The 144,179-nt window shown below is 44.2% G+C and overlaps 1 protein-coding gene and 2 long non-coding RNA genes across 6 annotated transcripts; 2 read left to right on the plus strand and 1 right to left on the minus strand.

Moving 5' to 3' along the window:
- The first annotated feature begins 8,221 nt into the window (after positions 1–8,221).
- On the plus strand, positions 8,222–58,666 carry LOC143816374 (uncharacterized). The gene is made up of 3 exons (XR_013223929.1): positions 8,222–8,356; positions 54,541–54,651; positions 56,792–58,666. It is a non-coding gene; the product is annotated as an uncharacterized LOC143816374 (long non-coding RNA).
- Positions 46,035–64,911, minus strand: LOC143816372 (uncharacterized). Of its 4 annotated transcripts, none has more exons than XM_077296638.1 (5): positions 64,590–64,701; positions 58,297–58,384; positions 56,103–56,243; positions 55,639–55,832; positions 46,035–46,240 (listed from the first exon to the last, which is right to left on the minus strand). In XM_077296638.1, exons 2-5 carry the CDS (start codon positions 58,323–58,325, stop codon positions 46,086–46,088), a joined length of 519 nt encoding a protein of 172 aa, XP_077152753.1. In that variant the 5' UTR covers positions 58,326–58,384; positions 64,590–64,701; the 3' UTR covers positions 46,035–46,085. The 4 variants fall into 4 exon arrangements, 3 of the variants coding, with proteins under 3 accessions (XP_077152753.1, XP_077152752.1, XP_077152751.1); XM_077296637.1 differs by lacking the exon at positions 64,590–64,701 and adding an exon at positions 64,223–64,354; XR_013223927.1 differs by having other exon boundaries at positions 55,639–56,243; positions 64,223–64,911.
- Positions 64,249–108,273, plus strand: LOC143816373 (uncharacterized). Its single transcript, XR_013223928.1, has 2 exons — positions 64,249–65,063; positions 107,826–108,273. It is a non-coding gene; the product is annotated as an uncharacterized LOC143816373 (long non-coding RNA).
- Positions 108,274–144,179: the final 35,906 nt, after the last annotated feature.

The following is a 144,179-nucleotide window of genomic DNA, read 5'->3' on the forward strand; positions in this document are numbered from 1 at the left end:
CTCATCGGTATTGTTGATGAAAGCGTGAGGTCACATGGCCCCAAGTATGTGGTTTTCATACATGCGGTCACGTACTGACTAGACATGCTTTGCTTCTGTCAATTCATTGTGTTGAGAAAAGCCAGACACGTCTGGTCGGAATGTTGCTGTAATACTTACAGAATACAAATTGCACAGTGCAGCCACGTGGCCACGAACTCTCTAACAATACAGGTGAATCCTGACAGAGTGACTGCAGACCACATCAGGTCATGTTCACTCTACTGCTAAACCCTTCCATTGTCCTTTTTTTTATTATAGGAACAATGCAACGGAAAGCAACCGGGGACAGATTCATCAATAGTCACACACCAGTGGAACCTGACTGTCCCCATAGAATATAACTAGGTATCCATATCCATCATATTTCAAACCTAAGTTCTTGTTCTTATAGGTCTACACTGAGGCTCTTTCCTCTGCGTTCCTCAAACGTCGCAACATTGAATGTCAGAATATGCTATGGACCACAACCTAATCACTGCAACCTGTAAACATAGGCTGGAATAACTGCTTGGGTTGCTCCCCTCTTTGACTCCGTGTTGCAGCAGGGGTAGTCAACAAACAGCGCTGTATCTGGCAAGATAGAAATTGACAGACAGGTTCTGTAGAAAATTTTAACTAAAATAAAATAAATTACTGTGTAAGTAATATATTTTTTGTGTGACACAAATAAGAACAAAAGAGGATATACAGGGGTTGGACAAAATAATGGAAACACCTGGAAACATCAACAAAAGTAAGTTTAATATGGTGTAGGTCCAACTTTTGCGGCGATTACCGCCTCAATTCTCCGAGGTATGGATTCATACAAGGTTTGAATTGTTTCCAAAGGAATTTTAGCCCATTCTGCAGTTAAAGCACCCTCCAGTTCTTTGAGCGACGATGGCGGAGGAAATCGACGTCTAACTTGAATCTCTAAAATCAACCATAAATGCTCAATAATGTTGAGGTCTGGGGATTGTGGGGGCCAGGTGAGATGCTCAACTTCATTAGAATGTTCCTCGCACCATGCTTTAATGATTCTAGCTGTATGAATTGCTGCATTATCATCCTGAAAGATGGTGTTCCCCTCGGGGAACAGTGCTTGAACCATTGGATGCACTTGGTTGCCCAAAATGCCTAAATAATCTCGGCTGTTAATTCTTCCATGAAGGGATATCATTGGCCCGGCGGATCTCCATGAAATAGCACCCCAGATTATCACAGAACCTCCACCATGTTTTACGGTTGGGAGAAGGCAGTCTGGATGGAATGCTTCTTTCGGCTGTCTCCAAACGTACACTAGGCCGGAGGTCGGAAATAGGGTAAACGATGATTCGTCTGAGAACATCACATGTTTCCACTGCTCGAGGGACCAATTCTGGAGGTTTCTACACCACTCTAAACGCTTGGAAACATTTGTCATTGAGAGCAGCGGTTTCTAATTGCAGCTCTTCCGTGGAATCCAGATTTGTGCAGCTCCCGACGAACAGTTTTCATGGAAACAGGGTTCTGTAGGTGTTCATTGAGCTTAGCAGTGATTTTCGGAGCCGTGGTCTTGCGATCCTCTCTCACAATTCGCTTTAGAGTCCGACGGTCTCTCTCAGTCAACTTTGACTTTCGGCCGGACCTGTGCTTTGCTGCGGACATTTTTCCTTCTCTTTCAAATGCAGTCATTACTTTGGAGACAGTACCTCTTGACGCGCCAAGCATTCGGGCACTTTCTGTTACACTAGCGCCTGCCATACGAGCACCAACAATTTGGTCTATTTGAAAATCCGAGAGGTCTGCCATTGGTATCAGGTTCTCATCAATGTTCTTACAATCATGCAAAACAAACAGTTAATTTACATACACATATCACATAACACAAATAATCAACTTCAAAACATTACCATATGTCACGGTTTGCATGTTTATAACATGTTCGAAGATTATGATTACAAAACGTTAGGGGTTTCCATTATTTTGTCCAACCCCTGTATTTATTTACTTTTATTTTTATTGTTCATGCTTTGCTCTAAATTACCTGTTGAATAACTTCTTCAGGTTATAACGACATGTGAATTAACGTAGATATACTGTTTTATGTTTTGTTTTCTTTTTGCTATTTAATATATAAATTAACTAAATCTATTTGTATTAACTGTATTTTTAGGGGTATAGGGTACAACTTATTTTAAAACACATACAATAGATATAACTTTTTAAAAATTTTATTAGACAATTTGTTCCTCAAAGGGAGCGTATGTTTTCTTTTATTGTGCACATTTGTCACTGTAATTGAGACATGCATAGTAGCTCCAGTTACAGGGGAAAACAACCAGTGAGTGAGAAGTCACTGACAGAGCTGATCTAGGCCTTGTAGGACATAGCAGCTCTGTCATGCCATGCAGACACATGGCAATCATGTAATTACTGGGTCCAATGGAGGCTTCAACTTGGCTAATGTTTCTAATCAGTACCTAATACTAGTTGTATTTTGTGCCTGCAAAAGAAAGCAGCAAACCGCTTATGTCTTCTCAGGGGGCACTGCTTCTTCTTATACCTGCCGCAAGGTGCTGAAGACGCTGAAACACCTGGGCAAGTTCTAGTGCCCAGGACAAACGGAGGTGCCCACAGTGGTGTTCCGCCAATGGCTATTATGGGGCCACACAGTGCTCCCTCTGCCATCATTCCCCCTCTGCATCTAAGATCTGTGACCTCTCATGGCAGAGGGGGCGATAACGTCATTACAACGTGCCTTCACTGTCAAGCAGCACAGAGGGCCAGAAGACCGGAGACTGCAGACTCCGGAGCAACAGGTTAACGGGTCAGAAGTGATTATTGGTTTATTTTTAATGTATGAAGCACTATGTGGCGCCCATTATACTAAATGGCACAATATATGGGGCCCATTATACTGAATGGAGCAATATATGGGGCTCATTATACTGAATGGAGCAATATATGGGGCTCATTATTTTGTATGGAACAATATATGGACTCATGATACTGAATGGAGCAGTATATGAGGCCCATTATACTGAATGAAGCAATATATGAGTCCAATTATACTGCATAGAGCAATATATGGGGCCCATGATACTGTATGGAGCACTATATGAGGCCCATAATACTGTATGGAGCGCTATATGTGGTCCATAATGCTGTATGAAGAACTACTGTATATGGGGTCCATTACACTGTGTTCCAAATTATTATGCACAAAGAGTTTATGAGTGATAAGGTTAGAATTTTTTTGTTTGACATTTAAACTCATTGATGGTGATGTGTGTCAGGGCTCTTTATATCACTGAAAGCAATTGCAGATACCTGTGCAAATTAGTTTGGCAGGTGTGTCCAAATAAAGGCAAGACTACTTAAGAAGGCTGTTCCACATTATTAAGCAGCCTACATTTTTTGCCAAAATGGGAAAGAAAAAGGATGTGTCGGCTGCTGAGAAGCAACAAATTGTGGAGTATTTAGGTCAAGGCATGACTACAATCAACATTGCCAAGACACTTCATCGTGATCATCGCACTATCAAGAAGTATGTAGCTGATTCCCAGCACACACGTGTGCGTGCTGATAAGGAAAAATTGAGGACTCTTTCCAACAGGCAATTGCGTAAGGTTAAAAGAGCAGCTGCAAAAATGCCTTGTCATAGCAGCAGACAAGTTTTTGAAGCTGCTGGTGCCTCCAAAGTCCCCAGAACAACAAGATGCAGGGTCTTTCAGAGGTTTGCAGCTGTGCGTAAGCCATCCTGTCGACCACCTCTATCCACTGCACACAAGCAGAAACGGCTCCAGTGGGCCAAACGATACATGAAGACTGACTTCCAAACTGTTTTGTTCACCGATGAGTGCCGTGCAAACGCTCGATGGTCCAGATGGATGGAGTGGAGGATGGCTGGTTGATGGACACCCCATGAAAACACGGCTAAGGCGCCAACAAGGAGGAGGTGGAGTAATGTTTTGGGCTGGAATCATGGGGAGAGAGATTGTCGGCCCCTTTATGATCCCTGAAGGGGTTAAGATGAACTCCATAATCTATGTGGAGTTTCTAAAGCAACACTTCCTGCCATGGTTCAAGAGGAAGAATCGTGCTTTCCGCAGCAAGATCATTTTCATGCATGATAATGCACCGTCTCATGCTGCAAAAAACACATCTTCATCTCTGGCTGCTATGGGCATAAAAGAGGACAAACTTATGGTGTGGCCACCATCTTCCCCTGACCTCAACCCCATTGAGAACCTCTGGAGCATTATCAAAAGGAGTGTCTATGATGGCGGGAGGCAGTTCACAACTAAGCAACAGCTCTGGGAGGGTATTCTGTCCACATGCAAAACAATTGAAGCAGAAACCATCCAAAAACTGACAAATTCAATGGACGAGGGAGTTCAGAAGCTTCTTTTGAACAAGGGGTCCTATGTGCAAATGTAACATCAACTAGAATAAAGTTTTCACTTGAAAACTGTTTGATTTCATTTTGTAATAAGCTGATAATGCTTATAACTTCACAATTGACCATTTTTTTGATCAAAATTAAAAAAAAAAGGTTGAAAACTCTCCTGTGCATAATAATTTGGAACATGCATTTTGAGTGTTTATTTTTTTTTTTAAAAGATACTGTTTTCATAGGCAGTTTGTTCCAAAACATTGCAATTATACTAGAATAGTAGATGACTGGAAAATAACAATGACTGCAATTCAGATAGGTAATTTAGAGAAAATATGAGGAAATATTATTTGCATAATAATTTGGAACACAGTGTATACTGTATGGAGGACTATGTAGTGCCCATAATACTGTATGGTGCACTATATGATTAACATAAAACACTACTAAAGGTACTGAAACCCTGAAGTCTGTAGACTCTACATCACCTGAATTCTCTATGCTGTATCGTATTTTAGAATTTACTATACATATCATTCATGTAATATAAGAAGTAAGTGAAACTTTTGCCATTGTACTATACCTATATTTATCTGCCATATCTGTGTATCATGAATTGTGGTATGTGCTAAAGGCTCCCACTGAGACTCTTTCGCCCTGACCCTGAAGACTACTCATCCTTATAGGCCCCGTCTCACTAAGCGATTTACCAACGATCACGACCAGCGATACGACCTGGCCGTGATCGTTGGTAAGTCGTTGTGTGGTCGCTGGGGAGCTGTCACACAGACCGCTCTCTCCAGCGACCAACGATCAGGGGAACGACTTCGGCATCGCTGAAACTGTCTTCAACGATGCCGAAGTCCCCCTGCAGCACCCGGGTAACCAGGGTAAACATCGGGTTACTAAGTGCAGGGCCGCGCTTAGTAACCCGATGTTTACCCTGGTTACCAAAAAAAACAAACACTACATACTCGCCTTTCGGTGTCCAGGTCCCTTGCCGTCTGCTTCCTGCTCTGACTGAGATCCGGCCGTACAGCGAGAGCGCAGCACAGCAGTGACGTCACTGCTGTGCTCTCACTTCTCACTGTACGGCGGCAGTCAGTGAGAGCAGGAAGCAGACGGCAAGGGACCTGGACACCGAAAGGCGAGTATGTACTGTTTGTTTTTTTTGGTAACCAGGGTAAACATCGGGTTACTAAGCGCGGCCCTGCACTTAGTAACCCGATGTTTACCCTGGTTACCAGTGAAGACATCGCTGGATCGGTGTCACACACACCGATTCAGCGATGTCAGCGGGGCCTCAACGACCAAAAAAAGGTCCAGGCCATTCCGACACGACCAGCGATCTCGCAGCAGGGGCCTGATCGCTGGTACGTGTCACACATAGCGAGATCGCTATGGAGGTCGCTGTTGCGGCACAAAACTTGTGACTCAGCAGCGATCTCGCTAGCGATCTCGCTATGTGAGACGGGGCCTTATGGCACTAGGAAATAAGAGCTCAGCTGGTTAGTGACATGCTCATGTTGCACAGCACTACACTAATGAGAGGTGCAGAGGTCAGTTTGGGCAAGGTGGCCGTAGCAGTTGGACATTTGGCAGACCGCCCAGTGCTGTGATCCATATCCAGGACTGTGCTACTGTATCTGGAACAGCTGAGACCTATGACTATAGTTGAAGGAACTTCCTTTTTTAATTTTGCATCATGTACTGGTCCTGCCATTGTCTAGTTATAAACTGGAAGTTCATTGCTCTGTTATGTGTCTATGGAATTTGACAGACAGGAGAGCATGAGCAGTGCTACAAAGACCTGACACACTTCCTATAACCTGTCTTGGGGTCTCTGCTGCTGATTTCAGATAAAACTTAATTGCAAGCATTAGACAGCAGGTTAGACAAAAAGAGGACACCTGACGGCTAGCACTTTGAATTACATCTTCAGGGTCAAGACAAGATTTCTAAATTAAGCCATTTACAGATTGCCTATTTAGCATATTACCTTTCACTTGAGATCAGCTTGTCTGAAAGAACAGTGACCCATCAAATTTATGATTATGCAGGGTATTTGGAGATACTTATTAGACCTAAGACTACTGCCAAATATACTACAAACTTCATTACCACATTTTAGGCCTATTTAGATAAGAAAAAAATAAAATTGAATAATGGACACTTACTTTTAGGTTATTCTGCATGCCTATTTATTCCTGTGCCTACTGTGTAATCCATGTGATCCATATAAAACTGGGGGCGCGAAGATGCAGACTATTAATTATAGTTTTTATGACATCCAGGAAACATTATTGGCTCTAGCTTACTGTATGTTGACTCCACTGCTGCATTGATGTAGTTTTGCTTTGGGGTCAGATATCTAGCGAAGAACAGATGAGCAGACATACAAAAAAATAACTGCGGAAACTATGTTCTTTATTTTAGGCATATTCTCATGAACTTTTCATATTTAAGTCAAATATTCTCCTCGGATGTAAAAATCTCAGAGGTGCATTTGCAGTATGTAGGGATTTTAAATTAGAAACACATTTAATTTTGGTTAGCAAAGTTGAAATGAGGTCTTTCTCTTTTATTGCATTAACCTTTATAAAGAGCAGTGAATAGGCAGCATGTGCTTTATTATTCTTAGTTTCATAGCTATATGGAGTCATTCATTTATGGTTGTCACATAAGTCTATGTAGTGTGCACCTGTTTTTGTTTAACTTGCAGCTTTCCCCAAAACTCCAAAAATGTTAGGCTCACTAGGTGAGGTGGATCCACCAAGCCCAAGGTCCGGGTGGGCACAAGAGCTACAGGTGTCAGTACAGCAGCTAGGTGGGGCACGCAAGACACGAATAGCCAAGGGACAGGAGACCACAGGCAGGTAGGCAGGATGTAGAAACTGCAGGCAGGTGGACAACAAGAAACTGCAGGCAGGCAAGCAGGTGGAACATGTCATTAAATTGTAGGCAGGGAGATGTCAGGAAACCGCATGCAGGCGGTAGCATTACAGAAGCCTAGATGAAATTTCACATTCACTCAAAGACCGTCTTTCCAGATTTCCCTCTTCTCCATCTTTAGCAGCACTTTCTGACATGGTGTCCTGAAAAATAAAAGTATCATTATATTGCTTCATAAATAAAAATATCTCCTAATGCTCCCCTGAATAAATAATTGCCTCTTACTTTGCTTCCTGCGCAAAATATCCCCCACACACTGCCCTTCTGCAAATTATCCCTCCACACTGCCCCGCTGTATAATAACCCCCTCACATTGCCCCTCTTCAAAATACCCCCTCCCTGCGCACCAATCTGGAGAATTACCTTCACTGTCCAGAATTGGATACAACCACCTGAAATTGCAGAGCCAGTCACCGATGTTAGCTTCTCGGGTGACTGTAAAGAAACCAATGTGATTTTCAGCCTTTTGGCGAGAGAGAATAACATTTTTAGCTGCTATGGGATCAATAAGTCCTTGTCCCGAGAACATGGAGGAACTGTAAGAAACAGTCACAGGCAGGAATAATGTCCAGTGCTTTTTAAATATTTAGTGTGTGTACCAAGGCTGCAGAATGCTGACAGTTTATAACATACTACCTGTCAGCATTATGCACCATTGCCTAGATACAACACTTTGGCATGTGACCAGCTTCTTTCCAGATTGTGGAGGAGCTGGTCACACACTCTCTAGTGTTTTCCTGTATGGAGACTAGACGTAACGTCACAACAGACATTATGCCTAGTCTTCAGCAGACCTGCCTGCTGGCTGCTCTGCTCCTTCTATGCGAGTTCTGAAGGCCATCCTGACACTTGCGCAGTCATCCTCTTTACTGTCCTGATGATGTGAGATCATCTCCTGCACAAAGCTGATCACTGGTTCTGCCTCTTTTTTTTTTAGCCTGTATTGGTAAGGAGGCTACTGCAGGAGCAGAGAAGGATTACAGGGATCTGGCCCTGCAAAAGGAGGTAAGGAACACAGGAGGTGAGCTTGGTAAAGAAGCAAGTAGGGGGTGAAGTATATACGAGAGGCAGTTATATAGGAAGTGACACGAGAAAGGAACATAAAGGCATAACAGAGAGGGTAGTGAATGAGGAGTGGGCACCGATGCTATATTGCTATTGTCAGCAGGGGCACAGGGAAGCAGTGGGGACAATTCTGTACTAGGGAGAAAATACCTTGTAAGTCCTGCTAAATAGTTAGAGAAGTTTATTATAGGTTTGCCATTTAAAAAAAGCATGTCATGGGCGGGGCTTATTGGGAAAGGGTTGGAGATTGTTGTGACTTGTGGGCAGTGCCTAACAACTTGGAAAACTATTCATTGTCACAGTAGGGGTTCTAATGTCTTATCTGCCATAGAGGTAGGAACTGTATGTGGATTGTCATTTTAAACTGTAATCTAACGTGCGAGTGACGTGTCACTGATGCATGAGTGATGTATCTCTGATGCATGATTGATGTGTTTATGATGCGCAAATTATGTGTCTCTGATGCGCAAGTGGCGTTTGTGTTTCTTTTGCTGTCAGTGTCTGCCCCTGCTATGTGGAATTATTATTATTATTTATTATTATAGCACCATTTATGCCATGGCGCTTTACAGGGGTATACATAATAAAAATGGATACAGTAATGTTAAACAATACAAGTGACCAACTGATACAGGAGGAGAGAGGACTCTTCTTGTGAGGGCTTTACAAGGGATGGGTGAGGATACAATATGTGAGGGTAGAGCTGATCATGCAGTGGTTTGGTGGATCGGTGGTTACTGCAGGTTGTAGGCTTGTCAGAAGAGGTAGGTCTTCAGGTTCCTTTTGAAGGTTTCCGTGGTAGGCGAGAGTCTGATATGTTGGGGTAGAAAGTTCCAGAGTAGCGGGGATGCGTTGGATAAATCTTGAATGTGATTGTGGGAAGAGGAGATAAGAGGGGAGTAGAGAAGGACATCTTGTGAGGTTCGGAGGTAGATCACAGATGTATGGAGGACACAGGTTGTGGATGGCTTTGTATGCCATAGTTAGAGTTTTGAACTGGAGTCTCTCGGTAATGGGGAGCCAGTGAAGGGATTGACAGAGGGGAGAAGCCGGGGATTTATCAGGGGTTAGGTGGATTAGTCAGGGAGCAGCAGAGGTTAGAATAGATTGGAGGGGTGCGAGAGTATTAGAAGAGAGGTCACAAAACAGGAGGATGCAGCAGTCAAGGTGGGAGATGATGAGTGCGTGGACTAGGGTTTTTGCAGATTCTAGGTTGAGGAATGTATGGCTGGTTGTGGAGTGAATTATAATGTTGTCACACCTAAATGAATACCACTATTTAATCAGTGTATGCTAATTTGTAGTTGGTACTACCACATTGCTACTGTTGGAAAATATCAGCCATATGGTTTTGCCAGTCAGAAAGTAGCTCTCGCGAATTAAAGGGGTTGTACTAAGTTTGGTAAGTATCTACTGTTCATGAAAATGGCAGTGGCGTGTTGCAGAATATGTCCCTTTTTTTGCAACTTGCTTATTGCGGTACCTTAGAGGTGGACTTGCGCAGAGGTGTACTTAGGTTTTCTGGCACCCGGGTCAAGAAATAGTTCGTCTTCCCCCCCCCCCATCAAGCGGTTTGAGTAATCTTCATGCAACCAATCACTCATATGCGATTTGCACACTTAGGCCTCGCTCCCACTTACATATAAATACGATGACTGCTTTACACTCATACCAATGTTATACAAATCTGCGAGTATGCAATCCGTATGCAATGCATTTTTCACATATGTTTACAAATTCCAAATCATCCTATTAATATAGGGCATTTTAGATTGCTAACCCTTATATAAACCCTTTTTGCAACATGTGTGATGCTGAGCACATCCATATATTCTTGAGGACATACTTCACAGAATTGAATACTTTTGGTGTTGACAACAACAACCTGTAACTATTGGAGGTAAAAAGTTGTATTTGGATCCTAAGAACAGCTCCTTTTCCACTGGATGTTATCCCGTGAGTATGGGGTTGGCTATTTCCTCATTGTTGCTCCGAGGAGGCGTTGCAGATATTGAGTGTATCCACCCCTCACCCAACGTCTAACAAGAGGTAATTTTGCCCGGCTGTATGGTCATCTACGGAGGCATCCGGACAAATGTACGGCCTACTCAGGAATGTCACTGTGTACCTTTGACCTTCTACTGGAGGAGTTTCGGCCTGGATTGACATTTCAAAATACCAGCTTTTGCCAATGCATTTCTGCTGGAGAATAACTGCTGCTTACCCTGAGGTAACATTTTTTTTTTTTTTATTAACCCCTTTTCCCCAGAAGGTGGTTTGCAAGTTAATGAATAGGCCAATGTTTACAATTCTGACCTCTGTCACTTTATGTGGTAATAACTCAGGAACGCTTCAACGGTTCCCACTGATTCTGAGACTGTTTGTTCATGACATATTGTACTTCATGATAGTGGTAAAATTTCTTCAATACAACTAGGAAACACAAGTTTTGTTTGTGAAAAAAATGAAATTTGGCAAAAATTTGAAACATTTAGAAATTTTAAAACTTTGAATTCTTATACCCTTAAATCAGAGAGATATGTCACACAAAATAGTTAATAAATAACATTTCCCAGATGCATACTTTACATCAGCACAATTTTTGAACAAAATTATTTTTATTAGAAAGTTATAAGGGTTAAAAGTTGACCAGGGATTTTTCATTTTTTCAACAAAATTTACGAAACAATTTTTTTAGGGACCAAATGACTTTCAGGGGTCTATATGACAGAAAATACCCAGAAGTGACACCATTCTAAAAACTGCACCCCTCAAGGTGCTCAAAACCACATTCAATAAGTTTATTAACCCTTCAGGTGCTTCACAGGAATTTTTGGAATGTGAAAAAAAATTACCATTTAACTTTTTTTTCACAAACAAATTTACTTTAGACCCATTTTTTTATTTTCACAAGGGTCACAGGAAACATGGGCCACAAAAAATTTTGTGCAATTTCTCCTGAGCATGCTGATACCCCATATGTGAGGGAAAACCACTGTTTGGGTGCACGGCAGAAGGAGCGCCATTTGACACCACACAAGTGACACCATTTTGGAAACTACACCCCTCAGGGAACTGATCTAGATCTGTGGTGAGCACATTGACCCCTCAGATGCTTCATAAAAGTTTATATCGTTGAGCCGTGAGAATGAAAAAAAAAATTCACATTTTCACCACAAATATTTTTAGCCCCAAATTTTGCATTTTCATAAGGGTAACAGGAGAAATTGCACAACAAATTGTATGGTGCAATTTCTACTGTTACCCTTATGAAAATGCAAAATTTGGAGCTAAAATAACAATATTGTGGGGAAAATATGATATTTTTTATTTTCATGACAACTTCTGTGAAGCACCTGGCGGTTCAAGGTACTCATATTCTCCCCACAAAAATGGTATTTTAGCCTCATTTTTTATTTTCACAAGGTTAACAGGAGAAATTTCACCATACAATTTGTATGTGAAGGAATACTGCTGTACTTTTGAGGCACAGTGCAAAGCTCAGAAAGGAAGGAGCACCATATTGGAGTTCAGATTTTTCTGGAATGGTGTGAAGGTGTCATGTCACATTGGCAGAGCCCCTGAGGTGCCAGAACAACAGAACCCTCCCATATTTGAACTCATTTTACAGACTACACTCCACAATGAATTCATCTAATGGTGCAGTGATTATATTGACACCACATGTGCCTAACAGAATTTTGTACCATTGAAAAAATACATTTTTACCACTAAAATGTTGTTTTAGCCCCAAGTTTTAAATTTTTCTAAGAGTTAATAAGAATTTTTTTTTTACAACAAACTGAGGTCCTATTTTTCCTGAGTGCACCAATACCCTACATGTAATCGGGAAATATTTTTCAAGCACAGTGCAAAGCTCAGAAGGTAACAGGCGCCATACTATAGTGCAGATTATACTGTTATGGTTTGCGGGTGCCTTGACCCACTGGGAGAGCCCCTGAGTTGCAAAACAGCAGAGTCCCCCATAAATGACCCCATTTCACAAACTACACCTCTCAGCGAATTCATTTAGGGATGCACTGATCATATTGATATCATGGGTGTGTCATAGATTTTTATGCCATTGAGCAGTGAAGAAAAAATAATTACATTTTTATCACCAAAATTTTGTTTTTGTGCCAGATCTTACATGTTCACCCAAAAAGTGGGTAAAAATGGCACCATAATTTGTCCCACAATTTCTATTGAATGTGACAATACCCCATATGTGGCTGTCTCCTGGAGCGCAGATTTTCATAGAAGAGTTTGTGGACTCCATATACAGAGCATCTAATTGCTAGAAGAGCACCTACTGCAGGAAGTCCTGTGGATGGCGGATGGCAAGTTGTAGTATGCTGGCGTATGTATGGTGCTGGTCCACTGGTATGAGGATGCCCTGAGTCAGTAGGAGAAACAGTGGAAGGAGGGTGTCCTGAGTCAGTAGGAGGGACGGTGAAAGGAGGATGGCCTGTGTCAGAAGTGGCTGGCTCCTGAGCGATGTGAAAATATGTTGGGGGTTATTTGGGGGGATGGCAGCATGGATGAGGTGTAATATGGATGTTTTTATTTGCAGCCTTAATTCCGAGTGGATTTTCCATAGATGTTGGGCTAAATTACGGCAAAATGCCTACTCATCATCACATATGGTTCTGGAAATATTGCCCATCACCCAGCTATCAATCTGCCCACTTGTTGGTATGTTGGGGCCTCCCTTCTTCTTCTGAGTCACTGTGGTATTGCTGACGCCTATGGGGAAGTACTGTATCTAGGGCCAAGGTTGGGCTGCTACTCCTGGCTTGCCCTTCTTGCTCCGTGACAATCTGTTGTGGCGTTGGGCCAGGAACCTCCTCATTGGATGGGCCAGGAATCTCCAGGTGAGATGGGCCAGGCTCGGACGCAGAGGCTATCTCCTGTTCCCATAAGTTGGATTCTGTTCTTTATGTACAAATTTGAAATATGGTTATAAAATAATACTTGTAAAAATTACTGTGCTTTTTAAAAGCCAGATTGAGGAAAATGGAAAACTTATGGTCTTAATTCCATTACGGGTGCCAAAAAATTTAAGCGAGACATATATAAATAGGGCCTTTTTTTTACTTTTTCCAGCTCCAATTTTCTCTCGCTGCTGGCGCTCTCTCCTGTACTGATCATGACAACTTCGCCATCTTTGGGTAACGTCATTCACTACAAAAGGGAACATGTAAATTTCTAAATGCTTAGAAGGCCACAATTTTACAAGTTAGAAAACTTAATAGTTAAGTAAACAAAAAAAAACACGCTTTTTAGAATCACCCTGCGTAACTTTCCCCATATACTCTAGTATAAGCCGAGATTTTCAGCCCATTTTTGGGGGGTTGAAAGTCCCCCTCTCGACTTATACTCAAGTCATACCCAGGGGTCGGCAGGGGATGGAGAGCGGGGGCTGTCTAATTATACTCACCTACTCCTGGCGCGGTCTCTGCAGGTCCCTGCTTCCCCGGCGCCGCAGCTTCTTCCTGTACTGAGCGGTCACATGGTACCGCTCATTACAGTAATGAATATGCAGCTCTACCTCCCATAGGGGTAGATCCGCATATTCATTACTGTAATGAGCGGTAACGGTGACTGCTCAATACAGGAAGAAGCTGCGGCGCCGGGGAAGCAGGGACTGCACATTCTGGCACCGCTCTGTCTTCAGGGTCTTCTGCAGTGACGCTCAGGTCAGAGGGCGTGGTGACGTGGTTAGTGCGCGCCCTCTGCCTGAACGTCAGTGCAGAAGACGCTGAAGATGGAGTGGCGCCGGAACGAAGTCAGGTGAATATTGAAAGTGTCGGGGGCCTGAGCAACGGAGAGGTGAGTATGTGATTTTTTTTATTTTTATCGCAGCAACAGCAAATGGGGCAAGTGTCTGTATGGAGCATCTTATGGGGCCATAATCAACGTTTGTGCAGGATTATATGGGGCAAATATCTTTATGGAGCATCTTATGGGACCATAATCAACATTTGTGCAGCACAAGACCGGGATTGTGAAGGACTCTATGTCTCACAGCAGAAACCGGCAGGACAGCTGGATTACAAGTCACCTGTCCACCATTGAAACCTGAGGACACAGTAGCGCATAGAGCCCGGGTCATGATAGAGATCCTGTAAATAGGCTCAAGCTACCTGCCATATGGGTAGTGTCCTACCTGCAAGGAGAACAGAGAGAACAAGTGAGGACCTTGTGAGAGGCCTAAGACAGCAAGGGGCTACACCACAGCGCTAGAAGGAAGGCTTCTAACTCCACCTGGTAAGGGGGACTCCCAACTCACTTCCAAGCCGGACGGACCACACCTGCATCCAAGATCTGGTACCCTGGACTGTGGCTGCCTGAATTAATCAGTAAACCAGATAAACCTGTATCCTCTGTTTATTTCCAGCACCACACCATCCTTGCCAAACACACCGGGAGCCCTGGAGAACCAACTTCACCTGTGGACAAGAGGAAAATGAACTGGACTGCTGCTCAGTGGTCCAAGGTGTTGTTTCCAGATGAAAGTAAATTTTGTATATCATTTGGAAATCAAGGTCCCAGAGTCAGAAGGAAGAGTGGAGAGGCACACAATCCAAGCTGCTTGAGGTCTAGTGTGAAGTTTCTGAAGCGATGGCCTAGGGATCACCACGGTGCAGGAAGACTACCATACACAAGATGAGGTGCAAACAACAAAGGGTAGATTTATTGGAAGGCAAGGAATGAAGTGGATGAGGAAGATGCAAACAGGGGTATGCAATGGCAAAACATAATTTACAAGAGTTACATTCTTTAGCTTGTCCGTAAAATAGCACGGTGCTCCAACTGTTACAGAATCAACATACGTCACACAAGTAAATGCAAACAATAAACAAATAACGATGCTACACTACATATAACCTCCCTGGCCTTTACTAAGCAGGCCACACGGCTGCCATGTACTGACTACTGAAGCCTACACTAGGCCCTGACATGTGCACAAAATAGGAACAAACTCACGGTGATGTTGGGGACTCAGATCCAGTCCCGGGGGCCCCCAACAGTCCAGTACGTTGGTGAGCACGGCTTTCTGCCAGCTCCGTGAAATGTGGGTTTCTCCTTGCTTCTGGGTCCTGGAGGTGCTCCTGGAAACTGTAAATCCCTTTCTCGGTATCTTCGTGGCTTCTCAAACTCACACAGGACAGCCACTCTCGCTGCACCCGGAAAAGTCTGTCAAATCTCACAAGTCCACTCTGTTACAGGCTGGGGGTCCTCTCTTGCAGAAAACAGCACAAAGTTCTCTCTGCAGCAGCTTCAGCTCACACACGCTGTTCAGGCTTCACCCCCACCCTCTGCACAGTCCAGCTCATTCACACAGCCTCTTGCAGGGGAGAAGCAGAACATTCCATCACACCAGACAAGGGGGTGCAGTCTCTTAAAGTGACAGCGTGTGGACTTCCGGGAGGCGGGGCATCTGAATGGCCGCATCTTAACAGAGCTCCTGCATGCAGTGCCAGAATCCATGTCCATCTGGCTTCAAATCTTCACAGAAAGGGGAGAGAAGACGCTGAGGAGCTGTGGACACCATCAGGCAACAGGAGCAGTGTGCTTGTCCCGGAAGACAGGGCTGGAAGAGCCTGAGAGCAGCTTGCAGACATCGTGGGTGCAGACGGCCGCCATCTTAGGGGCCTGGAGGACCTGACCATCGAAGTGATCTGCTGCACTACCTGGTAGCTGGAAGCAGGTAGGAGTGGAGCCTGATAGTGCCCTCTCCCTGGAGCTGTGTGCCTGTCAAGGACTGTACGAACTGCAGCAACTGTGAGCACATTGTCCCCCTCCCCTTCCTTCATCGTCCATCACTGCAGTGGGGGAGAGACTGTTCTGTGGGGATCCCAGATTCACACGGAGAGACAGCAACACCTCCTCCCCCCAGCAAAGACTTAACCCTAAAGGAGGCACAAAGGAGAGAGTCACTTGGAGGTTTGTGCAGGGGCAGTGTGTACGGACAGAGGAGGCCCTTCCCCCCTCCTCTCACAAGAGAGCTACTCAGTGCAGGGCAGTGAAGACTGTGTTAACCCCTTCAGCCTGAAAGTCGCCTAATGCATCAGCTATCAGTCTGTGACTGGGGTGAGACAAGATTATCACGCACACGGGACTCACTGTGGAACAGGTTTTCTGGGGTGGGGGCTGTGTGTGTGGAGGAGTGATTATAAGCTTCATCCCTGCGGGAGTTTTTGCTGGAGGCGTGTTGCTTACATGGCTGCTATTTGATCATTGTTTGACAGAGGAACTGTTCACCCCTGTGGTATTGGTTGCTGCACAGCCTTTTTTGCATTGATCAGAGACTGTCATAGGGCTGCATGTGACTCACCAGAAGGAGCTGAAAGTGCTCCCGAGCTCAGTAATAATCCACGTAATGGAAGGTTTTGTAACCCTTTGTTAAATGATTTGAAGTACCGTGAGTAGGGACATGGGGTAGAAGGTCGTACAATTCTCCGAAGCCGCCACATAAGCCTCATCTTTTTGATATTGCTAATCTAATGGAAAGGTTTCTTACAGTACCTGTGTATAACATGGCACCCAAACCACTAAAAAAGACCACAGACCTTACCAGCAAGGACAAGACAAAAGCAATGGCTGAGCCTGCTCCATCACCTCCTAAGCATGCAGGTACAGGCTCGCCCTCAAGTGGACAATCTGCCAAAGTACGCCCCCAGAACAACTTAGAGCAGACCAGAGCCGACACTCTGGCTCTGGATGTTTCACGTATTCTAATGCCCATGTTTGACAAGAAATTCGATGAATTATGGGACTCAATTACAGCAGTGCTGGCGCAGGTCACGACTCTATCGCACACAGTGGGGAACCTGGAGGCTCGTACCCAGACATGTGAAACATCAACCGCAGAGCTTCATCAGATGCTTGCACAGCAACAGGAGGAAATTAAGCAATTGAGGGAGCACAATGATGATCTGGAAAACCGCAGCCGAAGAAATAATCTACGATTTGTGGGTATCCCAGAAACCATCAGAGGAGAGGACCTTACTCTTTTCCTGACCAAAGACTTGCCTGCGGCTCTGGAACTTTCCTTCCCACAATACCCCCCACTGCTTGAAAGGGCTCACCGTATAGGGGACACCATGCCAGCAGACAACAAGAAACCGAGACCTGCAATAGCCAAATTCCTGCACTACGTGTCCAAGGAAGCAATCCTTAGAGCATATCGACAAAAGCGTAATGTCTCAGTCCGTGGCCTCAAGATCTTAATTTTTCAGGACTTTTCAAAACAGGTCTCAGACAAGAGAAAATTATTTACGCCTGTGTGCTCCTATCTGGCGGAACACAACATTAGATTCCAGTTGCAATATCCTGCTAAACTCAGAGTGCGGGAAAATGGACGTTTTACGGTGTACACAGATCCTGATGAGGCTAGGGTTAGGCTCATTCCTCAAGAGGACACTGGCTAGGAGAAGTTATAGGGTGTTAAACACCTAGCTTGAGATTATTGCAATGTTCTACCCTGTATGCTCACGGCTTCAGATTAATGTTTTAATGTGTTATAACTGATGTTTTTCTATCATAGGTTTGTTCTTATGTTGTTTTTACCCTTGTGTGGACTCCCCTTCCCCTCTCCACCAACACACGACTCTGTACGCCTTACCGACTTCCTGGAGGGTCCTGCTCGCTGGGACAGGGACCACAGGATCCAGATGCAGGATTTTCAGCATTTTGAGACGCCCAGGACTGGGGTAGGATGAGTAACACACCACTTAACACACAGCCATACACTTTTGTATCTTGGAATGTGGCGGGCCTGAATTCCCCGATTAAACGTAAACGGGTCCTTACGCACCTAAAGAGGCTGAAGCCTGATGTGGTCTTCTTGCAGGAGACTCACTGGAGGCAAGGGGATGATAACACTTTGAGAGCACCTTGGATTCAGCATTGCTTTTCAGCGCCGTTTGTTTCCAAGTCGCGCGGAGTGGCGATTTTGCTGGGGAATTCTCTGCCTTACACCTTGCTTGATGAATACTCAGACACTGAGGGACGGTTTTTATATCTTGCGATCCAAATTGGAAACACAGTATACACACTATTGAATATCTATGCTTCAAATTATCCCAATACTACTTTCTTTTCAGAGTTATATCAATTTATTCTGACAAAGCGCACAGATAATTTAATTGTGGGCGGTGACTTTAATGCTGTCCTTGATCCACACCTGGATAGATCTTCCGTGGCTTCCCATGACAAACGTGCTACTTCAGTCATTTTAAAGATTATGCAGCACACTGGGTTGTGTGATCCGTGGCGGGTGCTTCATACCACGGAAAGGGACTACACATTCTACTCGAGGGTCCATGATACCCATTCTAGGATAGACTACTTCCTAGTAACAGAAACTCTATTCGAAAGGATATCAGAAACCACAATAGAGTCTATCATGATATCGGACCACGCACCAATTAGACTGCAACTGGGGATGGAGCCTCCGAGGGGCTCTTCGGCGCCCTGGAGGTTTCCATCCTATTTGGTTAACTCGGAGGATTTCAAACAGTTCCTCCAGGTCCACTGGAACAACTTTTTGGACGATAACATGTCCTCATCTTCGGATACCTCACTGATGTGGCGCACATCTAAGGCCGTCATGAGAGGCCATGTCATTTCATACATGATACACCAAAAAAAGGAAAGGAGAACTGGGTATAATCTTCTTCATACTGACCTGCTAGCCACACACCAGGCGTACTTGAGAGACCCTACAGACATTAATAAACAAAACTACTTCTCCGCCAAACAACTGCTAGATGCTTTTACTATTGCCCAAGCAACCAGGAATATAGAGTTCACGAAAAATCATTAGTAGTAAACGGGTAGTTTACTGGCCCGCCTGACTAAGCCGCATACCTCCAAGCGCACAATCCTGCAGATTCAACAACCCAAAAGTAACCGACTGGTCACCTCGCCACTTGAGATACAGCAAGCGTTTATAACATATTATACCACACTTTATAAAGAGAGACCGTATGACGCCCAGGGTGCACGGGACTTAATTTCCGCGGTGGAGCCCACAAAGCTGACAGCAGAGCAGAGAGATTTTTTGTCTGCCCCGATAACCATTGAGGAGGTGCAATCGACTTTTAAATCTTTCCACAATAATAAGTCTCCGGGACCTGATGGACTGACCATAGAATATTATAAGCTTTTGCAACCGTATAATACCCCTATTCTAGTGGATATACTTAATGATATTTATCTTAAGGGGGAGGTGCTGGAGGGCTTTCATGAGGCCCACACAATTCTTATACCCAAGCCAAATAAAGATCCCCTTGATGTGGGTTCCTTTCGCCCTATTTCACTAATGAATGTAGACTACAAACTTTTAACTAAGATATTGGCGAATAGAATGCAGGTATTTCTGCCACAGGTATTGACACCCTCACAGTTGGGGTTTACGAGGGGGCGACACTCGACCTTAGGGGTCCGATTGGCGGTGGCGGCTACGGTTATGGCCAAACAACAAAACTATCCCCGGACAATGCTTCTCAGCCTTGACGCGGAGAAAGCGTTTGATTCTATCTCATGGAAATTTTTAAATACAGTACTGCGCTACAGGGGTTTTGGAGAGACTTTCCTGGGATTCTTGCAGAATATTCAGCGTGGCGCGGCTACTAGACTCTGGGTGAACAACTTGATGTCCCCTCAGATTAATTTGGAAAGAGGGGCGAGACAGGGATGCCCGATATCGCCCTTATTGTTCAACCTGGCTTTGGACCCTCTTTTACAGTATCTCCATGGCTGGGCAGGTCTTGAGGGCATACGATGTGGGGCGACAGAAATTAAGACTGTGGCCTTCGCCGATGATTTACTGATCTTCCTGTCAAATCCACGGGAGTCTCTGGGCCCGCTCCTTAGAATAATAGAACAGAAGGGGGCGTTGGTGGGTTTCACCATAAATGTTGGTAAATCTGAGGCAATGATGCTCTCTGGGCCTCCCGAACCACGCTGGACACAGGAACACTCTTTACGTTGGAAGACTCACTCCTTGACTTACCTGGGGGTTCAGATCACGAGAGACCCGGCAAAACTTTACAAAACTAACCTGCAAACGTACATCACCTCATTGCAGGACGAGTTGACAGCATGGGAAAAGTTTACCTTGTCCTTCATAGGCCGGGCAAATTTGATAAAAATGATCTCATTTCCCCGATTATTATACCTATTCAATATCCTGCCATTTTATCTGAGACCAGTGGATGAACATAATATTAACCGTCTGTTTCGCAGATTTGTTTGGCAGGGGAAGAGGCCCAGAATAGGATTCCACACCCTCACACAAACCCGAACCAGTGGCGGAGTGAATTTCCCAGACATTAAGCTGTATAACCTTGCAGCAAACATGCGAATTCTCCGAGACTGGTTGAAGGGTACCTCTACATACTCAGCTCTAGCAGTTGAAACATCATTAGTGGGAGGCAGGTCACTGGTAAACGTACTACATGAGCCTTACACATTGGTGCCCCAGGAGCTGAGATCCAATCCTCTGTTTATAACAATCTGGCGGTCTTGGGCGGTCATACGTCGTAGATTAAAGCTATCACCACGGGTGTCACTGGCACAGACGTTTTGTACTAATTCTAGGTTTCAGGCAGGGAAGGCACACCACATTTTTCATGGTTGGCAAACATTAGGCCTGGGCAGGGTGGGAGACATAGTAGATGTACATTCCAAAAAGGTCCTTACCTTCAACCAGGCGACACTCTTATTTGATTTCATCAGTATACACCCTTTCCACTTCATGCAATTACAGAGTTATGTGACGAGTGTTACTTGTGGTTTCAGTGATAATGACTGGCAGGATAGGCTGATAACCAAATTTACCACATGCAAGCTGACGAAAAGGCTTGTGTCAGACTACTATACATTCCTAAGATCTGAGACCGAGAGGGAAGAACATTCCACAGGAATAATGAAGTGGCAGCTTAGTGACCCGTCATTAACACCTACTCTGATTCTACAAATGTTGAGGAATACGCTTAAATTTACACCGTTTACATCTTATTGGGAAATGACGTTGAAGATTATGCATAAATCCTATATCTCGCCAAGGCGCAACTTTCTTATGGGTAATATACCGAGTCCGATCTGTTCCAGGTGTGGAGAGGTCGAGGCAGACATGTTCCACTGCTTGTGGGCTTGCCCACAAATCCAACAATTTTGGCAACGCATACTTGTATTTACTCATACGCATACACCATATAGGGTGGCTCTCACTCCAGCCTGGGCTCTTTTCGGGTACATTACTAATGAAGGGGCTGTGATCCCCACTTATGGTAGAAAATTCTTGTACATGATTTCGGCCTCGGCCCGGAAAACGATTTTACAAACCTGGCTGGCACCTAATGTGCCCACCCTGAGGATCTTCCTGGACAAACTCTCCTTCCTATTTAGGATGGATTGGGTGGAAGCATCCCTTCAGAAAGAACTAAAAACCCAAAATTTTTTTGAACTATGGCAGCCACTTATACCCATTCTTCCGACGCATATACAACAGAGGCTCAAACAATGCTTCTGCACAACTACATGGTTCCTGGAACAGACGGTAGCGGGCCGGGCACCCTTGTGAGTGGTGTTGTCTCTTAAATAACACATTGGGCGAAGTGCGGAGCCGTGTGTTTCCCCCCCCTCCCCTCCCCTCCCTTCGACTTTCCCTAGTCTGTCTGTTGACCCCTCCCCCCTTTTTTTTTTTTTTTTTTGTTGTTCTTCATTTTCTCTTTGGCTATAACTTCCCCTCTTTCACCATTTAGGGTTATCTAGTTACAGAATGGTAGTCCACTCGTATTGTATTTCCATGTTGAATTCTATGCTTTATCTTGATTGAGAGGTATTTTGCCTTTAATTTGCAAACTGGAACGCTAAATTAGTTACCATCTTTAATAATGGGCTTCTGTAATACCGGAAAGAGGGAAATAATCCCGTGTACCTATGTTTGCATATTGATATGTTAATGTTGAAAATGTTTAATTGAAAATGTTTAATAAAAACAGTTTGGAAAAAAAAAAAAAAGTGACAGCGTGTTCCTTACTGTCCATAACAGCACCACCCTCTTACATGTCCACAATCAGTGATGGATGAGGAGACTTATCATCTGCTGGTGTAGGTCCACTATGTTTTATCAAGACCAAAGTCAGTGCAGCCGTCTACCAGGACATTTTAGAACACTTCATGCTTCCCTTTGCCGACAAGCTTTTTGGAGATGGAAATTTGATTCTCCAGGACTTGGCTCCTATTCACACTACCAAAAGTAGCAATACCTGGTTGAAAAACAACAGAGTCACTGTGCTTGATTGGCCAGCAACTCACCTGAACTTAACCCCATAGAGAATCTATGGGGTATTGTCAAGAGGAAGATGAGAGACACCAGACCCAACATTGCAGACAAGCTAAAGGCTGCTATCAAAGCAACCTGGGCTTCCATAACACCTCAGCAGTGCCACAGGCTGATTGCCTCCATGCCACTCCACACTGATGCAGTAATTGATGCAAAAGGAGCACTGACCAAGTATTGAGTGCATTTACTGACCATACATTTCAGTAGGCCAACATTTTGGATTTTAAAATCATTTTTCAAGCTGGTGTTGTAAAGTATTCTAATTTACTGAGATAATGAGTTTTGTGTTTTCATTGGCTGTAAGCCATAATCATCAACATTAACAGAAATAAACACTTGAAATAAATCACTGTGTTTGTAATGACTCTATATAATATGTGAGTTTCACTTTTTGTATTGAAGAACTGAAATAAATTAACTTTTTGATGATATTCTAATTTTGTGAGAAACACCTGCACATAGTCCCGGCCACAATCCAACTAGACCAGTGTTTCTCAACTCCAGTTCTCAAGACCCCACAACAGGTCATGTTTTCAGGATTTCCTTAGTATTGCATAGGCGATGGAATTAATGCTTGAGCAGGTGATGAAATTATCACCTGTGCAATACTAAGGAAATCCTGAAAACATGACCTACTGTGGAGTCTTGAGGACTGGAGTTGAGAAACACTAAACTAGACTGTTTCCAACCTCACTCAATACACCTGCATTGAGCAAAGCCATGCCCATCTAGTAGGAATGAGGCCAAGAGTATGCAAATCATATAGTCGATTCACCGCTGTTCCCTGTGCTAACAATTAAGAATCCTCACAGAGCGCAGTGTGCGCGATGAGAGGATTCACAAGTCTGCAGTCACATAGAGTAACTGCAGACTTGTAGTTTTACACTGAACAACCCCTTTAAGATCTATGTTATATGGTGCAGGATTTGCAGGAGAGGGAACAGGAAATGAAGGATGATGATACGCCGGTGGATGTAGAAGGAGTGCATAGATTTGATGCAGGCAGGGGACGAGACATACAGAGTGAAAATGATGACGACGACCCTAGCCATGACAATCCAACATCACAGAGTGGTAATGACAATGAAATAATGGGGCTCTTGGTTGCTCTGGCAAACATGGCACGCTGTATGCTGCAATACTTGTGGGAGGGCCGGCATATTGTAAACATGAAGCAAAGTGAGGACCACTGATTAGCCAAGCTTTTGGACCAAAAGCAAAATGGGGGTAAATTTTCCAGCTTTCAAAAGGGAGTTCAAGTTGGCTTATTACTTGGATACCTGCTCTGCGAAGCTCTCAGTGAGCTAACGTCTGCTGCCCACATGACTGACCAACAGACCCCGTTATGATCCACATAGGCACAATATTCCTCTGATTCTGACAGTTTTAAGTTACATAGTTGCATAGGTTGGAAAAAGGCCTAAATCCATCAAGTTCAACCTTTCTCCATTAATTATACAGTACATTATTTGTCACTACATTATCTCTAACCCACAATGTTATTTGTACTGAGGAAATCATCCAGCCCTTCTTTAAAAGCTGTCATAGTGTCTGCCATTACTACCTCTTGTGGTCGGGCATTCCACAGTCTGACTGCACTAACAGTAAAGAACCCTTTCCTATTTAGCTGCTGGAATTGCCTTCCTTCCTCCCATAATGAATGCCCCTTGACCCTTAGTATAGTCTTTGGAAGCAATAAGTAATGTGCCAGTTATTTGCATTGACCACACATGTATTTATACATATAAATGAGATTTCCTCTGAGACTTCTTTTTTCCAAGCTAAACCAACCCAGCTTTTCCAACCCCTCTTCATATGAGAAGCCTTCAATCCCTTGTAATAATTTAGTTGCCTACTTTTGAACAGACTCTAACTCCTGAATATCCTTTTTAAAATGTGGATGCCAAAACTGGATACCAGATTCTGGATGTGGCCTTACAAATGGTTTATAGAGTGGTAACAATACATTGGGATCACAGGATTTTATCTCTTTTTATACACCCTAAAATCTTGTTTGCTTTTGCAGCTGCTGCTTGACATTGAGTACTGCTGCTCAGTTCATTTGTAACCAGAATACCCAAGTATTACTCCTCCAGTATAGTATTATTTAATGTATATGCAGCAATAGGATTAGTCTGTCCTAGGTGCATTACTCTAAATCTATCAACAATAAATATAATTTTCCAAGTGTTTGCCCATTCAGACATCTTATCCTGATTGTTTTGTAATATTGTACTGTCAAAGTCAGTTTTCAATATCCTACATAGTTTGGTGTTGTGAGCAAAGACTGACACTTTACTCTCAATCCCATCCAGTCATTAATAAAGAGGTTAAAAAGAATCGGCCCTAGCACAGATCCCTGATATCCCCACTGCTGACGATATTCCATTTAGAGAACGTACCATTTATGCATGCTTGATAAAGACCCATGTGGGTTGAAACGCTGCACTTTGGCAAATAAAGGAATTCATCTTTGAACACTTTCACCTGGACTGGATGCTGTCCTTTCTGTCCTATTTGGTATGTACATTTTCCATGGGGGTCCAGTGGAACTAGGACGTGCATCCGCTCATCTGTTGTGCTGTCGGTCAGCTGCTTTTTTTCTAAGACTCTTTGTTTCCTGTCATTTAGCCAATTCCTTACCCATCTGCATATAGTTTCCCCCAGTCCTTGCTTCTGTAGCTTCAGTATAAGGCTGTTATGTGGTACAGTATCAAATGCCTTTGCAAAGTCCAGATAAATCACATCAGCCGCATTACCAACATCCAGGTTTGCCCTTACCTCCTCATAGAAACCCAACTTGTTGGTTAGACACAACCTATCTTTCATGAATCCATGCTGGTTTTCAGTTATTATATTATTCCCTGCAATATATCTCAACAGGTCATCTCTTATAATGCCCTTAAAAACTTTACACACTACTGATGTCAGAGTTACCAGACGGTAGTTGCCTGGATCCACCTTCTTACTTCTCTGATGAGATACAGTGGCCTGTCAATTACTGAGCTCAATTCCCTCAGTATCCGTGGATGAATGCCATCTGGCCCTAGGGATTTGTCAATATAATTTGCTCAGACTCAGGCATAATTGTCAAACTACTGTTGTCGCAGGTCTCGACCTACTCTCTGATGAGTCCACTGTAGAGATGACGTCACGGCACTGGAGAGATAAGACACAATACACCAGGGCTATAATCTCTAGTTTGTTAAGCTTAGGGTACTGTCTCACAGTGGCACTTTTGCCGCTACGACGGTACGATCCGTGACGTTCCAGCGATATCCATACGATATCGCTGTGTCTGACACGCAGCAGCGATCAGGGACCCTGCTGAGAATCGTACGTCATAGCAGATCGTTTGGAACTTTCTTTCGTCGCTGGATCTCCCGCTGTCATCGTTGGATCGGTGTGTGTGACACCGATCCAACGATGCGTTCGCTTGTAACCAGGGTAAACATCGGGTTACTAAGCGCAGGGCCGCGCTTAGTAACCCGATGTTTACCCTGGTTACCATCGTAAAAGTAAAAAAAAACAAACAGTACATACTCACATTCCGGTGTCCGTCAGGTCCCTCGCAGTCTGCTTCCCACTCTGACTGACTGCCGGCCGTAAAGTAAGAGCAGAGCACAGCGGTGACGTCACCGCTGTGATCTGCTTTCACTTTACGGCGGCACTCAGTCAGAGCGGGAAGCAGACGGCAAGGGACGATGGTAACCAGGGTAAACATCGGGTTACTAAGCGCGGCCCTGCGCTTAGTAACCCGATGTTTACCCTGGTTACCCGGGGCCTTCGGCATCGTTGGTCGCTGGAGAGCGGTCTGTGTGACAGCTCTCCAGCGACCACACAACGACTTTCCAACGATCACGGCAAGGTCGTATCGCTGGTCGTTCATCGTTGGAAAGTTGCAGAGTGTGACAGTACCCTTACACACACTTTTTATGCATTCTTATGTCGGAGGCGGATTCTCCATATATGGGCTAAGCGTCGGAGGGTTTTACTCCCTAGTCTCCCTATGGTTTCGAAAACATATTTTTACACAGAACATTATTCGTTATCTTACCAAGGACATTCCCTGCTACAATTAGTTCTTAGGAATCAGCAATAACAGCACAATGAAGAATAGTGAATTATGTCTTGTTTTCCTGACCTTTTAGTAACACTTATACAAAATGGAGGCAAACAAGATAAAATGGATCCTGCTATAACAAATTTCCCCCATTTTATTCTCTATTCTGAATAAGCTGTACTGTTTCCTGGCCGTAGGATTTGTTAGTATATATCATCATCAGCTGTGTGAGTGCAGAATTTCCCAGCGCGTACTACACCAAGGACAGAAAATACAGAGAAAACTGGAACGCAGCTACGTGCCCCCTCCATACCAGAGACACAGCAGAGATAAGAAAATCACAGCATTCCTCAACACAGGAGAAAGCAATAGCGCAGATATTTGACTCACCCCTTTCATCTGGTATTTTAGAAATTTCACACAGAAATGGAATACAGCAGTTCTCAGACTTAATTAATTTCTACAAAACCTTCATCACACAAATTCAAAGTCTTCTTCTTCTTCTTCTACGGAAACTGATTATCTAGCAGGGAGACCCTCTGTCCCAAATTTTTAACTGTTTGCTTTCCCGACACATTAATCTCAGTCACTTTCTCAGTTCCTTCTTGCACCACAAAACATCCAGTTTTTCGTCATAGTAATAGACAACTTTCCTTTTTTCAATGTGACAAAAACAATCAGAATTCACTTCCTCTGTTGATCCTCAATTTGCTATATATCAACCACTCAACTTGAAGCAGGTAAATCTTTTACCAATCTTTCAATCACACTGATAACCAAACAATCACTTACAAGTTTCCTTCTAAAACTAGGCACCATATTTCACCTTCAACTTCCAACTTCAACTTACAATATTTCTTTCTACTGCAAAACAATATTGTTGCTTTAAACAAAACACAGATCTCCCAGTACATACAGAGATACACTTAAAAACTATTTTGAACACTATATATGCAATAAGGACAATCGCAACTATATGCAATAGGCTTTGTAAAACCCCAGCTACCCAGCCCCTGATCCCCTTAAACCAATTGGCTGGGTTTAGGAAAGAGAAAGTATCTGACCACCAGCTGTCCTTAGTGCGATCATTATCTTTGTCATATTGGTCTCTGAGTCTTTGAACATCTTCTAACTTTAGCTTCATCTTTATAGTACTATTTGGATCTATATAATGGCAGCAAGCAGGTCCAATAACCTGACACATACCACCTTGTGCTGCTGTTAGATAGTCTAGTACTATAGTATGCTGGTTGGTTACTATAATGAGTTGATTTTGGACGGCAATGGTGGTATTTAGTATATCCAATATATCCCAAATTTGGTCATCTAGATAGTCTGTGGCCCTAACCAATTTATCCCACATTTGTGTAATCATAGGGTAAATAAAAATAGAACTGACAATTTTATAGGCTATACCCATTTGCACTATGTGTGGTCTCCCTGAAGGGCGCGGCGTATTATCCGCAGCTCTTTTATATAACGTATGTTTAGGTATTGCCTGTGTATCTAATTGCTTGTTTGGAATTACAAAGGTGGCCGGAGTCAAGCGACCCAGAGTGCAGGTGCCCGTTACCCCTACTGGTAGCCATTTATATGCATTGTTTCCACATACCCAGAACATACCATCAGGCAAATCCCATAGGGCTGAATGTTGCAGTACTAATTTATGAACTAAGTCTATAAATGCAGACACATTCTGAAACATGCACCAAGGTGGAGACTGTCCTAGAGGACTACAGTAACCCACATCAGGATTCCCACAAGTGGGGGTTCCTAGCACATATCCAGAGGACTCATTACAAGGTATATTACCTGAAACACTAGCGCAGATATCTTTAGAACCTTGTAAAAACAAACTAGAAAATTTCCATGTCGTGTTATGTATCATTCTTTCTAACAGTATTGGTTTGAAAGCATCAGTAGAGTATGAAGTCACATCAAAACTAATTTGCAACTCATAAGTTGCAAGTTGCCCTAAATCAGTTAGTCCAGTCTTATTCCTAGGTACCCAGGCCCCACCCTCATAGGCCAAATATTGTAGATGTGTACTACTTCCTGAGAGATTACCTTGCCACCAAGGGTATCCCACCCATCCTACAATCGGTATACCGACTGTAGTGTTCCATAACTTAACATTGTTCGTGGAGTTGTTGGCAAGTGTGTCACAACAATCAGTCCAGGCAAACAGTTCCTCAGGTGACACAGGGATAGCTAGGAAGGGGATACTTGTGGCTGACGTAGGTGAATGCGTACAGATCCAACAGTCTGATAAGGGCTGGGAATTTCTCAACAAGTCATCTATCAGTTTTCGGTGATGTTGCACAAACTTATTATTCAAGGATGTTGGAGAATTCAGACTGTCCCATGCGATTACGCATAATATCATGGAAATCGAAACCAACCAAAACATTATGTTTCCTTTATCGGCTGTCGGGTTCTTTAACTCGCTTGCAGTGTGATGCGTGGATCCAACTAGGTTTTCCTTCGAGCTTGACAGCTGTGGCTGAGGTCAGGAGCACTTGGTATGGTCCGTCAAATCTTGGTTCCAGGCTCTTCCGGACGTGCCGCTTTATCACTACCCAGTCTCCTGGCTCCAAGGGATGGTGTCCAGGATCCTTGTCTGGGTCTGGAAGAGAACTGAAAACAGTTAAATGCACTTTAGCAAGGTGTCCATGTAAGGCCTGCACATAGCTAGTCAAGTCCTGGTACTTGAGCTGCAACTGTTGCGGAAAGAAACATCCAAGATTGGGGCCCCTGCCAAACAGAATCTCATACGGTGACAGTCCTGTCTTCCTGTTTGGGGTATATCTTACTGAAAACAAAGCTAGAGGAAGGCATTCTGTCCAGGGTTTACCAGTCTCTGCCATTGCCTTCTGGATTTTAAGCTTAAGAGTTCCATTTAGTCTCTCCACTTTTCCACTGCTCTGTGGATGGTATGGAGTATGCAATGCTTGACTTACCCCCAGTGCTGCCATTACCTCTGACATGATCTCTCCAGTAAAATGGGAACCCCGATCGCTTTCAATGACTTCAGGAACTCCATACCTGCATATGATCTCAGCCATCAGTTTCTTCGCCGTTGTTTTAGCCGTAGCTTTGGCAACTGGGTAGGCTTCTGGCCAACCTGAAAATAAATCAATGCAGACCAACACATACTCATTCGTCCCTACCCTAGGCAACTGAATATAATCAATCTGCAGTCTCTGGAATGGGTAAAGGGGCCGGGGAGTGTGTTTGGATGGAGTTTTCACTGTCCTACCCAGATTATGTGTGGCACATATCATGCAGCTCTGTACCTGCCTTTCTGCGCAGGTGGAAAACCCAGGGGGCAATCCATTGTTTCTGTAGGGTGTCACACATGGCCGTCTTTGAGTGGTGCACAGTCCCGTGCAGAACCTGTGCCATCATTGGGTACAGTACCTGTGGTAGGCAGACCTTTTCACCCCTCCCCCATAACCCAGTGACGGTATCAGAGCAAGCCCCTATCTCTTGCCACCTATTTTTCTCCTCCTTACTTGCCTGTTCTTGTAACCGGGCTAAGATGTCTTTTGACACAAGTGGAGATAGTGGGGTGTCTCGGTGATGTACTTTAGAGGCTACAGGAGTGCTTGCTGCTTTCTTGGCAGCCTGGTCTGCCAGTGCGTTACCCTTTGCCTGTCCATCAGTGCCTTTGGTATGTGCCTTTACCTTTATGATACCTGCTTGGGTGGGAAGCTGTAGTGCATTCATAAGTTGCTGGACTGCCTCAGCTTGTTTAATGGGGTGGCCATTTGCTGTCAGGAAAGCCCTGGCTCTCCAGATAGGCCCATAATCGTGTGCAATGCCAAAGGCATACCTGGAGTCAGTGTAGATATTGACAGTCTTACCTTCTGCTAGTTTGCACGCTTCTGTGAGCGCCTTGAGCTCTGCTTCTTGTGCAGACATATGAGCTGGCATTGACTCTGCCTTGATTACCTCATGTTCTGAGACCACAGCATATCCGGTACAGAAGCGTCCTTGGTCATCTTGGTGACGGGATCCATCTACAAAAAGCTCAAAATCAGCATTAGGTATGGGCACACTAGAGACAGTAGGGAGACCAGCCGTTTCCTGAGACATCAATTCTAGACAATCATGTGGTTTGGAAACCTGATCTTGTTCCTCTGGATCCATTCTAGAAAGAAAAAAGAGTGTCCTTTTCCATGTCACCTACCCCTCCCCCATTTGGATCCATAGGAACTGGAAGAAGAGTAGCGGTGTTTAGGACAGTGCACCTTTTCAAAGTCACATTAGTAGGCATAAGAATAGCACACTGAAGTCGCAGCTGTCTGGCCATGGACAGGTGGCTAGGTTGTACTTGGTTAAGGATACTATGTACATCATGTGGGGTATGGACCGTCAGTGGGTGATCCAAAACAATCTGTGACGACTTGTGTAGCAACAGCTGGACAGACAAAACAGCCCAAACACAAGAGGGACTTCCTCTTGCCACTGTATCCAGGCGGCCGCTGTAATAAGCAACAGGTCTCTGTTTGTCTCCATGAAGCTGAGTCAGCACACCCGTAGCATGTCCTGCATTTTCATGAAGAAAGAGGTTAAAGGGAAGGGCATAATGGGGATGCCCAAAGCTGGAGAGGAAACAATGCATCATTTCAGAGAGTAAAAACAGTCAAGTGCCTCTGGTGTAAGGCAGAAGGGGACAGGTTGCATACAGTCATATAGAGGTTGCATTAAGATGGAGGCAGAATGAATCCATGGACGACAGTAGGAAGTTAGTCCTAGAAACACACGGAGGCCCTGCAAATTCCATGGTGGCTGCATGTCCATGATAGCCTGTTTTCGCTCAGGGATGAGGTGCTTTTTCCCTGGAGAGAGACAATGTCCTAGAAACACAACATTACTTAAGCAAAACTGTAATTTTTGTTTGGATACCATGGAGAAAAAAGAGTAAAGAAACTATGGCCATTTTACACAGAGAACGAGAAGGAGCACACAGCAATAGGTCATCAACATACTGAATGAGAACTATTCCTTTAACCCCTTCCCGACATTTGACGTACTATCCCGTCGAGGTGGGGTGGGCCCCCATGACCGCCGACGGGATAGTACGTCATACGCGATCGGCCGCGCTCACGGGGGGAGCGCGGCCGATCGCGGCCGGGTGTCGGCTGCATATCGCAGCTGACATCCGGCACTATGTGCCAGGAGCGGTCACGGACCGCCCCCGGCACACCGCGATCAAACATGATCGCGGTGTACCGGCGGTACAGGGAAGCATCGCGCAGGGAGGGGGCTCCCTGCGGGCTTCCCTGAGACGATCGGTACAAGGTGATGTACTCACCTCGTACCGAACGTCTTCTCCCTGCAGGCCCCGGATCCAAAATGGCCGAGGGGCTGTATCCGGGTCCTGCAGGGAGCACTTCCGGGTCGGAGCAGGCTGCAGATGAAAGCTGCAGCCTGCTCCGATGAAAGTATGATCGCGGATCTGATAGAGTGCTGTGCACACTATCAGATCTGCGATCTGTGATGTCCCCCCCTGGGACAAAGTAAAAAAGTAAAAAAAAAAATTTCCACATGTGTAAAAAAAAAAAAAAAAAAAATCCTAAATAAATAATAATAAAAAAAAAATATTATTCCCATAAATACATTTCTTTATCTAAAAAAAACAAACAAAAACAATAAAAGTACACATATTTAGTATCGCCGCGTCCGTAACGACCCAACCTATAAAACTGGCCCACTAGTTAACCCCTTCAGTAAACACCGTAAGAAAAAAAAAAAAAAAACGAGGCAAAAAACAACGCTTTATTACCATACCGCCGAACAAAAAGTGGAATAACACGCAATCAAAAAGACGGATATAAATAACCATGTTACCGCTGAAAACGTCATCTTGTCCCGCAAGAAACGAGCCGCCATACAGCATCATCAGCAAAAAAATAAAAAAGTTATAGTCCTCAGAATAACGCGATGCCAAAATAATTATTTTTTCTATAAAATAGTTTTTATCGTATAAAAGCGTCAAAACATAAAAAAATGATATAAATGAGGTATCGCTGTAATCGTACTGACCCGAAGAATAAAACTGCTTTATCAATTTTACCAAGCGCAGAACGGTATAAACGCCTCTCCCAAAAGAAATTCATGAATAGCTGGTTTTTGGTTATTCTGCCTCACAAAAATCGGAATAAAAAGTGATAAAAAATGGTCACGTGTCCGAAAATGTTACCAATAAAAACGTCAACTCGTCCCGCAAAAAACAAGACCTCACATGACTCTGTGGAGCAAAATGTGGAAAAATTATAGGTCTCAAAATGTGGAGACGCAAAAACTTTTTTGCTATAAAAAGCGTCTTTTAGTCTGGTTTCACACTTGCGTTTTTATCTGCATGCGTTTTTTAAAAAAACCACATGTGTGAAAAAATGCATGTAAACGCGGTAAAACGCATGCGTTTTTATAGAAAAACACAAGAAAACAAGAAAAAAACAAAAAACCCTAACCCTACCCCTAACCCTACCCCTAACCTGAAATACGTGGCACTGAAATACGTGGCACTGAAATATACGTTTATATACGTATATACGTATATAAGTGCCACGATATTTCAGTGGCCACGATATTTCAGTGGCCACGTATTTAAGTGCCATGTATTTAAGTGCCGCGTATTTCAGTGCCACGTATTTACGTGCCACGTATTTACGTGCCACGTATTTTTCAGTGCCTGAAATACGTGGCACTGAAATACGTGGCACTGAAATATCGTGGCACTGAAATATCGTGGCACTGAAGTATTTACGTGCCACGTATTTTTCAGTGCCTGAAATACGTGGCACTGAAATACGTGGCACTGAAATATCGTGGCACTGAAATATCGTGGCACTTAAATACGTGGCACTTAAATACGTGGCACTTAAATACGTGGCACTTAAATACGTGGCACTTATATACGTGGCACTTATATACGTGGCACTTATATACGTGGCACTTATATACGTGGCACTTATATACGTGGCACTTATGACTGTTAGAAAATGTTCAGTAAACGGTTAGGGGTGAGGTTAGGGGTAGGGTTTCAGGTAGAATTGGGGAGATTCAACTGTTCAGGCACATCAGGGGCTCTCCAAACGCGACATGGCGTCCAATCTCAATTCCAGCCAATTCTGCGTTGAAAAAGTAAAACAGTGCTCCTTCCCTTCCGAGCTCTCCCGTGCGTCCAAAAAGGGGTTTACCCCAACATATGGGGTATCAGCGTACTAGGGACAAATTGAACAACAACTTCTGGGGTCCAAGTTCTCTTGTTATCCTTGGGAAAATAAAAATTTGGGGGGCTAAAAATCATTTTTGTGGGAAAAAAAATATGTTTTATTTTCACGGCTCTGCGTTGTAAACTGTAGTGAAACACTTGGGGGTTCAAAGTTCTCACAACACATCTAGATAAGTTCCTTGGGAGGTCTAGTTTCCAATATGGGGTCACTTGTGGGGGGTTTGTACTATTTGGGTACATCAGGGGCTCTGCAAATGCAACGTGACGCCTGCAGACCAATCCATTTAAGTCTGCATTCCAAATGGCGCTCCTTCCCTTCCGAGCTCTGTCATGCGCCCAAACAGTGGTTCCCCCCCACATAGGGGGTATCAGCGTACTCAGGACAAATTGGACAACAACTTTTAGGGTCCAATTTATCCTGATACCCTTGTGAAAATACAAAACTGGGGGCTAAATTTCATTTTTGTGAAAAAAAAAAATATATATTTTCACGGCTCTGCGTTATAAACTGTAGTGAAACACTTGGGGGTTCAAAGTTCTCACAACACATCTAGATAAGTTCCTTGGGGGGTCTAGTTTCCAATATGGGGTCACTTGTGGGGGGTTTGTACTGTTTGGGTACATCAGGGGCTCTGCAAACGCAACGTGACGCCTGCAGACCAATCCATTTAAGTCTGCATTCCAAATGGCGCTCCTTCCCTTCTGAGCTCTGTCATGCGCCCAAACAGTGGTCCCCCCCCACAAATGGGGTATCAGCGTACTCCAGACAAATTGGACAACAACTTTTGAGGTCCAATTTATCCTGATACCCTTGTGAAAATACAAAACTGGGGGCTAAAAAATCATTTTTGTGAAAAAAAAAAATAATTTTTATTTTCACGGCTCTGCGTTATAAACTGTAGTGAAACACTTCAGGGTTCAAAGCTCTCAAAACACATCTAGATAAGTTCCTTAGGGGGTCTACTTTCCAAAATGGTGTCACTTGTGGGGGGGTTTAATGTTTAGGCACATCAGGGGCTCTCCAAACGCAACATGGCATCCCATCTTAATTCCAGTCAATTTTGCATTGAAAAGTAAAATAGCGCTTCTTCCCTTCTGAGCTCTGCTATGCGCCCAAACAATGGTTTACACCCACATATGGGGTATCGTCGTACTCAGGACAAATTGCACAACAACTTTTGTGGTCTAATTTCTTCTCTTACCCTTGGGGAAATAAAAAAATGGGGGTTAAAAGATCATTTTTGTGAAAAAATATGATTTTTTATTTTTACGGCTCTGCATTATAAACTTCTGTGAAGCACTTGTTGGGTCAAAGTGCTCAACACACATCTAGATAAGTTCCTTAAGGGGTCTACTTTCCAAAATGGTGTCACTCGTGGGGGGTTTCAATGTTTAGGCACATTAGGGGCTCTCCAAACGCAACATGGCGTCCCATCTCAATTCCAGTCAATTTTGCATTGAAAAGTCAAATGGCGCTCCTTCCCTTCTGAGCTCTGCCCTGCGCCCAAACAATGGTTTACACCCACATATGGGGTATCAGTGTACTCAGGACAAATTGCACAACAATTTTTGGGGTCCAATTTCTTCTCTTACCCTTGGGAAAATAAAAAATTGGGGGTGAAAAGATCATTTTTGTGAAAAAATATGATTTTTTATTTTTACGGCTCTGCATTATAAACTTCTGTGAAGCACTTGGTGGGTCAAAGTGCTCACCACACATCTAGATAAGTTCCTTAGGGGGTCTACTTTCCAAAATGGTGTCACTTGTTAGGGGTTTCAATGTTTAGGCACATCAAGGGCTCTCTAAATGCAACATGGCGTCCCATCTCAATTCCAGTCAATTTTGCATTGAAAAGTCAAATGGCGCTCCTTTGCTTCCAAGCTCTGCCATGCGCCCAAACTGTGGTTTACCCCCACATATGGGGTATCAGCGTACTCAGGACAAATTGTACAACAACTTTTGGGGTCTATTTTCTCCTGTTACCCTTGGTAAAATAAAACAAATTGGAGCTGAAATAAATTTTGTGTGAAAAAAAGTTAAATGTTCATTTTTATTTAAACATTCCAAAAATTCCTGTGAAACACCTGAAGGGTTAATAAACTTCTTGAAAGTGGTTTTGAGTACCTTGAGGGGTGCAGTTTTTAGAATGGTGTCACACTTGGGTATTTTCTATCATATAGACCCGTCAAAATGACTTCAAATGAGATGTGGTCCCTAAAAAAAAATGGTGTTGTAAAAATGAGAAATTGCTGGTCAACTTTTAACCCTTATAACTCCGTCACAAAAAAAAATTTTGGTTCCAAAATTGTGCTGATGTAAAGTAGACATGTGGGAAATTTTATTTATTAAGTATTTTGTGTGACATATGTCTGTGATTTAAGGGCATAAAAATTCAAAGTTGGAAAATTGCGAAATTTTCAAAATTTTCGCCAAATATTCGTTTTTTTACAAATAAACGCAAGTTATATCGAAGAAATTTTACCACTAACATGAAGTACAATATGTCACGAGAAAACAATGTCAGAATCGCCAAGATCCGTTGAAGCGTTCCAGAGTTATAACCTCATAAAGGGACAGTGGTCAGAATTGTAAAAATTGGCCCGGTCATTAACGTGCAAACCACCCTTGGGGGTGAAGGGGTTAACATGCCAGCCTTGTAGGACTTGTGCCATGCACTGTGAGAAGATAGTAAGGGAATTCTGGGCTCCCTGTGGTAGGACATTCCAAGTATACTGCTTGTTGCGGGACGTAAAAGCAAAAAGATACTGACAATCTGGGTGCAATGGAACACTGAAAAAGGCATTTGCTAAGTCAATCACTGAAAAACAAATACTGTTAACAGGTATGTGTGCCAACAAGGTGTGTGGGTTAGGAACCAAGGGAGCAAGCAGTTCTGTTGCGGCATTGACTGCTCTGAGGTCATGGACCATTCTATAATTCACCGGCTCCCCAGGCCTAACCTTCTTCTTTACTGGATACAGGGGAGTGTTGCAAACGGACTGTGTAGGCACAACAACCCCTGATTCCAGCAATTTTTGTAACTGTGCGTCTATTGCAGCCTCCTGAGCAGCACTCAAGGGGTACTGACGCGATAGGAGTGGTGCTACCCCTGGTTTCAATTTGACTATTATGGGAGGAACTTTGAGTTTTCCCACATCAGTTTTGCCTTTTGCCCACAGATCAGTGGGAGTTGATCCAGGGCAGGTGCAGTGGGCGGATCACTTTCTGCAGTACTTGCAGCTGCATAAAGGGCCATAATCCTGCAGAGGGTACTGGGTTTAAGTCGAGGGGTCATAGTCACTGTTCCATCATCATGGTAAGTAATAACCGCCTGTAGTTTCCGTAAAACGTCAGCACCTAGCAAATTACATTGTCCCCTGGGGGCTACCATTAACTAAGTCAGAATGGTCTTCCCACAAATGGAGAGGGGAATGGTTTCCGTCATTCCCAAGGTCTGGGTCGGCGCATTGAAAGGTGTGGCCATGACTAAGTCGGTGGTGTCACGGAAGGATAATGGACAGTCTGAAAGCGTGATAACTGAGTTGTCAGCTCCTGTGTCAACCTGAAAGTCAGCTGTAGTTCCTCCTGGCAGGCTCACCTGTACTGTACAGTCGGGGGTGGGGGGTAGAGTGACTAGAGGACACAGTTGCAGGCTGCCAGTTACCTATTCGTCGGTCTGGGGGGTAGCAGGGGTGGGAACCTTATCTGGGTATGGGTTTGTGCGACAATCTTTCCTAAAATGTCCTGGTTTCTTACATCCGTAACACAATCTAGGACCCGTAGTGGGTCCTCCACTTCTCTGTGAGGGTCCACTCCTCTGAAAGTGAACCTTAGTCTTTTGCTTCTGTGAGTCCAAACTGACTCCATGTGCAATCTTAGCAAGATCGCCTGGGGGGCAGGATCTCCAATCTGGTCTACTTGCCATCACCTTCTCTCTCACATACTTATCAATCCCTTGCATATATGCATGACTTAACAAACGTGTCGCAGTTCTATCATCTTCACCATAACCCATATCAGACCATCGTTGTTGCAACCTGTAGAAATAATCAATGGGGAGCTCCTTCGGGTCCTGTACACAGTCTTCTAAATGCACCGATACTTCCTCCTGTCTAATCTTACAGGCTTTTTCTAGTGCCTCAACAAAGTCAGACCCTGACTTGGCATTGTTAGATTCTCCGTCTTGGGGACCATTTCCCCCTGGGTACATTTTAAATGTCTCAGCTGTCAGTCGGGTGGAAGGTGCTTCCCCCAGGGCTGAACGCACTAACTGTTGCATGTCCTGTCTGGTTGCCTGGTAAGTGTGCTGTATCACCCCACACTGTCTGGCAAAAGTCATAGGTCGTTGGTTAATGTCTGGCAGCTGGGCAGTCAAAGACATCTGTTCTGTGGGAGACCATGGCTGATACCTACTAGCAACATGGTAAGTCGGAGGTCCACTGTCAGCTGCACCGTCCTCCACTTTGGATCGCATACCACTTGAGACTACTGTCTGTTTCATGGGAAACAGTTTGGGAATACCTGTATACAACGTGTGGGAACTGCTTGGCTGGGGACTGCCACAACTTACACAATAATCAGCGGTTGGTGGGTTCTGTTGACCACAATGTGGGCAAATCCATTGTTCTGGTCCTGCCTGGTTTTCTGTGGGGACATAACTGGGGGGCACTGGTGGGGGTGGAGCACATGGAGGTAAACTGGGAACGATAGCAGCTTTACAGTTACCATCTAGACATCGGTATACAAGATTATTACCTCGGATGAATTTTTCCACTCCCTGCTCTTCATAGTGTCGGGAAGCGTCTGCCCACATTCTAGCTTGCCTCAAGAGTTTTTTATCTTTAAGCCACCCTGTGTGGGTTTTCATGAAGTCATACCATTTACCTGAATCTAATTCCCCTGAGGGGTGGAAGCCTCCTGCCTTCAAGAGCACACTAACCTGCTTCTGGGATTCTTTCCCTTCTTTTCTCTGGACTAATTCTCTAGCACTATGGAACCCAGTACTCTCTTGGTTCCCCATTCTATTGCTAGAATACGTGCAGGCTGAAAACTTTTCAGACGGACCTTTCCTCCTCACCTAGAGTAGGCTATGTCCTCCTGCGTTAGTCCTATACATGCAGGCTGAAAACTTATCAGACGGACCTTTCCTCCTCACCTAGAGTAGGCTATGTCCTCCTGCCTTAGTCCTAAACCTAAACTATAGGTTTACTGTGCTTACAGGTTACTGTATTAGCTTGCTTCCAAGATTGATAACACAGGTATATGAACAGACAAACAACAAACACTCCACAAGCACAACATACAAAGAGTCAATCATTTTAGTCTAACAGTGGAGTCATCAGTAACCACACAATGAGGGTTAACATCTGGGTTCAAGGGTACCTGAGCCGGGCAAAGCCCGTGATCTTACCTGGTCCCGGTTGACTAGAAGCAGGGGAAAACCCGTCCACAAGTGGAATGACGTAGGCAGAATATAATCAGTATTCTTACCCCAGCGCAGTGTGATGCCACTAGTCCCGGGAAGTCCCCTGGTCCATTACTGGAGTCGGCCGGGTCCCAGATGAAGCACTCAGGTCCCTGTTCGGGCAGCCAGAATTGTTGTCGCAGGTCTCGACCTACTCTCTGATGAGTCCACTGTAGAGATGATGTCACGGCACCGGAGAGATAAGACACAATACACCAGGGCTGTATCTGAAATATCTCTAGTTTATTATGCTTACACACACTTTTTATGCATTCTTATGTCGGAGGCGGATTCTCCATATATGGGCTAAGCGTCAGAGTGTTTTACTCCCTAGTCTCCCTATGGTTTCGAAAACATATTTTTACACAGAACATTATTCGTTATCTTACCAAGGACATTCCCTGCTACAATTAGTTCTTAGGAATCAGCAATAACAGCACAATGAAGAATAGTGAATTATGTCTTGTTTTCCTGACCTTTTAGTAACACTTATACAAAAATGGAGGCAAACAAGATAAAATGGATCCTGCTATAACACTACCTATATCAGGTGGTAAACTTTGGTTTTTTGCCTTGTTGAATGATCCCTGGAACAGTCAGTTCAGCAGGCAGCAGCAGAAATAAATACAGTATATTTGATAAGATGAACTGAGTGTTTTATCTGCCATTGCAACACCATGATGCATTTCAGCAAACAAAGGCTCACTGTCTGAAAAGCCAGGTTCAGTCATATCTAGACTGTGTCCTTCTTCATGGTGATATCCTGATCCTATGCACTTCTTGGTCAATTGGTCCAGTGGCATAGAAAATTGGCAAAGTTTGCTTTGGGCGTACTGTCATGCCCAGCCTCCAGTTTAATGCTAGATAGAGTTTTCAACATGACTGGAGGCTTTCTCACAGCAAGGGATGGAAAACCTAAGATTTGTCAAAATGAATCAGACATGGATCAATGCCGGCTTTCATTTAACTGCGGCTGATGCCGGTAATTAAATTGTCCTTACCATCTGCGTGACTGTCTGTTGTCTGTCATTTACACCGTCCTGCTGCATCAAGAGCTGATGACCCACGCTCAACCAGGCATCTACTCCCTGTCCATCATATCATGTGTACTACAGTACTGCTATTGCCAGGGCTGCTGCTGGCCCTAAATTGCAACATATTGCAATTTGCAACACATCTCCTTGCCTGCCCCCACCTAATTTTCTACCATGCTGCTAATGCCACTGATCGACACATCTCTTGACTGAACACTGTGATTTATAGTGCTAGACTAGTGCTACTGATGCTGGGAAACATACTTACTCGAAGGTACACAAACATGAAACAGTTCCCAAAATAGGGCTAATTTTTTTTTAAAGATTTTGTGACAAATATTATGCTTCAGTACTTTGAAAACAGTATACATGTTATGTCTCCTAAACAAAAGTGGACAGTTTTGCTTGGTAAAAAGCCTAATGTGATTAGTAAACCTGGTATGCATCTTAAAAAAAGGATGATTTTTACACTCCAAGTTGAGAATCCATTACTTTTTCTTGCTCAAAACAGTAAACCTGTTTTGTCTCCCTAATTAAAGGGATGATTCTTTCATGGCTTGTGAAAAAGCTATTGCTTCTTCATTTCATTTAGAAAAGAGCAAAGCTCCTGATGCTACCTGAACAGGGATAATTTTTGTACCTCAACGTGTGAAAATGCCACAATTTACGATGGAGCTGTGGGAAAAATCAGCGCGAAATAGGGTCTTATCCGGTGGATATTACAAATATCTGCTCAGATCATACTAACCTGATATATCCAATAATAGAGCGAAAATCATCAGGGAGATGTCAGCTGCTGCAGATCCACCGGTCAACAAGTCTCCGTATCAAACTTTAGAATGAAAGAAATATTGTGCATATTACCTGCACTGCTGAATAAAATTTCAATCCAAACGAAATAAGTGAAAGATGGTGGTTTATTCTACACATTTCAAAGTATTCAATTACTTCTTCATCAGGAAATCACCACTTGTATATAAACAATATTCCTTTCATTCTAATGCCACAACTTAATCTGTTTGCAAAGGAAATGTATAAACAACGGCAAGGCATGCATCTGCCCCCAAAAAGGGATCATTTTTAGTCAGTTTATACAATAAACGTAGTCTACAAATTATGACACTGCTGTGTGTAGGTAAATAGGCTGATGGTTACCATCCGTTTATACCTAACCAGGTGATTGGAAATGAAAAAGGTTGTATTTTACAATACATCCCCATTCATGGTCTAATTTATATATTATTATTATTTTTTATATATATAAGATCACCATTGATTCCATGGTGCTCTGCATGTGAAAATGGATTTTCATATAAAATACAAATATAAATGACAATGAAGAGATTAGAGTAGAGGGGGAGAGAGACATGCCCTTGTGGATTCACAGTCTACAGGGTAATCAGGAGGAGATGGTAGGTTAGAGGGTTACAGCAGCTCCAGTGGAATTGTTGCAGGTTGTAAACTTTCTTGAATAGATGGGTTTTGAAGTTCCATCTGAAAGTTTCAAATGTAGTGGATATCGGATGTGTTGGGGCTTCATCATTTGCAGTCCCCCTCCCCTCCCTCACTTCATTAATTGCAGTCCCCCTCTCCCCACTCACATTATCATTTGCAGTCCCCTCACTCCCTTCATCATTTGCAGTCCCTCCACTCACTTCATAATTTGCAGCCTCCTCCCCCACTCACTTCTTCATTTGCTGTCCCACTCCCCCACTCTCTTCATCACTTGCAGTCCCACTCCCCCAACTCACTTCATCATTTGCAGTCCTCTCCCCCAGTCACTTCATTTGCAGTCCCCCCCACTCACTTCATCATTTGCAGTCCCACAAATCACTTCAAAACTTGCAGTCCCCCTCTCCCTACTCACTTCATCATTTGCAGTCCCCCAAATCACTTCAAAACTTGCAGTCCCAGTCCCCTACTCACTTCATCATTTGCAGTCCCCTCACTCCCTTCATCATTTGCAGTATCTCCACTCACTTCATCATTTGCAGCCTCCTCCCCCACTCACTTCTTCATTTGCTGTCCCACTCCCCCACTCTCTTCATCATTTGCAGTCCCACTCCCCCAACTCACTTCGTCATTTGCAGTCCCCACACTCACTTCATCATTTGCAGTCCCCCACTCACTTCATCATTTGCAGTCCTCTCCCCCCAGTCACTTCATTTGCAGTCCCCCCACTCACTTCATCATTTGCAGTCCCCCAAATCACTTCAAAACTTGCAGTCTCCCTCCCCCACTCACTTCATCATTTGCAGTCCCACTCCCCCACTCACTTCATCATTTGCAGTCCCCCCACTCACTTCATCATTTGCAGTCCCCTTCCCCCCACTCACTTCATTATTTGCTGTCCAAGTCCCCCCACTTACTCCTCATTTGCAGTCCCCCTCCCCTCCCTCAGTTCAAAATTAGCAGTCCCCCTCCCCTCCCTCACTTCATTATTTGTAGTTCTCATCCCCCACTCATTTCATCATGTGCAGTCCCCTTCCCCCACTCACTTCATTTGCAGTCCCCTTCCAGCCACTCTCTTCATCATTTTCAGTCCCCTTCCCCCATTCACTTCATCATGTGCAGTCCCCATCCCATCCTTCACTTCATCATTTGCAGTCCCCCCTGCATCACTTTCAGTCTCCCTCCTTTTCCCCCTCACCCATTTAATTCATTTTATAAAGAAAAGAAAAAAAAACAACAACACATTTTTCATACTTGCCTCACTGACGACCCACTGGCGCATATCCATTTCTGGTGTCCTCATACAGGACAGCTTGACCCCCCTCTTTACTGCTGATCACTCCTCCCTGTCTTGCCCTGATAGTTGCACTGGTGGTTAGGTTGGGGAGTAGGTAGAATGGGGTCAAGTGCACAACTGATGAGGTGCGATTTGGAGAGAAGCTGAGTAAGCTTTCCTTCAAGCCATGGTGGGGAGGAAGGTTATGGGGAAAGGCATTGGTCTGCTATATAGAGGAGTTGTGGGAGTTGAGCAGTAAAGGCCTGTCTGATTTGGTTGATCTTGTTTTTGAAATGTGCGGCAAAGTCTTCTGTAGAAATTAGGGAGATCGGAGGGGGTCATTGTAAGAGGAGGAAGTAATTAAATGAGAAGAATAGCTATTTGGGGTTGTGGGATAGAGAAGATATGATGCATGTGAAGCATATTGATTGAAGCCTCATTTAGATTTCTGTTTTTATGTATGTTTTCTATCCATGTATTCACAGACAGAACAGATACCCATTGTAGCGTATGTGGATGTTCTCATGTCCATGTTTTTTGAGTCCTAATGTCAGCAATTAAATACTTTTTGGTCCATAAATAGTGTTGAGCAATACCGTCCGATACTTGAAAGTATCGGTATCGGATAGTATCGGCCGATACCTGAAAAGTATCGGATATCGCCGATACCGATACCCGATACCAATACAAGTCAATGGGACACCAAGTATCGGAAGGTATCCTGATGGTTCCCAGGGTCTGAAGGAGAGGAAACTCTCCTTCAGGCCCTGGGATCCATATTAATGTGTAAGATAAAGAATTAAAATAAAAAACATTGATATACTCACCCGTCCGGAGGCCCCTGCACCTTACCGCTGTTAACCGGCAGCCTACTTTGCTTAAAATGAGCGCGTTCAGCACCTTCCATGATGTCACGGCTTCTGATTGGTCGCATGCCGCTCATGTGACCGCCACGCGACCAATCACAAGCCGCGATGTCATTCTCAGGTCCTAAATTCCTAGAATGAGGAGTTTAGGGCCTGAGAATGACGTCGCGGCTTGTGATTGGTCGCGTGGCGGTCACATGAGCGGCACGCGACCAATCAGAAGCCGTGACGTCATGGAAGGTGTTGAACACGCTCATTTTAAGCAAAGCAGGCTGCCGGTTACTACCAGGGCGCGTCAGAGGGTGAGTATATCCCTATTTTTTATTTTAATTCTTTATTTTTTACATGGATATGGATCCCAGGGCCTGAAGGAGAGTTTCCTCTCCTTCAGACCCTGGGAACCATACACTGGGAACTTCCGATTCCCGATACCACAAAAGTATCGGATCTCGGTATCGGAATTCCGATACCGCAAGTATCGGCCGATATCTGATACTTGCGGTATCGGAATGCTCAACACTATCCATAAAGTATTTGAGGTCCTTTTTAGTGTTATATAACTCACCCAAAAATCGTTGAAACATTTTCCTTGGCTACATTTCTCAGACATAAACTATTCCATAGTGTGGAATATATTTCTGTGAAAAACTTTTAAAAATGTTGTAGGCTTCCGCTTCTCAGACATACAGTGGTACATGGTCTGTGAACATTTCTGTGTTCCCTAGAAGTGCTAAAATTATTCTATAATTTTTGCAGGCTTTTCCATTTTCTCAGTTTTACGTGGTCTGTGAGCATTTCTATGATCTCTAAAACTGAGAAGAAACATTGAAACATTTTTCTGGATTGAATTTGATTGTCATCCATACAATTTTGTATTTTTTCTGTTACATTACGGTGGAGTAAATTCAAAATAACAGCTTTGATTGCTGCAGATGACCAATTTTTTTTCTTTTATTAAAAATAAAGTTGGTTTCAAGACACTTAGCAATTACAAAATTCCTAAGGCATGCTTTAAGGAACGGGGAAGTGGAAGTGCTGCTGATGATGATGCATGCAAATGCCGAGGATGTGGGACAGATGTGACTACGAAACAAAAAAAGAGAAAATGAACCAGCTTACCTATGGCGGCATATGGCTTACTGCAGCGTGGAACTCATGTGATCAAACGTGCAGTGTTGATGAGGAAAAGGAAGGTGTGTTCCAGCTTCTTTGAATCCAAAAATGTATTTGAAAGTGTTCTTAAAAATGGTAAGATATAGTAACGCGTTTCAAATGCTCAAGGCGTTCTCTATCAAGCATAGTTTGATAAAGGACGCCTTGAGCGTTTGAAATGCATTACTATATCTTACCATGTGAACCTGTTCATTGCCATGGTTTTTTAAGAAGCACTTTATAATAAATTTTTCAATTCAAAGAAGATGGAGCATACCTTCCTTTTCCTCATAAGGTGTGACTATGTCTGTTTCTGGAGCACAAGAAACATGCCCATCCAAGACACATAGGTTCCTGTCCCACTTTGCAGGGAGGCAAGGTACACTACTTCTGAACCCAGAATAGTGTGATCAGGCGGTCGGTTGGATAGCAGATAATGCTTTCAGAAGGCTTGGCAGCACCACACAGTCATCCACAATCTTTCCAGCCTAAAGTCTGGATCACTTAATCCTCACCCTGATCCTCCTTTCTCCCACCATGTTAAGTCCCATGAGACTAGTGATCCTGTAAGGTACTAGCAGGAACGCGGGATGCAGTGATGAGCAGGAGGCAGTGCAAGAGTTAACCGTTTTTTAATATATAGTAATCACAACAGTAAATATTCCACGCAGGGAGTAAGGGGGTGTAAGTATACAGGCCCACAATGTGTATACGGCAATAAAGTAACGCTAATGAGTCAAATAACTGGTTAACTAATCAGTCTATAGTTCCTGGATGACGGTGGCTGGAAAATCCCACGATGGCGCCGTAAGTGGCGTGAGAAGTCTCTGAGCTGGTCCTGGAGAAAAGTGAAGCACTGTCTCTGTACGGCAACAAAATATCCTGATCTTCCTGCATGTAGTCTGGTGATCCTGGAACGATGAACGGAGAAAGGTCTGCAGCACAGCTAAGGATGTACAAAGTCCTGAAGTCAAGGCCGCAGTCTCACCGCTGCGAATTGCATGCAATGCCGGATCAGCGTTGCAAAGAGAGTCAGCAGATGTCAGATGCACCGACCAGTTAGTACCGTAGAAGTCAGAGGGTAATGGGTAGTTGGAGTCAGGAGATGCAGAGTCTGTATGCGCAGGGATGGAGCGATGCAATGCGGGCCTTCTCCTGTAGCACACACTGGGTACCCGCCAAAATCCCTGTTCCCGCGTGCTGCATCCCTTTTATATCACACCCACCCCCATCAGTCAGGTGCAAAGGTCTACTCCGGTCAGAAAGTGCCTCCACCAGCAACAATGGTGACAGTCCCGACAGTTCTGGCCCGGACACGCAAGAGAGCACTATTTTGGCCCATCTTCCTACAATTCCACACTACAGTAGGATACTCCGCGGGAGCTCCGCTTTTGTCCTACATCACGCCACCAATGCAGACACATTCCCACATGGATTACCAATTCTCTTTAGGAGCTCATGTCATGCTACCAATGCAGATTTACCTTAATAAGGATTACAACCTTTACTGAGGGATATAAATTACGCCACCAATGCAGCACCAGGGGCACCCATGATAAGGGTCTCTGCCTTGTTTCCACTTATTCTAGACTATAGATCTCATACAACCAAGTAACCCCATGAGTAAGACACGGGAAGGTCGAAACATTGGGTACTACAGTGTTATTACGTTATCTTGAACCTTATATCTTGTGTGGCACCATTTTTTCTGCTTGGATTTTCGCTAAAAAAAAATGTTGTATTTTGCATACTATCTATTTGAGAGTGCGGTGAATTATTTTGATTCTTTTAACCTGGGAAGCTAGCATGGAGAGCGAGACCAGCAGCGCTGAGGGGGAGAGATCGGCAGCACTGAAACAGACAGGAAGAGACAGTAGGGTGACCAGAGGGAGAAGGTGGGCAACAGTTCCGCAAAGCACCGACACTCCTGAATTTCTCCGGCAAAGAGTTAGGTGTTCCCCAATCTGGGACTTTTTAAAGAGAGTAATGAGACAGCCACGTAGTATATTGCCCAGCCACGTAGTATATTGCCCAGTCACGTAGTATATTGCCCAGCCACGTAGTATATTGCACAGCCCACGTAGTATATTGCCTAGCCACATAGTATATTGCCCAGTTACGTAGTATATTGCCCAGCCACGTAGTATATTGCCCAGTTACGTAGTATATTGCCCAGTTACATAGTATATTGCCCAGCCACGTAGTATATTGCCCAGCGACGTAGTATATTGCCCAGTGACGTAGTATTTGCCCAGCCACGTAGTATATTGCCCAGTTACGTAGTATATTGCCCAGTCACGTAGTATATTGCCCAGCACGTAGTATATTGCCCAGCCACGTAGTATATTGCCCAGTGACGTAGTATATTGCCCAGCAACGTAGTATATTGCCCAGTGACGTAGTATACAGCACAGAGCCATGTTGTATATTGCACAGCGACGTAGTATACAGCACAGAGCCACATAGTATATTGCCCAGCCACGTAGTATATTGCCCAGCCACGTAGTATATTGGCCAGTCACGTAGTATATTGCCCAGCTACGTGGTATATTGCCCAGCCATGTATGACCTTCCGAGGGCCCCTTGTAGTTCTGTCACCTGTGTGCGGTGCAGGCGGCAGCTTCCGGTCCCAGGGTGTGATGACGTTGCAGTCACATGACCGTGACGTCATGGCAGGTCCTTCTCGCATACCATCCTTGCCACCGGAACCTGCTGCTTGCATGGAGCGGTCGCCGGAGTGTCGTGAGGAGCGGGAAAGGCGGCAGAAGGTGAGTATTAGATGTTTTTACTATTGACGCTGCATAGGCAGCATCAATAGTAAAAACTTGGTCACATAGGGTTAATAGCGACAGTAACGGAGTGAGTTACCAGTGGCATAACGCGGTCCGTTACCCCTGGCATTAACCCTGTGTGAGCGGTGACTGCGGGGAGTAGGGAGGGACTAATCGGACTGTAGCCGTCGCTGATTGGTCGCGGCAGCCATGACAGGCAGCTGGCGAGACCAATCAGCGACTTGGATTCCATGACAGACAGAGGCCGTGACCAATGAATATATCCGTGACAGACAGACAGAAAGACAGACGGAAGTGACCCTTAGACAATTATATAGTAGATTACAGTGCTGTGTAAAACTTACAAAAAGCCTAGAAAAATAGTTAGGGATTAGATTACTCATCCATACAGTATTATGTGCTTTGTTTCAAATTTTGGTGGTGTATAGCAGTAGAAAAAAGCATTTGTAAATTTTGCTTGTATCCTCACATTTCTTAACCATACAATATTTCGTTTTCAGGGGTACATTTTTATGATATACAGTGAGGAGCAAAAGAGTAACAATGCTTTGAACTTTTGTCTTTCAGGCATCATATCTCAATATCCACTAGAGCTTTGAACATGAGACTACCATCATTTTATAGTCAATCATCTTGGCTATCTCATACATAAATTTGGCTTGCAACTATTTAGCATATGATTAGTTATGCAGATTCTTGTCATGTCACTGCATTGTTACTGTTTTGCTCCTAGGGATGTAAAAATCTTTTTCTTTCTGTATACTGCAAAACACAACCTGTTCTCACATTCCATTATAGCTCAGTGTGTTGTTAGGTTGATTCTCAAGCGAAAAATCACTGGTTCAAATCAAGGAGCAGCCATGAAGAAGATTTCTCAAAAAAATAGAAGCCGCATCATCCAGGTCAACAATAGCCGTCTCTCGGCCAAGAAAATGACCAAACTGCATGATGTGAGTGCCATGACAATTGGGAGACTATGAATTGAACTCTGTCCATCCATTCAAAAGCCAGGAGGTGGACGTCCAGGCGAAATATCGGAGTCAACAAGTCGGCTCATCACAAGGTCTATCAGTTCTGGAGCGTCAAACATGGCAGTGGAGGTGGCTCATATGCTTTGCAACAGTGAGATCACAGAAGCTTACAAAATACTGACAAAGTAATAAAAATGTATATTTTTAGGAGCAAAACAGTAACAATGTATTGGAATGACAAGAATCTGCATGACTAATCATATGCTAAATAGTTGCAAGTCAAATTTATGTATGAGATAGCCAAGATGGTTGTTTCACACTCAAAGCAGTAGTGGATGGAGAGATGTCGAGCCTGAAAGTCAAAAGTTCAAAACATTGTTGCTTGTCACTGTATAATGCTAAAAAAAGCGTTTACAAATTTTGCTGGGTTACATTTCTCAGCCTACAGTATTGAGTTCTTAGGTACATTTTGTTGGTATATAACACTCAAAAAACTTATCATTATTCTGTTCATCACCCATAGACTATTCTGTGGTCTAAAGTACATTTCCTTGGTATATAACTCTAAAAAAAACTTCTTCAAAATTTATTGGTATTATATTACTCATCCAAAAGGTATTACATCTTGTTGGGTAAATTTCGTTGCTATATACCGTACATACTCGTGTATAAGCCGAGATTTTCAGCACAATTTTTTGTGCTCGGCTTATATACAAGTCATGGTCCAAAAAGCCGGCGGGGGAGGGGGGCAGTGAATCAGTGCGTGACAGGAGCCGACTCCTGTTGCACAGTGACAGCTGCAGCTGCTGCCCATGGCTAACAGAAGAGATCATACTCCCCCTCCGTCACTGCATCTCCGTTGTCTCAGCGCAGGCGGCTCTCCTCTCCTGTGCTGAGCAGTCATGTGGTACCGCTCATTAAGGTAATGAATATGGACGTGTCTCCCCTCCCATAGGTGTGGAGTGCATATTCATTACCTTAATGAGCGGTACCATGTGACAGCTGAGGAGAGGAGAGCTGGCACTGGGACAACGGAGATGTAGGGACGGAGACGCAGGTGCGAAGAGGGTGAGCATGATTGGGAGGGAGGCAATGTGAGCCATGCATACAACCATGGCACGGGGGAGCCGAGCCATGGGAGACGGGGGAGACGAGCCATGCGGAACCGGGGGAGCTGAGCAATGCAGGACCGGGGGAGACATATATAAATCAGGGAGAGCCACACATACCAGGACGAGGGGAGTCACATACCAGGACAGGATGAGGGAGCCACATACCAGGACAGGACAGGGGGAGCCACATACCAGGACAGGGGGAGCCACATACCAGGACAGGACAGGTGGAGCCACATACCAGGACTGGATGGGGGAGCCGTGCATAGCAGGACAGGGATGAGGGGGACAATGCATACCAAGCTTATACTCGAGTCAATAAGCTTACCCAGTTTTCCATGGCAAAAGTAAGTGCCTCGGCTTGTACTTGGGTCGGCTTATATTCGAGTATATATGGTAAGCTTCAAAAAATTGTTCAAAATTTTATTGGTATCATCTATAGACTATTCCGTGGTATATTTCGTTAGTAAATAAACCTCCCAAAATTTGTTTGCAAAAAGTATTAAATTGCTCATTCTCAGGGTATTACATCTTTTTGGGTACATTTCGTTGCTATAAAAACCTCAAAAAACTTGTTAAAAAATGTATCACTATTATATTCCTCACCTATAGACTATTCCGTGGTTTAGAGTACATTTAGTTGCTATATAACCCTAAAAAAAGTGTTCCAAATTTATTGGTAACATAATGCTCACCCATAGGGTATCACATCTTCTTGGGTACATTTCGATACTATAAATGGCTCCAAAAACTTGCTCAAAATGTAATAGAAAAATATATAGAATTGAGAGTCCTCAGTGGTTGATACCTCAAAATGTAATAGTATTATATTTCTTTTTTCCATAGGGTATTACATATTTTTGAGAACATTTAGTTGGTATATAACCCTCTAAAAAAATTCAAAAATTTAGGCTGCACACATGGCAGGTTTGGTGCGTTTTTGTCGCTTTTTTCTGTGCGGATTTGTGACAAAACCTGGAGCACAACCTGATTCCAACAAAGTGAATGAGAAACCTGATGTGTGATGTGCATGTTGAGTATTTGGTTGCAGATTTGGTGCAGAAAATAATTTGCTGCATGTCAATGCTCTGTATATTTTTGCCCTGCGTTTTTCCCCATTCACTTCACTCAAATCAATAAAAAATGCAGGCAAAATCACACAAAAAACACTCATTTTTGCAGCTGTTTTTCCTGCCGAAAAAATGCAGAAATGGTACAGAAATTTTACTCACGTGTGTACATACCATTATCGCTATTATATTGCTCACCCATAGACCTATAGACTATTCCGTGGTCTAGAGTACATTTCCTTGGTATATAACCCTCAAAAGTACATAGCCTAGGAGTCTAGAAGTACCAATACATTACTATTTGAACAGACTGTGTATGAGGCCCTCCTTTATGTCTAATACAGGGTCCCTTATTTTTGGCAGTTCTTGCTTCCTTCATAAATTAGAAACTGAAAGTTTTAAATAAAAAAACTATTTTGGTTTACTTAAATTTATATAATGTTTTACATTGTTTTAACTTTTTGCCTTATAAACAAGTCATAATACAGGAAAAAATGTTTCTTTTTTTTTCTGTAAAATGAAATTTCTCTTCGGTTTGGAATGTGTATAGACCTCTTTGTTGGGTCTGCCAGAAAAAAAAGCTCTGCTTTCCCATTGACTCCCATTATACTTGTTACTCGAAGCAAGCATGCGAGTATTAGGAATTGCTTGATTTGAGCAACGAGCACCCGAGATTTTAGTGCTCGGTCATTCCTAGTCTTAACTCAATATGTATTCATACCACTATGTAAAAGGAAAAAATATTATTATTTTGCTTGAAGACCAGAGCTGGAATTCCTCATGTTAAAACATTGTTCTTCCCCTCCAGGTTAACCATTTTTGGGTGTGGTAAACAACATTTTGTCGATGTCCGGAGGGGACATTGTTTTCGTACATGCTTTTCATCAGTAGAAACCTGATTTAGTGTTAACTTAACTCAGAAGAGCTGTTGGAATAAATAAAAAGACATGTATTTGTTTTATATTTTCTCAGACTTATGCATCCATCTTGTCTAAATGCCTCCAGACATCAATAGTTTGCCAAAAAGTGTTCTTTTGGAGCATGCTGGGCGGATATGTGCTGATATACAGTACCTTTTTTCTACTGTATAGGAAATTGTAGTAGGTGTTCTATGAGTTATACTTTGTGTTAGAATGGGAGGAATTGGCTGATATATGCCTATATAATGGGACATGTCTCGATCTAGCCCTATTATTTTTCCTTAAATGAATCTGACAAAGAAAGAATCTTTATTCCTCGATGTGAATCGTTTGGTACTACTCATTGTGCAAAAAATTGAATCTTTTCTATACCAGAAAACCGGTGTTACATAATAAATTCTCACTTTTATGTTTCAATTACTCGCAATTTTCAATTTTTGCTTATATCCACATGCACAGCCCTGCTGTCTGTTTAGAGGTTTGTACAATTGCATCCTGTAGGTAATCTTCTGTGAGTTAAACAAATTTGATACAATCTATTATTCTGGTGGTCAGGCGGCAAAAAATAATTCATTGTCCGCAATTCGTACCTGCATTATGTGCACAAAACCGTAACACACTATTACTACGTATTAGGCATTCCCAAGATGTTATGTTTTTTTGTGGAAGATTACGATTTGTGACGTAGTGAATGCCGCCACTTGTCAACTTTGTGAGTTGCCACAAGCCCGTCCTGCACAAGCTCTGCCCATTTCAATGGAGTTGGGAGAAAGTGGCATGAAGACGCCAACATTCAGAAAATTTAGGCGCAGATATGAGTTGCTCCAACTTTTCAAAGCTTTTATGTCAGAGTCCTGGTATAAAAGCTTTGCTGCATCCGGCCAATAGTGTACTATGCATAGATGAACTTATTATATACATTATTTTCCTGCTTTCCTCGCTTTTCATCACAGAATTGAACAGGTTTGGACTGGGATGTCTGGGACCCACAGGAGGGAATGGACTCTAGGGACCCATCCTACAGCTACAGTGGGTACGGAAAGTACTCAGACCCCTTTCAATTTTTCACCTTTGTTTCATTGCAGCCATTTGGTAAATTCAAAAAAGTTCATTTTTTTCACATTAATGTACACTTTGCAATCTTGAAAAACTGAAATATCGCATGGTCATAAGTACATAGTGACTGAATAATACCACATCATAGGGATAAATACCGCAGCACCATGACCAGATCACATATTACCAGCACATAGTGACCGAATACTACAATATTGACCAATGATGACACTATACACAGAAGCTCTGTATATAGTGTCAGAGTACAGGTAATGTAGTGATCACCAGTGACATTATGCACAGGAGCTCTGTATATGGTATACAGTCTAAAGTGTCAGTGTACAGGTAATGCCATGATCACCAGTGACTTTATACACAGAAGCTCTGTATATAGTGTCAGTGTACAGGTAATACAGTGATCACCAGTGACATTACAGCATATACTGAGCTCCTATGTATATAGTATGCAGATAATACAGTGATCACTAGTGCCATAGTACATTGGATCTCTGTATATAGTGTACAGGTAACACAGTGACCACTAATGACACTATACACAGGAGTTCTTTATATGAAGTACAGGTAATACAGTGACCACTGATGACACTATACACAGGAGAAGAAACCCTAACTAGGTGTTCACGCACCTTGTTGGAACTATTGATTGGCTCTGATCGTAAAACATTAGAAAGTGTGGAAAGTGAGATAGACACTCTAAAAAATAAAATACAAGCCACACTATCAGTTGAAGAGTGTGCCAAATTTGATAAGGATTTGGAGGGAGACCTCAGCAAATGGGAAAAGGAGATACAAGCCACCAAAGTCCGAAAATTTCAACGGGATTTACAGGACTACTCATCTAATCGAGTATATAGGTGGCAATATAAAAAGATACATCATAAACCAATATCACGCTCCTCATCAATTACGTCATCTCTATCAGAAGAACAATGTGGAGATCATTTTTTAGGAAGAAGGGGTGGGGTTGGAGAGGCGCACAGGGTGGATTTGGCTCCGCATACACCCGTAACCCCACTCCCTCCAATGCGTACGCGCACGTATCACAAGAGACAGAATAGGAGAGGGCGGTAAATATGCAGGTAATTAATTTATCTGATGTTTCATTATCTCCAGCACAAATTCGGGTGTTAGAAAAAGGTTTAACCTTTGCACCATCAGCTAGCTTTAACTATTTTAGCATGGTAAAGGATTTGGAATTATTTGCCAGAAAATTAGCTTATAAAAAATTCTTTGCTAACCAATCGAAAAATGTTTCTTCTATTGATGTAGAGGAGCAGGCTTTGGCGGATTTGGAAACACTGCTTGCTGAACAGTCTGCAATTGAGGACACGAGGTCTCCTACACATCTGCATCCCCGATCACAACATTTCCCCCCTCCAGGTATTTGTTCTAATGTGGACATTTTTCTTAAATTGGTTAAAAGGGATCTTGTACAAATTCCTGAAAATAGAGGGTCCTACAATCTTACCTCCCTAGAGAACAGGGCTATTCAGGAATTAGGCAATCTTAAACAGATAGTTATTAAGCCTGCTGATAAGGGGGGAAATGTTGTGATCTGGCCATGCATGATGCATGAACGTGAGACTTTCAAACAACTCCATAACAAGCAGTGCTATAGGAGACTTGATAACAATCCACTTGATTGTTATAAAAAGGAGCTTGATGAGCTTCTACAGCAAGCATATCAGGATGGTATTATTACGGGTAGAATGTTGGAGGGGTTGGTCACCCAGACACTGGTTATTCCAACATTCTACCTAATACCTAAAATACATAAGGATATGACTAACCCACCGGGTCGCCCTATAGTCTCGGGGATTGGAGGCATCAATGAGGCCATTTGCCGCTTTGTTGACTTCTACCTCCAACGCTGTGTAGAGACCCTGCCCTCATTCATTCAAGATACCACAGATATCCTTACACGTCTCAACAATGTACAATTGGAGCAGGATATGTTTCTTGTGGTATGTGACGTTGAGTCTCTATATACATCGATATTTCATGACCATGGGATCACGGCATCAAGGTCCTTCCTAGAGATGACAAATTTGGATAATTCTTTGATTTATTTTATTTTGGATCTTCTAAAATTTATTTTGACCCATAATTTCTTTACATTCAAGGACCGATTTTTCCTACAGCTCCAGGGAACAGCGATGGGGGCGACTTGCGCGCCCTCATACGCATATTTGTTCCTGGGGCTGTGGGAGAAAGAGGTGGTCTATGAAATGGGGGACTTTTCTGCCGTGGTCTCATGGTCTAGATATATATCGATGATATATTATTTATTTATTGGCAGGGCTCTGAGACATCGTTGATGACATTTATGACAAAATTGAACGATAATCCGTTCAATATTAAACTCACCTACAAATACAGCAAAAAGGAGGTGGAGTTTCTTGATGTCCTTATTCAAACGGACAGTTATGGATATCTGACCACTGATGTGTATCGGAAGAGCACGGCGGTAAATGCACTCCTTCATGCCTCTTCGGCACATCATCCCCAGACGACTAGGGCGATTCCGGTGGGCCAATTCCTTCGTATGAAACGCATCTGCTCTGATGAGAACAAATTTCGAAATCAGGCAGGAATCCTTACTAGGCAGTTACAACAGCGTGGTTACAACCACAAATACATACGTAAGGGCTATAGGAGAGCCATTGGTACACAGAGAGGACAACTACTAGTTAAAAGGAGAGTGCAACATCAACAGGATGAACCGATCTGATTGATTGCAACATTTAATTCAAGATGGACCGATATCTTGGATATTTTGCGGAAATACTGGTCCATCTTGAGAGCAGATGAAGATCTGAGTAGATACTTACCTGCCAACCCTTCGGTAACTTGGAGACGTTCTAAAAATTTGAAGGATCTGTTGACTCGAAGCCACTACGTGGCACCACAGAGGTCTCACTTCTCCACGAGGGCAGGTCCAGCTTGGGGGTCCTTTCGTTGTGGCGATTGTTCTGCATGCCAATATATCGAAAGGTCATTCACATTTAATAATAGCGATGAGACTAGGACTTATAAAATCACACACCACATCTCTTGCACTACGGATATGGTGATTTACTATGCCTATTGTCCATGTAAATTAATTTATGTTGGAATGACAACGAGACAACTCAAGGTTAGAACCTTGGAACATGTCAGGGACATGAAAAATGCAGCTTCGGCCCATGACCTTTCAATTTTAAAGTCGATTCCAAAACATTTTCGGATCCACCACAATAGCAACCCAAAAACATTCAAGGTTAAGGGCATAGATAAGGTGCAGCTGGGAATCCGCGGAGGGGACTACAAAAAGGAACTACTGAAAAGGGAAACTAAGTGGATGGTCTGCCTCGACACGGTTGCCCCTAAAGGCCTGAATGAGGCATTAAGCTTCAAGTCCTTTTTATAATGAGTAGGCGCGAATTTTAGTGTTTTTTGTATTTTTTTGTTGTTTATTTGGTTTTTAGTTTATTCAATTATGGATTGTGTTTGATTTTAACTGTTTTTTTCTTATTTCTAGCAATATAGTTTAGGTCCACACTACCGTTTCATGCATTATTTTGAATTTTTCGGCGGATAGTTTGGAAGAGGTGAAGGATGGTGCCCTGGAAGATTTTATGGATTTCTACAACCCTGTACGGCTGGTTCGCCTATCTATCACTCCCGTATATAGCAGCCCAATCATGATTTTGGTCGTTTGGATGCAATGTGTATTATGATGTATTTTTGATTAAAATTAATAATGTGTCGTGACATTAGTAAGTAACAGGGCTGTGTTATCAGTGAGTTTAGTTATATACAATAATTACTGTGTATTATGGTATTTTTACTGTTGATGCTTTCCATGAATATATGCTGGTATTAGCACTCATGTTATGTATATATCTGAGAGCTTATTTTTGTGGGTTCTGCTTTCAGGGCTTTATTAGTTTAGGCCCTGTGGGTACCTCATGCCTATGCCATACATTTGGGTCAATGAGTACGGCCCCCATGAACAGTGGCCACTTTGAGTCAACTCGGTACTAGCCTGAGGGGCGAGGTTTTCCTTCGTCACATGTAAACTTAGGGGCGTCACAATCACATTCACTCACCTCTTCCTGATTCAGCCGGAGCGCGCACCGCGCATGCGCTGCTTCGCGCGGTGGTGGAGGGCGCTCAGTATTGGTGACGCGTCGCCATGGTCACGGGGCTCATCATCATGAGCGCCGTCCTCCTCAGCAGCGACGCAACATGGCGGAAGCGCGCCACACGGAGCTGATGGTAATTAAAACTCAAACCCTCTTATATATAAAGGGATCACATCCATAGCCTACTTACCTCCTGACGAAGCCACAGGCGTGGTGAAACGCGCGCCGAGGTACATCAGTGCGGGACAGACACTCGGGCCATTATGACCACAGGTATTATACATACACTATTGCCCTTATATCCTTATGCTATGACATGTATAGATAAGGTTTAATAGGTATCTTAGGCTCTTGGGTTGGTGCAATATAGGTGGCAGCATTATATATTTCAGTGCAGACTGTTTTTTCTGTCTGAGGTATTCATGTTATTAGACTGCTCCTGGTATTAACATTTAGAGCTGATTATCATATAGCTCCCTGGGTTTTTCATTTTGGTCCTCTGGGTCTGGGGTTCTGTTCCCGTTATTTTCTATTTCTGCTGACATCTATCCATAGATGGTCTGTTCCATCTGAGTTGAACTCTTTATGTCATTTTCATTCTATTTAATGTATTTTGTATTGTGGTTATTTTAACTAATAAATGGTTTATATTGGAAATTGCTCCTCCAATTTGTTTCTCTATCAGTGCATATGATGATGTGGAGGTATACATGTTCCTCCTTCCCTTTGGCCTCTTAGATTGGTATATGAGGCGTTCTCTCTTGGTATATACTATACACAGGAGCCCTGTATATTGTGTACACGTTAAATACAGTGACCACTGGTGACATTATGCACAGGAGTTTTGTATGAAGTATACAGTGTATAGTGTCAGTATACAGGTAACATACTGACTCACGAGTGACGTCTGTAGTTGAAGTAATTCATCTTCGCTTTTCATTTTCATCCAGTGCAGACCACCTTCACTTCTTCTAGCCAGGACTTGTCTGCAGAAAATAAGATACAGTTATCTATAGCTGATCGCTTCCAAAGCACATTCCCCACTTTTTTCCTCAACTTCTACACTATGTCAGGTGAAGAAAAAAAGCGACATAATGCCGCCCTGCACAGTAACAGGAACCCATTTTGTCCCCCTCCATGGAAGACTTTATGCTGAAAAGTAAATTAAATTATAGCAGTAATAATGGCCCCTGATTGGCCAATACAGTAAATATGTCCCCACTTGCCACCATAAACCAATAATGTATGTTCCTCATCCTGACCCCCATACACTAATTATCTCACCCACATAGTCCTCCAAACAATATAATGGCCCCAAACAGTGCTCTAAACAGAACAATGGCCCCATATATTGCTCAATATAGTATAATGAGCCCCGCATAGTCTTCCATATAATATAATGGCCCCACACAGTGCGTCATACAGAATAATGGCCCCATATATTGCTTCATACACTATAATGAGCCCTGTATATTGCTCCATACAGTATAATGTACCCCATATACTGCTCCATACAGTATAATGTGCCCCATATAATGCTCCATACAGTATAATGGACCCACACAGTGCTCCATACAGTATAGTGGCCCCATATATTGCTCCATATAGAATAATGGCCCCCATATATTGCTCTGTACAGAATAATGGGTCCAATATATTGCTCCATAAAGTATAATGGCCCCATATATTGATCCATACAGTATAATGGGTCCCATATTTTGGTCGATACAGTATAACTTCTCCAATATATTGCTCCATACAGCACAGTGGCCCCATAAATAGCTCCATACAGAATAATGGCCCCATATAATGCTACGTACAGCATAATGGCCCCTTATATTGTTACATACAGTATAATAGCCCCATATATTGCTCAATACATTATAATCGGCCCCATATTTTGCTACATACAGTATAATGGCCCCATATATTGCTAGATACAGTATAATGGGCCTATATAATGCTTCAAACAGTATAATGGGTCCAATTTAATGCTCCATACATAAAAAAAAATCAAATACTCACCTCTCCTATTCCCTGCAGATCCAGTCAAAAGACTCGGAAGACACTGGTGCTGCTCAGTTGTAGTGAACGAGGAGAGGTGAGTTTTTGAGGGGGAGGCCCGATGCCAATGCTGGCACCCCCCCACTGCCCCCATAGTGTCCCATTGTCTCCGATAGCGAGTGGACCACCCACATTCGTCCAGGGCGCCAGGTGGTGACACCAGCCATGGTCATCAGGGTGGGTCAGGTTGTATCCTGTGCGCCTCTGCCTGCACCTTTAAAGATCACGTGCCCTTAAAAACAGTATTTCCCCCCTCCTCGCCTCCCCACATTAAATTCTTTGGATAATTTTTGGCCACAGCGGCCAGTTTTATTAACAAACAAAACATAATAATTATATAACAAAAATCATCTGAAAAACTTGAGGGGGAGTGTTCTTGGAGCTAAAAGATCTGGCATCACATATAGGCAAAAAAGCCTCAAAATTTTAACCAACACTTTTTACCCTTAGCCGTGACCACCAGCTCGAGGGCACCATGTAACCCTTTTCAGGGCAGACTAAAACCCCAAAGCACCCAAGGACAATCCCCGTCCAGAGCCCGTAACCACAAGCCAGATCAACCCCCATCCAATTGACCTTCCTCCAATGAAACATTGCCAACTCCAAGAACCCCGCCCCCCGCCAACCACGAACAGCCCTGATCAACTCAGGCTCGTGAGTGCCCCACCACTGCCAAAGCCCTTTCAAATCCCTCCTGTAGGGCAAGCGCCCACAAATCAATACCTATGTCATTTAAGTGCACGCCATCCTCTCTCCAAAAATTACCGACCGCAGCCTCCAACTCAAAATGCCTCACCACAATTCCCCCATTCCTGGATACAAAATTTGCCACTGCCCTATTAAGTTTTATCCTGGCCCTATTAATTCCTTTCAAAGATCGAGCCACCCTCCATTGCTTCCTAGGCACTATGTCAGACCAGACCGTCAGAACTCCAGGATAAGAGACCCACAATCTAAAAAAATCAAAGCGGATGTCCCTAATCAATTCCCTAACCGGTTTTGTACCCAAATCATTCCCCCATGTGCACCAGTAAAATATCCGGAGCTCTATCCAAACGCGCGGCCTGGGAAAATTCTGACAACACCCTATTCCATAACATACCCCTAAACCCCAACCATCGAATCACTACTGTATCACGGCTAAAACCTAATTGCCTGCCATCCGGCCTGTCGTCAGCACGCGACGCACCCCAATACACGAACGAATGTCCGAAAATCCAGGTCAATAAAGGGGGCTGACCTAAAAAAACAGCATAACAGTTAAGGACCAGCATAACTCAATATGCCCATAAAAATACCTAACGACATACGTAAGTCAAATAACGCTTCAAATTCCATCTCCCAATCCTTTTAATCGCTTCAGCTCCTAAACCCAAACCATCTGCATCTGTAGCAGCCCCAATTCTAAAAGAGTGAGACCCGTTACTCCCAGAATCAAATCCCAACTTCGCCAAAGCCTATTTTAACACCGCCAAAAATTGAAAACGTGACAAAAAAGCCCCGTCCTGATGACAAAACAATGGGCCCAATCTACCAGACCACAAACTCCAGTACTCCTCCAAACAACGGTGCGGGCACATTAAACATCCATCCACCCTCCCTAATACTACCCGCTTACCCTTTCCAAACATCTCAGTTTTCGACCGCCGAATCCAAAAAGAAATGCCTCCTGCCCAAAAATCAACGTCCTCCGCCAACAAACCTCCCGCCCTGTGTTTATTAGGAGACACCAGCTCCCCCATTCTCAAAGCCCCAAAGAACGTTCAAGAATAGGCCAACCTGAAAAGGACAGCTTCAAAATGAGAACAGCAAATTCTCCCAACTACGCCTCCCAATTTCTTTGACACTACCATTCCCGCTACGAAAACCCTTCAGAGCCTGTATTATCAAAAATTTTTTGGTAATATCGACCAATCCCTGCAGCTTAAAACCAAAAGCCAAGCCAGCCATAAATTTATTCACCTTTGAAACGGACCAACCCCACTCCGCTGCTTTGCCAACCAAAAACAACACCGCCAGCGTCCTGTCACTATCAGACTCAACCGTTCCCCACTGACCCGACCAGCTTTCCCAGATTTTCCAAGCCGATTGGTAAGCTAACCACTTCTGCCTCGAGACTGAGGCTTGAATCAACTGACCTCCTCGCCCGCAACAATTTTCCACAAATGTGAAGGGCATCCCACTCCTGAAGCCTCCGCGTCTAGCGCCAACTCCCGGAAACGCTCCCACTGTGAACGAGATAAAGCATCTGCAATCGAATTTTGCACACCCGGTACGTGTACTGCAGAAATATATGCATTCAACTCCAGACATCGTAGCACCAACTCCCTAACCAACCTAATCCCCGGGGGAGAGGAAGAAGTTAGACTATTGATAATAGAGACCACGCTTAAATTATCACAGTGAAACCTAACCTTCCGATTTCGAAAAATGTTACCCCTAACCACAACTATCACCACAATTGGGAACAATTCTAGCAGTGCAAGATTCTTGGTCAAGCCTTGTTTCTGCCAACACTCCGGCCACAACCCGGCACTCCACCTACCTCCACAATACGCGCAATAACCAACCGCACCAGTTGCATCAGTGTAAATATCGCAATCGAAATCATTCACGGTTTCCAGCTGAATCAACGATCTACCATTGTAATTCATTAAAAAACGCTGCCAAACAACCAAATCTTCTTTGTGTTCTTTAGTCAAATGAACAAAATGATGTGCTGCCCTGATTCCTGCCGTCGCAAAAGACAACCTGCGGCAAAAAAATCTTGCCAATGGGCATAATCCAGCACACGAAATTCAAACGTCCCAACAGGGACTGCAACTCCTTCAAAGTCACCTTACGCAATCTACCGATCCTGTGGACGTCCTGCAAAAGCAACAAAAGCTTGTCCTCCGGTAACCTACACTCCATTTTCTCTGAGTCAATAAGAATGCCCAAAAAACTCAAAACCTTGCCCGGGCCCTCTGGCCAATGGAACTCCAAAAAGCCCAGCCATCCACTCCATGGTAGCTAACAAATTCCTGCATACCGCAAAGTCCGGAGGACCAATAAACAAGAAATCATCCAAATAATGAATGATGGAAGAAACTCCGGTAACGTCCCTAACCACCAACTCCAGAAAAGTGCTAACCCCCTCAAACAATGAATAAGAAATCGAACAGCCCATAGGTAAACATCTGTCAAAATAAAAACCACCGTCCCAGAAACAACCTAGCAAAGGAATACTATCAGGGTGAACCGGGAGCAATCTAAAGGCCGATTCAGTATCTGTCTTAGCCAGTAAAGCCCCTTCGCCATACCGCCGCACCCATTGTACTGCGGCATCAAATGAAGTGTACACCACTGAGCATAGCTCCTCATCGATACCATCGTTAACCGACCTACCCCGTGGATACAACAAATGCTGGATCAACCGAAACTTGTTCGGTTCCTTCTTGGGCACTACCCCCAATGGCGAAACAATCACACCTTCAATTGGCAAACAACTAAATGGCCCAGCCATCCTACCTAGTTCCACCTCCTTTGCCAACTTACTACTAACAACTGCAGCATGCAAATCCGCTGACCTCAAATTCTTAGTAGTAAAAGGAACTGCATGATTAGGAGCCGGAATCCAAAAACCTTCAGAAAACCCACGTAAAAGAATTCCGGCCTTTTCTTGATCCAGGTATCTATTTAGATAGGGGGCCATCTTTTGAAGCCTCACTGGCATCTCCCCCATGACCGCCACCCACTGCTGGCTTACCCCTTGCTTTCTTAAAACACTTTGACGCTCCATGAGAACCTCCGTTGCAATGGGAACAAACATGTTTAAATTTGCAAGTGTTCCCATATTTACATTGGCCGTCGTTAAATTGCCAACATGTTCCAGTTTTTTCTTTTCCACCCTGCGTCCCCTGACCCCCACTTCCATGTCCAGACTGTTGGTTGCTGGCACCTCCGCTCCCATGAAAGGACTGCCCGTACCTCCCCGGGGCCATAACTTCAACCAAAGCCCAATGTCCTTTTGATTCCATTTGATTTCTTGCCTAACCGCTTTCCTCTGACGAAATTGTTTGTCATAACGCAGCCACGCCTGACCCCCATAGGTACAGTGAGCCTCCCCTATCGCGTCCAAATAATAAAATAGACCCGAACAGTTGTCCGGAAATTTCTCGCCTATTACACTAGCCAATATCGCAAATGCCTGCTGCCAATTAATGAAAGTTTGTGGAATCAATCGCCACCTTCTCTTCTTCTCTTCCTCCTTTTTACTATCATCCTTCTTACCCTTGTCCAAATTAAATTTTTCCAAAGGAAGGAGGGAGAAAATCTCTACGTACTCATCTTTCCAAATTTTTCCTTCACTTCTTTCTTTAAATGCGCACCAAGCGGACCCTCAAAGCATACATACACCTCCCCTTTAGCTCTGTCATCCAACTTCACTGTATCACCCTTGTCCTTTTCGGTTTGCACTGACACTGATACCCCTGCGGTGCCTGCGCCAACCTCCCTGACCTTCCTGTTTCACTCACCACCCGCGATCCATAACCCGAACCCTGTAACCAGGCTCGCACAGGTGACACCCCAGCACCTTCAGCAACTCCCCCTTCTAGACTCCGCAAAAAGTGCGACACCCCAGCCAGAATATCACTAATACCCGACACACCGGAGATACCCACTCCCGCTAGCGCACTAATGTCAGCCGCCGCACTCTGATTCCCCCAACCTCCCCTGACCAAACCCCCGATGGTGACAAACGAGACATGGACATATACTCATGAGGCTGCGTGGGTGCTGTGTCCCTGCCAGCCGGACATCCGGACTCCCGCTGCTCTCCATCCACTGGCTGCTCGCTCCCAGACTCGCCCCCGTCATCGTCTCCTTGCTGCTCCAGGCCTGCATCCCTGGCCTCCACGTCACCAGGGGGGACCGAAGCAGGGGATACTTGCCGCTCCCTCGACCTTCTGCTTGTCCTGGATCTATACCTTGTAGCAGCCTCCCGTAGCCTGCCGCCAGACATTGCACTGTTGTCATCCCCGAGTCGAGGGCCCAGCAAAGCCACTTGAGGCTGCCTGCCCAGCAACCTGCTCTGCCAGCCGCTCCCCTTGTCAGGTGCCCTTATTCCGGCCGCTCCGAGGGTACCTGCCGCTGCCGTCTGACGTCCTCCTGCAGCTGCTGCACCTGCCTGCCTCCCTCTCCCCGGTGTCCGGGCCATGCTCGCCGATGCTCCACCGCTGCTGCTGGGCCCTCTCCCGGCCTGTGCTGATCCACGATGTGCAGGTGCAGGCCGAACTTCCGCCGTGGCCCGCATTTCCGGTGGAGCCTGGCTGGTACTAACGCCAGCAGAGCGGGTGCCTGGATTCCTGCCAGAGGGGGCACAGGGCGGATCTGGCGCATTGCTGCACCCGGCCTCCACAGGGTCCTGAGAAGGGCTCCGTGGCCTCCGTCTGCCGTGCGTCTCCATGTCCAGCGACAGCCACTCCAGGGCCTGGTCCACCTCATCCTGCTGCCTCGCTGACCTGCGTCACCCAGCAATGAGGACAGCTGCTCTTGCAACCAGCCATCCCTCCGCGAACACGCCACATCCCGCAGTCTTTCCACCAAGCCGAATCCATGGTAAGTCTGCCCTAAGGAGGGAGGGTGGTGGCCTTTTCCCACTGGGTTCTCACCAGCAAGTGGGGTTTTCCCGCACTTTCCCTCCCCTGTAACCCGTCCCCAACCCCCAACTCCTCCCACATCCCCCTCCAGCCAATTCCCAACCCAGCTTTTAAAATCAGTGGGAAAAACCCTCCCATGGCAACGCAGTCATGGGGGGCCTCCATCAAGCTGCGCCCATTCCAGCCCCCATCTAGATGTCGTTTTCAGCAATACCATTTTTTTTACAGTTAAAAAAACATTATTTTTCTGACTATGAGAATGTGACTGATACTATTTCTTCACAAGCGATGTTGACTACTAATGACAAAATGTATTTCTTACTTTGAGGACCTATTTTCAGAAAATACTGATGTGAATTTGGTTGATGCTGAATATTTTAATGTCAAGGTTCCCAATCCCAGTTACCCCATGGAATTGCGTGTCCCACAACTTGATACTTTTCAGAATCTAATAGAAATAGATCTTAAAATTCTAGTGACCAATACCATAACTTTATCTCATAAACATAACAATATAACTAAATCTGAATACAGAGCTATACTAAATTTGAAAACTAATGGCAATATAGTGATTAAAAAGTCAGATAAAGTGGGATATACAGTTGTCATGGACACTGCTTTTTATGAAAAACAATTTTATGATATTTTAAATGATGTCAACACAGATCGAGTGGATTATCAATATCGATGTTAAAGTCCCCCAAATGAGAGAGGGAATGTCACTGGATAGAAAGAGAATAAGCGAGATTGCAAAGTGATCCAAAAACTGGTGGGGATGGTATTGAGGGCGGTACACAACCAACACTCGTAGAGAGAAATGGTGGAACAGTCTAATGGTGTGAACCTCAAAAGAGGGGAAAATTGATAGATCTACAATGTACAGTTCTTAGAGAGATCTGCACACAGTACTCAGCATTGTAAATCATCATCAAGAGTACCTGCATCACGGTATGCATACTGTGCTGTTCAAAATTCAAAATCAAATACTATATTTCTCATGGTAGGGAAGCACAACTGATGGTTGTTTATGCCTTTACAATACTTGACTCTGAAATCGCTATAAGATGTTACTGTATATGATAGGAGTAAAATATGGCATGTCATTGCATATTATGTTTGCATGCCTTAAGTTATTACAAATATGTTTTCAGTGTAAAACAGTCCTTGAAGCATTACTGAAATGTGACACTAATCAATGCATTCTATTAATCATCTGTTACGAGAAGAAGATAAAACGGTACTTTTATGTGGCGCTTAAAAGCAGGGAAGATGATGACTGAAGACCTATTTACATGAGTTGACTTCTTCCCAGAAGTGTTTAAAATTCTGATAATTTATTATTAGGTGAATCATATCAAACATTGTCTTGTGTTTACTGGCTATAGGCAAAACTGATGTGACATTACTGGGAGATGTAGTAGGACTACATTAACCCCTTAATGACCTATGACGTGCTATGTCCACCATAGGTTGCCTCCTTCACTTTGGTGCAGGCTCTGGTGATGAGCCCGCACCTTTTCTGGCACATGACAGCTGATCTGATGAACTGTCAAGTGTCCCTAATAGCCGCATGTGGAATCTCGATCCACCTGCTGCTGCTAACTAGTTAAATGTTGTCAATCTCTGAAAGCAGCATTTAACTAGCACAAACCAGATGAGCGTATTAAAGGGAACCTGTCACCCCCAAAATCCAAGATGAGCTAAGCCCACCAGCATCAGGGGCTTATCTACAGCATTCTGTACTGCTGTAGATAAGCCCCCGATGTATTCTGAAAGATGGGAAAAAGAGGTTAGATTATACTCACCTGGGCGGGCGGTCCGATCCGATGGGCATTGCGGTCCGGTCCGGGGCCTCCCATCTTCATAGGATGACTTCCTCTTCTTGTCTTCAGGCTGCGGCTCCGGCGCAGGCGTACTTTACCTGTCCTGTTGAGGGCAAAGCAAGGTACTGCAGTGCGCAGGCGCCGGGCCTCTCTGACCTTTCTCGGCACTTGCGCACTGTAGTACTTTGCTCTGCTCTCGCCAGAGCCGCAGCGTGAATACAAGAAGAGGACGTCATCGTAAGAAGATGGGAGGCCTCGGACCAGACCGCGATGCCCATTGGACCGGACTGCCCCCCCAGGTGAGTATAGTCCAATCTCTTTTTCTCATCTTTCAGGATACATCGGGGGCTTATCTACAGCATTACAGAATGCTGTAGATAAGCCCCTGATGCCGGTGGGTTTAGCTCATCTTCGATTTTGCGGGTGACAGGTTTCCTTTAACTCCGCCACATCGGTACCGGTGTTATGTGACTGCGGGTCACTGATCAGCTGGCATGACAACATGACAACCCTGGGTCTTCAGGTGACCCCTACGCTTGTCATTGCTGAACTACTATGAGCGCCGCCCCGGAGTTGGCGCTCATAGCAGATGAGCATTTTAGCTACACACAGCAGGGCTGCATCCCTGCTATGTGTAACACAAGTAATCAGATGATCGCAGCTTCTAATCTCCCATGGAGACTATTGAAGCAAGAAAAAAGTGAAAAAAGTTTTAAAAAGAAAAATAAATCTAAAAGTTCAAATCTCCTTCTTTTTGCCCCAAAATAAAACAATAAAAAATACACATATTTGGTATCGCAGCATTCAGAATCGCCTGTTCTATCAAGATATAAATAGAATTAATCCAATCGGTAAACGGCACAATGAGAATAAAATCAAGACTCCAGAATAAAGTTTTTTTGTCGCTGCAACATTGCAATAAAATGCAATAACGGGCAACCAAAACATTGTATCTATCCCACTTTGGTGTCAATGAAAATGTCAGCTTAGTGCAAAGAATAAGCCTTCACCTAGCACCAGATCATGAAAATGGAGGTGGTACAGGTCTCGGAAAATGGCGCTATTTGGTTTTTTTTTACAAGCTTTGATTTTTTTTCCACCACTTAAATAAAAAGTATATACAGTACATGTTTGGTATCTATGAATTCGTAAAGACCTGTGGAATCATAATGGCAGGTCAGTTTTAGCATTTAGTGAACATGGTAAAAAATAAAAAAATAAACAATTGTGGAATTGCACGTTTTTTGCAATCTCATCGCATTCAGAAGCTTTTCCTGGTATGCTAAAAGCAATGATGTGGTTCAAAAGTAAATTGAAATGCAAAAACGGAAGTACCCCTGGTTCTTAAGGGGTTAACCCCTTTAACCCCAAGGGTGGTTTGCACGTTAATGACCGGGCCAATTTTTACAATTCTGACCACTGTCCCTTTATGAGGTTATAACTCTGGAACGCTTCAACGGATCCTGATGATTCTGACACTGTTTTCTCGAGACATATTGTACTTCATGATAGTGGTAAAATTTCTTTGATATTACCTGCGTTTATTTGTGAAAAAAATGGAAATTTGGTGAAAATTTTGAAAATTTTGAATTTTCCAACTTTGAATTTTTATACAATTAAATCACAGAGATATGTCACACAAAATACTTAATAAGTAACATTCCCCACATGTCTACTTTACATCAGCACAATTTTGGAACCAAAATTTTTTTTTGTTAGGGAGTTATAAGGGTTAAAAGTTGACCAGCAATTTCTCATTTTTACAACACCATTTTTTTTTAGGGACCACATCTCATTTGAAGTCATTTTGAAGGGTCTATATGATGGAAAATACCCAAGTGTGACACCATTCTAAAAACTGCACCCCTCAAGGTGCTCAAAACCACATTCAAGAAGTTTATGAACCCTTCAGGTGTTTCATAGGAATTTTTGGAATGTTTAAATAAAAATGAACACTTAACTTTTTTACACAAAAAATTTACTTCAGCTCCAATTTGTTTTATTTTACCAAGGGTAACAGGAGAAAATGGACCGCAACAGTTGTTGTACAATTTGTACTGAGTACGCCGATACCCCATATGTGGGGGTAAACTACTGTTTGGGCACATGGCAGAGCTTGGAAGGGAAGGAGCGCCATTTGACTTTTCAATGCAAAATTGACTGGAATTGAGGTGGGACGCCATGTTGCGTTTGGAAAGCCCCTGATGTGCCTAAACATTGAAATACCCCACAAGTGGCACCATTTTGGAAAGTGGACCCCCTAAGGAACTTATCTAGATGTGTGGTGAGCACTTTGACCCATTAAGTGATTCACAGAAGTTTACAATGCAGAGCCGTAAAAATAAAAAATCATATTTTTTCACAAAAATGATCTTTTCGCCCCCAATTTTTTATTTTCCCAAGGGTAAGAGAAGAAATTGGACTCCAAAAGTTGTTGTACAATTTGTTCTGAGTACGCTGATACCCCATATGTGGGGGTAAACCACTGTTTGGGCGCAAGGGAGAGCTCGGAAGGGAAGGAGCGCCGTTTGACTTTTCAATTCAAAATTGACTGGAATTGAGATGGGATGCCATGTTGTGTTTGGAGAGCCCCTGATGTGCCTAAACATTGAAACACCCCACAAGTGACACCATTTTGGAAAGTACACCCCCTAAGGAACTCATCTAGATGTGTTGTGAGAGCTTTGAACCCTGAAGTGTTTCACTACAGTTTATAACGCAGAGCCGTGAAAATAAAAATTATTTTTTTCCCCACAAAAATTATTTTTTAGCCCCCAGTTTTGTATTTTCCCAAGGGTAACAGGAGAAATTGGACCCCAAACGTTGTTGTCCAATTTGTCCTGAGTACGCTGATACCTCATATGTGGGGGGGAACCACCGTTTGGGCGCATGGGAGAGCTCGGAAGGAGCGCCATTTGGAATGCAGACTTAGATGGAATGGTCTGCAGGCGTCATGTTGTATTTGCAGAGTCCCTAATGTACCTAAACCGTAGAAACACCCCACATTTGACCCCATATTGGAAACTAGACCCCCCAAGGAACTTATCTAGATGTGTTGTAAAAACTTTGAACCCCCAAGTGTTTCACTACAGTTTATAACGCAGAGCCGTGAAAATAAAAAATCCTTTTTTTTCCACAAAAACTATTTTTTAGCCCCCAGTTTTGTATTTTTCTAAGGGAAACAGTGTAAATTGAACCCCAAAAGTTGTTGTCCAATTTGTCCTGAGTACGATGATACCCAGTATGTGGGGGGGAACCACCGTTTGGGTGCATGGCAGAGCTCGGAAGCGCCATTTGGAATGCAGACTTAGATGGATTGGTCTGCAGGCGTCACGTTGCATTTGCAGAGCCCCTGATGTAACTAAACAGTAGAAACCCCCCACAAGTGACCCCATATTGGAACCTAGACCCCCCCAAGGAACTTATCTAGATGTGTTGTGAGAATTTTGAACCCCCAACTGTTTCACTACAGGTTATAACGCAGAGCCGTGAAAATAAAAAATATTCTTTTTACAGAAAAATTATTTTTTAGCCCCCAGTTTTGTATTTTCCCAAGGGTAACAGGAGAAATTGGACCCCAAAAGTTGTTGTCCAATGTGTCCGGAGTACGCTGATACCCAATATGTTGGTGTAAACCCCTGTTTGTGCGCACGGGAGAGCTCGAAAGGGAAAGAGCACTGTTTTACTTTTTCAACGCAGAATTGGCTGGAATTGAGATCCGACGCAATGTCGCATTTGGAGAGCCCCTGATGTGCCTAAACAGTGGAAACCCCCAATTCTAACTGAAACCCTAATCCAAACACACCCCTAACCCTAATCTCAACTGTAACCCTAACCACACCCCTAACCCTGACACACCCCTAACCCTAATCCCAACCCTATTCCCAACCGTAAATGTAATCCAAACCCTAACCCTAACTTTAGCCCCAACCCTAACTTTAGCCCCAACCCTAACCCTAACTGTAGCCCTAACCCTAGCCCAAACCCTAGCCCTAACCCTAGCCCTAGCCCTAGCCCAAACCCTAGCCCTAACCCTAGCACTAGCCCTTACCGTAACCCTAACCCCAACCCTAGCCCTAACCCTAACCCTAGCACTAGCCCTTACCGTAACCCTAACCCTAGCCCTAACCCTAGCCCTAACCCTAGCCCTAGCCCTAACCGTAACTCTAACCCTAGCCCTAACCCTAACCCTAATGGGAAAATAGAAATAAATACATTTTTTTAATTTTTAAATTTTTGTAACTAAGGGGGTGATGAAGGGGGGTTTGATTTACTATTTATAGCGCATTTTCTAGCGGATTTTTGATTGGCAGCCGTCACACACTAAAAGACGCTTTTTATTGCAAAAAATGTTTTTTGCGTTACCACATTTTGAGAGCTATAATTTTTCCATATTTTGGTCCACAGAGTCATGTAAGGTCTTGTTTTTTGCGGGACAAGATGTCGTTTTTATTGGTAACATTTTCGGGCATGTGACATTTTTTGATCGCTTTTTATTCCGATTTTTGTGAGGCAGAATGACCAAAAACCAGCTATTCATGAATTTCTTTTTGGGGGGGCTTTTATACCGTTCCGCGTTTGGTAAAATGGATAAACCAGTTTAATTCTTCGGGTCAGTATGATTACAGCGATACCTCATTTATATAATTTTTTTATGTTTTGGCGCTTTTATACGATAAAAACTATTTTATAGAAAAAATAATTATTTTTGCATCGCTTTATTCTGAGGACTATAACTTTTTTATTTTTCCACTGATGATGCTGTGTGGCAGCTCGTTTTTTGCGGGACAAGATGACGTTTTCAGCGGTACCATGGTTATTTATTTCCGTCTTTTTGATCGCATGTTATTCCACATTTTGTTCGGCGGTATGATAATAAAGCGTTGTTTTTTGCCTCGTTTTTTTTTTTTTTTTTTTTACGGTGTTTACTGAAGGGGTTAACTAGTGGAACAATTTTATAGGTCGGGTCATTACCGGAAGCGGCGATACTAAATATGTGTACTTTTATTGTTTTTTTTATTATTTAGCTAAAGGAATGTATTTAATGGAACAAAATTTTTTTTTATTATTATTATTTATTTATGAATTTTTTATTTATTTATTTTTACACATGTGATTTTTTTTTTACATTTTTACTTTGCCCTGGGGGGGGGGGGGGCATCACAGTAAAGTGACAGTTCGCCGATCTGACACTTTGCTATGCACTGTGTCAGATCGGCGATCTGACGTGCACAACGGGGAGGCTTCCCAGGCGCTGTGAGCCCACCACCCTGCTGGACCTGGATGCAGCCCCGTGGCCATTTTGGATCCGGGGACTGCCGGGAGGAGACGCTCGGTACAAGGTGAGCACATCGCCTTGTACCGATCGTCTCAGGGAAGCCTGCAGGGAGCCCCCTCCCTGCGCGATGTGGAGCGCCCCCACTGCCGCAGGGCCAAGGGGTACCCGGTACCGGGGTCTCTCTGTCTCGGTTCTGGGATTGTCACGGTGGCTAGACCCGGTCCGTGACCCTGCTGAGGGGCGTCCAATGAAAGTGGAGAGTGAGGATGGTGTGGTGCAGGTCGCGATGAATAACGAGGACACCAGGTTGCAGTCTCTTTACCTCTTTACTGAAGGCTTCAGGATCCTCAATCCGAAGTACGGTTAAAAGAGCTGGCTGAGACCGGCCGGTCCGATGGCACCTCCAGAGTTCCCTTTGCAGGTGGAAATCTGTGCCTACCTTCTAGCGCTTGTGTGTTGTAGTCCTTCCCTGCTTAGCACCACGGGATAGTCCTCACAACTGTTGTGTCTGTTTCTGAAGTTCCCTCACAACTGATTCTGATGTTCTTCTCCGTCCCCCAGATGATATGGCTAGGACGCACCCGTATGACGGGTAGGCCTGGAGTTCTTCCGGGACCCTAGAGTCGCCCCTCTCCCACTGTTGCCCCCTATGTCTGCTTAGGTGATTTAGGTGAGACAGCCCGCCTATAACTGACTGTCCTGCCGTAGGTTTGAAGTAAGGCTTGGAGCTCAATACTTCCTCGGCATTCCGGCCACCGGCTACGCGCCTCAGTAGGATGTTGCCTCGGTCTTACAGCACGACTCCTACTGGCGTTATCTCCTTGTTGCATTGATCTCGTTTCTCACTCTTCACAATAAACCTAGCTTCTTGTCCTTTCTTGGGGTACCGCCGCAATGAAATGCAGGCGCGGTGCCGTAACGTTCCTTCTGTTCGCTAGGCCTCTGTCAGGATCCCACCCCTGACAGGGACCCCTCTGAATCTTCCCCTGCAACTCCCTCTGCCACAGGATGTTGCCTGGTTCCAACCCAGTCAGCTTCTGACTAACTTCCTATCTAACCCCCAGTTTTACCAGATTGTGAGGAGTGGCCTAATACATAGCACCCTTAGCTCCCACTGGAGGCCAGACTGTGAAGTGTATTGGTGTCTGTGATACCTGGTCAGGTGAACTCCTTCAGTGCCATCAGACGTACCATAGCCCCCGTTAGTGGCGGAGCAACAGTACTGCAACGACCAGGACTCTGGGGCGCTGCACTACAATAAGTGAATCTGTTAACAAAAAACTTTATAGTTAAACTACAGTTATATTGTTCTATTTTGCACCCCTTTCTCCTTGTTATCTCCCTGCGAGGAGTACATCCCTGTTGTGCAATTAAACAATAGTTAACCCCTGATCTGCGCTTCTGTGTCATTGCATCCAAGTACTTGTCAGGGAGAGACTTGGTGAGCGAGAGCTAATAACCGGGGCTCCTGCAATTTCCCTAAGACTAGGGAAATCCTGACTGACCCTCTACCTGAACTTTACACTGATGGTGTACATGTTCAGGCCTCGAACCTCACCCTAACTCCTGAGCTCAGCCCTAGGCTGAAACCTCAACCCACCACCCAGTGAAGAGGTAATACTTAAATACCCACAGTTAGCACAGACAAGGGTAAAGGAAAATATACACCACGCCGCAGACACTCAGGAATACACTATAAATGTGCAGGGCAAAATAAACACAAATATAGGAAGGAGTAAATAAGACGAAGGAATATACACCACCAGCAACGAATCTCCAACCACCAGCTCTCCACTCCAGACCGAGATAACAACGCAAGACAGAAGCTATAATCGGCGACGCCCAATGATCAGGAGAACTATTTAAAGGCCATGGAAATGGCCCAGCTTCCAATCCGAGGATCAGGTAAATTAACCCCGGAAAAGCTAGACAAAATCTAGCAGACGCCAATGAGTAAATAGTGGTCAAAAGCGGAATTACCGCTGTCTGTTGGACGACCTGGTCTGAACAGCGTCCGACATGACAGTACTTGTGTGTAACATGTACACAAACAACTACTGAATGAGTATCCCCCTATACAAATCACTCCATGCTGTAAATACAGGGGTCTGTGGGAAAGTCAGGAAAGAGCAAGCAGATTTTCCGCCACAGTTGGTGTCCAGGCATTTGGCGAAGGGAACGTTATTCTGACTTGCAAGTGACCATCTTCTTGCAGTGAAGTGTAATTACAAGAAGGACGTCTACATGTTGGCCACACTGCATGTGAACACCCCTGTGACGGTCAGCAACAAAGGCACCACCAGTGACAAGCAAAAACCGGTCTGCATAACAGACTATAATAAATTTATGGGAGACGTTGACTTATATGGTGAAGCCAGGGCTGTATTTGGCCTTCATGCTGCACTAGGCACTTTTTGTGCCCCTTACTGACGTCACACACTAAGTCTGTGCACACGACATCTATATAAGGCAGATCTACTCTGTAAAGCGCTTTAAAACGGGCTAGTTAAACACTAAAAGAATGAACGTTTGCACTTGCTGCTCACAGGTTGTCTTTTGAGCGTTTTTTTTAACACCTTCAGCTATTCAAAGTCATCAAGAGATTACAATAGGTGACCTAACCATTGCTTCAGTGAGGAGAGGCCTAGTGAAATAGAGACATGCTGTCTGCTCATTCACCCCTCCTCTTTACTGAAGGTGTTCAAAGTGAAGCCAAGAGCAGACAGGTAGCAGGTGTCAGAGCGAGCCTGCAGCCACATTGTGTGCACCCACACTGACACTTGGAGCGCGCTGCTGCACTCATCCAGTGTCGCTGGTTTCAGATTTGCGTCCTCCATATAATATAATGTGCCCCATAGTCCTCCATATAGTATAATACACTCCCCATAGTCCTACATATAGTATAATACACTCCCTATAGTCCTCCATATATTAAAATACACTCCTCAGTCCTCCATATAGTATTATACACTCCTCATAGTCCTCCATATAGTATAAGACACTCCTCAGTCCTCCATATAGTATAAGACACTCCTTATAGTCCTCCATATATTAAAAAACATTCCTCAGTCCTCCATATAGTATAATACACTCCTCAGTCCTCCATATAGTATAATTCACTCCGCATAGTCCTCCATATATTAAAATACACTGCTCAGACCTCCATATAGTATCATGCACTCATCATAGTGCTCCATATAGTATAATGCACCGCCATAGTCATCCACGTGTACAATTCACTTCCCATAGCATAATGCGCCCCACAGTTCTTCATATAGTATAATGTATTCCCCATAGTCCTTAATACAGTATAATGCAGCCCACATATAGCATAATGCTGCCACCCCACAGAATATAATGTAGCCCCCTGAGTATAATGAAGCCCCGCCATACAATATAATGTAACCCCCATAGAATATAATGCTGCCCCCTCCTATAGTATAATGCAGCCTCCCATAGAATATAATGTAGCCCCTCCATAGAATACAATGTAGACCTCCTCATATAGTATAATGCAGCCCCCATAGAATATAATGTAGCCCACTCATAGAGTATGATGCAATCACCCCTCATAGAATATAATAAATTTAATACATAGAATATAATGTAGCCCCCCATAGAATATAATACAGCCCACCTCCCCATAGAATATAATGTAGCTCCATAAAAGAGTATGATGCAATCCTCCCTCATAGAATATAATACAGCCCCCATAGAATAAAATGTAGCCCCCAAAGAATATAATACAGTCCCCCATAGAATATAATGTAGCCCCCTGTCAGCACTCTGAACATTTTTTATTACCTTTTTGTGCATTACTGCCCTTTTCCAAGATGGCATCTTTGGTCTCATGTGCACTGTGTCTTCCTGCTATAGAACTCCACCCCAGCCTTCAGTCTGTGCTAGAGTATTCTGCCTTGCATCCAGCTCCTGACCTCTGGTGAATCCCTGGCTATGTTCCTGCTCCTGTGAGCCTGTGGGGTTGTCCTGCTACTCTGCTCTGAGTTCCTGCTGCATGCACCAGTTCCAGTAGTCCTCCTTCATCTGATGCTAGTGTTTACTTCCATCTACATTTGCTGGACATGTAAGCTGTTGCTGCTTTGCAAGAACCTGAGACTATTACCCAGACCTCCCTGTTTGAGCTAAGATATTATTTGAACTGCCTTATAAGCATATCTATCTGTGTTTTGGACTAAGTAAGGACTTATTCATGTCAAGTATCCTCAAGAATAATTGTGCTTCATAGACTTTCTGCGTGATTGCATTTTCCTCTGAAGTTTCCTATAGACTGCTGAGCTGCATTTGATATTTGCACCAAGTGTTGTGGACTTGAGTTTCTCTCTGCACCTAACCACAAGTAGAGAAAGCTGGAGACCAATACAAGGGGATCACCTCAAAGTAATAATAACTTTTATTGGATACAACAAAACATACAACATACAATTAAGACCATTTAAAAGTCATAGACATGACACATAACAACCCAAATAGCTTATAATAAAGCAGAGAGTCTCCCCTCCCCAAGTCCAAAATATAAATATACCTCTTGTCTATTAGTGGCAGTAGAACACATACCAATGCATGCCCTGATACATGTACACCACGTAAATCCAGTACACCGGTATAATAACCATTCAATGACTAGGCAATACTGAGTACAACCGGCTGTTCAATAAACAAAACATCACTTCAGGCATGTATATACTTAGCCAGTAGACCATGCATATGACAAGAGGCACACCAAATAAATCAGGAAGGGGGACCCGTGGAGATGCCCGACGCGTGTCGCCACCAGCAGGTGGCTTCGTCAGGGGCTGGGTATGTACAAGAACTTGTATCCTTTTATATTCATATAAGCTTGTTATGATATACAGCAGCTGTATCTGTTACCTTCACTGTGAGGCAGATCGGCAGACCATTTCCGGGACGCCGAGACACCATGTGTTTTGATAAACCACTCCCCCTCCCCAGTGATACATTGTAGTCCAATGCGCATGACCGGTACCGCTGCTATGCTGTATCTATTACCTTCAGTCTAAGAGCTATTTCCGGGATACCGAGATGACACGTTTCAAAATATCACGCCCCCCTCCTGATAACGGTGTATACTCCTGAACCAAAGAACTGTGTATATACAATCGCCGATAATTATGGCTCTATTAAGGTGCAAAGGATCCACGAAAGGCTCATATATAGGGAAATCAGCACTTATCGTGTCCCAAGATATACAATGATAGAACACATTTGTAGATGTTAAATCATATTGGCGAAGCGCCGCACATATTTATAACTTTTAACCACAAAATTTAGTGCTCTAGCGTGGTACGCCGTGCATAGATGAAAGCACGGAGCGTTAGGTATATCAATGTGTGCGCGCTTCTAACATATAAAAGAGTTATTTTTCAACACAAAGAGGTGAGTATGGGCGCATGCTGTAACAGACAGATGAACGACAGCCATCCGCCCTCAATGCGTCCGGAAACGCACTCGGTCAAACTCGCTCATAGGTAATAATTAGAATAAGGCGAACTTAATCGCTCTTTATACAGACTGAATGGGTTATTACAACCAGCAATAGCCACACCGATTTTTTCTAAAGATATACTATTACGTAAGTACACAAGAATCGCCAATGATCTGAACTGCGCATGCCCAAATAGGTGCAGGCTGGAAAGTAGTCAGCACAACCATTTATAGACAGAGAAAAACAAAATTAGGAATAATGAGGGTACATATACAATCCCAAATATGGGCCACACCTAAATTATACTCCCATGTTAACTAAATGGTGCCACCGAAGCACATTAAATTTTCTAACACCTTTTTCAATTGCAAATCTAAGAACTTGATTTATGGATTGGTCTGTGGGTGCCCGAAAATTTACGTTGGGCAAACTAGCCAGGAGCTCAGACGCAGGGTACAACAACACCTGTCTAATATTAAATTAGCCAAAGGTGATCTAGCCAAGGGTAAAAACCTAACCCCGGTAGCTGCCCATTTTTTACGGGTTCATGATGGATCCAGTAGGAGCTTGAGGGTGCTGGGTTTGGAATCGGTGCATACTAACATCAGAGGTGGAGATGTCACCCTTGAATTACTAAGGCAAGAATCGAAGTGGATTTTTAATCTACAGAGTCAGTCACCTAATGGTCTGAACGAAGATTTGCTTTTTACCGGTTTTTATAAACAAATTTGATGTATATTCTAACCCCCCCTTTTTTGATCTCATCCTCTTTCATTATTATTATTTTTTTTTTTTTTTTTTTTAGACTCCAGGTCCATCGTGTTTGTACTGAGTCATGTCTCGCATGATCTTCCCCTTATTACCGGATGGTAATGGAAGCCTTATATTTGAACGGGTGGCTGCACCAGAATATGAGGTTATGACTTTCTCTATCAACTACTGTGAAATACGTGGAGGATTAAATGGATATGTCAACCTGATAGCCACACATCACGTATGGCCCCGTTCACGGTGTCTATGTTTGGATTCCGTTTAGGACTTCATCAATCAAGCAATGGACTGCGTTTAAGGACTTTACATGTTACTGGGTCAACGGTGGACTTTGTATTACTTTCTTGAAACCCTCTTTGGTATATACTTTCGTGCTATCTATATGGGACACCCGTGGAGATGTTTTGAGGTGCGAGATGTCTATTGACGCTCAGCCTTTATGATACTCTTGGGATTCTTTCTGGATGTGTTCTATTACATCTGCAGTATAACACTGCGTTTGTCTGGTGATATGTCTGATTTACTTTCCATCCTCTATATTACTAAATAAATAGGTTGCTGCTACTCCTACTTTCCCGTTTTTTTACCTTTACCTTCGAGCATTGGGCATGGAATGTGCTTCGGTGGCACCATTTAGTTAACATGGGAGTATAATTTAGGTGTGGCCCATATTTGGGATTGTATATGTACCCTCATTATTCCTAATTTTGTTTTTCTCTGTCTATAAATGGTTGTGCTGACTACTTTCCAGCCTGCACCTATTTGGGCATGCGCAGTTCAGATCATTGGCGATTCTTGTGTACTTACGTAATAGTATATCTTTAGAAAAAATCGGTGTGGCTATTGCTGGTTGTAATAACCCATTCAGTCTGTATAAAGAGCGATTAAGTTCGCCTTATTCTAATTATTACCTATGAGCGAGTTTGACCGAGTGCGTTTCCGGACGCATTGAGGGCGGATGGCTGTCGTTCATCTGTCTGTTACAGCATGCGCCCATACTCACCTCTTTGTGTTGAAAAATAACTCTTTTATATGTTAGAAGCGCGCACACATTGATATACCTAACGCTCCGTGCTTTCATCTATGCACGGCGTACCACGCTAGAGCACTAAATTTTGTGGTTAAAAGTTATAAATATGTGCGGCGCTTCGCCAATATGATTTAACATCTACAAATGTGTTCTATCATTGTATATCTTGGGACACGATAAGTGCTGATTTCCCTATATATGAGCCTTTCGTGGATCCTTTGCACCTTAATAGAGCCATAATTATCGGCGATTGTATATACACAGTTCTTTGGTTCAGGAGTATACACCGTTATCAGGAGGGGGGCGTGATATTTTGAAACGTGTCATCTCGGTATCCCGGAAATAGCTCTTAGACTGAAGGTAATAGATACAGCATAGCAGCGGTACCGGTCATGCGCATTGGACTACAATGTATCACTGGGGAGGGGGAGTGGTTTATCAAAACACATGGTGTCTCGGCGTCCCGGAAATGGTCTGCCGATCTGCCTCACAGTGAAGGTAACAGATACAGCTGCTGTATATCATAACAAGCTTATATGAATATAAAAGGATACAAGTTCTTGTACATACCCAGCCCCTGACGAAGCCACCTGCTGGTGGCGACACGCGTCGGGCATCTCCACGGGTCCCCCTTCCTGATTTATTTGGTGTGCCTCTTGTCATATGCATGGTCTACTGGCTAAGTATATACATGCCTGAAGTGATGTTTTGTTTATTGAACAGCCGGTTGTACTCAGTATTGCCTAGTCATTGAATGGTTATTATACCGGTGAACTGGATTTACGTGGTGTACATGTATCAGGGCATGCATTGGTATGTGTTCTACTGCCACTAATAGACAAGAGGTATATTTATATTTTGGACTTGGGGAGGGGAGACTCTCTGCTTTATTATAAGCTATTTGGGTTGTTATGTGTCATGTCTATGACTTTTAAATGGTCTTAATTGTATGTTGTATGTTTTGTTGTATCCAATAAAAGTTATTATTACTTTGAGGTGATCCCCTTGTATTGGTCTCCAGCTTTCTCTACTTGTGGTTCTGTGTTTATATGGAGATCCAGGGTGTATCCCTATTCAAATTATTTGTGTGGTGCCCTCTCTAACATATGTGGGTTTCTCTCTGCACCTGTTTGAATCATCAAGTGATAATATAGACTTTACCACTTATAAAACTGTGTCCTGTAGTTGTCTTGTTCCATGCAAAGAGTCTCCTGAGTTATCCCCTATAATTATTACAGGATACTCTAGCCTAAAAAAAAGGAGACTGCTGGAACAATGACTGCAGAAAGCAGACTAGAACAGGTGTTTTCCATAATTAGATCACTGGAGAAAGATGTGGAAGGTCTTCAAAAGAAGTTTGGAAGCTTTGAACACAATCAACAAGTGTTTGGACAGACTTTGCAGGACTTAAGCACCCACATGGCAGCCCAGGAAAACAAACTTGCTTGCATAGAGTCCCAGTATGGACAGGCTTTTCAGGACATAAGCACGCAAATAGCTGCACAAGCGACTTTACCCTCTGGGCAACCGCCACCAGCTAGCCCACCTAAGTTGCCCCCATTCAGATTTAATGGTGATCGTGACAAATTTCGTGGCTTTGTGAATCAATGCATGCTATATTTTGATGTGCAGGCTGACCGTTTTCCTAATGATAGATCCAAAGTTTTGTGTGTAATAATGCTGCTGACCGCACGAGCGCTCGCCTGGGCGAATCTGATGATTGAGTCTCGTGACCCACGGTTAAATAGCTTGGATGATTTCTTGGCCGCTATGGCATTAATGTTTGATGATCCTAATCACCGTGCAACCGCTGAATCTGCTTTATTGTCTTTACGCCAGGCAAAACGTTCTGTTATTGAGTATGCTACTGAACTCAGGAGATTAGCGGTAGATACCAATTGGGACAGTTATGCACAATTGCCTATTTTTAAAAGGGGTCTGTCTAGTATTGTAAAAGATGAACTAGCTCGCTCTGAGTCACCACAAGAGCTAGAGACATTTATACAGCATTGAGTGCGCATTGACATTCGCCTTACTGAGCGTAGGCAGGAGAAGTTTGCTGCATATAACCGTATTTCTAACTTTTCCCTTCCTTCCAAAGAGCCTGCAGGTAAAACATCTCGGGAGGTGGAGGAGGTGCCCATGCAAATTGATTCTGTTCAGAGGCGCAAGATCAATGAGCGCTGGGAGCATCGCCTTCGTGAAAGTCTATGTTTCTACTGCGGCCAGTCTGACCACTTCTTGATCAATTGTCCTAAGTGTCCTAGAAGGCCTAACAAGGTGCTAGCAGCAGTAGGGGAGTATGACAACTGTGATGATGAATCTATCATCTCTGAATGTAGCCTGCCTTTAAACGCTGTATTCCATTCACTTTCTATGACTTCACCCCCCAAGGAGTTGAAGGAAAAGAACTCTCACTGTTCTCTCCCTATTAAGATCCTGTGTCCAGGACAGTGGATTTCCAGTGCAGCTATGATTGACTCTGGTGCAGGTGGCAATTTCATGGATATCGCATTTGCCAAGGAACATGGTATTGAAATTCAGCAAAGAGCCTCTCCAATTACCATAGAAACAGTGAATGGGTCACCTTTAATCTCTGGGCCTGTGGATCAGGAGATCGTACCCCTTGAAATTTTGTTGGAGCCTAATCATCAGGAGCAACTTTCTTTCTTGCTAATTTCTTCTCCTCATTTTCCTGTGATTTTAGGCATTCATTGGTTGAGTTCTCAGAACCCAATTATCAACTGGGAGACCAGGGAGATTATCTTTCCAACAAGGAGCAACTCAGCATTAACAGAAGCTGTCCCTGAGTCCACGGCTATGGAACCACATGTACAGGTATTTTATTTACCTCCAGCATATAAAGAGTTCTCTGACATCTGTGACAAGAAGAATGCAGATCAACTTCCTCCACACAGGCATTATGACTGTCCCATTGAGTTGCTTCCTGGGGCAGCTATTCCTTTTGGTAACGTATACCCTTTCGTGGCACCTGAGCTTCAAGCCTTAAAGGAGTATATTGATGAAAATCTGGCCAAAGGCTTCATACGTCCTTCTTCCTCACCAGCAGGGGCACCTATCTTTTTTGTAAAGAAGAAGTATGGGACCCTGAGACCCTGTGTTGACTATCGGGAACTCAATAAGGTAACCGTACGAAACCGTTACCCTTTGCCTCTGATTCCCGAATTACTGGAAAGAGTCCTCCATGCTAAGGTGTCCTCTAAACTGGATCTTCATGGGGCTTATAATTTGGTGCGTATTCGTCCAGGGGATGAGTGGAAGACAGAATTCAGATGCCGGTATGGACACTTTGAATCTCTTGTGATGCCCTTCAGGCTTTGTAACGCCCCTGCAACGTTTCAACACCTTGCTAATGGCATTTTCAGAGATTTGTTGGACCAGTTTGTAGTGATCTATTTGGACGATATACTAATCTTTTCTGACTCTCTACAGGAACATGAAGAACATGTCAAAACTGTTTTAAGACATCTGAAAGAGAACCATCTGTATATTAAGCCGGAGAAATGCGAGTTCCATCGTTCTGAGATACAGTTCTTAGGTTATATCATCTCTCCCCAGGGGCTGAACATGGAATCAGGGGAGATTCAGGCTCTCCATGACTGGCCGGTACCCAAGAACGTTAAGGAGGTCCAACGTTTTATTGGTTTTGCAAATTTCTACAGACGCTTCATTCAAAATTTTTCTGATATTGTCCGTCCCATTACTTCCTTGACAAAGAAGGAAAAGTCCTTTAAGTGGTCATCACAGGCTCAAGAAGCTTTTGATCGGCTTAAGATCTGTTTCACATCAGCACCGCTGTTGATACACCCAGATCCAACACTTTCTTTCATTGTGGAGGTGGACGCTTCTGATAATGCTTTGGGGGCTATTCTCTCCCAAAGAACTGGAGAGAAGGGTCTGCTATATCCTTGTGCTTTCTTTTCCCATAGACTAACCTCAGCAGAGAAGAATTAGGACGTGGGAGACAAGGAATTGCTGGCTATTATTGCGACTTTCAAAGAATGGAGGCATCATCTGCAAGGAGCTGCCCAACAGATCATAGTGCTAACTGACCATCGCAATTTAGAGTTCCTTAGATCCGCTAGATGTCTTTCTCCTCGTCAGGCTCGTTGGAACTTATTTTTAAATCAATTTATCTTTGTTATCTTGTACCGTCCAGGTTCTCGTAATGGGAAGGCTGATGCTTTATCCCGAATCCATGCTGCGGATTCCGTACCTGGAGCCCCGTCCAAGACCATTCTATCTGATGCCAATTTCATCGGAGTTATCCACGATCAGGACTTGTGGAAGGAGTGCAGGGAGGCCTATGACGGTGATGTATTTCTGGCCAACCCACCTGTGGATATTAATCTTGTCTTTAAGGGTGGCATGTGGTTCAGAGATCGACGTATATATATCCCTGAGGTCGTCCGTCTGCAGATCCTCAAGTTGGTACATGACTCCAAGTTGGCTGGTCACATGAGGGTACAGAAGACACAAGAGTTCCTGAGCCAATTCTTCTGGTGCCCAACTTGCCTGAAGGATACCAAGGACTATGTTCTCTCTTGCGAGGTATGTGCTCATTACAAGACTCCTCATGTGGCACCTACGGGTCTTCTACATCCATTTCCTGTTCCGTCCCGCCCTTGGGGGTCTATATCAATGGACTTTATTGTGGAGCTGCCTACATCGGGGGGCATGAGTACAATCATGGTGGTAGTTGATCGCCTGACTAAAGCTGCTCATTTTGTTCCATGCACCGGCCTCCCCTCAGCTAAAGATACAGTGAACTTGGTTATACAGAATGTCTTTCGGTTGCATGGGGTTCCGGATGAGATCATCTCTGACCGTGTAGTGCAGTTCACTTCAAGATTCTGGAAGGGGTTTTGCTCTGCACTCAATATTAATGTCTGTCTCTCTTCCACTTACCATCCCCAGACAAATGGTCAGACTGAGCGTACCAACCAGACGCTGGAACAATATCTAAGTTGCTATGTCACCCATCTCAAGGAAGATTGGTTGGAGTTGCTGCCGTTAGCCGAATTTTCATATAACAATTCTCAGAGCGCCTCCACTAAATTTACACCTTTCTTTGCCAATCTGGGTTATCATCCGTGTATCTTACCTAGGTCTCCAATTAATTCTCTGGTTCCGGCAGTGGAGGAAAGGCTGACTGCGATGAGGCAAAATCTGGAGGTTCTGAAGGAATCCCTGACCACAGCTCAAGAGATCGGCTAATAGATTCCGTAAACCTGCACCCATCTTCAAGGTAGGAGATTCCGTGTGGTGAGCAACTAAGAATCTGAAGTTAAACGTTCCTTCACAAAAACTTGGACAGAAATTCATTGGCCCTTTCAAGATCAACGGTATTGTGAGCTCTGTGGCCTGCCGGCTGAAGCTGCCTAGGACTATGAAGATACACCCAGTTTTTCATGTATCTTTACTAAAGCCTGTATCTCCTAATACCTTCCAGGGACGTGTTGTGCCACCTCCGCAGCCTGTGGTGATTGATGGGCAAGAACAATTTGTGGTGAAGGAAATTATTGATTCCAGGATTCACAGGAATCGGCTCCAATATCTGATAAGATGGCAGGGATATCCCCCTGAGGAAGACTCTTGGGAACCTGTGGAAAACATCAATGCCCAACAGAAGATTTCTCGTTTTCATCAGAGATTCCCTGAGAAGCCAGGTCCAGGATCTTCCTGAGGCCACTTCTAAGGAGGGAGTAATGTCAGGACTCTGAACATTTTTTTTCTTTTGTGCATTACTGCCCTTTTCCAAGATGGCGTCTTTGGTCTCATGTGCACTGTGTCTTCCTGCTATAAAACTCCTCCCCAGCCTTCAGTCTGTGCTAGAGTATTCTGCCTTGCATCCAGCTCCTGACCTCTGATTACTCCCTGTCTATATACCTGCTCTTGTGAACCTGTGTGGTGATCCTGCTACTCTGCTCTGAGTTCCTGCTGCAAACACCAGTTTCCAGTAATCCTCCTTCATCTGCTGCTTGTGTTTACTTCCGTCTGCATTTGCTGGACATGTAAGCTGTTTCTGCTCTGCAAAGACCTGAGACTATTACCCAGGCCTCCCTGGTTGAGGTAAGATATGATTTGAACTGCCTTATAAGCTTATCTATCTGTGTTTGGACTAAGACAAGGATTTATTCGTGTCAAGTATCCTCAAAAATAACTGTGCTTCATAGGCTTTCTGCTTGATTGCATTTTCCTCTGAAGTTTCCTATAGACTGCTAAGCTGCGTTTAATATTTACACCAAGTGTTGTGGACTTGAGTTTCTCTCTGCACCTGTTTGAATCACCGTGTGATAATATAGACTTTACCACTTATAAAACTGAATCCTGTAGTTGTCTTGTTCCATGCAAAGAGTCTCCTGAGTTATCCCCTATAATTATTACAGACTAGTGCAGATTTATTTTTCCGGTTCACAGAATTCACCCAAACCTGAGGATCGCAGGTCGCATTCACTACCTTCTAATTAATAATAATAATAATTGTCACAGTGTGACCTGACCCAACGGGTGGTCGATTAACGGATGGCACAAGTCACAAACAACGGGAAGGAAAAGGTGAGAGGAAGGCCCTACACGTAGGGAATGGGGAATGGCCACCACCTGAGCTCAAACCTGAGCCTGTCCCTGCACTCCCCTAATGCCCTATGCGGGTCCTTCCCCCAGCCATCATCAGTATACCTCGTCCCTAGTTGTCACCTATTACTGCCCTTGCTAGTGCACTGGCTGGCAATGAGAACTAGCCTCACCTCTGCAGATAATACACACAGGGGGAAGTGACAAACGCCAAAGACACAAGGTGAAAAAAACACTACACTTAGCTTATGAACAATGCTGCTAAGCTCCACACCGCAGATAACAGCAGCAACTGGACTCCAATAACCTGACGTGGCTAACACCAGGGAGCTGCTCCTGCTAGGCTAGTCTCCAGAAAGAAACTATCATCATTCATCTGATGCAGGTGACTTTGTAAAGCAGAGGTCTCAAACTGCATTCCTCGAGGGCTGCAACAGGTCATGTTTTCAGGATTTCCTTGTACTGCACAGGTGATAATTTAATCACCTGCACAGAATGATTCCAGTGCCTTGTGCAATGCTAAGGAAATCTTGAAAACAGCATGGTTTGAGGCCCTCCAGGAATGCAGTTTGAGACCCCTGTTGTAAAGGATGATGGGAGTGTTCACCGCCTGCATCAGCTGACCCAGTATCTCTGCAGTAACATCAGATTGCGGGGGGGGGGGGGGGTTATTGAAACTTACATTAACCCCTGATGGTCTGTAAGAAAGCAGGCACGTGGGATGCAGTGACGGACAGGAGGCAGAGCAAGGGTTAACAGGTTTAATAACAGGGAAATACTCCACGCAGGGAGGTCAAGGGTAAAACAGGGGTATTGCGGGTAATGTGGGATAGGGAGTATGCAATTTGGGGGTAATGTGTAGGCAAAAGTAGGGCAACAGCAGTGTCTCATCTTCTGGCTTCAGTGGTCAGTCTCCGCTACCTTCCACTGAGCCCTAGTCCATATGCTGCAGTTACTATCAAGAATGCGGGTAACAGTTACGTATGAGCCCAGCGTAGCTCTGCAAATTTACACTGGCAAAAGCTCAGGGTCTCCCGTGAGCGGGAAAGTTTGAGCTGATCAGATAGATTACACAAGTCTCTCCAGTACTCAAGTCTCTCTCTGCGGCATGTGCACTGTACTCACAGTCATGAAGCACATGGCACCTCGGTCTCTGTCAGCTATTTGGCGCACTGCATTCTCCTTTCTATGCTGTGCGCTGCCTGTTCCTGCCAAGATTGTAGCGCTGACAACCACTGGTGCGCTGCTTCTCTGGCAGGGTGCTGCACCAGATTTAACTCTGGCGGCACACACACAGTACTCACTAGCCTGAAATGTTCCACATCTCGCTCCGTGGTGACCAACGGGCACCCTGCACCTTTCTCCTCACAGTCTCTGTCAGCAGTGGTGGTGACGGTGATTGGGCACGGGCCTGCGCTGTACGAATGCTCTAGGACCACAGTACTCACTGGTCCCAGCTATTAGCGGCGGGAGATAGCGGACGCTGGCCTGCACTGTGTTAGTGCTCCCCGAACAGAGCACTCCTCTCTCTGGCTGGCTGCTGTTGCTAGACACACAGCTCCCCTCAGGGCAGCAATCCCTGTCCTGCTGGTCTGCTCGGTGTGCACGGCTCTGCTCTCTGTGAACGGCTCTGCTCTGCAGCGGCTCTCTCTATGCCACCTCTCGCAGTGCCGGTACTTTGTGATGCGGGAAGTGCACATTGCACTGCATTCGCGCCCAACTGACCTGCTTTGCGCTCTTTTCACTCCTATACCCCTGCTGCTGCGCCCACTTTTCTCTTATCTCTCCCCACCCTCCTGGGTCTGCAGGAAGGTCCCACTGGCTCCTGCTTCCCCCAGGCATGCAGGTACCCGTGGTCCGGTCATCCCCCTTACAGGTCCAAAAGGAAAAAAGGTTTAAACTGAGTGGAACCAGAGCTGCCACAAATCCAAAAATGGATCATGACACTAATACTCCATGTCTCTTGCCCTTTTTCCATGTAGTCTCTGCCCTTAAATGAGTTAAATAATAGAGAGAGTGACGTACAATATAAATAAGTGAGGGCACTCTCAAATGTACACAAGATGGCCCTCCAAAATTTCTAGAGAAGGGCGCTTCCAAACGTATGTTACAGGGCCACATGCGGGCTCTCACTAAACTCAGGTTTCCTGCCTACTGCAGGCCCTCTGAACATTTAAATTTAGGGCCGCAGAATCACATGGATATGGGGGAAGGGGGGAGGAGGAAGGTGAAGCTCAACGCTACAATGGGCACATTGTAAACTGCTATGGAATATGTATTCCACTATCTGAGTGTCAATGAGGGAGGGACCGCTCAAATGTATAAGTAACAGCAGTCCCTCCAAAACGCATGTTACAGGGCCACCTGAGGCCTCTCAGGTCAAAGATCAACATACCTACCGTTACGTTGTAGCTGCCTTTGTAAACTGCTGGGGAATAGCTAACTAAAACTGATGTATGGCAGAGGGACCTACAAAATGTATAAGTCAGGTCCCTCACAATTGTAGAAGGCGAAAAAAAACACAACAATACATGTGAGCAAATGCTAAAAGGGATATTTTTTGCTTCTCTGATTTATTAAGCCTTATATACAAGTGATTATGCAGGAAAAACTGTTTCTTAACCTTTTTGGTGTGTTAAATGCAATTTAGGTTAGGTTTGTTAGCTGTTCTTGTGTATCTGTAAAAGTGGTGTAATACCGCGACAAACTTATTCCCAGAAACCATATGTGAGTCAGAAATGCATGCATGCATATTCTCCAGGCTCTTCCCATTCTGTTTCATCCCTTTCCCATCCATTTCAGCCTTTTCCTCAGGCCCTCAGACCCCTTTGTAGCATAAAGTTACTCGTATTTCCCATTGACTTGCATTGTACTCGCTATTCGGAACTAATATGCGATTTTTACAAAGTACTCTTTATGAGTATAGCGATTACGAATATTACTGTACTCGCTCATCACTACTTTAACACCTTCCCGACATTCATCATACATGTACAGTGCGAGTCAGGAGCAGGTGCATGGAGCGGGCTCACAGGCTGAGCCCGCATTATAGAGCAGCATTATAGTGAAGGCTTAGTACAGTTGTCCAGTCTTATGCTAAAGGTCTGCAGTCACTCCATGACCACCCACTCTTATCGTCAACACCAGAGAATCCTCACAGCATGTGAGGCATGTGATGAAATGATTCAGAAGTTGTAGTCACATACAGTGACTGCAGAGTTTTAGCAAAAAGACAGGACAACCCCTTTAACAATGTGCGCCCATCAGCTAACATGTGACGTGCTCGCAAGGCCCTATTGATTTGTTATGACAACTTGAAGTCTGTTGAAGACCCCCATGGCTGCCATCACAGGGCTCTGTTGAAGCTCAGCTGTGTCTGGGCCTCAAAGAAGACTTTTGCTCTATCCTGCAGTACTGAGGTATTACAGTACATAGCACAAGAGATTAGACAAACACAGGTTTAGATCACCTAAGGGGGTTAATAAATACAGTAAAAAAAAAAAGTTAAACAATTATATTCATCTCTCATTTTCCCATCAAAAATATAGATAGTAAAAAATGGCAAATAAATCCACATATGCAACGCCGCCTCTATAAAAGTTCAATCTGTCAATGTATAAATTTAAAGTACTTCTCTAGAATTTCTTTTTTAGTGCAGTGCTTCAGTGGTGCCTCTAATCTAAGATTTTCACCTCAGTTTTTCAGTATTTCTAAGCCAAAACTGGGTGATAAACACAGAAATGGTGACGTATTTCTATTATACTTTTCCTCTGATTGTTCCTCTCCTGGTTTTGTCTTACAAATATTGATGTAAAATACTGACCAAATACTGAACGTGTGAACGTGGCCTTATACTTACCAGCAGGGCCGGACTGGCCATCTGGCAATTCTGACAAATGCCAGAAGGGCCTGTCTGCTCATGGGTTCATTATCTGCTCATTATCTGCTATGTTGTCAACAGAATCGGTGTTTCAAGACACCCATACTGTTAAGAGCTGTGACAAAGCACAAAGTCGCTGACTCCCTCACTTACCCCAACAGGCCTCGGGAATCATTGGAAATATTGGTCTTGTAGTAAATCTTGCTTTCCTCCACAGAGGGTAATATTAGTAATATATCTCATCTGGTTCTTTGGGACAGTGATAGCATTGACCTGTGTGATTTCAAATGCCAGGGCTGATTTTCAGTCCCAGTCCATTCCTCCTTACAAGCTGCTCTTTTCATCTGTTCCCAGTCAGTCTCCAGCAGTTTGTGATCTGCTGGATTGCTGTAGTGTTTGATGGCCGATCCAGAGGTCACTACTCACTGTAAGTTTGTGAGAGGTAGAAAAAGGACAGAATGAGTCTCCCGTAGACTTACACTGGGCCCTTCTGACTGGCACCTCTGACGTCCGGTCAGTCACAGAAGTTGTGGTCACAAGATAATGGACAGGAGCGGCAGCCGGAAGAGCTGAAGATGGCAACTGGTAAGTATAAGTCTAGCAGTGTTCCCCAACTCCAGTCCTCAAGAGCCACCAACAGGTCATGTTTTCAGGATTTCCTTAGTATTGCACAGGTGATAATTGCATCACCTGGACAGGCAAGCATTCAATCACCTGTGCAATACCAAGGAAATCCTGAAAACATGACCTGTTGGTGGCTCTTGAGGACCGGAGTTGGGGAACACTGGTCTAGAGGGAGGGAACTTACATTAGCAGCTCCACTCCAGTGCTGAAAGAAAAAATGCTAGAGTGGTGCCCTAACTAACCTGAAAGGTAAACAATGTAAAAAAATGTAAAGAAAAGCTGCAAAAAAAATACAGTAAGGAGTGATAAAAATGTCATATCTATTGCAAAATTGTATGAAAAATCATAGTTTTGCTCCACAAGAATATGGAATCACAAAGCTCCATTGATTGGAAAATAAAAATATTAAGCGTCTTTGGTAATGGTGACACAATAATAATAATAATAATAATAAAATATATTTATACTATACAAAAACAATTATTGGTCTAGATTAATGGTGGAGCGCCCCCACTGCCGCAGGGCCGAGGGGTACCCGGTACCGGGCCTCTGAGTCTCTGCTCTGGGGTTGTCACGGTGGCTAGACCCGGTCCGTGACCCTGCTGAAGGGCGTCCAATGAAAGGTGTGGATGGTGATGATGTTGTGGTGGTGCGGTGCAGGTCGCAGTAAATAACGAGGACACCAGGTTGCAGTCTCTTTACCTCTTTACTGAAGGCTTTGAGATAGTCAATCCAGAGCACTGTTAACAGGGCTGTCTCAGACCGGCCGGTCCAAAGGCACATTAGGAGTTCCCTTGACAGGTGAGAATCAGCGTCTACCTGCTAGCGCCTATGTGTTGTAGTCCTTCCCTGCTGAGCACCCCGGGATAGTCCTCACAACTGATTCTGTCTGCCTCTGATGTTCGTTCTCTCTCCGTCCCCCAGATGATATGGTTAGGACGCACCCGTATGACGGGGTAGGCCTGGAGTTCTTCCGGGACCCTAGAGTCGCCCCTCTCCCACAGCTGCCTCCGTTGTCTGCTTAGGTGTTTAAGTGAGACAGCAAACCTATAATTGGCTGTCCGGCCGTGGTTTGAAGTAATGCTTGTAGTCTCTTACTTGCTCGGCGTTCCGGCCACCGACTGTTTGCGCCTCAGAAGGATGTTGCCTCGCTCTTACAGCACGACTCCTTCTGGTCCTATCACCTCTCTCTGCTGTATTCCCGTTGCTCACTTGTTGCGTTGTTCTCTCAGGAGTCTGCCAGGATCCCCTCCCTGACAGGTCCTCTCTCTAGCTCTTCCCAGTTACTTCTCTCCCTGTCTTCCTGTCCAACCCCCAGTTTTACCAGAGTGTGAGGAGTGGCCTACTAGATAGAACCACTCCCCCCTAGTGGCCGGAGTGTGAAGTGTAGTGTGTGATACCTGGTCAGGTGAACTCCCTTAGTGCAATCAGATGCAACATCACTCCCCTTAGCGGCAGAGCGACGTTACTGCAACGACCAGGACTCTGGGGCGCTGCACTCCCCCCCGGTTAAATCCAGTACTCCCGGACTGGGAAAATAAGAACAACAATACATGTGAACAGAAAACACACAAAATTTTGAAATATCATAAACAATTAAACATAACAGTGCTTCCCTTTATGGGAGGTGAGGACTCTTGAACGTTGCAAAAGTTAGGTCATGCACAGTTTATGACTCTCAGTTCAGTGGTTGAAACAGCGGGGACCCTGGGTAAACAAAGGGGTCCCCTTTTAGAAGTTTTTGGAGCAATTCACTGTCCATTACTCCGTTGTCCATTTTAAAACCTGTAACAAAAGATATGCACACAACCAATTTTTACTAAATAGCAGCCCTCACTAATACCTCCAAGTTTTGTAGCGGAGAGGAGTTTGATTCTTGGTGCTGCATGTCGACCTTCGCAGTGTAGGGGTTGCTACTGGCCTAACAGGGCCCACTATGCTTGCTACCGCTGGTGTAGTGCACTGCCTTCTAGCTACACTTCTAGTGAGTCTGGGTAGCACTGGCAGGCTGGAGCTCTCAGGGCTGCTGCTACCAACAGTGGGTACGGCAGGCTAGCCGATAGCAGAGGGAGGATTTGCCAGTTCAACGGTCGGCACGGCATCTTCAGGTAGGGCTTGTTGAGGTTGCGGGGCCGGATGATCTGGTACCACCATTGGTTCTGGTGGGTTCGGCTGGTGGAATGTTAGAACAGGTACCAAGATGGCCTGATTTATCTTGAGTCCAGGACTGTGGAAAATCACCAAGGACAGTGTGGATAATCTTCTCCTTTTCTACAGGTGGGGAGGTTCCTGGATCCATTTCCCTCGCTCTCAGCTTATCAGGGCAGGCTTTAAGGTGGTCCCTGGATATCACCGTCGAGGTCTCCCCTCCATCCTTGCTGATGAGGCAAACCTTCGTGTTGTCGAAATCGGATGGCAGGACGGTATACGGTTCCGCTTCCCATTGGTCGTCGAGTTTGTGTAGCCTCCTCTTTCGTTTGAGTACGTGCTCACCAGGTGGCAAGGGAATTGCAGGGGCATGCTAGTTGTAGTCCCTTTCCTGTTTTTGCCTGGCCTGAGCAAGGCTTCTTTCCACGCACTTCTGTACCTTGCGGTACCTTTGCCGCCTCTCGGTATCCCAATCGGCATCCGGCGAGGTATCTTCGGGGGTTAGGACCCCCATGTCCAGATCAACGGGTAACTTGCTAGACCTTCCTCGCATCAGGTACGCTGGAGTGCAGTTGGTGGAATTTACTGGGATGTGATTATATATGTCCACCAAGTCAGGCAACTTCGTTGGCCACAGGCTCCATTCCTCTACGGGCAAGGTCTTTAGTAAGTCGATCACCACCTGGTTCATCTTTTCCCACATCCCATTGGTTTGGGGATGGTACGGTGTGGTTCTGATCTTCTTACACCCGTACAGTTGGCAGAACTCTTGGAACACTTCCGCTTCGAATGCTGGTCCCTGATCGGTCAGTACCTTCTCCGGGTAGCCATGGGGCCTACAAAAGTACTGCTGGAAAGCCTTGGCGGCCGTCCTGGCCGTTAGATCCTTGACAGGCACAACCACCAAAAATCTGGAGTAGTGATCAACGATGGTAAGAGCGTAGACATAGCCTGACCGGCTAGGTGTCAGCTTCACATGATCCAGCGCGACCAGTTCGAGCGGCCGCTTGGTGATGATAGGCTGCAAGGGAGCCCGTTGGCTGCCACGGTCCCTCCTGCGTAGGCTACATGGACCGCACTCTCGACACCACTTCTCAATGGCTCTCTTCATGCCAATCCAATAGAACCTCCCTCGGAGTAGCCTCTCCAGCTTCTTCCATCCGAAGTGTCCGGCTCCATCGTGGTAGGCTCCCAGAACCATGGGCGCATCTCGCCTTGGCACTACTATCTGCCATACCAATTCTTGAGTACGTGGGTCGATGCTTCTCCGGCACAGCTTGCCATCATGGATAAACAGTTTGCTTCTCCCCTTCCACAGCTGTTGGGTCTCCTGTGGATCATCTGGGCCGGGATGCAACCCTGCCTGCGTCAAGAGCTCTTTCACCCGACGGACCGCGGGGTCACCATCCTGGGTCTCCGCCCATCCGTGGTGGGGCAGGGGATTCAGCGTGACATCCGGTTGGTTCTTGTGCCTGTTCTTCACATGATGGGAGTTTTGAGCGGCTTTGGGGCGATGGAATGCAGGCAGCTCCACCTCTTCAAGTGCCTCTGGGTCTTCCCCCGTTTCTGGCAAATTGGGCATTCGGGACAAGGCATCGGCATTTTCATTCTTGCGTCCTGCCCGGTACTTGATGGTGAAGTCCTAGTTGGACAGCCGGGCCATTCACCGCTGTTCCAAGGCCCCGATTTTGGCGGTATCCAGATGCGTTAGCGGATTGTTATCCGTGAAGACGGTGAATTTCGCTGAGGCCAGGTAGTGTTTGAACCTCTCTGTCACTGCCCAGACGATGGCAAGGAATTCCAGCTTAAAGGAACTGTAGTTGTCAGGGTTCCTTTCCATGGGACGAAGCTTCCTGCTGGCGTAAGCGATTACCCTCTCCTTGCCTTTCTGGACCTGGGACAGCATGGCCCCCAATCCTACATTGCTGGCATCCGTGTACAGCACAAACGGTTGGTCGTATTCGGGGTAGGCCAGTACCTCTTCTCCCGTCAGTGCCGACTTTAAGCAAGTGAAGGATCCCTCCAGCCCCTCGTTCCAATCGAACAGGGTGTTCCTCCCCTTGGTCTTCTTTGATTGGCCCACCAACAGGTCTTGCAAAGGCGCGGCCTTCTTGGTGAAGTCCTTAATGAACCTCCGGTAATAGCCTACCAGCCCGAGGAACTGCCGGACTTCGTGGAGGTTGCTGGGCTTTGGCCAGTCCTGGATCACCGTGACCTTGTCGGGGTCTGGGGCCACTCCTTCGGCGCTCACCACATGGCCCAGGTACTGCACTTTCAGCAGATGACATTTGGACGGTTTCACCTTTAAGCCAAAGTTAGACAGGGCTTCAAACACCTCAGCCAGGTGCTTCAGATGGTCTTCGTAGGTCTTAGAGAAGACAATAACATCATCCAAATACAGCAGTACGGTTTCAAAGTTCTTGTGCCCCTGGTAGCACTCCATCATCCTCTGGAACGTCCCCGGGGCATTGCACAATCCGAAGGGCATGTAGTTAAATTCGCAGAGACCCATTGGTGTCGTGAAGGCCGTCTTCTCTTTGTCCGCCTCCGCCACGGGAACCTGCCAGTACCCACTGGTGAGATCCAAGACAGAGAAGTAGTTAGCAGATTTTAAGGCAGCCAGAGACTCCTCTATCCTGGGCAGTGGGTATGCATCCTTATGTGTAATGCGATTCAACTGCCTGTAATCAACACACATCCTCATTGTACCATCCTTCTTTTTAACAAGGACTAATGGAGCTGCCCAGGGGCTACAACTGTCTCTCACCACCCCAGCCTCCTTCATTTCTCGCAACATGTCCTTGGCACACTGGTAATGAGCTGGGGGTACAGGGCGATATCTCTCTTTTATGGGTCGGTGATCTCCCGTGGGGATGTGATGTTGGATCCCTTTCACCTGTCCAAAATCTAAGGGGTGTTTGCTGAATACCTGCTCGTACTCGTGAACCACCCTGTAGGCCCCCTGTTTCTGATGGGATGGGGTGGAGTCAGTGCCCACATGCAATTCCCGACACCAATCTTTTGAGTGCCCTGCAGAACTGTTGTCCTCCGCCACGTTTGACGGGACCAAGGGTCCAGGTGTCTGTATCACACTATTATTGACAGCGAACAGTTTGGCGAGCGTGGCATACTTGGCGAGGTGGACCTCTTCCTCCCCACAATTGAGGACATGTACGGGCACCCTCCCCTGGCGGACGTCGACCACCCCCCGGGCTGTCAGGATAGTAGGCCTATTGTCTGAATATACGGGTTCTACCAAGGCCTGGTAGTCCTTACCCCTGAGGCCTATGGCTGCCCGACACCATATTAACATCTCACTCCTGGGGGGTATCGCGATGGGGTTTGAATCACTCACAGTGACACGACCAATCTCATCACCTGTCAGCTCTACCTGCTGTCTCTGCATCAGAGCTCTGATTTCTTTTTGCAGGGCGCGTTGTTCACTGTGGCCAGCGGTTTCTGCTACCTGTTGCAACAAAACAGTAACTTCTGCAAGACAATTTTCTATAACATTAGTACCGATAGTCATCATGGGATTACATTCTCAGCGATCAATATCAACAATCACAATCCCTTGGGCTTTCAATTCCACCCGCCCCACCTTGATGGTGACCTCTTTATACCCCACTTGTGGCAACGGCTGACCATTACTGGCTATTATGGTGAAATCATCATCAGGGCCACGAGTAATATCGGTGTCCTCCCAATACCGTTTATAAAGCATGTAAGGCATAGTCGTCACCTGAGAACCGGTGTCCAGCAAAGCGTTCATGGGGATGCCGTCAACCACTACAGGAAGAACTGGTCGCCCTCCAATGTATTTGGCTCTCTAATGCTGCGGGCCTGACCGTCCTACTCCTGGGGGTTGGCCCTTTGCCCCAGGGGTTGCTCGTTTAAAGGACAGTACCTTGCAAGGTGGCCCACCTGATGACAGCGGCGGCAGATGGGTCGTCCGTCCCGATGGAAGCGATCGTCGTCCCGGCCTCTGGTCGGCGGAGTCCTCCTCTGTCGCATCCAAGGGACATCCTCTGGTCTGGAGGCCAGCTGGATCTTCTCCTTGGGGGCCTCCTGTAAGGACTGCACCGTCTGGGCCAGGGCAGCAACGCTCTTGGTCAGCTCCTGCATCTGGAGGCGGAGTCCTGCAGGGGAGTCGTCCTCTAGGCTCTGGGCATCGGCCTCGGCGGCGACTGGGGCATCCGACGCCACCTCCTGGTGGTATGTGAGAGCGGGACGCCTAGGAGGCGCTGCACAGCTGGGCTGTCGCTCCTGCAACGCCTGGATAGCTTTAACCTTGAATTGCGCAAAAGTCAAGTCTGAATTTTGCATGGCCAGGAAGTGCAATTCGCCCCGTTGGTGACTGCACAGGAGCCCCTCAATGAACCGCTCCTTCAGGAGTTTATCCTCATCATGCATGCTGTCGGGGTCATTCTGCTTAATGGCCCGCAGCACCTCCTGGAGATTAAGGGCATAGTCCCGTAAGCTATCCTGCGGTCTCTGTTTGCATCCATAGAAAGTCAGTTTAATTTCTGTAGCAGTGCGGGTATCGAAGCTTAAGTTTAAGCTTTGCAAAAACCTGCTGTGCAGTTCCCTTATCCGCGGCGAGCCAGGACTTCACTTCTCTCAGAGCCGCCCCGAAGAGTTGGCCGATTATCATATGAACCTTCTGAGGCTCCGTCAGGGGATAGAACTCGAGCAGACTGCAGATTCCTTCTTTAAAATCAGTTAATGTGTGCGACTCCCCGGAGTATCGCGGGAGCCAGGCCGCTCCGGGCAGGTACGGCATAGAGAAGGGCATTATAGCCTTTGTGGTAGCGGCAGTGTCCGACTGGCTGATGGGGGCAGCGGGCTCTGCGGCCACCGGTGGTGGTATTAGGGCCGTGGCTACGTCCGCTACGGGGACCGGAGCTGCCTCTGTGTCCATGGCTGCGACCACCGCCTCCGCTCCCCCTGACTCAGACATGGCTGTCCCTTCCTCCCACTAACCGGCTGGAGGTCGGAGTTCCTCTTCCGGGGTTGGCACTTTAACGCGCTTTCTCGTTCCGCGCTTCTTTTTGACCGGTTCCGCCCACAAAGCTAAGGCTCCTCCCTCCGTGCGCGGCGATGGCAAATTGAGGCGGGAACTCTTGGCGGCAATAACAATGCACAGTCTTTGCAATAAGTCACAGTCCAAGCACAATAAATCACAGTTCCAAGGCACACATGACCTGTTTCTTCAGGCTTAAGTAGATCCTGTTCGTGACGCCAAGTTGGAGCGCCCCCACTGCCGCAGGGCCGAGGGGTACCCGGTACCGGGCCTCTGAGTCTCTGCTCTGGGGTTGTCACGGTGGCTAGACCCAGTCCGTGACCCTGCTGAGGGGCGTCCAATGAAAGGTGTGGATGGTGATGTTGTTGTGGTGGTGCGGTGCAGGTCGCAGTAAATAACGAGGACACCAGGTTGCAGTCTCTTTACCTCTTTACTGAAGGCTTCAAGATAGTCAATCCAGAGCACTGTTAACAGGGCTGTCTGAGACCGGCCGGTCCAAAGGCACATTAGGAGTTCCCTTGACAGGTGAGAATCAGCGTCTACCTGCTAGCGCCTATGTGTTGTAGTCCTTCCCTGCTGAGCACCCCGGGATAGTCCTCACAACTGATTCTGTCTGCCTCTGATGTTCGTTCTCTCTCCGTCCCCCAGATGATATGGTTAGGACGCACCCGTATGACGGGGTAGGCCTGGAGTTCTTCCGGGACCCTAGAGTCGCCCCTCTCCCACAGCTGCTTCCGTTGTCTGCTTAGGTGTTTAAGTGAGACAGCCAACCTATAATTGGCTGTCCGGCCGTGGTTTGAAGTAATGCTTGTAGTCTCTTACTTGCTCGGCGTTCCGGCCACCAACTGTTTGCGCCTCAGAAGGATGTTGCCTCGCTCTTACAGCACGACTCCTTCTGGTCCTATCGCCTCTCTCTGCTGTATTCCCGTTGCTCACTTGTTGCGTTGTTCTCTCAGGAGTCTGCCAGGATCCCCTCCCTGACAGGTCCTCTCTCTAGCTCTTCCCAGTTACTTCTCTCCCTGTCTTCCTGTCCAACCCCCAGTTTTGCCAGAGTGTGAGGAGTGGCCTACTAGATAGAACCACCCCCCCTGGTGGCCGGAGTGTGAAGTGTAGTGTGTGATACCTGGTCAGGTGAACTCCCTTAGTGCAATCAGACGCAACATCACTCCCCTTAGCGGCAGAGCGACGTTACTGCAACGACCAGGACTCTGGGGCGCTGCAATGGCACTTCCAAAAATATATATAATCCTATAAGCACAAGGAAGCCAATGCCAAAAGTAATATTAAAACATTTTTTACATTCTTTATTAAACATATAGTATACAAATAGATTTAAAACAATTGGGGATACAAATACAAAAATAGCTGCATACATAGGCGTATACACAATGTTCCAAATTATTATGCAAATGACATTTTTCTTGGATTTTACTAAATGGTCGGTGCAAATGACAGTCAGTCTAATAAAAGTCATCACCCGTTAGAGTATACATCGAATTTTATTGAAGAAACCTTCCAATAGGGTTGAGCGAAACGGGTTGGCCATTTTCAGAAGTCGCCGACTTTTGGCAAAGTCGGGTTTCATGAAACCCGACCCGACCCCTGTGTGGGGTCGGCCATGAGGTCGGCGATCTTCTGAATCTGGTATCGGAATTCCGATACCGAGTTCCGATATGTTTGCGATATCGGGAATCGGTATCGGAATCCATATTTAAGTGTAAAATAAAGAATCAAAATTAAAAATATTGATATACTCACCCTCGGACGCGCCCTGGTACTAACCGGCAGCCTTCCTTCCTAAGAATGAGCGCGTGAATAACCTGCGGTGATGTCGCGGCTTGTGATTGGTCGCGTGAGCGGTCACATGGGCGGTCACGCGACCAATCACAAGCAGTGACGTCATCTAAGGTCCTTCACTCGCTCATTCTTAGGAAGGAAGGCTGCCGGAAAGAAGCAGGGTGCGTCCGAGGGTGAGTATATACCTAATAGGAATATACTCACCCTCGGACGCGCCCTGCTTCTTTGCGGCAGCCTTCCTTACTAAGAATGAGCGCGTGAAGGACCTTAGATGATGTCGCGGCTTGTGATTGGTCGCGTGACCGCCCATGTGACCACTCACACGACCAATCACAAGCCGTGACGTCATCTAAGGTCCTTCACTCGCTCATTCTTAGGAAGGAAGGCTGCCGGAAAGAAGCAGGGCGCGTCCGAGGGTGAGTATATACCTAATAGGAATATACTCACCCTCTGACGCGCCCTGCTTCTTTCCGGCAGCCTTCCTTCCTAAGAATGAGCGCGTGAAGGACCTTAGATGATGTCGCGGCTTGTGATTGGTCGCGTGACCGCCCATGTGACCACTCACACGACCAATCACAAGCCGTGACGTCATCTAAGGTCCTTCACTCGCTCATTCTTAGGAAGGAAGGCTGCCGGAAAGAAGCAGGGCGCGTCCGAGGGTGAGTATATACCTAATAGGAATATACTCACCCTCTGACGCGCCCTGCTTCTTTCCGGCAGCCTTCCTTCCTAAGAATGAGCGCGTGAAGGACCTTAGATGATGTCGCGGCTTGTGATTGGTCGCGTGACCGCCCATGTGACCACTCACACGACCAATCACAAGCCGCGACGTCACCGCAGGTCATTCACGCGCTCATTCTTAGGAAGGAAGGCTGCCGGTTAGTACCAGGGCGCGTCCGAGGGTGAGTATATCAATATTTTTTATTTTGATTCTTTATTTTACACATTAATATAGATCCCAGGGCCTGAAGGAGAGTTTCCTCTCCTTCAGACCCTGGGAACCATAGTATCCCATTGCACTGCATTGGGTTTCGTGTTTCGGACGACCCCGACCCCGACTTTTTTATAGGATCGGCCGATTTCACTCGACCCGACTTTTGAGAAAGTCGGGTTTCGTGAAACCCGACCCGATCCTATAAAAATAAAAGTCGCTCAACCCTACCTTCCAATGATAACAGTATAATCTCCAAAATGAATAAAACCTCAAAATGCATTGTTCCAAACTATTAGGCACAGTAGAATTACTAAACATTTGATATGTTTTAAAGAACTGAAAATGCTCATTTGTGGAATTTGCAGCATTAGGAGGTCACATTCACTGAACAAAAAAAGCTATTTAACTCCAAAACATCCTAACAGGCCAAGTTACATGTTAACGTAGGAACCCTTCTTTGATATCACATTCACAATTCTTGCATCCATTGAACTTGTGAGTTTTTGGAGAGTTTCTGCTTGTATTTCTTTGCATGAAGTCAGAATAGCCTCCCAGAGCTGCTGTTTTGATGTGAACTGCCTCCCACCCTCATAGATCTTTTGCTTGATGATACTCCAAAGGTTCTCTATAGGGTTGAGGTCAGGGGAAGATGGTGGCCACACCATGAGTTTATCTCCTTTTATGCCCATAGCAGCCAATGACTCAGAGGTATTTTTTGCAGCATGAGATGGTGCATTGTCATGCATGAAGATGATTTTGCTCCTGAAGGCATGATTCTGCTTTTTATAACATGGAAGAAAGTTGTCAGTCAGAAACTCTGTATACTTTGCAAAGGTCATTTTCACACCTTCAGGAACCTTAAAGGGCCCTACCAGCTGTTTCCCCATGATTCCAGCCCAAAACATGACTCATCCACCTCCTAGCTGATGTCACAGCCTTGTTGGGACATGGTGGTCATCCACCAACCATCCACTACTCCTACTCCATCCATCTGGACCATCCAGGGTTGCTTGACACTCTGTAATAATTATAGGGGATAACTCAGGAGACTCTTTGCGTGGAACAAGACAACTACAGGACACAGTTTTATAAGTGGTAAAGTCTATATTATCACACGGTGATTCAAACAGGTGCAGAGAGAAACTCAAGTCCACAACACTTGGTGTAAATATTAAACGCAGCTTAGCAGTCTATAGGGAACTTCAGAGGAAAATGCAATCAAGCAGAAAGTTTATGAAGCACAGTTATTCTTGAGGATACTTGACACGAATAAATCCTTGTCTTAGTCCAAACACAGATAGATAAGCTTATAAGGCAGTTCAAATCATATCTTAGCTCAACCAGGGAGGCCTGGTTAATAGTCTCAGGTTTTTGCAGAGCAGAAACAGCTTACATGTGCAGCAAATGTAGATGGAAGTAAACACGAGCAGCAGATGAAGGAAATTACTGGAAACTGGTATATGCAGCAGGAACTCAGAGCAGAGTAGCAGGATCACCACACAGGTTCACAGGAGCAGGTATATAGACATGGAGTAATCAGAGGTCAGGAGCTGGATGCAAGGCAGAATACTCTAGCACAGACTGAAGGCTGGTGTGGAGTTTTATAGCAGGAAGACACAGTGCACATGAGACCAAAGATGCCATCTTGGAAAAGGGCAGTAATGCACAAAAGGTAAAAAATGTTCAGAGTCCTGACACACTCATCAGTAAACAAGACTGTTTGAAAATTAGTCTTCATGTTTGTCTGGGCCCACTGCAACCGTTTCTGCTTGTGAACACTGTTTAGGGGTGGCCAAATAGTAGGTTTATGAACCACAGCCAGCCTTTGAAGGATCCTACACCTTGAGTTTCGAGGGACTCCAGAGGCACCAGCAGCTTCAAATATCTGTTTGCTGCTTTGTAATAGTATTTTGCCAGCTGCTCTCTTAATCCAATGAATTTGTCTGGCAGAACCATTCCTCATTATGCCTTTATCTGCATGAAATCTGTCTGTGCTCTGTTTCAGTCACAAATCTCTTCACAGTATGATGATCACTCTTAAGTTTTTGTGAAACATCTAATGTTTTCATACCTTGTCCAAGGCATTGCACTATTTAATGCTTTCAGCAGCAGAGAGATACTTTTTATTTCCCATATTGCTTGAAACCTGTGGCCTGCTTAATAATGTGGAACATCATTTTTAAGTAGTTTTCCTTTAATTAGAGTCACCTGGAAAACTAATTATCACATGTGTTTAAGATTGATTTCAGTGATCCATTGAGCCCTGAGACACAATACTATCCACGAGTTTATTTGAAAAACAAAACAATTAAATCTTTATGACACTTAAATCCAATATGCATAATAATTTGGAACACAGTGTATATTATATCGAATAGAGTGATTCATTCATAATATTCCTATTCCATTTGGAAAAATTGATCCATGTTTAAAATAGAATTAAATAAATAGAAGTAACATGATTATGCTTGAATAGCTCAGTGGCTTATTAGTTTTCACGGACATAGTAAAGTGCAAAGTGCTTAATAAAAATCAGATTTATGGCTGAGATTTGTGACAGAAAGTCATTTAGTAGTACAACAAAGTAGCATAATAGGAATACATATGGAAATATGTGGGTAGCAAGGAAAGGAGGAAATAAAACTCATAAAAGTGAGATATACATGGATGCAGCACCAAGCCCCGACCCCCGTTTTGCATTAGGTTCTTCCTGTGGGGTTGTTTCTATTCTGAATAGGTGAAAGTGCGGTCCTTTTATGCCATATTACATCAGTGGTGGCAGCGGCATGGTTGCGGCACTTCCGTCAACGAGACCGGATGTGATGTCACTGTAGATCAGCAACTCATGTCACAGGTCCACTCACCATCCAACGCGTCAGACAATGGGGGGGAGCCAGCGATGGATCGGACGCGTCTACACGGTGACACACACATCGGAAGTCTGGGGTAGCGCACACCACTAGGGGAGGATGGTCTTAGTGAAGTATGTTATTGACTTTGCTTACTATTCAGGAGTGTGTGGAATGTATGCGATCACTGTGGAGAGTGATATGTGGCTCATATCACGAGTCACTGTACTCCTCCATCCAGCACAGTGATGGAATCCAAGCAGCCAAAATATTCCTGACCATGACAGCCCATAGTACTGATTTAATCAGATTCTTGATCACCCTTCTTCAATTTGTATTGAAACATTTTTTTTTAAATTTTAAAGAGACAATCTATTTACAAAATCAGGGAACAGTTATGGGGGCAGCTTTTGCCCCTTCTTATGTAAATCTGTTTTCAGGCATGTGGGAGAGATCTATTTTTTTCACCAACCCCATAGCATTAATAGAGAAGGTCCTGTTCTGGGTGCGCTTCATTGATTACATCTTTATGATTTGACAAGGCTCAGAACAGGATCTCACATCCTTGGAGATTCTAGACAACAACAAGATGAATATTAAATTTACATGCAAGTACATCCAGAGTAACATTGAATTTTTGGATGTTTTAATCTCTGAAGGAGCAAGTGATCACATTGAAATGGATGTGTACCGCAAAGACACAGCCGTAAATTCATTATTACACGCATCTTCGTCACATCCTCGGCCACTGATAAATGGCATACCAGAAGGCCAATTCATAAGAAGCAGAAGAATCGGCTCTAATGATAAATTTTTCCATGAACAGGCAAAAGCTCTTTCAACAAGATTTGAGGACAGAGACAACTCCAAGCGGAGCATGGGAAGAGGTCTGAAAAGAGCATCATTGGCTAAAAGAGATTTATTACAACCAAAGGTGAAATCTTCAACAGAACAGAAGGTGAGATTTATTCTACATACAGCAAAAAATGGTCTGATATGAGGCACGCACTAGAAAAATATTGGCCTTTGCTCAAGCAGATCAAACTTTGTCGAAGTATCTTAACAACCAACCATCAATCACATACAAAAGGTAGCATAACTTCAGGGATCTATTCATCCGTAGCTACTACACAGGACCAAATGTGGAAAGAACATTTGGATCCAAAGGTCCAAAATGGGGAATTTGTGCGCTTCCCCAAACTCCCGGTGTGTGGGTCTCTGTGGAGACACGTCCGAGACGTCACTGGCTCAGGCCCCTGTCTGACACATCAGACGGGGGAGGGGATCTGTGACGTGAGACAGTGATTTGCAGTGACATTACGTCCGGTCTCATCTGCGGAAGCACCTCAACCATGCCGCTGCCACCACTGATGTAATATGGCATAAAAGGACCGCACTTTCACCCATTCATAACACAAACAACCCCCCAGGAAGAAGCTAATGCAAAACACGCGTCGGGGCTCCGTGCTGCATCCCCAGGTTATGTATATCTCACTTATATGAGTTTTCATTCCTCCTTCCTTGCTACCCACATATTTCCATATGTATTCCTATTATGCTACTTTGTACTACTAAATGACTTTTTGGCACAACTCTCAGCCATAAAATCTGATTTCTATTAAGCACTTTGCACATTACTATGTCTGTGAAAACTAATAAGCCACTGAGCTATTCAGGCGTAATCATGTTAATGTAAACAATACACTCCCTGTCAGAAGTTATGTCGCTTATCCATGTTATGTAAATAAAAGCTTATAACCTGACGTTAAATTCATCCATTGGTTGTAGAAATTATTCTTTTGAAAGCTGAAACCCTCCGAAATGTGGTTTAGGTTAAGAAAATAAATTGGCATCAATGCAGAAATATTGATCAGTTAATGGACACAGAATGGTCAGATTTTGGCAAGACAAAAGTTTTGTTGCCCACAGAACGTAATGTGATATTCAAATAAATATTTAACTTAAAATACAAATATATGCTGCATAACATTGGTGAATGAAGTTGTGGTGCTATTAGAGTCATATTTAATATTTTGTGTGACTTCCATGAGCTTGAAGGACGGCATCCATGCGGTTCAACAATGATTCATATAATTTATTATTTAAGTCATCAGGAATAGCAAAGAATGCAGTCTTTCATGCCACCCAGAGTTCATCTAGATTCTTTGGTTTTGTCTTCCAAGCTTCCTCTTTCATCCTACCCCAAACATGCTCAATGATGTTCATATCTGGTGACTGGGCTGGCCAGTCCTTGAGCACCTTGATCTTTTTTGCCTGGAGGAACTTTGTTGCAGAGATGGGTGTATGAGATGGAGCACCATCCTGCTGCAGAATTTGATCCTTTTATGATTTGGAATATAAGAGGTAGCTAATACTTCTTGATATTTTAGGCTATTGATATTGCCTTCCACCTTGCAAATGTTTTGCACACCCCCATACTGAATGTAACCCCAGACCATATTCTTTCCACCACCAAAAGTAACTGTTTTCTGGGTGTATTTTGGATCTATACGGGCACCAGTAGGTCTCCTGCAGTATTTGCGGCGGCTGTGGTGTAATTCTACTGAAGATTCATCAGAGAAATCCACCTTCTGACACTTTTCCAGCATCCATCTGTTTAGCAGGCTGTGGGACTTTGCAAATGTTACATGGTTTTTTATTTGCCTTTTTCTTTAGTGCTTGCTTCTGGGCACTGATTCGACCATGGAGGCCATTTCGAGACAGAATCCTACAAACTGTTCTAGTTAACACAGGGACTTGAGGTGGCCAGGCCTGTTGGAGCTCTGCTGCAGTGGAAGAGGGGCTTGCTTTGGATTTTCTAACCAACAAACGTTCCTCCTCAGCAGTTGTCTTGCAAAGTCTGCCGGACCTGGGCTTGTCAAACACATCTCCAGTCTCTTCTAATCTTTTTTTAATTCTTTGTACTTGATACTGAGACACATTAAAGGTGCCAGCCAACTCTGCAGTGGATCTGGTCTTCAGCCTCTTGATAATCCAGGCTTTGGTCACAGGGTGGATTTTTGGCATGTTGTCAGAGCTCAAGTTGCAGTTCAAGTGAAGGTCTGGGGTGCTGGGTTTCGTTTTATACACACACACTAATTAACCGATCATTTACTGAGCACGGGTGAGGATGTAAACTAGGATTGGGTGTATTATATGACCAGGCGACAAAACTTTTGTCTTGCCAAAATCTAACCATTCTGTGTCCATTAACTGATCAATATAGCTGCATTGATGCCAATTTATTTTCTTAACCTAAACCACATTTCGGTGGGTTTCAGCTTCCAAAAGAATAATTTATACAACCAATGGATGAATTTAACGTCAGGTTATAAGCTTTTATTTACATAACATGGATAAGCGACATAACTTCTGTCAGGGAGTGTATATAGATTTACTGCAGGAATGCATCTTTTTATGCACAGTGACTCCTATGGGAATAACCTATATTATAAATTACTAATAAGGCTGGTCTAGCTATTCCACAGCTCCCATTTGACTCCCTGTTCATCCTTTCTGGCCCCCCTACTTCTATTTATTAATTATTTAATTCTATTTTTTTAAACATGGGTCAATTTTTCCAAACGGAATAGGAATGTTATACATGAATCACTCGATTTGATATCACATATACCCCCTGTGTATGCAGCTATTTTTTTATTTGTATCCCCAATTGTTTTAAATCTACTTGTATACTATATGTTTAATAAAGAATGTTAAAAAAAAAATCATATTACTTTTGGCATTGGCTTCCTTAAGCTTGTAGGATTATACAGTATATATTATACAGTATATTACAAATGTCTAATTTTTATTTTTACAACAAAAATATTTAAAGAATTGCACAAGTTTGATATCGCCATAATCTCCCTGATGAGACTATGCTATACATATAAGGGATGTGGGTGCTATCATACTATATAGAAGGGGCTATGGAGGTCATCATGCTACATGTAAGGGGCAGTGGAGCCATCATACTATATATCAAACAGTATATAGGGAGCTGTGGGGCCACAAAATAGTGTACAAAGTGGTGCGGGGGTTATCATAAAGCATATATTGGGTTGCGGGGGCCATTATACAGGATATAGTGAGTTATAGGGGTCATCATATAGTGCATAGGGAGCTGTGGTGACCAACCTTCATACAGTGCATAGAGAGCTGTGAGGAGCATCATAGAGCGCTGTGGAGACCATCATACAGTGCATAGAGATAACATAATAATATTATGTACTCGCTGTGTAGTGGTGATGGTAGTAGACATTGTGTAGCAGTTATTTTGTTTTTTTTATAGTAGTAATTTTGGTAATATTGGGCTTTATATTGTGTATTATATATTAGCAACAGTGGTATACTGTAATTATATATGTATAGATACTCTTCTAAGTGTTGAGGAGGTTGTATGAGGAAACATGTACTTTGGGGCTTGGGCGCCTGATCTTTTAGGACCCTAGTAACGCCCCTGCCTCTTACTATAGATTCTCTTATCTCTTTGAATCACAGACTTGGCCCTATCTTGGATTTCTTCATACCTACAAGACCGGACATTCACCGTTTCCCAGACATTCAAGATCTCCTTCTCTACTCCCCTCTTATCTCCTCTTCCCACAATCGCATACAAGATTTCTCCCACGCATCAGCCCTACTCTGAAACTCTCTACCCCAATAAGTCAGACTCTCACCTACCATGGAAACCTTCAAAAGGAATCTCAAGACCTACTCAAGAACTACTGCACAACCAGCTCTGCCCTCACCTACTATATCCTCACCCATCCCTTGTAGATTGTGAGCCCTTTCGGGCAGGGTCCTCTCTCCTATTGTACCAGTCGGGAATGTGTTGTTTAAGATCATTGTACTTGTTTTTTATTATGTATGCCCCTTTATGTAAAGTGCCATGGAAAAAATGGTGCTATCATAATAAATAATAATATATCTATATATTTATACTATATATATGTACTGATATATTTTTTGGGTGTTAGTCAAATAAATAGTATTGGTTAAGTACCACTGTATCCTCATTGTCTGCGCTGATGCATCCCAGTAACCTGCTCACAAAAGAACAAATTAAAACGGGATGGACTGAGAACTGTCTGGGTACATAAATCCTCTGATTTGATCATAGCAATAATTTCCAACCAGATACATGCAAAAAATTATATGCTTTGTAAACTACAAATAGCTTTTAATATCTTATTTTTATTGCAGGTCAATTGCTATTTCTGTGTCAAACCAGCCACAGTTAGAGGCGACACATTTGTTAATGTGATTCCTTGCTTTTAATGTGTCTTGACATTATTAAAAAGTGACATGTTGCCGTCTTTCTGCACATGCCGTCTCTATAAAAGGATTTCCAATACCATAGTTACTATCAGCATGAATTATAATATGAACCTGGCAGGATTTCAGTGGGAAGGGAGGCTTTGTAATGTATTTGGGTATCATGGCTTCTGAGAAAGTTATACTTGAAAGTTCTTCCTTTGATAAAATATACTGTTTGAAATTCATTCTTCTCGTGCTGCACCTGTGGCCCGTACATTATAATTTTGTGCTTCGACTGTTCCTTTAGTCTGGCATTATTGAAAATCCCATCTTGAAAGAATAGATTATAGATTGCCAGAGCTGTCCCCTATTCATGATTCTTTTTACATGTACTATGTACAAGAAGAGACATACATTGTGTTTATAAGATGTTTGATATTAATAAAGCAGTTATGGCCAAGCAGATTGGTAGCTGTGTGCATTTTCTTATCTTTTTTTGTAAATGTGCCTGGAACACATTGCTAGATACAATTAGGTAGTGGGAAAAACTAGGATCAAGAAGTAATATTTAAAAAATACAGGGTGTAGTTCAGGGCCGGACTGGGACAAAAAAGCAGCCCTGCCACACAAACCCCACATACTTTAATACTCCTCACCCCGATCAGTGAATTTCTGCTTTACTTTGTCGGGCCCCTCACTCTCCTAAAAGGAGATATTTGAAGAACCACATGTGAATGACGCCACAGTGCATATGATCGCCCACAGCTGCATTTACATGGTGCTCTACAGAGCTTCGATTTTCAGGATCATAGGGGTCCCAGCAGTCGGATCTCCAGCAATTGGAAAGTTATGCATTATCCAGAGGAGAGGGGATTACTTGGGATAATCCATTTAAACAGCTTTTCCAATATTTTATTTTCATTTGGCCATGGTAATATTGAAAATACTTAACCAATATTGACCCTCCCAAAGTCCAATGTCGCCTCTTCGACAACAGGACAGGACACTGTGCAGTGCATACAGGGCCGGCTCCAGGTTTTTGTGGGCCCCGAGTGAAAGTCTCAGTAGGCCCTTTTAACACATACCGCAATTCATAATGCACAGATGCAGCAGAGAAATATAGGTATAGTACAATGCCAAAGATTTCACTTCTTACATTTCATGAGTGATATCTATTGTACATTGTATAATAGGTTAGAAACCAAACAGTATAGTCCTCCATGCAGTATTATGGGCACCACATAGTGCTCCATACAGAATAATGAGCCCCATCAGTTGCTCCATACAGTATTATGGGCACCACATAGTCCTCCATACAGTATTATGGGCACCACATAGCGCTCCATACAGAATAATGAGCCCCATCAGTTGCTCCATACAGCATTATGGGCACCACATAGTCCTCCATACAGTATTATGGGCACCACATAGCGCTCCATACAGAATAATGAGCCCCATCAGTTGCTCCATACAGTATTATGGGCACCACATAGTCCTCCATACAGTATTATGGGCACCACATAGCGCTCCATACAGAATAACATGCCCCATATATTGCTCCATACAGTACTCTGTGTACCATATAGTGCTCTATACAGTATAATGAGCCCAATATATTGCTCCATACAGTATTATGGGTACCCCATAGTGCTCCATAAAGTATAATGAGCCCCATATATTGCTCCACACAGTATTATGGGTACCACATAGTGCTCCATACAGTATAATGAGCCCCATATATTGCTCCATACAGACTAATGAGCCCATATAATGCTCCATACAGAATAATGAGCCCCATATATTGCTCCATACAGAATAGTAAGCCCTATATAATGCTCTATACAGTATTATGGGTACCACATAGTGCTCCATACAGTATAATGAACCCCATGTATTGCTCCGTACTGAATAATGAGCCCCATATATTGCTACATACAGAATACTGAGTCCCATATAATGCTCCATACAGAATAATGATCCCCATACTGTATATTGCTCCATACTGAATAATGAGCCCCATGTATTGCTCCATACTGAATAATGAGCCCCATATGCGGCTCCATACGGAATAATGGCCCCATATAACGACCCATACAGAATAATGATCCCCATATATTGCTCCATGCAGTATAATGAGCCCCATATAATGCTCCAAACAGTATAATGCGCCCCATATAATACTCCATACAGTATAATGAGCCCCAAAACTTTCTCCACACAGAATGGGACCCATATAATGCTCCATACAGAATAGGTCCCATGTATTGCTCCATACAGAATATGATGGGCCCCATATAATGCTCCAGTATATGATGGGCCCGTATATTGCTCCAAAGTGTGAACCCTTGCGGGCAGGGTCCTCTCTTCTCCTGTACTTGTGTGTGCCTTGTTTTACTCATGTTTATTGTACTTATCTATATTTGCCCCGTTCACATGTAAAGTACCATGTAATAAATGGCACTATAAAAATGTATAATAATAATAATAATAATAACTCCAAACAGAATGGGCCCCATATAATGCTCCATACAGTGTATGATGGGCCCTATATATTGCTCCAAACAGAATGGACCCCATGTAATGCTCCATATATAATGGGCCCCATATCATGCTTCATTTATAATGGGCCCCATATGATGCTCCATATATAATGGGCCCCATATGATGCTCCATTATATGATAAGCCCCATATAATGCTCTATATATAATGGGCCCCATATTATACTTCAGTATAATGGGCCCCATATGATGCTCCAGTATATGATGGGCCCCATATATTGCTCAAAACATTAACCCCTTCACCCCCAAGGGTGGTTTGCATGTTAATGACCAGGCCAATTTTTACAATTCTGACCACTGTCCCTTTATGAGGTTATAACTCTGGAACCCTTCAACTGATCCTGGTGATTCTGACACTGTTTTCTCATAACATATTGTACTTCATGATAGTGGTAAAATTTCTTTGATATTACCTGCGTTTATTTGTGAAAAAAACGAAAATTTTGAAAATTTTGCAATTTTCCAACTTTGAATTTTTATGCAAATAAATCACAGAGATATGTCACACAAAATACATAATAAGTAACATTTCCCACATGTCTACTTTACATCAGCACAATTTTGGAACCAAAATTTTTTTTTGTTGGGGAGTTATAAGGGTTAAAAGTTGACCAGCAATTTCTCATTTTTACAACACCATTTTTTTTATGGACCACATCTCATTTGAAGTCATTTTGAGGGGTCTATATGATAGAAAATACCCAAGTGTGACACCATTCTAAAAACTGCACCCCTCAAGGTGCTCAAAACCACATTCAAGAAGTTTATTAACCCTTCAGGTGTTTCACAGGAATTTTTGGAATGTTTAAGTAAAAATGAACATTTAACTTTTTTTCACAAAAAATTTACTTCAGCTCCAATTTGTTTTATTTTACCAAAGGTAACAGGAGAAAATGGACCCCAAAAGATGTTGTACAATTTGTCCTGAGTACGCCGATACCCCATATGTGGGGGTAAACCACTGTTTGGGCGCATGACAGAGCTTGGAAGAGAAGGAGCGCCATTTGACTTTTCAATGCAAAATTGACTGGAATTGAGATGGGACGTCATGTTGCGTTTGGAGAGCCCCTGATGTGCCTAAACATTGAAACCCCCAACAAGTGACACCATTTTGGAAAGTAGACCCCCTAAGGAACTTATCTAGAGGTGCGGTGAGCACTCTGACCCACCAACTGCTTCACAGAAGTTTATAATGCAGAACCGTAAAAATAAAAAATCATATTTTTTCACAAAAATTATTTTTCACCCCCAATTTTTTATTTTCCCAAGGGTAAGAGAAGAAATTGGACCCCAAAAGATGTTGTACAATTTGTCCTGAGTACGCTGATACCCAATATGTGGGGGTAAACCACTGTTTGGGCGCATGGGAGAGCTCGGAAGGGAAGGAGTGCTGTTTGACTTTTCAATGCAAAATTGACAGGAATTGAGATGGGACGCCATGTTGCGTTTGGAAAGCCACTGATGCGCTTAAACATTGAAACCCCCCCACAAGTTACACCATTTTGGAAAGTAGACCCCCTAAGGAACTTATCTAGAGGTGTGGTGAGCACTTTGACCCACCAAGTGCTTCACAGAAGTTTATAATGCAGAGCCGTAAAAATAAAACAAACATTTTTTCCCACAAAAATTATTTTTTAGCCCCCAGTTTTGTATTTTACCGAGGGTAACAGGAGAAATTGGACCCCAAAAGTTGTTGTCCAATTTGTCCTGAGTACGCTGATACCTGATATGTGGGGGGGAACCACCGTTTGAGCGCATGGCAGAGCTCGGAAGGGAAGGAGCATCATTTGGAATGCAGACTTAGATGGATTGGTCTGCAGGCATCACATTGGGTTTGCAGAGCCACTAATGTACCTAAACAGTAGAAACCCCCCACAAGTGACCCAATATTGGAAACTAGACCCCACAAGGAACTTATCTAGTTGTGTTGTGAGAACTTTGAACCCACAAGTGTTTCACTACAGTTTATAACGCAGAGCCGTGAAAATAAAAAAAAAATTTCCCCCCAAAATTATTTTTTAGCCCGCAGTTTTGTATTTTCCCAAGGGTAACAGGAGAAATTGGACCCCAAAAGTTGTTGTCCAATTTGTATTGAGTACGCTGATTCCCCATATGTGGGGGGGAACCACCGTTTGGGCGCATGGGAGGGCTCGGAAGGGAAGGAGCGCCATTTGGAATGCAGACTTAGATGGAATGGTCTGCAGGCGTCATTGCGTTTGCAGAGCCCCTAATGTACCTAAACAGTAGAAACCCCCCACAAGTGACACCATTTTGGAAAGTAGACCCCCTAAGGAACTCATCTAGATGTGTTGTGAGAGCTTTGAACCCCAAAGTGTTTCACTACAGTTTATAACACAGAGCCGTGCAAATAAAAAATATTTTTTTTTCCACAAAAATTATTTTTTAGCCCCCAGTTTTGTATTTTCCCAAGGGTAACAGGAGAAATTGGACCCCAAAAGTTGTTCTCCAATGTGTTCCGAGTACGCTGATACCCCATATGTTGGGGTAAACCCCTGTTTGGGCGCACGGGAGAGCTCGGAAGGGAAGGAGCACTGTTTTACTTTTTCAACGCAGAATTGGCTGGAATTGAGATCGGACGCCATGTCGTGTTTGGAGAGCCCCTGATGGGCCTAAACAGTGGAAACCCCCCAATTATAACTGAAACCCTAATCCAAACACACCCCTAACCCTAATCCCAACGGTAACCCTAACCACACCTCTAACCCAGACACACCCCTAACCCTAATCCCAACCCTATTCCCAACCGTAAATGTAATCCAAACCCTAACCCTAACTTTAGCCCCAACTCTAACTGTAGCCTTAACCCTAGCCCCAACCCTAGCCCTAACCCTAGCCCTAACCCTAGCCCTAACCCTAGCCCTTGCCCTAACCCTAGCCCTAACCCTAGCCCTAACCCTAGCCCTAGCCCTAACCCTAACCCTAACCCTAGCGGGAAAATGGAAATAAATACATTTTTTAAATTTTTTAATTTTTCCCTAACTAAGCGGGTGATGAAGTGGGGTTTGGTTTACTTTTATAGCGGGTTTTTTAGCGGATTTTTATGATTGGCAGTCGTCACACACTGAAAGACACTTTTTATTGCAAAAAATATTTTTTGCATTACCACATTTTGAGAGCTATAATTTTTCCATATTTGAGTCCACAGAGTCATGTGAGGTCTTGTTTTTTGCGGGACGAGTTGACGTTTTTATTGGTAACATGTTCGGGCATGGGAGATTTTTTGATCGCTTTTTATTCTGATTTTTGTGAGGCAGAATGACCAAAAACCAGCTATTCATGAATTTCTTTTGGGGGAGGCGTTTATACCGTTCCGCGTTTGGTAAAATTGATAAAGCAGTTTTATTCTTCGGGTCAGTACAATTACAGCGATATCTCATTTATATCATTTTTTTATGTTTTGGCGGTTTTATACGATATAAACTATTTGATAGAAAAAATAATTATTTTGGCATCGCTTTATTCTGAGGACTATAACTTTTTCACTTTTTTGCTGATGATGCTGTATGGTGGCTTGTTTTTTGCGGGACAAGATGATGTTTTCAGCGGTACCATGTTTATTTATATCCGTCTTTTTGATCGCGTGTTATTCCACTTTTTGTTTGGCGGTATGAGAATAAAGTGTTGTTTTTTGCCTCTGGTTTTTTTTTTTTTTTACGGTGTTCACTGAAGGGGTTAACTAGTGATACTGTTTTATAGGTGGGGTCGTTACGGACGCGGCGATACTAAATATGTGTACTTTTATTGTTTGATTTTTTTTTATTTAGATAAAGAAATGTATTTATGGGAATAATATATATATTTTTTTTCTTTATTTAGGAATTTTTTTTTTATTTTTTTTTTACACATGTGGAAATTTTTTTAAAAACTTTTTTACTTTGTCCCAGGGGAGGACATCACAGATCGCTGATCTGACAGTTTGCACAGCACTCTGTCAGATTGGCGATCTGACTTACAGTGCTGCAAGCTTACCAAGCGCCTGCTCTGAGCAGGCACTTGGTAAGCCACCTCCCTCCCTGCAGAAGCCAGATGCCACGGCCATTTTGGATCCGGGCCTGCTGCAGGGAGGAGAGGTAAGAGACCCTCGCAGCAACGCGATCACATCGCGTTGCTCCGGGGGTCTCAGGGAAGCCCGCAGGGAGCCCCCTAGCTGCGCGATGCTTCCCTGTACCGCCGGCACACCACGATCATGTTTGATCGTAGTGTGCCGGGGGTTAATGTGCCGGGGGCGGTCCGTGACCGCTCCTGGCACATAGTGTCGGATGTCAGCTGCGATAGGCAGCTGACACCTGGCCGCGATCGGCCGCGCTCCCCCCGTGAGCTCGGCTGATCGCGCTGGACATACTATTTCGTCCTTGGGAATTGGGGCCCACCCCACATGGACGGAATAGTACGTCCAATGGCAGAAAGGGGTTAAAAAAAACCCTGAAATCCTCACCTCTCCTCGCTGGCCGCTGCTCTGCTCCGGACTCCTCAGCATCAGTATCTTCCATGTCTCTGCACCGTGACTGATCAGGCAGAGGGCTCACAGAGATGACTTCACTGCACCCTCTGACCTGAAACGTTACAGTCAGAAGACTCCACAGCAGAGGAGCGGGAAGAGGTAAATATCGCAAGTGACGGGGCCCTGAGCAAGCAAGGGAGGGGTGGACTCTTTATTAGCCCATGAGGCAACATTTCAGTTCCACAGCAGAGAAATTATTAATTATTAGAAGTTATGTTATGGATCTGAAACGTTGCCATATGGACAAATGAAGAGTCCGTCACTTTTTTCACAATTTATCGGGTGATGATTATATATATATATATATATATATATATATATATATATATATATATATACTGTATATATATATATATATATATATATATATATATATATATATCTATACACACACATAATAAGAGCAGATACTGAGAATGACACCATGTATACAGGAGAGAAGTATACACAGCATACATAGCTCCATAATATATACTGTGGTAAGGAATATAGAGTGGAGCTGTGTATATAGTATATAATCTAGAGATGTGCCAGTGTATATAGTGTGGATCCCACACTATATACTATATACACAGCAACATACTATATAAACATGTGTACATTTTATATATATATACGTATATACTGTATATATATATACAGTATATATGCACAACTCTACATTATACACTATGTTAAGACAATATTATACAATATACTATATTATGTTGCATACATCATATAGGTGACTGCTGTATATACATTATATAGGTGATACTGTGACTGGTGTGTATAGTGACAGTATCACCTATGTAACATATATACAGCAGTATCACCTATATAATGTATATACAGCAGAGTCACAGTATCACCTATATAATGTATATACAGCAGTCACAGTGTCACCTATATCATGTATTTACACAGATTTAGCAGCCAGTATCACCTATAAATTGCATAAGCAGCAGTCTATATACAGTATACAGGTGGTACTGCAAGTGCTGTACATACATAAAACACATTTTCCATATTGGGACTCACCCAGGTCCCTGAGATGGGGGGATAATGAACAGCTCTGAGCTGAGGCGGGTCCATCATCAGACGTGCTGATAGAATCCCTGTCTGGGGCTGGCGGTGAGTAGCGCAGGAAACAAAAAAACACTGCCCTGGTATCGGCCAGCGTCAGACTGAAGATCCCTGCACGCGCCGCGGCGGCCCTTTCAAACTTGTTATATGCACACACGCGCTGACAAGTGCCACCGCGGCCTTTGTGAGCGAGAGAGCGCGCGCACACAGGGCCTTTAGTAAGATGTTTTAAAGGGCCGGCAGCCCACTTTGTATTGCAGAGCCGCCAGCCCATCGGGCTTCTGCCCAGCTGGCCAGATTAGCAATCCGGGCGGGTGTAGTTAATATGCAGGGTGTAGTTCTAAGGGTATGTGTCCACGTTCAGGATTGCATCAGGATTTGGTCAGGATTTTTCATCAGTATTTGTAAGCCAAAACCAGGACTGGAACAATTAGAGGAAAAGTATAATAGAAACATGTCACCACTTCTGTATTTATCACCCACTCCTGGTTTTGGCTTACAAATACTGATGAAAAATCCTGACCAAATCCTGATGCAATCCTGAACGTGAACACATACCCTTAGGGTATGGCTCCACGGTCCGGAGGGGCGGCGGTGTCACCGCAGCGGCGAAGCCGCTCGGCGCTAAGCCCCGCCCCCTTCCTGGGACGCGATCATGCCGGATGTGTTAACTCTTCACATCCGGGATGATCGCTCGCTCCCATAGGGCCCTTTGATATGCCTTGCGGGGACGCTGCGTCCCCGCAAGGTGTACGGGCATGCTGCGATCTGAAAAGACGCGCAGCATGTCCGGAGTCGCAGGGCCGCCGCGTGCGGGTTTCCACGCATAGTGGAGACAGGATTTCATAAAATCCCCTCCACTATGCAGGAACATCTGGACGCTGCTTGTTTGACGCTGCAGCGCTGCGCAGCGTCAAACAAGCAGCGTTTCCTGAACGTGGAAACATACCCTTATGGTCTGTTTTTTTACACAGTTCTAAAGCTGGCCATACACATGAGATAGTGTAGCTGTTGGCCAAAAAGTTATCTCTCACAACTTCCCCATACACATGAATACTCTGTGGAGAATTGATGTAATTTCAGGGAGAAGAAAAAGACACTGCCAAATATCTCTGACAGAGGTCGAACGTGCTCGTCAGAATTTAGAAATGCATGGCTTTTGAAAATCATGGGAATGTTTGAACTCTATGCCTGAATAAAGTTTGCAATTTTAATGAAGCTGGATGTTTTTCCTCATCAAAATGCGTAGACCCGGGGTCCCCTTCTTCCTTTTCATCCATTATGATTTTTAATGCTTCCCATAAATACAATGTTTTAATCTAACTCCAATTTTGCGGTTCTTGGAGATGCATTTTCTTTCATTCTTTTCCTCGCCCAGGAGCAGATCTGAAGCTTCCCTGCACCATACCTAAGTATGACATTTTTCCTATACCGGTGAGCGGATTTCAGTTCTTTTTTCCTTTCTTGTATCACACTGATATAAAAAACAAGAGTGTAAGCAGTTTTACTTTTTCACATCAACAAATTTTGGAATCTCCAATGGAGGTGCCGACACAGATGAGAACAGAGCCTTAGTATCGCATAGTGTACATACCGTATGCATTGCATGGATTGAACTTTTTATGATAATGTGCATATAGCTATATAAATTCTGCCAGGGATGGTGCTGGATGGGCAACTGAGGCATGTGTCAGCAATCCATTTTATACTTTCCACCTGCTGAAGAAAAGCCTATCTACAGCTCTGGATTCTACAGGTTGATATAAGCCATGACACTACATGCATCATGTGTAATTAAAATTCCATCAATTTGACCATATCATTATTATCAGAAATTAATAATGTTTTCAGAAAAATCAAAATACACTGTCTAATAGCTGCAACAATAAATAGTATCATAGTCATTCGATATTAAGATTAAAGGTGCTCTTTCATTTTGCAGGAAATCAGCTGAGGGTTCCATGTATTCAGCTATATATCTGTAGCTATCTTTAGGATTTCTCAAGCATTCCATCTATTCATTCAGAAAAGGCCCCAATTATTTCAAGCGTTGGAGGCTTATTTGTGTCTCATTCCAAGCATCCTGCAACTGAACAGCAGAACATCTCTGGCTTGCCAGTTTAACCTCAATTCAGGCCTCATTAGTGCCAATCTTGCATCTGTATACTTTGTCAATCATTATGCATCACAATGCATACTCAAGAAGAATTTATTAACTACCAGACTGAAATGTAATTATATATCACAATAAGGCAGACATAGTTTGGGATAGGTCTGGGGTTGCATAGAACCGGTCTTTAATTTAGGTGGCATATGTTAAAAAGTTGCATGGAAAATGTATCTACTGTGTCAGTTGGTTATAAAATAGGTACAACTTAGGTATGATCTGCTGTACATTTATCCCGCTTTTCAATATAAAAATTCTACTTGGATTTTCACCCAGTTCATTTACCCGGGGACATTCAAAGAGCACTCACAAGAGATAATCAACCAATCACATTGAAAGTAACTAGATACTGTAGTGCTATGCCGATGTCCCTGCGTGGTGAGAAGCATCCTAAGAAAAAGGTAGGAGATGTAACTTTTTTAGTGAACTGGAGTGAATATAGTCCCAAAGAAGAGTCCTGGGAGTCCAAGGAAAGTATGGATGCCTCACTTCTTCTGTAGATATGCCTTGCAGGCTTGAAGAAGTGGGGGCATACGAGAGGGGTACTGTAATGTTTTGCCGGCATCCCTGCATGGTCCCTCTTCCTCCTCCTAACAGGGATGCCGACATCAGGGCTGCCACCAGGAATTTTGGGGCCCCATACTGGTAACATTTTCGGTCCCCCTTGAGACTCTGCCCAGGCTCCACCCCAGCTCTGCCTTCAATCCTCGAACCTTCCACAGTCTCACACCTCACTCATAAAAAAAACTCCACATCTGCACCACGTCCTCACCAATCACACATTATCAGTTCCCATCTAACAGCTGATCACATACATAGCCAGCAGCTTTTGTTTTGGCTGAAAGATCGTTTTTAAGCCACCACCCTGACAAGGTAGACTCTACTGTAACTTATTAAACATTTGTTAAAATATCCTGTAATCTTCTTAGGTATACTTTTATTTATGTTTCTTTAAGGGAATGTGTCACATACATTTTTTAAAATGAACAATAATTACACATACAAGGGACAAATAGCATCACACCATGACCAGACCACATATTACCACACATAGTGACTGAATAATACCACATACAAGAGACAAATACTGTCACACCATGAGCAGACCATATATTACCACCACATAATGACTGAATAATACCACATACAAGAGACGAATACAGTCACACAATTACCAGACCACATAATACCACCAGATAGAGAACAAATACTACAATACTTATCATTAATAAAAAAGCTAAGTACAAATCTTAATATATACTTACCTTGTAATGTCTTCACATCCTGTTCTGTCCAGATGTGTCCGGATCCCAGAATTCCAAGATGCGGAAGTTCACCGACCGCCATATTGGGACACCCAAGTGATGGGTTTCTCAATATTGAAACTGCTGGTGGTTCCAGCCTCTTCTGCGGTACCATCAGCAGAACACCGTCGCACCACACACACACACACACTGTATATGCCGTATGCACCACACACACACAAACACACACTGTATATGCTGTACGCACCACACACACACACTGTGTACGCCATACACACCACACACACACACTGTATATGCCGTACGCAGCCTCTTGCGCAATACCACCAGTGGAACACCGTCGCAAAAACGCCGCCGCCAGGATCAGGCGAATGATTCACTGACCGCCGCCATGTTTGTACAGGCGGAGCCCATGTGCAGTTTTAATGTGACTGCCGCTATCTGTCTGCACAAAGATGGCAGTGGTCTGACTTACTGTGCCTGCAAAAATTCCGCGCAGGCACAGTGATTCATTCGGCTGATCCCGGCGGCAGGTGCGCGACGTGTCTACAGGCAGAGGAAGCCGGTCATATTAAAGGGGTTTTCCCACGAACGAAATTTAATTTTAAAAATAGTCTGTGTCTGACCGTGTACAGAGCATACCACATCTCCTTGGCAGGGGAGGAAGCAAAAGACAATACTGACATTACAGCAGGGGATCACAGTGGATTCATTTTGTCAGGTAAAATATTTCACTGACTATTTTTAAGCAATATTTTACCTCACAAAATGTATCCTCTGCGATCTCCTGCTGTAATGTCAGTATTGTCTTTTGCTTCCTCCCCTGCCCAGGAGCTGTGGTATGTTCTGTACACGGTCAGACACAGACAGGAATCTCGTACATCTAAAGTCTGCAAAACGTCTAACACCTCAACAGGCAAGGTGAGCATTGTCCTTCACCAGGTTTAACTTTTTTGTTACATACAGGCTGGGGAACAAGAACATTAAGGCAGATGCCTTATCTCATTGTTTTCCTGGGGGTGGAGATAAATGTGAACCAGTTCCTATACTACAAAAAGGGGTGGTTATTGCATCTTTATGCTCTGATCTTGAAAAAGAGGTTGTTGATGCTCAGGGGAACGCCCCTGCTGCCTTTCTGTTAGGTAAACTCTTTGTGCCTGTGAATCTCCGCCTGACAGTTCATAGTGAACATCATGATTCGGCTGGACATCCCGGTAATAAAGTCACCACAGATCTTCTTACTCTGTGATTTTGGTGGTCAGGGGTACATCAGGATGTCCGGGAGTATGTAGATGCAGTGTCTGTGCCCATTCTCAAACCTCTCATACTTGTCAGTCTGGGTCTCTCCAATCATTGGCGATTCCCAGGAGACCTTGGACTAATTTATCAGTCAATTTTATCACTGATCTACCTCTGTTGGCAGGTAATACTGTAATTTTTGTGGTGGTGGACAATAAAATAAATTTCACATTTTATTGTGCTATCTGCTTTACCTAACGCCAAGACCTTGGCGCAGATTTTCATCAGAGAGATTGTAAAATTACATGGGATCCCTACCAATATTGTTTCTGATTGGAGGTCTAGTTTAGAAAACCATTTAGTTCCCACAATTCGATTAAAGAGGTCTGGGATGAGAGGGAGAGGATGTGGATCTCGGACCGTGATCAGATTGAGTTTGCAAAAGTCTAGGCAGGGGCGCAACACCCATCTTTTTTCTTGACAAAAATTAACTTTTTCAATAAGACGACGTAATGTAATCAAATTCTATGTTATACAGTAACTGTGGGTTCAAAATGCACACTACACTCCTGGATAAAATCCTTGAGGGGTGAAGTTTCCAAAATGGGGTCACTTGTGGGTGGTATCTACTGTTTAGGAACATCAGGGGCTCTACAAATACGACATGGTGTCTGATCTTGATCCCAAACATTTTTGCATTAAAAAAGTGAAAATTAAAAAAAAGGGGCTAAAAGTACATTTTTGTGGGTAAAATCTGATTTTTTATTTTCATAGCTCTATGTTATAAACTGCTGTGAAGCACCTGGGGGTGTAAGGAGCTCACCACTCATCTAGATACATTCCTTAAGTGGTCTAATTTCCAAAACTGGGTCTCTTGTGCGGGGTTTCCACTGTTTAGACACATCAGGGGCTCTTCAAACGCGACATGCTGTCCACTCTCATTTCCAGCCATTTCTGTGTTCAAAAAGTCAAACAGTGCTACTTCCGAGACCTGCCATGTGCCCAAACAGTGGATTTCCCCCACATATGGGGTATCAGCATACTCATGACAATTTGCACAACATATTTTATGGTCCATTTTCTCCTGTTACCCTTGTGTAAATAACAAATTTGGAGCTAAAGTAAAATCTTTGTGAAAAAATAGTTAAATGTTAATATTTTTTCTTTCACATTGCTTTAGTTCCTGTGAAACACCAGAAGGGTTAATAAACTTATAGAATGTGATTTTGAGTACTTTGAGGGATGCAGTTTTTCGAATGGTGTCTCTTTTCGGTATTTTCTGTTATATAGGACCCCCAAAGTCACTTCCAATGTGATGTGGTCTTTAAAAAAATGGTTTTGTAAATTTTGTTGGAAAAATGAGTAATTACTGGTCAACTTTTAACCCTTCTAGCTATTTTTTTAAATCATTTATTTACAGAGCAGGCTGATGAATACTCCCATCAGCCAAAGCTGCTTTCGCTGTTATTAGCGGCAGCAGGCGTCGGCTGATGGGAGCAGCAGTCCCATCAGCTGACACTAGTGACCAATGGTAAACTTTATACCTCTGATCACAGCTGTGCGCTCACACTGTCTTTTGACAGTGTGGGAACTGTCACTGTCTGACCGGCGGTGATAATTTCACCGCTAATCAGAAGTGGTGTTTGCCGTGCTGTCATGCACATGACAACGTGACAAACATTGGATTTTCAGGCCCCTCATACAAGTGAATGGGGTCCGGGTACGGATTCGTGTTCAAGTACTGTTCAGGTACCCAAACCCGAAGTTTTTATAACTGTTCGGCCGATCCCGCTGGATCCGAACATCCAGGTGTCTGCCCATCTTTACTTCTAACATCCTAATAAAAAAAAGTTATGTTTCAAAAATTAAGCAGATACAGTGGGGAAAAAATATTTAGTCAGCCACCAATTGTGCAAGTTCTCCCACCTAAAAAGATGAGAGAGTCCTGTAATTTACGTCATAGGTAGACCACAACTATGAGAGTCAAAACTGAGAAAACAAATCCAGAAAATCACCTTGTCTGATTTGGCAAGATTTATTTTTCAAATTTTGGTGGAAAATAAGTATTTGGTCACCTAAAAACATGCAAAATTTCTGGCTCTCACAGACCTGTAACTTCTTCTGTAAGAGGCTCCTCTGTCCTCCACTCATTCCCTGCAGTAATGGTACCTATTTGAACTTGTATCAGTATAAAAGACACCTGTCCATAACCTCAAACAGTCACACTCCAAACTCCACTATTGTGAAGGCCAAAGAGCTGTCGAAGGATACCAGAAACAAAATTGTAGCCCTGTACCAGGCTGGGAAGATTGAATCTGCAATAGGCAAAGCAGCTTGGTGTGATGAAATCAACTGTGGGAGCAATAATAAGAAAATGGAAGACATACAATATGACTGATAATCTCCCTCGATCTGGGGCTCCACGCAAGATCTCAGTCTGTGGGGTCAAAATGATTACAAGAATGGTGAGCAAAAATCCCAGAACCACACGGGGGGACCTAGTGAATGACCTGCATAGAGCTGGGACCACCGTAATAAAGGCTACCATCAGTAACACACTACGCCACCAGGGACTCAGATCCTGCAGTGCCAGACGTGTCGCCCTGCTTAAGCTACTACAAGTCCGGGCCCGTCTGAAGTTTGCTAGAGAGCGTTTGGATTATCCAGAAGAATATTGGGAGAATGTCATATGGTCTGATTAAACCAAAGTAGAACTGTTTGGTAGAAACAAAACTTGTTGTGTTTGGAGGAGACAAAATGCTGAGTTACATCCAAAGAACACCATACCTACTGTGAAGCATGGGGGTGGCAGCATCATGCTTTGGGGCTGTTTCACTGCAAAGGGACCAGGATGACTGATCCATGTACATATGTACATGAAAGAATGAATGGGGCCATGTATCGTGAGTTTTTGAGTGCAAACCTCCTGCCATCAGCAAGGGCATTGAAGATGAAACGTGGATGGGTCTTTCAGCATGATAATGCTCCCAAGCACACCGCTAGGGCAATGAAGGAGTGGTTTCGTTAGAAGCATATGAAGGTCCGGGAGTGGCCTAGCCAGTCTCCAGATCTCAACCCCATAGAAAACCTTTGTGGGAGTTGAAAGTCCGTGTTGCCCAGCGACAGGCCCAAAACATCACTGCTCTAGAGGAGCTCTGCATGGAGGAATGGGCCAACATACCACCAACAGTGTGTGCCAACCTTGAGAACTTACAGAAAATGCTTGACCTCTGTAATTGCCAACAAAGGATATATAACAAAATATTGAGATGAACTTTTGTTAATGACCAAATACTTATTTTCCACCATAATTTGCAAAATAAATCTTGCCAAATCAGAGAAGGTGAGTTTCTGGATGTTTTCTCATTTTGACTCTCATAGTTGTGGTCTACCTATGATGTCAATTACAGGCCTCTCTCATCTTTTAAAGTGGGAGAACTTGCACAATTGGTGGCTGGATAAGTACTTTTTTCCCCATTGTATAAAGTAGACATGTCGGAAATGTTATTTATTAACTATTTTGGGTGACATAACTTTCTGATTTAAGTTTGGAAATTGCAACATGTTTGAAATTGTCGCCAAATTTCCAATAATTTAACAAATAAACGCATCATATCGAACAAATGTTACAAGCATTATGAAGTACAATATTTCACAAGAAAACAATCTCAGAATCAGTGGGATCCATTGCAGCGTTCCAGAGTTATTATCATATAACGTGACAATGGTCAGATTTAAAAAAAATTGGCCTGGTCGTTGAGGTCAAAATTGGCTTGGTCACTGAGGGGTTAACTTTAAACTTTTGATATTTGTTCTATGTTGTGTTGTGAATAAAATATGGTTATAAAAGATTTCCTAATCATTGCATTCTTGCTTTTTTTCTATTTACACAGCATCCCAAAGTTTTGGGAATTGGGGTTGTGTAAGAATTTCAATATAATTATTGTACAGGCCCTTTAAAGCAATAAATAGTTAACCTTTCTTAGTTGCAGGTTAAAGCAGTTTTAGCAAACACTTGTCTCAGACAGTTTGCTGCCCTTTTATTATTATTTAGTTTACTTACCTGAATTGTTACCTGGGCATGGTTCATATTCAGATAAGAGAATTTGTACACACCCTTTGTGTTAACTTCCATAGTCTAAAACACATGGCTATTTTCCCATATCTATAACTTTACACAGGGATATTGTAATTTAAAGCTGCACCTAGTCTTCCCTGTAACATTGGACATACATGTGATGAGCCTATTACGTCGACAATAACAAGACTGCAAAGTATGCATAGCCTAAGGCTGGCGTTACACTTAACGTATTCAAAATCGGTCCGATTCTCTCGGCAGAGAGTCGCACGAGTGTTCTCCGTATGGTCATCCATGTGTAATCTGTTTGCAATGCGATGATGCGATTTCCTAGCATCTATGTTTATGTATGACATCCGTGTGCAGGCCGTATGCAATGCGATTTTAACATGAGCCTTTCCATACAGCAGTTCTCTGTCACTTACACATGGTTTTAAAACTAAATATTCTTCAAAACACACACATTATATATATATATATATATATATATATATATATATATATACACTACCATTCAAAAGTTTAGGGTTACCCAGACAATTTTGTGTTTTCCATGAAAACTCATACTTTTCTTAATCAAATGAGTTGCCAAATGAATTTAAAATCTAGTCCAGACATTGACAAGGTTCGAAAAAAAGATTTTTATTTGAAATAATAATTTTCTCCTTCAAACTTTGCTTTCGTCAAAGAATGCTCCCTTTGCAGCAATTACAGCATTGCAGACCTTTGGCATTCTAGCAGTTAATTTGCTGAGGTAATCAGGAGAAATGTCACCCCATCCTTCCAGAAGCCCCTCCCACAAGCTGGTTTGGCTTGATGGGCACTTTTTGAATACCATAAGGTCAAGCTGCTCCCACAACAGCTCAATGGGGTTGAGATCTGGTGACTTCGCTGGCCACTCCATTACAGATAGAATACCAGCTGCCTGCTTCTTCTCTAAATAGTTATTGCATAATTTGGAGGTGTGCTTTGGGTCATTGTCCTGTTGTAGGATGAAATTGTCTCCAATCAAGCGCTGTCCACAGGGTATGGCATGGTGTTGCAAAATGGAGTGATAGCCTTCCTTATTCAAAATCCCTTTTACCTTGTACAAACCTCCCACTTTACCAGCACCAAAGCAACCCCAGACTATCACATTACCTCCACCATGCTTGACAGATGGTGTCAGACACTCTTCCAGCATCTTTTCAGTTGTTGTCAAACTTGGATTCGTCTGTCCATAACACTTTTTTCAAACTTCCTCTGTGCAATATCTGTGTTCTTTTGCCCATATTAATCTTTTACTTTTGTTAGCCAGTCTCAGATATGGCTTTTTCTTTGTCACTCTGCCCTGAAGGTCAGCATCCCGGAGTTGCCTCTTCACTGTAGACGTTGACACTGGCGTTTTGCGTGTACTATTTAATGAAGCTGCCAATTGAGGACCTGTGTGGCGTCGATTTCTCAAACTACAGACTCTAATGTACTTGTCTTGTTGCTCAGTTGTGCAGCGGGGCCTCCCACTTCTCTTTATACTCAGGTTAGAGCCTGTTTGTGCTCTCCTCTGAAGGGAGTAGTACACACCGTTGTAGGAAATCTTCAGTTTCTTGGCAATTTTTCGCATGGCATAGCCTTCATTTCTAAGAACAAGAATAGACTGTCGAGTTTCACATGAAAGTTCTTTTTTTCTGGCCATTTTGAGAGTTTAATGGAACCAACAAATGTAATGCTCCAGATTCTCAACTAGCTAAAAGGAAGGTCAGGTTTATAGGTTCTGTAATCAGCCAAACTGTTTTCAGCTGTGCTAACATACTTGCACAAGGGTTTTCAAGGGTATTCTAACCATCCATTAGCCTTCTTACACAGTTATCAAACACAAAGTACCATAAGAACACTGGAGTGATGGCCTCTATACACCTGAAGATATTTAATTACAAACCAGATGTTTGCAGCTAGAATAGTCATTTACGACATTAACAATGTATAGAGTGTATTTCAGAATCATTTATTGTTAGATTCATCAGAAAAAAACTGTGTTTTTCTTTCAAAAATAAGGAAATTTGTAAATGACCCTAAACTTTTGAACGGTAGTGTATATATATATATATATATATATATATATATATATATATATATATATATATATAAGATAGATAGATTAAAAGCCGGAAAATGATCTGCCGTGTAAAGTATAATCACAGAGAGACAGGTTGGAATAGAATAGATAGAATAGAAATATACACATAGAATACATATGTATATACATGTCAGTAATACATATATTTATATTGCACAGAAAGATAGAAGAAAAGCCGGTAATACATCTGCCAGCTTCTGTAAAATCACTGGATAGAAGAGATGGATTACATACAGTAAATACAATTAGAACAGGCAGATATATAGATGTCAGTGACAAATACAATTAGTACTGTGTGTGCAAATTACTGGACATGTATTTAATTAATAAAAGATTACTTTATGGAAAAAAGGGGCGTGGGCTCCTACGCAATTTTTGCAACCAGCAGAGGGAAAGCCAGCGACTGGGGGTAGATGTTTATAGTTTGGGAAGGGGGTAATACCAATGGACCTTCCTAGGCTATTAATATCAGCTCACAGCTGTATACTTAGCCTTTACTGGCTAATAAATTAGGGGATCCCCCCAAAAAATGACGTGTGGTCCCCCTAGATTAACCAACAAAAGCTATGCAGACAGCTGCGGGCTGATATTAATAGCCTAGGAAAGGGTCATGGATATTGGCCCCCCTGGCTAAAAACATCACCACTCAACCGCCCCAGAAAAGGCGCATCTCGAAGATGCGCCAATTCTGGCACTTAGCCTCGCTCTTCCCACTTGCCCTGTAGCGGTGGCAAGTGGGGTAATAGTTGTAGGGGTTGATGTCACCTTTGTGACATCAAGCCCCGAGGTTAGTAATAGAGAGATGTCAATAAGACGCCCCCATTACTAACCCCATAGTCAAATTGTTAAGAAAACACACACCCAGTAAAAAATCCTTTAATTGAAGTAAAGACACAGACTCCTTTAATATTCTTAATTAAACCACACTTACACCCACACCTAATTCCTGCAAAGCCCTCTATCTCCTGTAATAAAAGTAAAATAATAAACTAACAATATACCCATACCTGTCCATCGTTGTGTTCCACGCAGTAATCCATATCTGGGGGATATACAGTTTTCAACCTGGACGGTGCCAAGATGTAACCGTCCCGGCTGACATCCACTGGTGAATGAGCTGTTGAGAGCGGAGCTTCAGTGACTAGCAGTGACGTCACTGAAGCTTCATTCCCTCACAGCCTGAACTGCGGTGAACTCTGGACCGTGGGAAAATAACAGTGCCACAATGACTCCACTTCTACACCATGTCCTCACCAATTACACATCGTTGTCTGTCATACATTTTTAATGTTATTTGTGTGAGCATTTTTTATATTTGTATTCATTAAAGATTGTTATATTGGGAGCATTAATTCTCATTTATACAAAAGTAATAGATCCCATCGAAGAGCATATCACATACATAGCCATCAGCTTTTGTTTTGGCCAAAATATTTTTTAAACCTGAGACCACAACAAAGTAGACACTTTGGACAGGGTCCTACTCTACCTTATTAAAAATTTATTAAAATACTACATACAAGAGACAAATGCCATCACACCATGACCAGATGACATATTACCACCACATAATGTCCAAATAATATCAAGGAACAAATACTGTCACACCATGACCGCAGTACATATTACCACCTTTAGCACAGGCTCTCAATCCAGGAGACCTGCACACCTCCATATATACAGCCATGTGTGAGATAAACAAGTCTTAATTTACAAAGTGAACGAGACCCAGGGGTGGAGATATGCTGAGCAGCCATCTTTCCCAGCTCTTCAGCTGCTCACAATATATTTGCTAAAGCATTTCTCAAGGTTTATTTCCCATCCACTCGGTGTCCTACAGCCACCTTACATATTATATACAGGAACTCTGTATATAGTGTATAGTGTAAAGGTAATACAGTGACTCACCAGTGACATTATGTCCAGGTGCTCTGTATATAGTGAAGAGTGTATAGGTAATACAGTGACTCACCAGAGACATTATTATTTTTTTTATGTTGTGTATAGTGTACAGGTAATACAGTGTTCACCAGTTACATCTGTAACAATCTTACTCACTTGGAAGTGATATGGGGTATCACACTAAAACCGTTTCTATTTATTGCAGTCCTCAAAAACCACATCACAAGAAACTCAAACATAGCCCTTGTAATTTTTCTCACATGCCATTTTGTGGGAATTTATAGAGAATCCCGCCTTCCTGAGAGCATCAACCACCTGGACCTTTCCCAGATGACTTCCCCAAATTGGGCTGAAGATTATGATATTGTCCAGGTATGCCGCAGCATAATTCTTCTGGGGTGCGAGGAGCTGATCCAAGGCCGAATTTATTATGTCATGTCCTTGCTCTCTCCCACCTCCACCCTTATCCATTAATATTAAACATCATACAGGGAACAGGGAAAGGGATTAGTGGTGCCTCACCGTAATCCGGATGAACACAGGTGCCAGGAACAAGTGGCTGGATACCACTCATTAACAATAGCAAAGGAAAGAAAAAAAGGGGGTTCCAGCACCAGGCATCCCTTTAATAAAATCTTCAATATTTTATTTCTATGTCAAGAATAAAACATCATGTGTGGACGCAGCCCCTAAAGGCCCCACGCGTTTCGAACAAAGTTCTTAATTATAGGCATATGAACAATAATAAAAACATCCTTATATACCTATTCCATTAAGTGAAACTATGTACACCTGTTACTTCACATTAATAATTGCTCTCCCGCACTCTCAATTCATTATCATTTGGTCTACCCCAACCTCAATACACCATCATTTGCTGTCCCCTCAATATAGCATTATTTACTGTCCCACTCCCTCAATGTATCATTATTTGCTGACCCCACCCTCAATTCATCATAATTTGTTGACCCCACCTCATTTATCATCATTTGCTCTCCCCCACCCTCCACCCTCAATTCGTCATCATTTACTGTAGTCCATCCCCCGGTCTCAATACATCATCAGTTGTTGTCTCCCATCCTCAATTCATCATTAGCTCTTAACCCACCCTCAATTCATTTTCATTTTCTGTCCCCCACCCTCAATTCATCATTATATGCTCTCCCTCACTCTCAAGTCATCATCATCTGCTCTCCCCACCCTCACCTTCAATTCATAATTTGTTCTCTTCACCCCCACCTTCAATTCATCATTTACTATTCCCTGTCACCCACCCTCAATTCATCATTTGCAGCACCCCATCCCCAGGTCATCAATATTTGTGCTCCCCCACCTCAATACATCATCATTCATTATCCCCCATCCCAGATTGTCAATTTGTCTGTCATGACACAGCCAACCCTAACACTAGGGGGTGCCCTAGCTCGCCCTGTTCCGCGGGATACTTCAGATGGCCAAGACGCTGGGGCCTCCGCCCTTGCCCTATCTCCTAAGTTAGCCCTTTGTCTGTCCCCTTCCCCCACCCAGGGAAGAGGGGGCACTACTGTGCACTGCAGAACACCAACCCAACAAACAGGGCAACAAAGACAAGGGTAAAAGTGAAAACTCCACACACACAAAATATTCACTCACATTTAACAGAGGAAACCACTAGGGTGTGAAGGAAGGGGAAGAAAGCAAAACAAAGAAGAATAAGGGATTATCAAGCATACAAACCAAACAGTTGCCTATAACTCCTCCAGCACTCCTACTCTTACCAACTTCTCTCCCTCCTTTTGTCATGAAGCAAGTGACTTGGTAATAGAGCCCAGATTGAATAGGAAAAAGGAGTGGCTAACCGAGCACAGCTGAACACAGGGGTTTCCAACATGGCCGAATAATCCCTGTTCTGCTAGAAGAAATAAACATGTTTAATACACTGGAGAAGTGCTTCTTCTCAGTGGCAGAGAAGGAGTAACCAGATGCTGCTGTCTTCTGGCTCTGCTCCGTTGCGGTAACCCTGTGACATCATCATCATTTGCTCCCCCCACCAAATTAATTCATTTTATTTTAAAAAAGTTTCAGACTTATTATTCATACGATCCTCTGCAGCTGCAACTCTACTTCTGATATCCTGGCGAGTGGTGCTCGTACATGCAAGTGTATACACGATGACGTCATCGCGTAGGCACCGTAACCAGCACGTCACAGAAAAGGTGGAGAGAGGTTCCCTGGAGCTATGCTGCTATTTCTGTTTTGAAGGCCATAGAGCTCCAGAAAAGCCCAAGAATAATACTTTATTATACCCTGAGACCTATTGAGCAGAAACAAAAGAGGGGTACCAGGATTGGGTCTGGGCCCCCTCTATTTGCTTCTGCTCACCGGGCCCCATACACCAGTGAGGGTAGTAATGCCCAGATTGTGGCCCTGGATACAGTTTTGAAGAGAGATGCTGGGTGCCAAAAAATTTCATAAATGCTTCAAACATGCTCAAAAGATTTCAGCGAAAATACACAGCTTCGAAAACTCACCAAAAATCGTGGGAAGTTAACATTAAGCTACTTTCCCATGATTAGTATTTAGTGAATTTTTGATGCTGCAGATTTTCTGAACTATTTCTGCTTTTATTATCTAACGTTTATTTTACATAGTTTTTCTTGCATTTTTTACTCTGCACTTTTTGTTTCTTTTTATGGATGTCATGTTTTGGCTTTGGCAAAAGTTCATGTGCACATTTCAAGCATTTTTAGTGCATTTTATGCTGCAGAAATGCATTAAAAACTCAATTGCATTTTTACTACGGATTTTCTTCATTAATGCAAGTCTATGGGGAACATCGCCACATAAAACTCAGTGTACTTGCAAGAGACTTGTTGCAGATAAGAAACACGCACCACAGGTCAGTTTGCGCTGTGTGAAAAAACTCAAAACTTTATTGATACAGTCATGTGTGGATTAATTGAGTTTTCAATGCATTTCCATAGTGGAAAAGCAATCAAACACAAGTTAGTTTTTTAACTGATTTTCTGCATCTAAAATTCACACATAAAACTCAAGGTACACGCAAGAGAAATTTACATGTTGAAGGTTTAAAAACTGTAACACAGGTCCATTTACACAGTATAATAAAAGCCCAGCGGGCATAACATTTCATTAAATCCCATCCACTCCGTTGGAACTGTAAAACAATGTGGTTTTTGCACAGTAGAAATGTGCAGCGTCAAAAGTTCACCAAAAACTCGTTGTGAGAACTGAGCCTAATGCAATCATCTTTTAAAACAGCTAGCCAAAAGTATTTAATTAACTTTAAGGGAAGCTATCATCAGAAAATGACCTATTGTATAAATCAGGTTTTTCTGTTTCATGTTTTTTTTTATTTCGTTTTTCAATATCACAACTTTTATAAAAGAAAACCCCCAAAAAGAACAAGGAAAAAAAAACAACAAAATTAGCAATCTGTAAATTTTTCACATATACTCATATTTGTTTCCTTTCAGGAAGATTTTATAACAGTTTCCTTATTACCAGAGGCAGGATTACAATGACATATAGCACTTTTATACCCAGCTGATGACACAGGATCCACCATACACAGTATGCAATATCACGGATGACTTAGCTCCCCCTTCCCACACAATGACCTTTGCACTCGTTCATTAGATGTTTCAATACAAAAAATGGGGCCTTTGTGTGTTTATTGTGGCCAACATACATGTAGATTTACTGTAGCAACAGAAAGTTGTAATCTAAAAAATCCCAGTGCTCAGTGTGAAAATTTTAAGATTTCTATTTTTATTTTTAACTGCATCACTAATCAAAGCTAATGACATCGATCGCACCAAACAGAGCTGACCCTGGTGACGCTGGTATTGCCAGGCAACAGCCTAGAATCGGAGCTCACAGCTCCGATTCTAGGCAGGTCACATTCAGGGCACAGCCAGGTCACAGCACGGTCACACTGATGCTGTGCCCTGTGATTGGTGCGATGGATGTAATCGTCAATCGTGCCAATCATCGTGTCCATCGTGAATATTACGTCCAATGTCAGAAAGGGGTTAAAGTCTGTTAATTTTGACATTTAGCCACTCTTAGCATACTATTTGAATACCAGTTGCATTATTTAACTGTATGTCATCATGGTTGGGCAAAAACTAAAACTAAAAATCAAAACTTCAGTTTGCTTTATTTTCTTTAGAAATAGGTTGTACAGGTTCACTTATTGCTATATGAAAGTGTGGCGCCCCACAGTGCTGGTCGACACAGTAGCATTGCTTTCCTCACTGGGAGAGTGATGTTACATTAGGAACATTAGGATGAAGGATATCTTTTATCAGGTAACCACCATACACACAACATGGTCACACTCCAAGCCACAAGGGGGAGCTTTTGATCCTATTTCTAGGTGACTCCCCTGCATATTGATATATATTGTGGTTTGGAGGGAAAGAGAGATTAGATTGTCAGAGAGACAGAAGAGGGCAGATGGACACAGAGTGTCAGAAGGTCTGAAGGGGCCATGTAGTCCGAAGTACTACAGCTCCTGGAAAGAGACACAGAAAGCCGAACATTGTTCAGTGAGCATGCAGGAGAGTGAAGCACAGGAGAGTAACATCAGGGGAGACCAGCTAAGATCAGGCTGCCTCCTTCAGAAGCGCAGATAACCGGTAGCCGGACCATCGAGGATGTAAGGACTCTACGACTTACATCAGAGACTGGCAGGACAGCAGAACTGCAAGTTACCTGTCCGCCTTAATACCCAAGAGGCACGGTGACACCTATAGAGCCTGGGGCGTGCTAGAGTCCCTGTAAAAAGGCTCAAGTCACCTGTCATACGGGTTATGTCCTATCCTATATGGGGGGCAGAGAGAAGAACTGTGAGGACCTTATGTGAAGCCATAGGCAGTAAGGGACTACAACACCACCGCGCTAGAGGAAGGCTTTTAACTCTACCTGGTAAAGGGAACTCTGGATTCGCTTCCAAACCGGCCGGACCCTGCCTGCCCTGTGATCTGGTACCCTGGACTGTGGCTGCCTGAAGTCTTCAGTAAACCAGGTAAAGAGACTGCAACCCTGTGTCCTCGTTCTTTAATGCACCATTCACCATCTTCCATCTACACACCGGGAGCCCTGGGGATACACTTCATCTGTGGGAAGTATACCATCTAGCTGCCATAGCATCACCCCAGAGGACCCCTCAAAGCAGCGTTCCACACTGACCGAATACCACAGGTGGCGTCACGAACATAAACTCTATTCACAAATCCCTTTAAAGACTTTCCCCTTTTACATGGGCACCCAGGGCCACAGACCGGGTCGCCACCGTGACATCCCCCCGTGAACACCACCGGACCCGGTACTGGGTACCCCACGGCCCTGGCAGGGCGACTCAAAGGCATTCTTCCATTCTGCACAGAAATAACTCACATGTGATGTACATAAATATTTACTACAACTAGAACATGTAATATTCGTTTATCACACGAAGATAGACAATTGCTGCTTCTTTTACTTTTTTGAAGACCGTGGGTTCACTTTGTTGAACATGCTGCTGGATATGATTTACTATGGCTGCTGCTCCTTTACTTCATGGTTTTACTTTTCTTCCTAAAATAGATGGCATAACAAGCGACTCTCCTAATTCTTCCAGAAAGACTCTTCGTTTATGCAGTTTATTGGCCTTCTAATGGACGTTTATTTCACATCAAAAAACAAAGGCATTGTAGCCAGATACATCAATAGTGCTATTGTGACACTAGTCACAACCCACGGCCAGGCCGTGAATCAGCAAAGTCAGATGTTCCGGGGTCAATACCAAAAGAGCATGTAGTAAACCAAGGGAAAAATACGAAGTCGTAAGTCAGGTCACATGCCAGGGTCAGAATACCAAACAAATAACGTATAAGAGTTTGTATGTTCTCCCCGTGTTTACGTGGGTTTCCTCCGGGTACTCCTGTTTCCTCCCACACTCCAAAGACATACTGATAGGGAATTTAGATTGTGAGCCCCAATGGGGACAGTGTCAATAATGTCTGTAAAGCGCTGTGGATTTAATGGCACTATATAACTGAGTATATAACTGAGCTTGCCCTGGATCGTCCAGGTTGGTGAGGCAGGATCACCTCAGGAGCACGTGCAGCTAAAGATAGGAAAATCTTTGACGCAAAAAGAAAGCGCACTGTCCACAAGGCACAAGTAGAATCTGGTGTACTGACCACATCTGCTTCCTTGTGTCAAGTATGTGGGAGAACCTTCAGGGCCCGGATTGGACTCATCAGCCACCTCCGGACCCATAACTACTAATTCTCTTCTAACTCTGAAGTCATGGTCATCTTTGACTACGAAGGACGAGCATCATAACTGAGTAAAATAAATAAATAAGCAAAGGGGCAATACCAAACGGGTAGTCTGAATTTGGTCCAAAGGTCAGCAGCAGTATATCAGATGCAAAGGGGCAATAACAAACGGGTAATCAGAACAGCAGGTCAGCAGCAGAATATCAGAGTTTACAGCAGAGGAATCAAGCAAACACACAGCAGAGAGCATAAGCTTTTGACTGGCAGTGATCTGGGACAGACAGCTCACCTAAATAGCAGGGCAATTACCTAGAACAGGGAGCACCTGTGAAAATCCCTGCACCTCCCAGTCAGATAGGTCAACTGAGCTGTCAATCAACGCACCGACAGCATAGCACACCCCAGCACAGGATAGGAGGACAGAGCTGTGTATCACAGAGTCCCAGACACTCTGAGCAGAGGAATCATGACAGTTATCAAATAAAACCATTGGCCACCGATTGGTTTTGCGACTGCTTGTGTACGTAGCTATTATTTGATCTAGTGTATCAGCTGGCCCTTTGGTGGAATTATAATTAGTGATGAGCGAATATACTCGTTACTCGAGATTTCCCGAGCACGCTCGGGGGTCCTCCGAGTATTTTTTAGTGCTCGGAAATTTAGTTTTTATTGCCGCAGCTGAATGATTTACATCTGTTAGCCAGCATAAGTACATGTGGGGGTTGCTAGGGAATCCGAATACTCGGAGAACACCCGAGCGTGCTCCGGAAATCTTGAGTAACGAGTATATTCGCTCATCAGTAATTATAATCTAATATCTGTGGCTTTTTATCAGCTTGACTACTTACTGCATTGTCATGGTGCATCGTGCTCATCAGAATGACCTGTTTATCATTTTTTGGGGAATGTAAGAAACCACTGTCATATCTCCAGTAAAGTAAAACGTTGAATTGTGAACATCTCTTTTTACCAGGGATACATTGTGGCAGTTCAGGCTTGCTTTTTTTTGCAGTGCCCAGCATTTTAAGTTTTCGTTTTACCAACAGTTGGTGCAATGTAAAAAAGTTGTCACATGTCACATTTTGTCTTCTTAGTCCATACGTCAAATCTGAAACGACTCGCATTCCCTGATTCTATTCAGGTTTTTCTCCAGGCTTTTTTCCTGTACATATGAACTGCTGCAGGCACAAAATTGTCCATAGCTTGATGCCTTACGTTGTTCATCTAAAATGACATTTTCACCAGTTTTGTATAATTTTGGAAGAATCTCTATCTACTTATCCCAAACTTCTTTAATAGCGGCTAGTTGTTTGAGAATTATCTGATGTTAGTTAAGGACAATTTTCCTGACTGTGCAGAAGGCTGCAAGTTCCAAATTACAATTTTGTTTTTAGATTGAATTGCTTGCATCGGACTAGCTGTCTGGGTATCATGTGCCTCATCAGATTCAACTTCATAATCGGAATTCTCGTAATCACTTTGTTCACCACTTATATGGTCCTCATCCTCAGGGCTCATACTCACCAGTGAGAAACTCGGATGAGTCTCGCATGTTAATACCCGGCACTGTACCCGGCACTTAGACCGGAGCGTGCGGCCACATAGGAATACATGCAGCCGCAAGATCCGCACCTGAGTGCCGGCAGCAGCGCCGGGTATTGACATGCGAGACTCAGCTGAATTTCTCGCAAGTGAGTATGAGCCCTCAGACACTTTCTCCAGTTGGATATCTTCTTCAGAATATGAGGCGTTGACAAGCTTTTACAATTCAGCTTCACTGATTGGACGTCTTTGCCATTTTTTATACAACTTTTGAAATAATGAACACTCACGACTTTCACGAGGTAAAATCAGCGCTGTGGAATAACATAGCACTATATGAATAAACAACAATAATAATAATAAGAAGAAGAAAATCACAGCAAACACTAACCAGTTTATCAACAATAGCAGATCATTATACTACAACAAAACAGACCTACACAGCCTTGTATCCAAAGACCATCCATTTACAGTAATTTGCAAATGTATTGAGCATACGGACCTGCGGGAACTGGAGAAATCTAGAAACAATAGTACAGACAAAACACGAAGGCAGCACACCAGTTCAGGGTAAAAAAATGTGGCTATTTAATTGCCCAAAATGGTGACTTTTTAAAGCTTGAGAAAGGCTCACAATCCTGAACCAAACCATTTGGGGCAAATAAATAGCCACATTTTTTCACCCTGAACTGGTGTGCTGCCTTTGTTTTTTGTCTGTATGTGGAGGTTTGGTCATTGCCTTGAAGGCATGGCACCAGAAGGCACGGCACCCAGGAACGCTATCTGCCTGTGCTGCTTGTCTTTTTCTTTTCTTTATAAACAATAGTAGATACAATCCACAAAGATACCGTATTTTCTGGTGTATAAGACAACTGGGCGTATAAGACGACCCCCAACTTTTCCATATAAAATATGGAATTTGGGATATACCCGCCGTATAAGACGGGGGTCATCTTATACGCCCAGTCATCTTATACGGCGTGTGGTTCCCAGGGTCTGGAGGAGAGGAGACTCTCCTTCAGGCCCTGGGATCCATATTCATGTAAAAAATAAAGAATAAAAATAAAAAATATGGATATACTCACCCCTCCGACAGACCCTGGCTCTCACCGCTGCAAGCGTCTGCCTCCGTTCCTAAGAATGCAGTGACGTGACCGCTCATGTGACCGCGACGTCATCGAAGGTCCTTCACTCACTGCATTCTTAGGAACGGAGTCAGACGCTTGCACCGGTGAGAGCCAGGGTCCGTTGTGTATTTTTTACATGAATATGGATCCCAGGGCCTGAAGGAGAGTCTCCTCTCCTTCAGACCCTGGGAACCATCCAGTATCGCTCTGTGCACCCGTACCCGGCGTATAAGACGACCCCCGACTTTTGGGACAATTTTTAGGGGTTAAAAAGTCGTCTTATACGCCGGAAAATACGGTACTATAAATTGTCTGACTGAAAATATGGAGGGAGATCTGTATAAAATACTATGGGGTCATATTGACCTGAACGGTACATATGTAACGCTCATTATTTCATACAAAAAAAATAAAAATAAAAACAACAATCATAATAACACCTATCCATAAACAAATTCGCCTAACCATGAATTGCAGATCCTCATAATGAATAATCTGCAGATTCACAAAATTCACAGTACAGCAGAGTTAAAGGCTTATTACTATCTTAGCAAGTTATCACCTATTCACATAATAGGTGATGGCATGCTGATTGCTGAGGGTCCCATTGCTGAGACCAGTGCAGAGAACCCATTGTACTGCTATTGTTGCTTGTAAAATTTTTGTTATTGCATTTTCAGAGTGTTCTGAATATTACAAGTCCAATCAGCCCTTTCCTTTAATCATAGCCTCCCCACTGCTCATAACTAGCTGAGATATACCCTAGTGGCCATTTGGTATGATGATCCTATGATACAATAGAAGGGGGTAAATACTCTTGGTCACTTGGGCCATGTCATCATATTTGTAAGTTTTACTGAAACTCTTGGATCATGTGATATTATTCATAAATATGGAATGGAGCCCCACGAGCAGTTCAAGTATATTAGTAGGGATGAGTGGACCCGTAGAAGTTTAGGTTCATTGTATTCAGCCAAACTTTAGTCCAAAGTTTTTTCAGGTACAAGAACTTGATCCGAACTTAACCTGTACCCAAACTCCATATAAGTCAATGGAGGCCGAATTGCCCAGCCAACAAATATGGATAGGGAAATTACTTAAAGTAAGCTAAGGACACCATGTTCCACATTTCGGTCATGCTAACCCTGCCTTCCGAGGTGGTGGTGGTGCCCCAGCTGTGTTAGCGACTTCCTCCTCCTCTGCCTTATTCTTCCACTAAGCCCCCACTATCAGGTGGGAATGCCATCAGTAGTGGCTCTACCTCGCTTGTGCTGTATTTAAGCGTTTTCTAACCCTTTTCCAGTGATGGACGTAATGATGGTACGTTGTCCTTGTAGCCAACACTGGCCACCCAGTTATCAGCACTAGTAACAATCAGGGCAATTTGGCAGTCGTTGCGCAGGCACAGCAGCATGTATTGGCTGATGTGTGCCAGGCAGCACAAAGGCAACGACAAGCTGTCCTCGGTGGTAGGTGTATGGTCTGGGTCCTGTGTTTCATCCCAGCCACACTGCAGTGATGCAGTTGTAGCGCCCCCACTGCCGCAGGGCCGAGGGGTACCCGGTACCGGGCCTCTGAGTCTCTGCTCTGGGGTTGTCACGGTGGCTAGACCTGGTCCGTGACCCTGCTGAGGGGCGTACAGCGATAGGTGTAGATGGTGATGTTGCGGTGCAGTGTAGGTTGTAGTAAATAACGAGGACACCAGGTTGCAGTCTCTTTACCTCTTTACTGAAGGTCTCTGGGTCCTCAGTCCAGAACATGGTTCACCAGGCTGCGCAAGTCCGGCCGGTCCAATGGCACCTCCAGAGTTCTCTTCACAGGTGGAAATCGGTGCCTTCCTTCTAGCGCTATGTGTTGTGGTCCTTCCCTGCTGTGCTTACAGAAAGTCCCCACAACTGTTGTGTCTGTTTCTTAAGTTCCCTCACAACTCGATTAGATGATGTTCTGCTAATCCTCCGTCCCTCCCTGATGTTCTGGTTGGAACGGCACCCGTTTGACGGGTAGGCTCGGAGCTCTTCCGGGACCCTAGAGTCGCCCCTCTCCACAAGTTGCCCCCCAAGACTGCATAGGTGATTTAAGTTAGACAGCCCGCCTTAGACTGACTGTCCTGCCGCTGTTTGGAGTATTGCTTGAAGCTGAATGTTATGATACTCCCTCGGCGTTCCGGCCACCGGTAGTGCGCCTCAGTAGGATGTTGCTTCGGTCTTACAGCACGACTCCTACTGGTAATTCTCCTTTTGCGTGATCTCGTTTCTCACTCAGCACAATCTATCTCGCTTCTAATCCTTCCTTGGGCACCGCCGCTATCCTGAGCAGGCACGGTCCCGTTACGTTCGTTCAAGTTGCCAAGTCTCTGTCAGGATCCCACCCCTGACAGAGACCCTACTGTATCTTCCCCTACAACACCCTCTGCCACAAGGTGTTGCCTGGTTCCAACCCAGTCAGCTTTCTGATCTAACTTCCTGCCTGACCCCCAGTTTACCCACTATGGTGGGGAGTGGCCTAGTGAATAGAACCCTTAGCTCCCCCCGGAGGCCCGGCTGTGAAATGTATTGGTGTCTGTGATACCTGATCAGATGAACTCCTTCAGTGCCATCAGACGCACCATAGCTCCCCATAGTGGCGGAGCCACAGTACTGCAACGACCAGGACTCTGGGGCGCTGCACTCCCCCCTGGTTAAACACAGTACTCCGGGACTGAGAAGAAAACAACAATACAAGTTAGCAAAAAAGACATACAGTTTTGTTGAGTGCAATAACAATAAGCATATTTGAACAGAGCTTCCCTTTATGGGAGGTGAGGACACTTGAACGTTACAAACATGGTTAGATATCATAGCAACATGCTGTAATTAACTTTTCTTACCAAATCGGGTATTCTACTAAGTGCAAAATTGTTGAACAATAATTTAACATTGCCTTTAAGGACATACACTCTGAATCCACTAAAGACCTTCTTATAATCACATTATAAGGCAATTAACTTTTTCATTCTCCTTCTTTAAATCTGCAGGACCGCCTGTCCTAACGGCACCAGACCTACTGCCTCTCCTTTCTATGCAGGACCGCCCCGTTCAGCCCGGGCCTAATGCCTTTTCTACTACTATACACAGTATAGAGCATAACATTACTTTCAGTTCAAGAGCACTGAGCCATCTCTACATGACTCCTATGAGGACTCAGGGTTTACCTTCTATCCTAATTATCTGTCAACATTATTAACCATTCTCATTATCTTTCTCACTAACATGCATGCTGGACACCACGCCTACCCCTACGGGCCCACTGCATCCTTCTTTTCGCTTCCACTTTCTTTCAGGAACATCATCAGCATTTCTTCACAATTAACTAGTTGAATACATATAACTTTCTCATGTAAACATTATCATCACTTTCTTTTGTCAAGACATTATTGCTTCCTGTCTTAAAGCAATATCACCGTTTAAGCGCAACAAATGAACATCCCCTTTAAGAGGGGACCAAGTCTCTATGAGGTAGCGCGTCTTCTCAAGCTACCAGTCCATACTCAGCAAAGGTTCCAGTGTGGTATCTTCACAAAGAGTCCTTTTTGAAGTAAAACCAGTAGAGTTAACCCTGAACGGGTTTTAGCAGCCAAATCAGGAAACAAACAAACAGTTAGGAAACTATGTACATATTCAAAGCAGTCATGCTTACTCATTTTTCGGGGAAGAAGGTGGTTTCCTCCCGGGCCTCACCAGACCAACGGGTCGTCCTGCTGGTTCAAGGATCGGGTCCCGCCCCAACAACGACAGGATCCCTCGCCGGGATGTTCTTTTCACCGAGGATCCGGCACGCCCCCAAGGTACATGGTGGGTCCGGGTCCCCCGCTGCTCCGCAGGGTCAGGTTCCATTGTCTTTTCAGCGGGAGGTTCATCTTCGGAGGTTGCAGCGGCGGCCTGGAGCGCAACGCACCGCTGGACGCCCCGCGCCATCCAGCCAGCTTTGCCTGTTGCTCTCCTCCACCTGGTGTAGGTTACGGCATCACCTGGCTCCAGGTCGCGAGCGAACCTTCCACCGCAAGGTTCCACCTCCTCTCGGTCCACGTGGACTTGTAGCGGCTCCCCGATCTCCTGTATAACCCCTCTTCCATATCGGGGGTTAAAGGAGACCACTACACCCCAGTGGGACGATGGGATCTCGGCAACGCTGGTCAGATCAATCTGAGCTGCAGGCTGGGGCCGGCTCCGCCACGCCGTCATCAGGTGCCGCAGGTGTTCGGCCTCCGGCAAGATCCTCATGCCCTGTGCTTGCAGCGTACCTTCAGCCACGGCCGGGTTGGGAGGAGTCGGGGACACCGGAGATAGACGGATCTCCGTGGGCTGGCCCAGCCGAGCGAGCACGCGGGCATCAGCCTCCAAGCGGCGTGCTACTTGTCGGGCCTCGGCTGCGGCCACACACTCCTCGGACATCTGCCAGTTGGGTCGACCCATCGGTGGTCCCGTAAGGGCCAGTTCCCGCAACGATGGCGTCTCCGAGGCTGTGTCTGGTGATGCGGCTCCATGCCGAGTCAGGTTATCCCCACGCGGTGCTCCCGGCGTCGCCATCTTTATCTCCTCTCCAGTGTCTTCTTCCCGCGGTCTCTTTCGTGGGCGGCCCCATCTCCATGGTCTCCACCCTCCAAACAGGATCAGGAGGCGGACCTCGGCTGTTGACGGACACGTCCGCAGGACACAGAAATATTTAGACTGGGCGGCCATTGTTGTTCGCGCTCTCCAGCTTGCCTACGCCTACTCCACGCCCCTCCTCTTCTCCTGCGCTCTCCTCAGCGCTGTAATGGCGGCGGATTTTGGCGGTAAATGGCGCAGCACACAGTCTCTCAATAAAGTACAGTAAATCACAGTTCCAAGGCCCACATGACCTGATTCTTCAGGCTTAAGTAGATCCTGTTCGTGACGCCAAGTTGTAGCGCCCCCACTGCCGCAGGGCCGAGGGGTACCCGGTACCGGGCCTCTGAGTCTCTGCTCTGGGGTTGTCACGGTGGCTAGACCCGGTCCGTGACCCTGCTGAGGGGCGTACAGCGATAGGTGTAGATGGTGATGTTGCGGTGCAGTGTAGGTTGTAGTAAATAACGAGGACACCAGGTTGCAGTCTCTTTACCTCTTTACTGAAGGTCTCTGGGTCCTCAGTCCAGAACACGGTTCACCAGGCTGCGCAAGTCCGGCCGGTCCAATGGCACCTCCAGAGTTCTCTTCACAGGTGGAAATCGGTGCCTTCCTTCTAGCGCTATGTGTTGTGGTCCTTCCCTGCTGTGCTTACAGAAAGTCCCCACAACTGTTGTGTCTGTTTCTTAAGTTCCCTCACAACTCGATTAGATGATGTTCTGCTAATCCTCCGTCCCTCCCTGATTTTCTGGTTGGAACGGCACCCGTTTGACGGGTAGGCTCGGAGCTCTTCCGGGACCCTAGAGTCTCCCCTCTCCACAAGTTGCCCCCCAAGACTGCATAGGTGATTTAAGTTAGACAGCCCGCCTTAGACTGACTGTCCTGCCGCTGTTTGGAGTATTGCTTGAAGCTGAATGTTATGATACTCCCTCGGCGTTCCGGCCACCGGTAGTGCGCCTCAGTAGGATGTTGCTTCGGTCTTACAGCACGACTCCTACTGGTATTTCTCCTTTTGCGTGATCTCGTTTCTCACTCAGCACAATCTATCTCGCTTCTAATCCTTCCTTGGGCACCGCCGCTATCCTGAGCAGGCATGGTCCCGTTACGTTCGTTCAAGTTGCC

Source organism: Ranitomeya variabilis, chromosome 3 (assembly GCF_051348905.1).
Source record: "Ranitomeya variabilis isolate aRanVar5 chromosome 3, aRanVar5.hap1, whole genome shotgun sequence".
NCBI lineage: Eukaryota > Metazoa > Chordata > Amphibia > Anura > Dendrobatidae > Ranitomeya > Ranitomeya variabilis.

Excerpts from the sequence above, each read along its gene's own strand:
- LOC143816372 (XM_077296636.1), bottom strand. The coding sequence starts at position 64,911 with ATGGAGACGCACGGCAGACGGAGGCCACGGAGCCCTTCTCAGGACCCT. Across the intron at positions 56,244-64,222 it reads GCACCCACGCAGCCTCATGA|AACAATCGCCACAACGAAAG; the intron begins GTATATGTCCAT and ends ATTGGCATGCAG. Across the intron at positions 46,241-55,638 it reads CCTTTTTGCTGTATTTGTAG|GATCACCAGACTACATGCAG; the intron begins GTGAGTTTAATA and ends TCATCGTTCCAG.